The sequence below is a fragment of the Aplidium turbinatum genome, chromosome 15 (genome assembly GCF_918807975.1).
Source record: "Aplidium turbinatum chromosome 15, kaAplTurb1.1, whole genome shotgun sequence".
NCBI classification, from domain to species: domain Eukaryota; kingdom Metazoa; phylum Chordata; class Ascidiacea; order Aplousobranchia; family Polyclinidae; genus Aplidium; species Aplidium turbinatum.
Genome location: NC_137486.1, coordinates 19,487,094 through 19,630,261, shown reverse-complemented (window position 1 = coordinate 19,630,261; position 143,168 = coordinate 19,487,094). Strand labels below are relative to the sequence as shown.

Below are 143,168 nucleotides of genomic sequence, written 5' to 3'. Positions count from 1 at the left end.
GGTGTCACTTTCGGCGAATTCTACTGTATTACATAAATTCTGAGTAGGCCTATTCAGGAAGCTGTAAAAAAAAAGTTGCAAAAACTTGCCTTACTCATTATTAAATGTCAGTTGCCAAGTTTAGACCACACCTTTCTCATTCAGAAATTTTTTTTTTAGATACTGTGATGTTTACTGCAGCTCAAAATACAACATAGAAATTTATCCACGTTGGTTGAATTTGTATTGGCTATTGGCTATACGCAAGCATGTTTAATGTTTTTTACTGACCATCGCAAGCATTAGATTGATGGATATTTAACTCAACATGAGACCCGCTGTCATTGTTTTTGTTGTTCACAATTGTTACCCATCAACGACAAGCTTAAAAAAAATAGTCACCATCGCTGCCTGTGTATAAATTCAGCAAGTCAGCAAGGAGTTATAACAACTGCTTTGTCCATCAAAGTATTTGCGAACAATGAAAGAATGCTAAAGTAGCAAACTTACCAAATAATTATGCTTTATGCTCACAACATCTTCCAACAGTCTCAATATGACTACCTTGGACATTCACACGTAGCAACTGTATGTTGTAACCTTAGCTCAAAACAATATAATACTAGACACCATTGGCTCGAAAGAATATTTCTGGAAGAAACTCAGAAACAGAAGTAGAAACAAAACGGCTTCCTCAGACGATCAAAAAAGGGAAAATTAAAGAAAAAAAAAATGAAAACACCCGTTTTATCCCTTCAGACGTTACACACTTTGTAGAGAGTAGGATATGCGACGGCGTCTTGAGCTGCTGTACATTCTAACAATAATAATAGTAAAGTAGGCCGCAAAACGTTCCACATCAAAACGTGATATTTTTATGGAGGTTAGCCATTGACGATCAAGAATTCACATAATTTTTTTGTGGAAACAAAAAACTAAGATTCTGTAACTGTATAGTCACACTGACATAGAAACTACTCGGATTAAGCTTCCGATTCGTCTTTTTCAGTCCAAGAATAAATGTTTCCACTATCAATTAAATCATCTCAACTTATGGTGTTGCCATTTATTTGCCTACTTTGCAACACTTTTTAATTGATCAAATTCTTTGTTGTGAAGCTGAAACCACGTTTAGTGCTTACAGACTGATTCAGTAACAGACTTTTGGTTCATTCGTGGCATTAGTGTTTAAAAAAAACGGCTTAAATGTACAAATTTGCATTGCTTTTACGTTTTGGTAATTTCAAAATAACGTTTGTGAAAAGGGTTACAGTAGGCTACTGCAAGGTGTATGGTTAACGTAATCCCTGCTGTTCGATTAACACTTAATAAAGGAACAAATGGCTATGAATATGTTTGGATGTATCGTCTTTATCTTCTTCCTCAACGGTTTGTGAATGATTACTATTTCTACGTTACTTTTACAACAAATTTCTTACAAGATTACTACTCAGCTAGCAAGCCAGTTTTACATTGATCCAAAGTCTTACAGACGTTGAATTAATGTTCAAAATATTCGATATTTTGACTGGGAAATGAATGAATGATTTTTCTTTTATTGACTTCTATAGTAAAATGTTGAAAATTTACTGTTAGAGTTAAGTTATAGCAAATTTTACGTTAGTAATCTAAGTGATAAATATAATGTCACCAATATGGATGTTTATAGGCCTACTGTTGTTTATGTTACTAAAGTGCAAACACTTTCTCCCAGTGATTAAACAGTTACATTGAGTAGACAAAAAACAGAATATATAACATTTGTGTTCTCTTTTAAGCATATAATAGCCGAAACCGTATACTCTTAAGTGGTGTCGAACCGGTACCCTTTGGATCGTCGCACTACGACTCTCACCACTCGGTTATGTAACCTTTGTTAGTTCACTTGTTAAAATGATGAATGAGACAATTAATTTTTACTTATGCTTCCAACTTTCAGGTTTGAACTTGGTGCATATGGCTCATGGAGAAGGTTGCAACCGGAAGGATTTGACAGGATCTGGCAACATTATTCTGGCTTGTATTGAGTCAGAGTCTGCTGGGCTAGCCAAGCAATGTTGGGTGTCTAATGGCATTTATGAAGAAACCTTCAAGTGTGAAAACGGTGTTTTCACAAGTGTTGATGTGAATTTACTTGAATCATTGGTGATGCAGTGTGAAGAAGAGGTAAGTCAAATATGTAAACTTTTTAATCTATAAGAAAATCGTCTGATCGAACTTTGGCTAATCTAGCTAACCAACATGGCGAGTGTTACATGCATGATGAAACAATTCAAAGAACTCGGTTCGTTTGATTGCAAACTCTTTCATAAATGGCATTGGTTGTTTTGGTTACAGGAGGAAGACTGCCCGTACACTGAGGAGGAATTGGCCAATTATTACAAAACATTGCAAAGTGACCTGGCTGAGGAAATGACAGAAGACGAGTTAGATGCACAAAAAGCGCTGGAGAAAGAGTTAGAATCTTTCTCTTTCGACCATCGGGGATCGAGCTGTCCAGCTTGGCTGTGCTGCAGAAGAAGCAATGGATACTACCTGTACCCCCAATATTGCAGGCAACTCCGTAAGTTTAATTTAATAATCGAGGTATTTAATCAAGGGATCTGCAACCACTGGTTCATACGGTTTATTGTTGGGCCTCAAAAAGGATAAATGGCCCGTTTATGAACCGTTTCGATAGAGTTGCATTATATCTACTTGTAAATAACATCCGATGCTTTATTTTTTTGCTATAACTTACTTGGATGGCAAAACCGTGGAAATAGGCTAACCCTTTTTTCAATCGGCCAATAGTGATACAAAAAAGTTGTTGACCCAGTGACCCTCTTTTTTGACTAGACCCTACGTTGGGCTAGCATAGTACAGAATCTGTTGCTTTAGGGCCCTGTTTTTTCATTGGTACTGAGCCCAAATTATCCCCTTAACGACCTTAGCTGCAACTGCGCGTGCTTCAATATATTTATTGTGGGTAATAATTATAGAACAATTGGGAGGTCGGACAAATCATTAAAACAGGCTGGATCTGGTTCGCTGGCCATAGTTTGTATTCAGACCGTTTTATCAAGGAATAAGATAAAAACTGCTCTTCTTCCAAATACAATGATGATTTTCACTAAATAGCTCAAGTGGACGGGGTCATTATCTTCCTTATTATTATTGTTGGAAACTGATTGTTACCAATCATTGGGAACTTATTACTCTCTAACATAACTTTTTTTTTTCAGCGTCAAAATTCATAAGAGCATGCAACACTTGCCGGAGGGCCAATTGCGGGCAAGTGAGCGGTGCATTTACTTCAAGCTCCATAAACAGCAATTGCTCTTAGAAACGGTCCACCAATCCTACAACAGCTATCTCTATCAACTGCGATAATTTTTAACAAGATAGATGGAAACTAACAAACAGCTAGCTAAATCGGTAAATCATTAGACTACACGTGACCATAGAATGAACAAGAAAGAAACTCTGATTTTTCAATTCAATTCAATTTATTTTTCTTCGTCGGAAAACAACAGCAATGATAAAGTTACCAACAGTTTACGGGAATAAACCAACAAAAGGAAACGGCGGCAAAACCACAGAAGTTTAAAACGTGCATGCAATGTAAATTTAAAGGATACTTTGATGAAAGTAAATTTAAGCACGGCCACCAAACCAAACAGTTTAAAATAGATGAATTAGTTGAAAGAATCAGTTGCCTCCACATACCTAAAGCAACTGGAGGTCTGACAGTTGATGAAGCCATGCGGTGACGACTGAACCTTATTTCTCGTTTTCCAGAACCCACACTTTTTTTTCTTACAGGTAATACTCCCCTTTCTTTTTTGTTAATTCTATGATCATGTGTAGGCTAATGTTTTACCAGCTACTGTAAATCCGTCCCGGATTCGTCCTTTTGCATTAATGTGATATCGGCATACAGTTGATTCGATGTAAATAAGGGTTAATTCGTTATTCGGGACATGTGTCCCAAAAAGATGAACACTTTTGTATTTGTTTCTTGGCTGATTTTTTTATGAAATGCTTTTCCAAAGTATTTCGGACGTGTATAGTATCGAAAATGTCTTGGAGAGTTTTCGCTTATTTCGCAGCAATTTATCGTGGTTATTAGGCTACATTTGTTTTCTTAGCTATGATTCAGGATAAAACATAATTTAGTGAACAAATCGAAAACTTCTAGTTTGAGATAAGCTAAGACTTCAAACATGGGTGGGAAACCCGCAGTCATGCATGACCACTGGATCAATTCGTGTTGCCCGCAGTTGAATTTTGTTGTTATACGCCAGGGGTGTCCAACCCGTGGACCGCGGGAAGGTTCTGAGTGGCCTCGTAGTATTTTTTGAAATGACTTGCATCATCATCTTAATCGCCTACGTAAATACGAACTTACATTCTGAGAAATTGGCATTGATTGTTTGCTTTCTTTGTCTATTACTCTATAGCAAAGGTCTCAAACTCAAATTGCTCTGAGGGCCAAATGAACGCTTCTAAATTAAAGGGATACTAAAGAAAAAACCTGACTTGGCGATTTTCCACGTTCTTTGTGTTTAACTTGCTACCATAAAACGATTTTCAATAAAATTTTGCCCCATTGCGGTCTGATCAGCATTCTGCGCGTACTTTTGTCAGAGCTTTCAAAACCAGAATGGGCCTGAGCAGCGAAGCGTGCGACTGTACAGTCTACACAATAAAAGACGAGCAATCAACTGATCACGCAACAGTTGTTACTGCCGGCGATTTAGCTGTAGGCTATGTATGTATGTATGTACATCAAAACATCAGATTTCAACGTCAAAACATCAGACAGTTTGCTCAAAACCTCAGATCTGATGTTAAAACATCAGATGTTGTAACGTGGCTTTTGTTATTGCTGTCTTTTATGACGTATTCTCGAGCTGTGTTTGCACTTTTTGGTCATTTTGAAAAAAAATAAAATAAAATGAAACATTGGACTTTGGGCCTTGCCAGTGCCATTGAAAACAAATTTTATTCGGTAATTTTTTTTGAAATGTATTCTTGAATGTTCAGTTACGCATTTTAATGCTTAATTCCCGTTTGAAAACTTCATTGACGATGCCTTTAACACGAGGGCCGCAATACACAATAAGAAGTCAATAAACAAAATAACACAGTTAAAACGTATTAAAAAAGTAGTTCTTTGTTTTGTTGTATCCAGGCTTGCGCCTGTTAGTTGAAGATTTAGATTAAGTGGACGGGAAGGCAAGAAAGCCAATCTTCGTGACCACTTTCAGGCATGCCTTCAAAGTGTCTTACCAAAGACATAGCCGCATGCTCTTGAACAGTGTCGAACCAGCGCCTCTGCAAGTGCCGTACCAGGGCTCTCACCACTCAGCTATGCAGGTAGTATGAACACATCAATAACATTAGATCGCAAGAAAAAGTAGTAAGAACAAAGAGATGGAAAACAATGTATGAACGCAAAAAACGCAAACGAATAAGAAAAACAAAAAAGAACGCAAACGAAGCTGCAAACTTGGAGTGTAAAAATCTTGCAATCAACTTTCAAAACTGCGGAAAAAACTAATACCTTAAAGAACTAACTTCAGCAAATACCAAGGTTTCTAGGTATTGCGATAAGACACAATAAGTGAATAAGCGAAGTGATTGTGATAAAACAATACGAGTTTCTCGCACGCAATAAAAATGGAGGGGCAGTAGGTAGTGCTAAAAAGCAATGTGAGGTTTGATGGGTATTTTCAAATATTTTGAGCAATTTTAAAGTGCATTTTATCTTTCTAAATCTATAAAAAAAAACATATGTACTGCAATTGCTAGTTATTTCAAAGTTCAAAAATGCATCGCAGGCCGCACCAAAAGTCCTCGCAGTTGCATGCGGCCCGTGGACCGGGTGTTTGAGACCTTTGCACTATAGTCCCTAGTGCAGGGGTCACAACTGTTCAAGTTTATTTTATTGCATCACAATGCACCTTGTCACGTCCACATCTTTTCCACACAATCGCACTTGTTCTTCAAGAGTCAGTCAAGTCAGTAATACAGTATTTCTTGCTTTCTTGAGATACATCTGATATCAGCTTGCTTGCAAAGCCACACAAATTTAAATTAAAAACACATATCGCTAGACGCGAAAATTACACTGAATTTTTCTCTTCATAAAAACAAGTTTTATTAAGTAAAAAGATATTTTTTAGCATGTTTGCCACATGACATTTAAGGTAAAAGAATTATTTTCCGCCGATAACATTTCATAATTCATGCGGCCCACAGTATGAAATTGGTTTCCCATCTTTCGTTTACAATAAACTTAACTTCAATTGTTTTATTCTGTTTCAAGGTTTGGAGAAATAGTCATCTAATCCTTATTGCCATATTTGCTTTAAGGTTTCACAGTGTCATCATCATATTGCTGTTAACTTTTGTTTCATAATTGTGAAAGTACATCATGATGATTGCTGACACTTCCTGCACTGTAGCCTACATATGTATCTTGTATACTGTACATAAAATACATGGTATTCTTACCAACAAATATAATGCTAAGCAGAGCAAATTCAAGGAATTGAATTCTCTGTTGGTTGGTTTTGAATCTTTATCCTCGGACTGACAAAGCCTTTGATAGGTTATTCCTGACAGATTTGCATACTGCTGTAGGCTACTTGTAGAAGTTTTCAACCACTAACGCAGGGCGGTTACCGAAATTGACAGAGTGGATGAGTTTCCGATTGTTGAAGTGTTCTTGCCAGGGAATTATTCCATCCACTAGGTGCCGCTGAATGAAGAGTAGTCCTGAAATGCGTTGTTCAAGCGCACACCCTGAGAGTCGAACCAACGCCGCTTAATCTTGAGTCAGGCGATGAACCACCGAGCTAACTGCAACGTTGGAAAAGAACCTCAACCGTTTGTTTCACTTAAGTGGATCTTTAGAAGGTTGCAAGAAGTATATCTCTATTCTGCAGGCTGTGTTGGACATAATATCTGCGACATAATGTGTATAATTAAATTTGAAGAGTCGACTGGTGGCATAAAATTCGAAAATGGAAAGCTAAATGTAAAAAATTCTTATTCATTTTTTTTGTTTTTCTTGAAAACGTCACCAGAACGAACCATACTTCGTTTTTCTGCGAATCAGTATCTACGTCTGCATCTCAAAGTTTTGTTCCTATCAAAATTAAACTTGAAAATCACAGTTATTGTTTATTCACACACTGCTGACTTCTACCTTAGTTGTAATATATTGGGTAGGGTTAGTTGCTCAAGGAAACGAGGTCCAGTGGAAAGAACTGGCAACCCTGCTCTTGTTTGTACCGTAATAACCTTATCATCTCATAATCCAAGGATTGGAATCAAGTATCAGAACCATGTTTACATTACTCACTTAACTTCAGTAAGATACAAACGTCGTTGGTCTGCATTGTCTATATTAAGATGAGCGATGGATGACGATCGTGAAAATGTTTTTACGAGATATCAGGTTCTTACCACTTTTTTATGTGAGAAAGATGTTACAAAATTACAGTGAAACTAAACTACAAACAAGTAAAATTTAATGTTGAAAACTGAGATAATGAAATTTCGCCTCATGACAAAAATGATTTATGTTTATATCACTTAATTCTAAATCAATTATTTATAAGTCCGTTTCAAAATGAGTTATTTCGTCTAGGATTGAAGTCATCGGCTGCATTATGAAGTTTCCTTGAAGCAACTGCATGTTGGGAAACTTTTGGTAAAATAAACACAGCAACCAATCGATGTAAGAGTGACAGTGGAATAATTATTTTATGATTATTCCGTTCAAATGCCTTTAGCTCTTTCTAATTCAGCTCTTGGGTTTAAATCTCCCGTCCATCGATCAATAAAGATTACAGTAAAATAGAAGAAAAAACAAACGTAGCCAACGACTTTACTTTAAGCTGAAAGAAATGTCATTGTCTTGTTGACTGCGTTGAAAGCATCAACACAAGAAAAAAGCTGTTCTGAGATCAGGAGAAAAGGAATCAAGCGTCAAGCAAATAAGATGTTTAAACAGGGCTGTGAAGTGGGAGGGATTTTGGTGTGTCCGGAGCCGGAGTCGTCAAAAAAGTTGACGAAAAATGTAAACGTCGAATGAATAATAAAAAAATTTTCTTTGTAATAATCATTTTCCAAATATTGTTTCTTGTTCCTTGTATTGCGCTCCAAAACTTTGCCAGAAAGTAGAAGTGTTTGATCCTGTCAGTTTTTGGGAAAGTTACCATTTCAGTTTCGATCACAACTTCCGTGACATTATAACGCTAAAAATCTAGTATTTCTAAAGAATCTGGCAACACTGAAGTGAAGCTGGAGTCGGCCAGTTATAAATCGAAAAAACAAAACAAAGAATTAATACACAAACTGATGCCTAAATGTCACAGAAAGCCACTTTAGATGTCGTCAGTTTAAAAAGAGCTCACTAAATATCTACTAAGAGTTGAAAGTATTCAGAACGATAAAAACAATCAGATGAGATTAGATCTGATATAAAGTGGTTTGAGGAATGTAGCCTATGCAACCGCGAATATGAAGACGATCTATTGGGAACAGAAAAGGCAACAGAAACATCGCAATAAAGAATTGATAAGATCAATTTTATATAAGACTCATTTACGTAAAAATTTGAAATACTTTGAAATTGTAGGATATGTAAGTATCAGTGATTCAGAAAAAAAAAAAAAAACTTCTTCGAAAACGTTTCCTATGTTATGTTTCCTATGTATCCCAACGCAAATCTTTAAGCATTAATTTTTTTTCATGTTTTGATGCTTTTCATTTAAAATTTTAAGTTTTATAAAATTGGTAGTATATAGTATTGTATTTCCACAGTAGGCAATACAACATCAAAGGTATTTATCATCTGTTTCAACTCCGATTTCATTCTGTTAATGAAAATTTAAAGTAAAAACTAAGCACTTATTTGTGAGTAGAAAGAAGTAGGCTATTCTATTGTCGCATATTCATCGCAAACTCCAAATGTGGTATTGATCTTTACAAATAAATTACAATGAGATGCAGATAGTGGAATAAACATTAAACATGTCTGTGCAATAACAGACATATCGAAAAATTGATGTTGAAGATATTGATTGAAGTTGTCACACTGTAACAGCAGCGCAGTATTGTAAAAGTAATACAATACTGCTACTTTGCATTCATCGAATGCTGGCATTTGCATAACAATCTAATCTCTTAACATAATTTATTAAGAATCGATTTCGCTTTAATAATAGCATCTTCAGTTTATTTAAACAGAATTGTAATCAAATGTAATCGTAAAACATAAATCGTAATTTTACAGTACAAGAGTTCGTAAATAATCGTTAGTTTGAAAAGCTTAACCACTTAAGTTAGGTAATAGAAAGTTTTTTACTTCACAAGAAGATCGGAAAATAGGTATTTGTGCCCTGTTTGTTGTCAATTTATATTTTCTTTCATTAGCGTATCTAATAACTTTCTTGCGAAAACTGAGGAAATATTTTTTTACACCGGTAGTCGTCAATGAGTATAGCCTATCCTGAACTAGAGTCGGATGCTCAGTCGTGTTGTGTAGTGTTACAGCAAAGATATGGAGTCTTTTCGAAATTCTAACGAAAAAGTCTCTGAAACATGTTTCTGTTGCAGGCAGGCTAGTGTGCTATGGTTTGAATTTTGGACCTAACTTGTTAAACTTTTCAATTATTTATGTTTTGTTATTGCTTTTCCAATATGAAAGAAGAAGAACGTAAACACTTGTTGGGACACGTTCCGTATGATCTATTCAAGTAAGCCCTCTCAACAATGTCCTTTATCTTGGCCAGTGATTCTTAACCATTTGTCTGATTGGTACCCCCGTGAAATCATCAACCAGTTCTCGCAACCCTTCTAGGATTGGCTGAAAAGTAATAGTCACCTACAGTTCAAAATACTTGTTGAAACCTGGTGAACAAACAAAAATTTTTACGTTATTTTATAACTAACCTTAATGATTCAGCATCCTCGCATTCCTGAGAGCAGGTCTCGTACGCCTCAGTGGTGTGTGTACGTACATACTTCGTCAAGAACCCCTGATCTAAGCTAAGATGGGATCATTAATATTTTGATTGTAACATTTTATTACCCACTGTATGTAGCCTGTATATTGTAATTAAAGGTAGTAGGCTATTTGTAATTAAAGGTTTGTAGATTTTTTTATTTCGATAAAATTTTTCAACCAAAAAGCATTTACAAGATCTCACATCCATTGCAAAACAGCCTACTCGAAAGTTGAAGAACAGTTTGTTAAAATCTTAGTTATGTAACAATCACAATTGGGCCTAAGTTGGACGGTGTTGCATTAAATTTGGACAAGGTTTCACAAAAACTTGCCTTTCTAATCAAATATAAAAAGCCCAAATTGTAGATACGGAACTCATGTTCAGCAAACGTTTTGCTAACTAAACGGTCTTCATCTTCGGTACTGAAGATAAAAACAGTTAATTTTTGAAATGTTTGCTGAGCATGACTTTAGTGTTTAAATTTTGGGCGATTTATTTTTTGATTTTATTGACCAGGCGTTGCGACCAATTTATCTTTCTATTTAGCAACAATGGACCTTGGATGAACGTGCTTTTCGTCAGCCTGGTATTCTTGCTTTGTTGTTTAATAATCTGGTGCATCTACAAGTGTTACTTTCTTGCTGAACAAGAGGCAGAATGCAGAAAATCCTATACCATCTACTTACAATGGATGGACGAGACTGGTGGAAAGATAGAAGGCCCTTTCCAGCTCGTAGACGAAAGTACTTCTCATCAAGTCGCTTCCCATGTAAGCAATTGTATAAGCTAGACACTACGAGCTTGGTAGGATACTAATGTACTCAGGGCCGTTGAAGATAATTTGGGCCCTATGCTGATGGGTTCTTCGAGCCCTGTGCTGATGGGTTCTTCGAGCGTGCCACATATATCCAGAAACTAAGTGGTGGTTCCTTCAAGTTCCCGGGTTCTTAAAATCATCTCGGGCCGGGTCTAAAAGTATCTCCTGTCAACTCTACTGGGGGTACTGAAAGTTTTTCCAGGGGAGGGGTAAACGTAGTCGAAATAAGCTCTCGTGGTGCTGTTCGAAACAGTAATATTTTGAAGTTTTTCAAAATGAAAAACAGTTTAATTTTATTGTAACTTGAAACTGAAACAAAACAGACAAACGTACGGGCATTCCTGAATGTTGAAAGAAAAAGAAAAAAGCCGATAGGCTTTGGCCAAAGTTTTCGAAGAGGGAGAGAAAAAGAGAGATTTATTATTATTATTCGCTTGCAAATACAAGTCGAGTAAATATCGAAGTCTCGAATAAGTTTGTACCAGTATCTAACTTCACATTAGTCCCCAGACAGCAAAATCCGTCATTTTACATTAATTTGTAAGAATGTAAGAATGACTGATTTGCTGTCTGGGTCTAGACTTCGTAAATTTTAAGCACTAGCCTATATTCAGAAGCGTAAATCTACAAAAGCCATTTTTGTTATCAAAGTTTTATGTTCGCCGAAAGCATTGTTACAGTCACAATGTTAGGAAACTTGGCGAGAGTTAAATTATTTATTAAGTCATAAGCAGTTCAAATACAATGCCTAGTGCACATCAGGGACATCATATTACATCATAAGCTGCCGTCAATGTTGCAGCCGCAACGTTGAAATCTGCTTCTGAAATTGTATAAATCTTTGTTATTGTGATGGCAGGCTTCATGCCCGTTCGTCATGCCATCACGATCATAAAAGCTGCAACAGGCATAACATACCGCCCTCAGGTCGCTATTCGATAGCTCAGTTGATTAGCGCGTAACGTCGTGAACGAAAAAGCTTCAAGATCAAGCGGCACTGGTTCGACTCTCGGCGTGTGCGCTTGAGCAACGCGTATTAATGACTGCTCTCCACTCAGCGGCACCTAATGGATGAATTAATTTTCCGACAACAGCACCTCAACAATCGGAAACTTCACTCTGCCAATCTCAGCAACCGGCTCTGTGTCAAGAGCCTCTGCAAGTATGCGAAACTACCAGGAATAACCTATCAAGGCTTTGTCAGTCCGAGGATAAAGATTCAAAACCAAAACCAAAATGTGGCCAGTAAAATATTTTCATGTGGCTCGCGAGACGATTTAAATGTATTTTACAATCACATTCTATAATAGCAATTTTGGCATATTAATTCGATTTTTTAAATAAATACGAATGATCTTTTTTTTTTTATATAAAACAATGAAATATAGTGTGGTACGCTCCTTCGGCATTTATTTTTAGCTCCTTAAAGTTTATGACGATTAGTTTCTCTTTTTTCCTATCAGAATAATATTTGTTATCCGATATTCCCTCAAAATTATGATGAAGCGGATTTGGTCAGGAATAATTGCAACAAAATATTTTTGTGTACCATCCAGTGGTGTACGCAGAAAAAAATTTACGAAGAAGAGTTGAAAAAAACTTTTTGCTTGAGGTTACTTGAAACTATGATAACACACTTTGGTAACATTCTCAAAATGGCACTTCAACAAAATCACCCCTGGTCGTCGTATCCAGGCGTATTTCTGGTAGTTAAAGATTTAAATTAAGTGGACTTGAAGGCAAGAACGCCAATCTTCGTCTCCACCTTCAGGCATGCCTTTAAGCGTCCTAGTGTGTCTAAGTGTCCTTCCAAAGACTCAAAAACCGTTGTGTCACCCCCGATGATGCAAAACAAAACACGTTATAATGCAATGACCCAACCAATGACCCTGTTTTAAAAATATTTATGTTGCGGGGTTTCATAGTGTTGCGTTTTGCGAGATTTTAATTTTGTTACAAAAAATAATTAAAGCTTATTTGGTGCATCTTTTAATAAACTGATTATTGTTTCCAGAGCTCCATCAGATCTTCTGACAGCATTTGTCCGTTTCATCACATGATATCAACAGGCGAGCAGCGGGAGATGTTTACCGCAGTTTAGAAAAGCATCTTTATTTTTCATTCTTGCCAAAGTATTCACACCTCAACTTGGTGAGGATTGAAACTAGAAAAATAGTGTCACGTATGTTACTGTGCAGAGTGTAGAGCTTATGTATTGCAGCAATATCAGTATTTTTGCATTAATCTGAAGGACTCATTTTGTTGACTAATGGTAAACAAGTAAAAATGAATTTTGATTCCCATTTTTGGCTTGGTTAATAATGGCAACTTGGACTGTAAAAATATAAAAACTAATCATTGGTAAATGTTTTTGTGAATTAAACAATGTTTTGACTCAGTGAGAGAATCGTTTTCATAGGAAAAAAGTCACTCTCGGCAATACTGTCTGTAGATATAGAGGCCTTGAACGATAACACAGGCCCAGCAAGGTTGACAGAGAGCAGTTTCCGTTTGTTTTTGCCTGTAAATTCTTCCATACGAAAGCAGGTGCTTATCCACTGGTCTATCGGCATAGCACAAGCAGATTTTTACACGTAAACTAACATAAAAATTAACTTCCTACAAAAAATATAGTCTACAAGCTAAAATTTACTTCACGTTCATCACTTTTATCACCATTCGAATTGAATTATGATTTACAGATTCCAGCTTCAAGATGATGCAGAGCGATTATCCATATCGTACAATGTACTTCAAACTTTCATCAGCCCTGACTAGAGACGTGTGCTACAATATGTGCATGGTACGCCATACACTGACCTTATAAAAGAACCCGATCCGACACTGCTCAAGTGCACGCGGATGCGGTTTTAGCAAAACTTTAATGACTTCTTGCAGGTGGACAAAGATTGGGTTCTTTGTCATCTCTACTGTTGCATATTTAACGTAGCTTTAATTGTTACACATCGGACTTAAGATTGCCTCATACCAATTATAATAAGCAATTGTTCAATAACCATGGTGGTGTGTGTTTCAAACTTATACGCGCTGCTGTCCAGAATTCAAATCCACACTCAGTCGCAGTGTGACCAAGCACACAATCAAATTAGCAAGGAGATCGCTGGAGGCCGTTGGATGAGCAACGTCGAATTGATCCAAACAAAACTAATCCATTTTTGACAACCTGGAAATAAAAATTTCCGCAAGAAAAGACAAAAGTCTATTTACATAACAACAAAACAATCAATAGAGTGCCAAGGTCATTGAGACTTCTTTGACAAAACAATTGTTGCGGAAAATAAACCAGCTCCAATAACAACTGCATGCTCGCATTTTCAATCATGTTTTTGATTGTTATTTGTAGCCGATGCTTATGCTAAAACAATACGTGTGTATTGTTTTATTTCGTCCTTTAACAAGAATATTTGTAGAAGCAGATTAAATCCGACTGGATTCCACAGCAAGAGAGTCGCATTTACTCATGCATAATTTTTCTATTTTAAAGTGGAATATTTATTTATTTGTATTTTGCATCAGACTCACAATGGTCTGTGCCAGTGTTTTTTTTAAGGTGTTTTGGGGGACCGAAACGGTCCCCCAAATTTCTCCAGCGGTTTGCCAAAATTTGGACTTGCAACTACAGTAGAAAAGTAATGGTTGTTTCTCGCTATGTCTTGTCGATAATACAAATATAGCCTACGATCAATAGTTCACGTCCGGAAAAAAGAATAAGTGGAGGTACAGCTAACAGCTGAATCAAAGAGTTATTCACAAAAGAAGTGCACCTTTGATACTCGTCAATGTTTATTTCTGATTTATGGCGCATGATGATCAGTTTTTACGTGTGGAAACATAACAAGCAGAAGCCAACAAGCACACTTTGCCAACAAGCCAACAAGCACACCAACAAGCACACCAACAAGCACACAAGCACACTTTGTTTGATTGTGCAGCAAACTTGTTTGGCGGCCGTGTTGGGCAGGCTGTTTGGTCGTTGTCACAATCATTTAAGCTGTGCCTTGTCAAATAATTCATTTTGTGTTGCGTTGATTGTATGTAGTTATGGCTATTTTTTGGTATTTAAATGAAACACTTGCGGTCTCTTAAAACTACTTAGCGGTCACCCAAACCAAACCTTAAAAAAAACCCTGGTCTGTGCTACAATCGATTGTAGCAAACAGAAACAAAGTAAATATACTCCGAAGAGCTGAGTCGTAATGTACCAGATACAAAAATTGATAGTAACAGTCCGTTCGCATTAGTTCGTAAATCTATTAATCGCTTGAAAGGTTGTGGTATTGTTATTAACGAAGGCAGAGGTGATGCTGCATCGTCTCTGCAAATGAAACAACATTCCGTCACAATTATTGTATTCTGGCCAAGGATGCCAGCGACAAATTTCCAATAAACTTAGATTGTGTGCTAAAAAAAACCCAGATGAGGCAAAAAAAACCCAGGTCCAGAAAATATGTAGTAAAGCGGTTAAAAAAACCTGCGTGCGCTTTCAGCACCATTTTTAAATCATTACACAAAAGCCTCAGAAAGCTACAAATAGTAACACGTAGCCTATATATATATAATTATACAATAAAAAAAACAATGAAAACTATCAATACTACAAAAAAGTGCTCAATGCTAAGCAAAAAAGCAAAGCAGAGCAAATTAAATCAAATATAGTAATTAATAACTATATTTGATTTAATTATACAATATACATGCTTATGTTGGTATGGTAGTTAATATATATGTAATATAACTATATACAAAAACAAGAGCTTGGTAGGCCTATATGGGCTCACAGCAAAGATTTTGGTTCAAAATTACCTTTATGGTAAAGCGTCTAGCTAGCAAGGTTCAATGCGTGTTTAACCAAAATTTCTAAAACTGACTAGACAAAACCAATAAGGTTAGTTTTGACTTTTGAACTAAACTTTTTGCTGTGTGAGTTGTAGACTGCGACTGAGGAGAATCATCATGCCTGCTTACTGCTTGGTGTACAACTACGATAACTTGGTAGCCTACTTAGCAATAAACCCTGCTTAGCCTTTTTCATTTGAACATAATGTTGAAAAGAATAACTCAAATTCACAATAAGTAAATGTTCAGTAACACAAATAGTTGTACTACTCCAATTTTTAGTCATCCACATTTTGTTTTGTTTGTTTGTTTGTTTATCTTTATCCTGCATTGCGGGAAAGCGGACTTGAGCGCTATGCATCGGTGTACGCCTTCCGACACACACCTGACCCACGCTGCAGCCGACAGCAATGTCTGTTTCCGGTTGTCTACTTTACTTATGACTTAAATTTGGTACTACCCATTACTCGAAATCGATCACTAGGTAGAGGCAATTATCGTAAAGTTTCTTGCCCAGAGAAACAACAGCAAGTGCGAGTGGCTGGAGTCGAACATGCAGGCTCTCGACTGCGAGCCCAACGCGCTAACCACTCGGCCACGGCTGCCGACTAAACATTTTCATTTTCATAATTAAACATTTTCATAAAGTTGGATCATTTCTTTAGCATCCTGTAGGCTACCTCACTGACTGCAGTAGCTGATGCAAAAAAACATTACCAGTAGGCTACCTTATCATTTTTGTGTTGCAGTGTGGACCATTTATCGAAGATCCCAGTGCCTTAATACCGTGCAAGCTCTGTACAAAGTTAAAGTGCCTCTGACAGAAAAATAAATTTGCGAAATTTACCTAAGATATCAAAAAGGTGACACTAACAAACTTCCCTGACCAGAAAATTGTAAAAAATATCAACAGGCTACTAAGTTACACGCTTGCAAACTTTCGTTGACATCGGCGAATCTGACACTCATTCTATTGCGAAAATAAAAACGGCAACATCGCTGTGACGTCACCGTAAGCTGGAAGGATACAATCTGTGGTGACTGGTGACTTGGTTAGGTATAGTGCGGCTACTGCAAAACGTGAATGTGTGGGGCTCTGTTGGTCTAAAGCATGTGCAAATTAAGAATTACCGAAATAGAAAAGTGAACTTACTATTACTACCAGGTTTTGATCAAATAGGTTGAGTTTATTTTTATCAAACAGCATCTCAATTCAATTGAAATTGCAGTTTCATAGGGCTACAATTTTGATACTTTTTTATTTGTCCTAATCTGGCTATAGCCATTTGCAGTGTAACAACAGTATCTCACAAACAGTAGGCTACCTTTAATTTATGGTTGAGGCAATGCTTAAAAATTGCTGTTCATGTGTATTGTTGTATTTAAAAATATCTATCCCAAATTTCCTTGCCAACTGAAAGTATTAAATGCAATAATTCTCATTGTTCAGATGCTTCTCATGTTGCCTCAATAGACTCTTTCTATAATATTATAACTGATGCTCTCAAAGCAGCTTCTGATAAAATCTTTGTTGGTGTAAAGAAGAAATGTAACATATTTTCTGTTCCTGGTTGGAATAATCATGTTAAGCAAGCTCATGCTACTGCCAGAGAAAGTTACATCATGTAGGTGAAAAATGGGAAACAGTGAAATGGTTAACTATATGAGTTGATGCAGAGCAAACGAAAGGAGTTTAAACAAGCCTTTCGCCGTTGTAATCATGCCTCTGAACAACATAGAGCAAATGTGCTTGCCTCAGCACTCAACTTGGACAGCTCACATAAGTCATTTTGGCAGAAAGTAAAAAAGTCTACTTGCAAAAAGAGTTCTCTTCCTGTAAGTGTTGGTGGAGCACAAGGTCCTGAAGCAATTGCTGAGATGTGAAAACATCATTACAGCTCCTTGCTAAATTCTAGCAAAACCAACACTGAAAAAGAATTTGTTAACTCATGTATTTCTTCTAGGGATAAATATTACAACTTTTGTTGCAACATGGACACAATTGGTTCCTTGCTTGTCAAACTGCCATAAACCGCGCTGCTGGTGCTGACAAAATTTCAGCTGAACATATTGTTTATGCTGATTATTTGTTTTTATATTAGTGTACTTTTTAATATATATGTGTCTTAGTCATGGCACTGTACCAAATTCTTGCTTGAACACTGTCTTAGTCCCGATTGTAAAGAATTTGAATGGCGACATTCAAGATTCAGGTAACTATATAGACTTATTGCTCTAGCCACAGTAATCTCAAAACTGTTTGAACGTTTTATGTGAATCATCTATTGCCTTTCTGGAATACCAGTGACAATCAATTTGGGTTTAAGTCTGGTCATAGTACTGAAATGAGTGTTTTTTAATAAAACAACCAGTGTCCTCTTATATCAGTCATGACACTCCTGTATATTCTGTCTTTTTGGATGCTTCAAAAGCCTTCGACAAAGTCAATCATCATTTATTGTTTAAAACGCTTATCACACGTAACGTGCCTACTGCCTATCTATTTTGTTCGCTTATTGGAATACTGGTGACCTTTGTGCCTTTATAGTAAAAAAACCATGCAAGTGAGGTGGGAAGGTCACCTGTGCCAATCATTTAATGTGTCCAGCGGAGTCTGACAAGGTGGGTTGTTAAGCCCCTATCTTTTTGCCGTATATATGTATTGATCAGCTTTCTTATCTCAATAAAACAAAAGTTGGTTGCTATGTTGGCAACTCTTGTCTAAATCATATTATGTTTCCTGATGACATTTGCTGCATCTCGCCTAGTTTGTGTGGCTTACAAAATTTGTTAGATGTTTGCCACAAGTATGCTGTTGAACATGAAATTACTTTCAATTCTAAAAAGTCATTTGGTATGTTATTCTCCCCAAAAAACTTTTATCTTTTACGTGCTCCTCTGCTACATCTAGGTAAATCTGAAATTGTGTTCACAGACTCTGTAAAATATCTGGGTGTATTTATTGATAGTTCTCAGATGAAAATTATATTTCAAGGCAAGTACGCTCTCAGTACTGTGCTGCAAATAATGCAAAATCTCAATTTTTCTAAATGTTCACCCGCTGTAAAAAACAGTTTATTTCGTTCTTATTGTATGTCGTTTTACTTATCCCAGTTGTGGAACAAGTTTAGATCTTCTAGTATAAAACGATTACGTGTTGCTTACAATGACTCTTTCAGAATACTGTATTGCACAATTTGCCTCGTTAGGTCAGTGCCCGTGAATATCAAGTAATGAATAATGTAACTACGTTTGATGCTTTATTGAGGAAAAAACATGTTTTCGTTTATTAACCGATTGCATACACTCCTCAAATCGCTTTATATCAGACAAGATGTCATCTGATTATTTTTATCGTTCTGAATGCTTTCAATTCTTCCAACGCTCATTATATGTAAATTTGTGACAGTAGATAGCCTATTTAGTGAGCTTTTAAACCGACGGCATCCAAGGTGGCTCTCTGTGATCTTTGTGCATTTTCAGTTTGTGTATTACAGTATTTCGTTGTTTTGTTTTCGATGTGGACAGCTTTGTCTGACGCAAATAAATAATAAATAAATATGTGACAGTGTCAGTGACAAAGACCGTGTGGTTTCTTTTTACGCTTTCCCACAAAACAAGGTGCTGAGAAGAAAATGGTAGAAGTTTTCTTCAAGTGTTCGAAAGTAGGATGGGCTGTTCTCTTCACTTCACTGAAGATGATTTTGTTAATACCACTCAAGTAAAAATGGGCTTGAGCAAACTTTACATTTTGAAGGAATTTGCCATAGGCTACCATCTATAACAGCAAAGATGCAACCAGTTGCTGATGATGATTTCAGCACTTCTAAACAACAACGTTTACAAAAACGTACCCTTGTACAGGTAAACTAGGCTTTTACATGTATAGACTCTGCTATGTACGTACTGAGGGCACATTATGAGAGAGAGAGAGAGAACTTTTATTTATTATGAATAGTGATGATGAATTAAATATGAATGATGATTCGTACAATTTCTTCATTTTTCACTTCAAGTATATTTTAGGTTTTGTAGGAACGTATCCAGTACAGTTTTATTAAACTGTAAAAAACAACAGATCTTTGAAAAAAGCAACCGCTTGTACCAACTCCGACTAAACTGTGATCCAGCAATCACATCTAGGAAACGTATGTTTCATCCGTCGCTAAGAACGCCGACTTACAATGACGTAATACCACCAAAGTCGTCCCAGAGCAGTAAAATATGGAGTTTCGCCTGTGGTTGCGCTGCGGAGCCGTCGTTTGATGTAAATTACGCCCTAACCAGTCGAGCTACGAGGTTAAGGTTAAAAAGTTTGCTAAGTATGATTCTGCGCAAGGAAATGCTTTAAAAAGTTACTATACTTGGATCCAACCTGTCAGGGGCACTTTAAAAACCAAAAAAACCTAGATTTACCTAAATTTGAAATAAAAAAACTTAAAACCCAGATGTGGTAAAAAAAACCCAGATCTAGGTGGAAAAACCAAGGTCTGGCATCCTTGATTCTGGCAGCCTCTGGTGGAAGCCCTAGCAAACAGTGGTGACACGCGGCATGGTGTGAACAATGGTCAAGCAGCACATCCCCACTTCGTCAAGTATTCAGATCCCCGCCCGAGAACAATCTGGGCCATGGCCTCTCTAGACTTGCCTCATCAATGCGTAACCGTTTGCTCACTGGTGTTGGACGCTATGGTGCAGACATGTTGCGCTAGGGCTTGGCAGAGAGTGCTGCTTGTGAGTGTGGTGAAATGCAGACGGCTACCCACATTATCAAGGATTGCCGGCTATACAGACCACCTCATGGTATGGAAGGCCTAGTTTCCATCGATGACAACACCAGGCAGTGGCTAACCAACGGATGCCCTGACATATAGCGACAACACGAGAGAAGAAGATTGTATACAATATTGTATATTCCAAACACATTGTAAACTTTTAACATTGATGTTTTGTCACAGCGTTTTTTTCGCCTTAGTCTTTTTGAAGACTCCCCGCCTGACAAAATCTGTCATTTTTTTACATTGATTTAAAGTCTGCTGACGTTAAATCAATGTCGAAATGACGGATTTTGCTGTCTCTGTCTGTATTGAGTTTTGTTGACGGTAATAGAAGTAAATAACAGCCAACTGCATAGCCGAGTGGTGAGAGCCCTGGAACGACGTTCGAAAGGGCGTCAGTTCGACACCGCTCAAGAGCATGCGGCTGTGTCTTTGGCTGGACACTTAAAGGCATGCTTGAAGGTGGACATGAAGATTGGCTTCCTTGCCTTCCCGTCCACTTGATGTAAATCTTCAACCACCAGGCGAAAGTCTGGATAAGACAAAAAAACAAACAAGTTAACAACAAACCACTGCTGACAATAATAAATAACTACACATGAAAAACAGAGTCAATATCTAATAGGCTTAGTCAAAAATAACTAGACGGCCATAGATGCTCTCAGGCGGTCAAAGTCTGTAATAGGTGGTTATTACGAGATGTCGTAGATTCTCTCGAATGTCGTACATTTCTCAAAAAAACTAAAAAAAGTAGTTGACCACGATCAGCCCGGGATGTGGAACATTATTGCAAGAGCTTGATGTACAGCGTTGCTTTGATGTTTCAAACTTGTGGGCTGGGACGTATAAACTTGTAATTTCCCTCTACAGCTGTGCCGTCACCGTCAGAGTGGAGGCTCTTTGTTGACAAGTTCTGCATCTGTTTGGGTGTAGATGGTACTTTCAGGATAGGGCAGGAGGAGCCACTTGCAATCTGGGAACATCGTTAATCTGGGGTAGCCTAGTAAAAAGATAGACCCTCGACCCCAGAGGCTCACACGACGAAATAGAAGCTTTACTAGTTTGATTCTTTGCCGTTTTTTATCTCCTTGCAATGCACGTTTTGGAACTAAATTGTGGCCCGGTGAATTTCTTTCTACACACTCCTTGAGAAACTCAACTTGTTATTTTGTAAAGTGCAGGAATTACAGTAACTCCGATACAGCAATGTTTTGCAGAAACGAGTCGGTTTAATTTTGTTGTTGTAGAGTTTTGAAGTTTTTTTTTACACTCTGAATTCTTTCACTATACTTTCCGAGTGTATTCTCTTTTTGAAAGCTTGTATTCGGTTCTGTACCACTTATTTTATTTGTATTATTGTCACTGCGTATCAATGATCTCCACTACAGCTTATAAAGTATGAACATCAGTAAGTGTGAGTAAAAGCCGTAAGTTGAAACAAATGAATTTTTTCGGAAACTTGATCTGAGTCCGTAACCAAACAATTAACCAGTTTATCAGTATCTGTTTTGTTACTACGTTACTAGTAAATACTGGTCAATTTTCTTTGTCATTCATTTACAAGGTTCGGCTTGTAGTAATTGCTGTGTTTGCAGAGGCACAATTAGTATTTTTTTGTTTGTTAAATTGTTTGATCGTTTAAATCTAGAAAAACTTTTAAAGAAGAGAAAACAGATCAAACTTGAAAAAATAATTAATTAATTTTTGAGTGGCAGTTTATAAATCAAACATTTGTTGCAACATTTAGTGGTGTATCGGAAAAATTCAAATGAAATTTGAATTGCCTAGCCCACAAACAGTGCATATAAGCATGCAAATCAACCAGGGATACCCGGAAGTCAACAAACAAAAATAACTAAAAAAATAAATAGCTTCCCTCGTTGCGGCCAGGACAGTGACAAAAGCAGCGGTTGAGAACTATGTAGCATGAATTAGTGGTGCGATACTGATGAGCCCAGCCTCATGAGCGAAACACGTGTTGATCGCTGTCTATTCGACTGCCGAGAAATACAGTTAAATTCAAAGTAATTTTGACCAAAAAGGAAAAAATTTAGAAGATGCTTCTTCAGGTGTTGATATCTACTGACCATGTGGCACTACTAGGCACTATTGACAACATCAGTTTACAATTATCCTGTAAACTAAATAAAGATGGAGTAGCCTGCAATGCAGTAAGCCTATGGGTCAACCACGACAAACGGAAAAAATGTCAACAAACGACATAAAAAGAAGAAGATAGCCACTGCTTGTTATGACCTCACATGACGTCACCATGGCGTTTTGAGGTTCAAATCCGAGATATAGCAAACTTTTCTTGATGAAAGTTTTAGTTTCAAAATAATGAAAACGTCTTTCTTGTGGTTATGATGGAATGTGTAATTAAATTTATTGTTATGGCGTGGTGGCTGCCTAAATGACCGCTTATGTTTTTTTGCTACCATCTTCATTGTACGATAATCTAACTTAGTGTTATATACATTAATATACAACTCATTGTTTTGACAATTTTATTAATTCTGTTTGTAATCGCTATCGAACCAAATAACTTGACTTTACTTGATGGAAAAGAAAAATTCAAAAATACATTAGTTGTTGGGCAATAAAACTAGGCTTGCTCGAAAAAACCTGATTATAACCAGAAACCAGATGTAACAAGCAGAAGTGCTCGCGGAAAAAGAAAAGCCTCATGCGAAGGTACGTAGATTATTGAAGCAATTCATTAAAACACTTTTTTGCTAGTGTCAGGACCAGGGATGGAGGAACCACGTGGGCCTTGTGGGCCTGGGCCCACCTACTTTATTTTCTGGGTGGGCCTGGCCCACCCACTTTTGAAAGCCAAATTTCTTTGAAAAGGTAGCGAAAACGCCAAATTAGAGAAGGAGTTCCAAAAAAAGCTTTTCACTCATACACACTAGTTTGATTACACAGGCCAACAAAAAAATTTTGGCACAAAAGGTGAGAGTCAATTTAAAGTATTTCAGGGCCCCTGATTCCAAAAATGCACTTAGTTTTTTCGAATTTTCGAAACTACCAGGAATTGAATTTCGAACCAAGATTACGTTCTTCCGAAACAAGGATAAAATTTTAAGCAGCTACTTTATTGAAGAACACAACTTTGTATTCTGTAATTATATACCGTAAATGGCCTTCGAACCTTGATGGGTGTTGCTCAGTAGGCTATAGTAGGCCTACCGTAATAAAGAATTGCTTTTGTTCATCGATGGCTTTGTTTTGCTTATTCGTCTAGTTTGTTAGGCCAAACAATGTAGCCTATGTATTTTGTTGTTTGTACTTAGTAGCTTAGTTAGTAAGTCTGATACTGTTGAAGTCAACAAATATACTAACGCAAAGCACAAGATATATATATTCTACATCTTAATATTGTATCTTAAGGCTTGCTTCACGTCGTATTTTGATTGTTACTAGGCCAGTAAACGTTAAATAGCCGTTTGTTTGGGTTGTATTCAACGTGATTGGTTCCAAATAGCGTTTATAAAACTCAGAAGTGTGCCTGGGATTACTTTCAGTTTTGTCTATGTAATAAACGACACGACGTTAAATCTATAGGGGCTCAAAATTGCAAAAAAAAAAAATGTTTTTGCTGTATCTCAAAAATTAGAGCCAATTTGAAAAAAAGCAAGTGCATTTTCGGAATCAGGGGCCTCGAAATACCCTAAAATTACTCTCACATGCGGTGCCTATTAAAAAAAAAAATTTTGTTGGCCTGTGAATGATGAAATCTAATCTTCAAACTTTTCTGTTGAGCCCAACTGTTGATGGGCAGCACATGTGGGTGGGGTAGCGTGTGATTGGTGGAGTAATCTATAAATCAATCTAATTGTTCTCTAAGGTTAAAACAATGATAACATTACATACTATGCAGTGCATGCACGTAGGCCTACTGTATAATGCTGCAGATTATTTCTCCCAGGTTGGTATTAGCCTATAACTGTGTGCGTATTTTGCCTTTTTATTTGTGTGTACATCGCCATATTTTGTGGAGTGTTATAGAGCAATTTAAAAAAATTGTAATATGTTTGGCCAAATCGGGCCTCAAAACGGTAATTTTTCGCTGGTTGGCACAAAAAGCAATCATGAAAACACAATCTAGGCTATAAACGATTTGAAGTATTAGGAATGCAACAATGTTATGGGGGGTCTGGGGGGCGAAGCCCCCCAGAAGTTTGATTAACTTTGACTGCTACGCTTTTGGGCCCACCTACTTTTAAAATGGTTTCTCCATCCCTGGTCAGGACTTTATGTCGGATTGAGGTAGGAGCTAGATTTTTGATGTTAGTACCGAAGATTTGGTTTGTTACCATTTTTTTTTGTAAATTGTGTTTTTTTTACCTAAATTTCTTTGTCTGAAGATTGATATATTTGAAGGTTGTCCAGTGTCCACGGGCCATCGAGTTTTTTTTTTTTATAAGGCAACCAGTTTATTTAGTAACAGATATCATTGTTATAAGGTTGAATATTTTTTGACAACATTTTTTTTTTGATTTGCCTATAAACATTGTCAAACCATGTTCTGAGTATTTATTTATATAATAGCGCATTTATTGGAAACATTGCTAACAACGTTAAAAGCTTGTTACTTATATTGTGCCAGAGTCAAATATCATAGAGTGTTTATTTCAATGAGCTTCAATACCGTCTCACGTTTTTATGTTTTATTTCCCACCATCAAATCTTAACATAGCAGGGGTCTGAAAAAAGGTAGAAGCGACAAAACGCGAGCGTTAAAGCTAAAGCAGTACTCATCACAATAGCCTACCTTAAATCAACATCTCAAATCCACGTGAAACAGAACAGCGCATGCCAGTAATAATTATTATAAACAAAATGATGTAAAGCACCACTTTAAATTATAACAAATTCTTTCAAGAAGAGCCTTTTGACTGGAATGCATTGTTGTCATCGCTTGACAAGAGGCAATGACAGCATCACAAGTGGCCGTGTATTATCCAGGCTTTGTCTAGCAAAAGATGAGTGTTTGGTCACGTGACTCCCATAGTGGGCAAGTTGCATTCTAATTTCGAAACAACATCGGCGCCGGCATGTTGAATCGGTGAAGTAAAGCACGTTATGCGCATTCAGGCAGCTATAAAGCAGAACGTTTAATAAGCTTTCCATGCAACAACTCTCAAAAGCAATGCTTGTAAGATTAGGTATAATTTTCATTAATTGTGAAAACATTTTTGCATTGCATTCTTTGAGTGCTGAAGGAATGCCGATTGGAAAGCGGATGAAATTTTTGAGGTGCAGATGAGTTGGTCTATGTTGTCAGCGATTAGATTTTCTCAGTTTAAACCAGGAAATCAGCTTTTTTATTGATTAACTTTGTAGATATTGAGCCTGTGTAAAAAGAACGAAAAGCAATTGAGTTGTTTGCTAAACATGGAGTAACTTACTTCAGAATAACATCAGCTTAGCGTTGAAATGTAGAAAGAAAAAGTTCTACTGCCGACACTGGTCTGAGCACTTATTCATGCCACGAGCAAATATACAGTATTCTTGCTTACCACAGCATATAGGCTATATTGGCCGTGAGATATGCAGTCATACAATTTACAGTATATACGCAGCTGCCGTGTACTGTGAGCTGCTGCAGGTTACTGCACTTATGCATTTGAGTTGAAAATATAAAGCCAATAAGTATCCAAGAAGACGTCTGCAGACATTGAACTAATGTAAAAAAGGACTGATTTTCTGACTGGGTAGTTGGTAACCACTCGAGAGGAGATAATACCATTTGTACATCATGTTGGACACTTTAGCAATTAAAAAATAATAAAAATGATTGGTTAATTAGCCTGCAATCCTAGGAGTTTGCATCCGGTAAGATTCTATGCGATTCCAGTCTGTTTACTAAATTTGGTTTTTAGAAACCATGGTTAACAATAGAAGAAAAATCTCATGTTGTGCACAAAATGCAAAACTACAACTGGCCAAACATTATGTTCCGTCACACTATAGTTGAAGACTGCGAGAAATATTTACACTATTTGTTAATGGACTATACAATTATAAATGGTAAATAAAGCAACAAGAGTTTGTTGTAATAGTTGCATAATGGACCTACCAAAGGTAAACGAGATATATCTCGATGAAACTCGATTGGTCAGTGGTCACGTATAAACCACTTGCCTCTTGATGTCATGGCAGGCAGTGGTAAGAAGAAGGTAACACAAACGTAAACAAATCGAATCCAAATAGAAATAGCTTTTTGGGTGCGATACGGATGCAACATAATTTGAATACTATTCTCAACGAACGATTATCATGTTTGCGGCAAGCAAGATGCAATAGATCTTCAATGAATCCCAGTACTTCACGATGGAGCTGCACGTGAAATTTCAAGGCAATGAGTTTGCAAAGAGCAGTAAGTAGAATTTCAAAGGACTTGAGTTTGATAGCACATAAAGGCTATAGTTGCTTGAGCGCTAGCCAACCGATGCGATAGGCTACAGCAGTTACACAACTGACTTGATAACTAGGTAAGCAGTTTGTCTAAGAGTTGAAGGGGTCATGTAGACTATGTCTTGTCCCTTCATCTCCAAAGTATATATCCTTCTTGTGATAGAATTCCTTTGTAGAATTCCACGACTGAATGCTCCAATTCAATAGCCGAATTGTTTGTCTCCATATGAAAAGTTAAGAACCGAGCTCTGACGTGTTTCAATTAAAAAGGGGTCAGACAACTGTAAGTTGCCCATGTATCGTACTTAACTTGGAATTTTGGAACAAAATTAAAAAAGTTGAAAAAAGCTGCTTTAAAGTAGGCAATGCAAAAGAACCAGGGACAGTAGAAATCAGGATGCCAGTTTGATGGCTCGGTACGCAAAACAAGATCCATCAGTGAAGAAATTTTGCACAAGTAGACGTTTTTACTATTGGGCGAAGCAAAAGTGGCTCTAATGAACCTGCTGGCCACATTTCCTATGACAGAGAAACCTTTCTACTTACTTAAAATGAAGACAAAGAAAGCCACCAGTTGCTTCACTTCACTTACAAAGATGAGGTTTAAGAGATGACTTCCGTGCTAATTATAAACCCTCTAGTTATGTTGTTCATGCCTCAACGGGCTTTGTGAATAATTGCTGTGCTGGTCGGTCGTGGTGCGTTATCAAGAGTGTCGGCTGCATAGCCGAGTGGTGAGAGCCCTGGAACGGCAATCGAAAGGGCGCCGGTTCGACACCGCTCAAGAGCATGCGGCTGTGTCTTTGGTAGGACACTTAAAGGCATGCCTGAAGGTGGACATGAAGATTGGGTTCCCTGCCTTTCCGTCCACTTAATCTAAATCTTCAACCACCAGGTGTAAGCCTGGATACGACAAAGAGTGTTGATGGTCAATGTGAAGGACACAGCTCTTGATGAGTTAGGTTTAGCTTCTAGTTACTAGTTAATCTCTCTGGTTAATGATTAGTTATGCCCCAAGGGTTCAATGGAGCTAAGACCACTTTAAAAAAGCTTTCTCTGGTTGGTATAAAGATTCTCCCGTCAATCAATATTTTAACTTTGTAGGCATGGATGTCTCTTTTCATGATTACCACATGCGAGCGCCTTCACGCGGCCGCTCAAGATCACGATTCAACAACTACTTAGACACGGGCGAATATAATCAAATTCAGTGAGTATCAAGTTGCTTTCGCTTGTTTTCATAATTTTAGTTATTTCCGTTACTTGAGAATGGCTAACTTGAGTATGGCCGAAAACGTTCGTAGTTTATAGTTTTATGTTCACTCTAATGTATGATGTTAAATGCCGTGTGGTTGCTTGGTTTTATCTGTCTATGATTAAAGAAAGTCACCTCTCTACCAAAATTGTATATTTTTAGTTAATATATAAAAAGTTCGGGGTTAATTCTATCTCACTTGTTAGCGATTTTTGACCGTGACTAACGCATTTAATTCTTCTGTTGTAATTTTAGAATAGTAATGTAAGATGTTTCAGGTTTGTCTTTAATCAAAATTAATTTTGCTGAAAACATTTTAACTTTGTTTTTCACAGGAAATTTATAGCGCCATCTCGAAGTCAAACATCGACACCTTTCGAAGACACTGGAAGAACTAGAAAGGTCGTTTGGTTGCATTTGTTTATTCAATGAGAACCCGCATGAAAGTTGTGCTCCTTCATTTTCAACAATTGTTTATGTCAACTCAAAATTGACACCCAGGGCAATCTGTATGTGGCACTTTCAAGTTTTTTGTTTACAAGTGACTAGTATTTTGTTTTTCCAAACACTTTATGAACACTTTATGGACTTCGTCGTGTGAACCTCTGGAGCCGAAGGTCTATTCGTTTACCATCTCAGATTCGCAATTTCCAAATTGCAGATTTTAGAATCAGATTCACAAGCCAGACGTTAAAACGATGTAAAAAATGGCCAGATGATAATTTTAGCACTTGAAAGTGTATTTGTGTTTAACTGAGCATGCCTTTAATTTAGGACAATCACTGGTCACGGTCCATTGAACACGGTATTTACCAGGGAAGGACAAAATCACGTGACTCACCTTCGCCAATCCGATCACGGTCTTCGTCACCAAGGAAAAGGTGAGAAAGAGACGGCTCATTTATGAAAATGAAATGAATGGCTGAATTCAAACCACAAGAATTATCTTTAATAACAAAATGCTGCCCATCGACACAATCTACCATTCCAGAATATGTCCCTCTTAGTCTATGCAGTTGTATTTAGCGCAATCAAACAGCTTTATTTTTCATCTGTTATAACGTTTTTAAATTTTGTCACAAGACTTTGTTTCTAGAAAAAAAAAACAAAAAAAAAAACAATTCAATGACATACATCGTTGCTTTTATTTTTATTTTTGGAAGTTGAAATTCTTCAAGATTGGGGGGGCTTTGTAAAGAGGAGGAGAAGTATTTTGCCTCATATTTTTATGTCGCCACGTATGAGAGCTTCGTGCTTCGTAACACGAACTCGTTGCTTGGTGTGGACAAAGTCCTGAGCATTTTTCGACTTTCTTTGAAATAAAACCAACAAATCATTTCAAGATAAATATAAGCCACTTCTTCATCTTTACCATTTTATGCTTTTAGGCTTTCATTGTGGCAGCCCAATCGCTTGGTGGAAATGGAAAGAGATAATTTCCAAGACGCCTTAGATGACAGTGAGGCAAGAAGAGAAGTTTTGCTAAAAAAGTTAGCTGATGCTCAAAAGACTATGCAGGTAAGTATGTACATAAAAGAGAAAGATAATTGTAATCAAGATGTACAGTAATTATATAACTAAGGTGCCACTCAACTAAAAGCTGTTCTTGTAAAGCGGGTTGTCGAAATACGCAAGCTAAGAACTGAACCATAACCGCTTGTTTGTCGTTTCTTCCTTGGCAAAACCGCGTGTTTTCCACTAAGATATTGAAGCGGACGCAATCTTCGCATAACTTTTTGACAAACGATTCAAAGTTTAATGTAATCGTAAACCTGGACTTAAATAGTCAAAACTTAGTTGAAAAAGTGTGCTAATGACTTTTTCAGTTATTTCATTATTTACTGTTTAGATTCAAAACGAACGCTTACTTGAAGGGGAACTTAATGTGGCTGATTGCAGAACCACCATACATTCCATGCAACAACAGAAGACGGAACTTGAAGCCAAAACTCAATCTTTGCAGAAACAAAGAGATGATTTCGTTGTGAAATCGGAACAAGATCATGAAGAGAAAGAAGCTCAAAAGCAAAAGTTAGAAAACAAGTTGATTGAAATTTAAAAAAAAGACATTGCGATTGCTTTTATGAAACTGACTTTCGACTGGTTTCATTTATATCACTCTCCACCCAATTTCCTTATCTTCTCTTACCCCAGCTAGCCCTGGATCGGTGAGGATGACAACAAATTAGATTACATCACAAGCTAAATGCTTTATTCTATCCCTTAGATTTAGATGTTATTTTACACTTTATATTCATAATTTTTCCAATGAGCTCATTTCAAAACGTCAAAAAGTAACATTTGTTATTAGTTCAGTGGCAGACAACGTTTGCAGCGAGTCTCGAACTCGTATCCATCGGTATTGACCAATGGCGTAGGTTGTTAGATCATACAGACTACCAACATGATAATTTAACCATTTGGTTTCAACTTTAAATTCATTGCTTTGGTCATCAGATAATAATTCGAGATTTGTTATTGTTTGATTGACAGGATCGATGACATTAGCAATGAATCGATCAGGCTTCGGAGTCAGCTAATAAGTCAGACAATAATTCAAGATTTGTTATTGTTTGATTGACAGGATCGATGACATTAGCAATGAATCGATCAGGCTTCGGAGTCAGCTTGATATGATGCTAACGGACAAGCAACAACATCACGTGACGCTGGAACATCTCCATCAAACTATTAAGGACTTACAAAATCAAGTGAAAACTGCTTTAGAGGTGAAAAAAATATGGTTCCCCCGATTTTTCATAAGTTCAAAGCGAATACGCTGTTTTCTTCTGTTTGATACAGATGTTACTCACAGGATGGGGGGTGGGGGATACTTTGTCATCCACCCATTATTGATTTCCTCCGCTCTGCAACAACGTAAGTCGCATAGTGATACCGATGAGCAAGACTCGTGATAAAAGCGGTAAAAAAACAAACAAATTAAACCTGAGGGATTACAATTTAGTTTTTTGTTTTGTTTAGAAAGGGTTAATTGTTCAAAACGGTTTTTGTTTGTTTCAAAATATTATTATCTCTAGGGGATCTATCCACTTTTAGAATTCGGGGGGTGATTTTAGACAGTGGGCTAAAATCGTCTTAGTCATTCCAAACCACTTCAATAAGTGGGGGGGGGGGTGATCACCCCCCTCACCCCCCTTGGATACAGCCCATGATTATCTCCAACACTTTTTGCATTGATAAGTTTAAGTTATTAAATATCTTAATTTTACGTCATTGAATAATTGCATTCCTTGTAGCTCCACGCTTCAGCCAGTGATGAGCTTACAACCACTAAAAAGCAACTAGAAGTTACAAAGCAACGAGCTGATTTATTGGACAAGGAAAAGAACCATCTGTTTTCTGAGCTGGAAAAAAGTCAGAAATCTCGGCAGGTCAGCAACTGTTGAATAAAATAATGCATACAACTAAGTTATTAATTTTTTAAAGTTACTGTACAATATAATATATTGTGAGTTTATAATTGATACGTTATTTTTGGTAGGTATAGCGGATACTAAATTGCATGATATTTTGTGTCATTTGGGTAGTTGAGGGAGAAACAACACTTCGCCCATTCCCAGGTCCTAAAAACAAGGTTTCTCCTAAAAGACAACCAAAGAAAGAAAATACTTATGGCATCATTAAGAGAATATATAGTTTTTCCTAAAACGCCGATTGTCTCCGAAATAAGATGTAAACAAACAGTCACAAAAAAAGTATGCGGTGTTCTTCTGCAACTTTCTACACCCCCCATATGAAGTCAAGCCCTAAAGCCACAGTGAAACCTAATCCGGAAGTACTTTTGAAACCCCATTATTAGCACGGCTGCACATCATTCATATTATCACTCAATATTAGTTACCTTTTGTTTATTTAGAAACAACCTGAATTATTTTACCTCCATTGAAATAACTTGAATGTAACTCTATCATTGGCTCAAAAGTCAAAAGTGTGACTTGAATGGTAGAAGGTTGAACTGAAGTACGATATATCGATTGATTGAATGTTTATCCTCGGACTGGGAAAGCTTCTTGCAAAGCTCAATCCTGGCAGTTTCGCATACTTGTGGATTACGGTAAGCAACAAGGTAGCGTTTAAGCATTGTAGCACAAAATAAAGCTCCCAAACCAGCTTCTGCAGTAGGCTGCACATTGCACTATTCTTGAAAGGTTTACTTGTTTTTGTTATAAGTTAAAACAATACTTATAAGATGTCGTTAACAATAGTTAAATATTTAAAAAACGTTAACAATAATTGAACAAGTATTCATGGAAAATGTTCGGTATTGTGTCTCAATTTAAAATCTTAGACTCTGATCAGCCGGAACACAGATCTCGGTCACAAACTACAAAAAAGTCAAACGAATGTTGGTGAATTGTCAGAATGCCTGGAGAGGACAAATCGGAAGTATGACGATTGCAGTGAGGTTAGTTGGCCCAATCTCGTTACGAACTTGTTGAATGATAAGAAAAGTTTTTTTCTTCAGAAAAACAGTGGAACCTGTCAAATAAATGCAAAGACAGTCTTCGGTTTTGCATTGTCAGCTGTTTGAATTTACCAACCACTATATTATTGCAAATAGGCTATACATTCATTGTTTAATTCTATTGAAAACAAATTAAAGTATTAGTCCTCCCCGTTAGCTCAGTGGTTAAGTGCTCGAGTCAAGATCACGCAGCACTGGTTTGGCTCTCGATGTGCGCTTGAGCAACGAATTTTAGACCGCTCTCCATTCAACGGCATCTAGTGGATGGAATAATTCCCCGACAACAAAATTTCAACAATCGGAAAACTTCACTCTGTCAATCTCGATAACCGACCCTGCTTCAAGAGCCTCTACAAGTAGGCTATGCGAAGCTACCAGGAATAACCAATCAAGGCTTTGTCAGTTTGAGGATAAAGATTCAAAACCAAACCAAACTCAATAGGCCGACACGTTGGATTTATTAACCTCGAACTAAACATATTCTACTGTTTTTCTGTTATTTATATACAGGAGGCTACTTTGCTTTTTTTATAAACAATGCTCATGATGATAAAGCTTTAGTAGAGAGTTTGATTTTTTGAACCATAGGCAAGCAAAACAAAGTAACCTTAGCGGGTTTAGCATAATGTAGGTTAGGCCTACACACAATTCTCATGATCTTAAATAAGCTTTTAAAATTGCATATAATGTTTTATACATTGCTTACATGTACTATTGTATCTTGAAAACAAGAATTCTTTGACTGATTTTCTGGGCTTCAACCCGGAACTTCTGAAGCTGTAAATGTAGTTTTGGGTCCTGCTCTTACGAAGTTTAATTGTTTTGGAACTTTAAAGTTAAACAAGGCAAATTAATTTAATTTTTAACAAGAAAAAAGGTTTATATTGTAAATCGACAAAAACTTGGTTGAGCCATGGCCACCTGAAGATGCGGCCTGATTTGTCACATTTTGCAGATTTTGATTACAGCTACTGCTAGTGCTTAACTGACATTTTTTGAGATGTTTTTACTTTTTGCGGTTTCCTAATGACAAAAAACTTTTTTGTTGCCTTGGGGAAGCAGTAGCAAATGAGAAAAAGTAAGTTGAAAAACGCAAAATCAGACTGTTATTGAAAATTAACAGTCTGACTAAAATCTTCAAAGTCAAATTTTCTTGGTTTTTCAACATGTGAGGATGTTAAAACCTATTGTGTCATCTGGGAAAAACAGTAATAAAAGCGTAAAAATCAAATTTTTAGAAAAATTTATTTAAACGTTCGCCCAAAGTTAGAAAAACCTGGAAGTTTCTGCAAAATGTGACAAATCAGGCCGTATCTTTAGGTGGCCATGGTTGAGCTATGCAAGGTTGGCAGTTGACGTGTGCACTGCGAGTTGTAGCCTTCGTAGGCTATCATACATTTATAAATTGAACACTGATGGAAAATTTACGATATTCTTTTAAAGTAAAGAAAGTTGTGATTGTGCTATAGTAAAAAAAATTACATAATATCCTTGGTTGGAAGTAAACTTTGTTGTTTGTTAGGAACTTGCTTTCTGTCGCTCCAAACTAAGAAAGCAAAGCAATGATTACATTAAATTGAAGAAAGACCACCTTGAGCTGCAAACGTCGCGGGATAGAATGAGGACGCAAAATGAACAACTAGAACAAACTTTACAATCTCTAGAAGAGATCAATGAAGAGTTATCTCGGGTAAGCTAAATGACACAGACAGTTAAAGTAACAACAGGAAACTGTGTGCTCACAAGCTGAGGGCTCAAGCATGATGTTCGGCAGGGCATCGGTTCGCCACCGCTTGAGTGGAGTCTTTTGCAAAACATTTGAAGGTATGCTTGAAAGTGAACAAGGGAATTGGCTTTCTTATCTTCCCTTCCACAATACATTTAAATTATAACGCTAATGTACCGGGTTGTGTAAGTTAGAACAACACTACACAAATCATTCATCACAATAGTCTGTTTTATCTTTTTTTTTTTAGGCAAGAAATACCTAAAGGTTACAACTTGGGGCGTTGTACTATTTAGGTGCAACAAACCCTGATTACTTTTGATTGAATGTTAGAGTCCACTTATTTCACAATAATCGGAATTAACATCAACGGCTTCTGCTTTTTGTTAATAGGGATCATGGACTTCTAAATAGTAGCATCTGGACTGGAAACTCAGTGGACAACATGAGGCCAAACAGTTGGCCAACAGTGGGCTAACAGCCAAGTAACTAACCCTGTTGGCCCACTGTTGGCCAACTGTTGTGCCAACTGTTTGGCCTCATGTTGCCCACTGAGTTTCCAGTCCAGATGTTACTATTTAGAAGTCCATGATAGGGATATACAGTAGAAAAACTTAAGAAGGGTTTTGAAGCATAGGGTTTTGAAGCATAGGTTTTGAAGCATAAACATTGCAGAGTAAAGTTAAGAAAACAAACACAGTTTAATTGTTAAAGCTTACTTTTGAGGGTCGGAAAAGAATGCTTTTCACGGATGTTTTACAAATATGTTGTTTCTTGATTTCAAAAGTTGTTTTTGTCTTTAAAGAAACCAATGAGAAAGTGTTTCTTGAATAGGCTACTGCCTGTGATGGGCGCTGCTTTATTATGTTGCTTATTTGTTTGTTTGGAAATTTGAGCTTGTTCTTAGGCTTTATCGTTAACTGCTTTTGAACTGCAATCAACTGCCGAGTTTTGAAGGAGTCTTCCTTGTTGTCCAAACGCAATTCGCTCAGCCTGTAAGGGTAGCCTACGGGTTTATCCTTCGATACTGAACGCAGAGTGCGCAGCGGTTGCGAACGACGTCAAGGAAGTACTTAAACCCACTTCTCTCTTGAGTGCTAAGCAGAAATGAAGTTTTGTACCATTTTTAAAAGTCTTTTGAATGACCCGACGGGGTATCAAACCCACATCTACCGACGTGGTGACGAGCACTCAGACCACTAGGCCATGATGCCGGTTTATTACACTGCTGGCTGTGTACTGGCCAAATTGTTGATGCGTTGTATATCTAATCCAAAACAAGCTGAGTTCTCGTTGGATTTTTAAAGCATCATTAATCACATTAAATTGTCTTTCAATCATGCCAGGCAAAAATGGCTCATGAGGATAACATTAGGGAGTTGGGAGCCTTCCGCGAAAATGCCCAGATAGATCTTGTCCGAATGTCCGAGGAAAACTTTTCAATCAAAGATAGATTAGTCGAGAGTAAACAGGTTCGTTGTAAAAGATAGTTTTTGCTTCAATATCTTATAGCCTATACTGGCTAGTAGCCTACGTTTGGTCAAACGATGACCAATAGTGTGTGAAAGCCAAACGTATTTACTTTAGGGCCATAATTTTACTTGTATTTTTTACAGCGGGATTTCTATCTGTTTCAGGTGGTTAATTTAACTTTTCAATGCTTTAGTGTTGGTGTCAACGTTTAGCGTTAGACAGCTTCAGTTAACAAAGACAGCGCTTATTCAACAAAATAAACCTAATGTACGGTAGCCTATATACTGCTAGTAGCTTACACTGCTACAATTTGTATGGTACCTAGTAGTTTTGTTCTAGGCCTACACCGTGTTGCTTTGTCATTGTATCGTTTTGTGTTAACTATTTTATGGCTTAGAACTTACATTTATAAATACTTCTAAGTTTGAAATAAAATGATACCTGAAAAAATATCACAATTTGTTTGCCACAATCAATAACCACCTGGTTCATTGGAACATCAACATTTTGTGGTAGCCAGTAGTTATTCGTCGAAGTAGCTTTATTCTTCGATATGGCTATTGACAAATAGCTTTATGCAAAATTAATATTGCTGTAGCCTACTATAAAACCAAAATACTGACTTGACGGTTTCAACTACTGTCTGTAATTATTCAAGAATAGATTTCGGAACCCCAAACCACAATTCTAACGTATTGAAACAGTTTGATTGTCTTCAGAAACTGTTATGATTTTTATTTTAGAATTGTGAAAAGCTGACGGAAGAATGTCATGGGCTACATGTTGAAGTAGAAAGTTTGGAGGGAAAAAATAGGAAAATGACAGAAGCTCTCAATATAAACATCCACAAGGTGACGCAAATTGAAGCAGAAAACTCTCAATTTACCCGCAAAAACAAAGATTTACAAACGGTCAGTTTAATTAGACTAGAAAGAAGTGATTGGTTCAAGAAAAAAAACTGTCTGTTTAAAAATGTGTGAAAATGGGGTTTCCAAACAACTCAGCTTACAAAAGCTAACATTAGAAATAAGCATAAATCTTTGAGATTTGCATTTTTATAGAACTTTGGCACGAAAGAAAATCAGAAGTCCATGACATCAACTTCACAATTGGAGTTAAAGTGATATTGTTTAAAAAAATTTAAACGTTCTGTTGTTAAATTTGAAGCAGTTTCGTGTCGAACGATACTTTTGCGCTTATCAAACTGCTTTGTAACCTGCATCGTTGAGAGAGCCATCAAAACAACATGACAACCTGTTTATTGACTTTGCATTCTAAATAAGAAAATAGAACATCAGTGTAAAACCATTAGTGATTATGCTACCACTAAGCATATGGCTTTACTTCTGTATTCGTGAACAACCAACTGTGTATCTTTATGATATACCAGGAGCTCTCTATTTTGCAAAATGAATTTCACGATCTTGAAGAGTTTCACAAAGACAACGTGAGGAAACTGACAAAGGAAATAGCAGACTTGACAAACGAAAGAGACAAAGCTAACTTTCAACGCGAAGCTGCCCAAGCAGTGAGTTAACCGATGACATCTTAAATCGTAGATCCAGGCATTTTACTGATTTCGTTTTTCTACTTTTGACTACACACAATTTGTTTCCATACTTTTTAGTTTGATTGATTGACTGAATCTTTAACCTCGTACAAGGAAACTTCTTGCAGAGCGTAATCCTGGCAGTTTCGTATCCTTGTAGAGGCTTTGAATCACTGACGCAGGCCCGGTCACCGAGATTAACAAAGTGAAGTTTCCGATTGTTGAAGTCTTGTTGCCGAGGAATTATTCCATTCATTAGATGCCGCTGAATGGAGAGCAGTCCTTCACGTGCGTTGCTCAAGCGCACACCCCGAAAGTCGAACCAGCGCAGCTTGATCTTGAAGCTTCTTCGTTCCAGAAGTCACGTGCTAACCAACTGAGCTATCGGGGCGGTCAAGAACATGGTGTGGTTTGACGGTAGTTTGCTAATATTCCTATTTTATAGCAGGCAGGTTCACGTTTATTAAGAAATTTTAAACAAACTTTGGTTTGTTCTTTAGCAATATACAAGAATAAACAAAGAAATCGAGACAAACAATCAGCACACTACCTCACAACTTGACCACTGGAGACAGGCGTGTTCCAAACTGACGTCACTAGTCGAAGAAAAAGACAAAGATTTGCGTGAATGCGCCACACAACGAAAAGATGCCGAAGAAAAGCTTGCCCTCTTTGAAGTGCAACAGAGAGCATTAGAAACTCAGGTAAATAAATACTTTTCAGTTCAGCTTATTTATTTTTGGCCATGAAAGCAAAACGTAAACCTTGTCATAACATAAAAGATGAGTCTTGTGGTGGGATTCGGCCGTTCACGCGGACCGCTTCCTAAAAATAAAAAGTTTTCTGAACGAACCGGTTTCTGACTTACTTTTTCGAGTAGACCTAACACAGCGTTTCTTAACCGGGGGTGCTAGAATAGACTGTAGGGGGTGCTAAATGCATGCAGTAGGCTATAATATCAAAAAATGCCATTTTACTTTTCTGCATTTTTTCGTTTTTCTGCCAGTATCAACAGTTGTCATATCAATGATTGCTGTTTCGAAGTAGCCTACATGATTTGCTGTTATTAGTCATCTCCCAGTCAAGTAGGCTACGCAAATTGATCCTGAGTAGATTGTGCGAACTTACCTGGTGGGAGCTTTGTTGTAATATTGTTGCTCACCTCCCGCTTTTAGAAACCACCATGGCAAAATACGTTCCCACAAATCACTCATATCCACACTATCCAGAGTGGATACGGTAGCCCTTCTTGGCTGACATGAGTGATGATAATTAACAGACTAAAGGAGGAGCTGATTGACATGCAGATGAATCAGAGTTGTCGGAAAAAATTTCGTCCTTTGCTTGCTGATTTCTGGTGTGATCAGTTGACAGCATTTCCTGCATTGGCACGAGCAGCATTGGAATTGATCGTTCCATTTCCTACTAACTACCTGTGTGAAAAGGCGTTCTCCACCATGCTCCAAATCAAAACAATTGGCCGGTACCACCTTCAACATAGGTTGCTCCACGATATGAGAGTGGCTTTGACCAACACGAAGCCTCGAATAGAGAAATTGGTCACACATAAGCAACAACAGAAATCACATTGATACATGTATAACTAGTTACCCACCTGGGTAACTTAAGTTTGTCCATGTTCTTTCACTATTCTCAGGTTTTCCTATTTCTTTTATCACCAATGACGACAGTAGTTTTGAAGAATAAACAAAACGGTCAATTTGTACGTCGCTTTCCTTTCAATAGTGCAGGCCAAAGTTTAATGAATGGCGGCGTCGAAATTTTGACATGCTTTTTGATCGCTGACGGTATTTTGTATGTTTTTGTCGCCTAACAAACTGTGCACTGTGCAGTGTGCAGTGCTGTTGTTTACATATTCACTTACATATGAATATAATTGAATTTCTGTTGGTGAATGAAAGTCAAATACCAAATCTTGAATCAAGTTCGTTAAAACAACTGCACAATTTGTTAAACAGCAAGAGACTATCTTCATTACAAAATATATCACCAGCGATCTGAAGGCATGTCAAAATTTCGGCCTCTACTAAACTTTTTGTGGGCACTGTAGTAGTCGTATGTCAATGATAGTTAGGGGGTGCTAGACTATTCAGGCCTGTTTACGGGGGCGCTATAGTCAGAAAAGGTTAAGAAACGCTGACCTAACATGAACACTGTATACAGGGTTGCCAGTTGTGACTAGTTTTAGTCAAAATGAACTGGTTGCTAACTAAATTGAATCGCACCTCTACCGGAGTCTAAATATAGGTTACAAAAACTTGTTTTTCTAGACACCACAAAATGACAAAAAAATGTTTTATGTTTGGCAGAGATGCCATTTAGTGATGTAGGACTGCAGAAATAACAGTGTGGTGCTCTTCAGATGAGCTTCCACTATGAAATTATCAGGCAAGTCGACTTGGCCCCAGTAGTGGTAACGATAATGGCCCAACACCAGATAATGGCCTATATAATTTTATTAATACAATTGGTAGAAATAAAAAACTGTAAAAAATTGCCCTTGAGAAAACAAATACCCTAGGCTAGTCTAGAAGTTTTGATGATCAAACTGAAAGTTTTTTTCTTTTTTTGTTTCAGTTAAAAGAAGCCCAAGAAAGTTTACAAGAACTTTATCTTGTTCGTAATGAAAACAAACGTTTGTCACAAGAATGTGCAGAAAATAAACAACTCATTGGTGTGCTTGAAATGCAGCGAGATATCATCGGAAAATCAGTGAGTGTTTGTTGTTTATGGTGCTAAGTAAAGATAAAGTTTGCCATTAATAGTGCAATGCTCGTCATTAATGGTTGTGCCAGTTTACTTTTATGTCGACCCAAAGAAACAGAAGGTCTTTGTGTTTTATCAGAACAAAGACTTTCTGCTCTAGTTGGCTTTCTGTGTAGGCCAAGTCCAAGAAATATCGCCATCTGGGGTAGTATGAGGATAGACGTTCGACCCTGGAGGCTCGTACGAAAAAGAAGAACCGCTTAATTTTGCATGTTATATATTAAGTAACGCCCAGAGCACTCAGCCTGCAGTGCAGTGTAACCCGTTTTCAGCCAAGTTTTATTTGATGGATTTGTAACTAGCCTACTATTCGATGTCTGCTACAGATTCAAGGTAATTTCTATTTTATTCTAATGAAATTTTAAATAATGCTTCACAACTGTTTTTAGCCTTCGAAAGCAAATGCCACAGAGAACATATCAAAAGCGTTGATTGAAAAGCTCCAAGCAGAGTTGTCTTTGGTTAAAGAAAAGTTGAAACACACAGAATTGGAAAGGAACAATCCTGTTCAAAGCAAAACACATTTATCAGGAGAAACACTGGTACCGGACGTAAGTGCAAAGCCATCTTCGCAGAATACTGCTGTTTTTAATCAAGAGCGCAATTTTTGTGGAACGATTTCATTTCGAAATAAATTTCTTCATTTTTGTTTGTTCAGGTTCGTCGGCAGCAGTGGCCGACTGGTTAGCGCGTTGGGCTCGCAGTCGAGAGCCTGCGTGTTCGACTCGAGCCACCCGCACTTGCTGTTGTTTCTTTGGGCAAGAAACTTTACGATAATTGCCTCTACCCAGTGATCGATTTCGAGTAATGGGTAGTACCAAATTTAAGTCATAAGTAGAGTAGACAACCGGAAACAGACATTGCAGTCGGCTGCAGCGTGGGTCAGGTGTACGTCGGAAGGCGTACACCGATGCATAGCGCTCAAGTCCGCTTTCCCGCAATGCAGGATAAAGATATGAAAACAAAACAAACATAAATTCTGCAAGCCATACTCTAGCCTTTGGACTGCAGATTGAACGCATCTGGTTTGTGGCACTCCTGCAAAACTTTTGCAATCACGCGTTTCATTATTATTAGTTATGAAGAAACACAGCTGCTTTTAGTATTTTTCTCGGTTAGTTGTAGGCCTAAGTTACAAAGCAAAATCTTGCAAGCAAATCATACGCTATTTTTTGTTGGAATTTCAACAGTTCAAATCTGCTGGTGAAGATGCGAATCTGAAAGGAGTAAACCAGAAGTTGGCTGAAGAGCTCTCTAAACTTCGTCAAGTAAGTAAAATGGTAAAAAAGTAAAAAGGACCCAAAATGTAGATGCCAACTCACGTTTAGCAAACGTTTCAAAAACTAGACCAGTGGTTCTTAACCGGGGGGGCACGCCCCCCCCGGGGGGCGTGAAGCATCTCTCAGGGGGGGCGCGAGCTCTACAACAATTTCAATTTTTTTTAAATTACTTTAATGTCCTAGAACCTATGCTGTTTGTCATATTTTGTATTTTGTCTTATTTTATATCATTGTATTCAGTAATTCTTGCTTTGGTTAGACCAGAACTTTACAAAACTATTTTGCGCTGAAATCCTTCAGATTTATCAAATTTTCTCGACGCTGCTTCGTTTTTACTTTTTTGTTCAAATTGCTATTTTACAGTTTTATTTACTGCTCGATCAGACGATCACCTTACTTAATATTAGCAGTACTAATGGCCTGTTTTATTTACTTAATGCTCGATTGCTTTCTTACACTTTTATTTAATGCTCGATCACCTTATCAGGTCACATGAGTGCTTATAGCTCAGTGGCCTATCCTTGAGACGATCTGGGCCAATTACCTTCCTGTTTACCCAGGGCCCGATTAACCATGAGGCACACGAGGCACAGGCCTCAGGCCCCCTGGTTTTGGGGGCCCCCAGTTTTTATTACATTAGTACCGTACACATCAATACTTTTATAGGTTTTAAGCAGTGCCGTGTCAAGGGGGGTCTGGATCCCAGGCCCACCATCTCAAGGGGCCCACAAATAATACATTTTTGCATTTCAGAAAAGTGTTTTTTGAGTTGCTAAAGTTTACTGCATGTACTTGTCCATTAAGAAGATGATTTAGGCCTTTATTATACTAAAATATCTCAAATTTGGGGCCTATTATACAAATTTGGGGCCTATTGTACAAATTTGGGCCCTAACTACACTGAAACATCTCTAAAAACACCATTACTATCTAAAAACAAAGTTAAAATGCGATAACGTTAGTAACATGATCTGCAGAAATGTATTTAACATATAACAGGTTGGATGCAATTGAATATATGAATTCAAAAAGGGCCCAATTGCCACAAAGTGTTTTTGGCACAACTGTTTTAATTATTTTGGTCATTTACTTTTGTGGTGAACTTCGATAATGATTATATGCTTAAACATACTGGTAAGCATCATACCTATAAAGTTCACTCAGTGAGGATTCTGTGGAGAAACTATAGAGAAGTTGAAGTGCAATTGCTGTAGTTGGGCCCATTTCAAAATCAATGGAAAAATTGGTAGGGTATTTTTTATGTGTTTATCGATATGTTTGAAAAATCTGGCTGTTTTTTTTTAAGTATCATTTAGAAGACATAGAAAGAAATTGGAAAGCACAAATAGTGAAATAAAAAAAAACAACTGGAGGGCCCTTTTTGAATTCATCATCATCATAATCCATCGTCGGTTTGTTCCCCACTAGTGGGGGTGGCCGATTGTTTCCGCACAGCAATTGTTTTTATCCCTTTTCTCCATTTCACCCTGTCCCTTGCATCTTCCTCCTTCAGTCCGATTTTTTTAAATTCATCCTTCACTTGTTGTTTCCACGTTCTTCTTGGACGACCGCGTTTCCTCTTCCCATCCACCTTTAGATCTAGTACCTTTCTAAGAAAACTTCCTTCCTCCCTCCTTATCACATGTCCATACCATCTTACTCCATTTGCCCTTGCCATTTGGTCTATGGTCTCTCTCATCTCTAGCATATCCAACAATTCTTCAGTCCTTTTTTCCCTTCTCGTTTTCACCCCACACATTGCTCTCACTATTGACCTTTCCGTTCTTCTCAGGATTGCCAGTTCACTCTCTCTCAATACCCATGTCTCGCTACCATATAGCATTGCAGGCCGCACACAGCTCCGATATACTTTTCCTTTCATCCTTAGTGAAAATTTTCTGCCATGCAACATTTCCCCACATTCCCTGAACTTTGCCCAGCCCAATCTTACCCTTGTTGTCACCGCTGCTTCACATCCACCACTTCCATCTATCCGATCACCCAGATAACAGAAGTCTGTCACTGTTTCGATGCCATGGCAGAACTCATCATCATGGCCTTCCACTGCATTCCTTCCTTTACTGCATTTCCCACAAACAAAACACTTCGCCAATCTTGTTGCGGCTCTCTTGACATTAGCACATCTTGCATGTACCCACTTTCCACATTCACATATTCAATTTCTTTTCATTGAAAGAAATCGGAAAGCACAAAAAGTAAAATAAAAAAATGGGGTTGGGCCCTTTGTGAATTTACATATTCAATTTATTTTCATCAATAAAAGTGTTTTGTTTTAAAAAATTGTTAGCTGTAAGCAAAATAGCATTTCAGATAGTTTAATTATCATTTCAATTTTAACATTTACAATACTATAATTATAAATATCCTTGACTAGTGATGTTGCGAGCAGGAAAAACCTGTCCTGTACTTTTAGCAGAAACGTTCTTCTGTATTTACTTTTCCTGAATATATGCACAATTGCACATGAAATTGCTCTTATCGTCAAATACCTTATAAGCCTGGCATATCACATGTTGTACGGTACAAAACAAAAATCATTCTTAACACAAGGGACCTGTTTATTCTTGCCACTAACCTAGGCTACCATACCCTAAAAACTTTAATTAACTTGAATACCTACATAAAATTATGAAAGCTTTGCCTTGGAATGAAATAATGTTGAATAAAAATAATTGAACACCTGATCCTCAAAACGCTTCACACTGCTTTAGTTTACAAATTCCGTACAATCACAATGTTTTCACCTTGGTTGACAGAACAAGTAATGTTGCCAGATAAAACATAAAAATAGTGAAAAACAATAATGTCACCAGATGGCCAAATCTGAATGGAAATTAATAATTTCTACAGTTTTGGTTTTATCCTCAGATTTTATCTGCGCGGTACCGGGCGGCAAAGCAGGGCAAACTTAAAACAGTCAAAATTTTGTGTGATACGATGGTATGACCGCGTCGTGACCAATGTTCCATTGCCAGTATTGGAGTGGGTATACAAGTCTCCCCCCACCCCCCTTGGCAACTCATGACAAAGACAGGACTCAACCAAACATATAGGGTGAAACTACTTTACCTTCGCCTTTTCTTTACTGTTCACACACTTCAATCCACATGTTTTGGTCAATTCCTCTTTATCATGAGTTGCCAAGGGTGGGGGGGAGGGCTTGTATACCAGCTCCCTAGTATTTTTTTTATTAGAAATTGTTAACACTTTTGGCTTTCATTCCGAGCAAAGATGTAGCTAAGAAATGATAGACCTGTGTTTGCGGTTACTTACACTTGTGTTGTTTTCTAAACTGGTGAGAAAGTCTATTGAAATGAACCACATTTCCATGTCGATGCAGTGAAAATATACACAATGTTATAGGCTAGGTCTGCTTGACGATAGAGGGCCCAAAATTATTCTGGCCCCGGGGCCCACAAAGGGTTTAACACAGCACTAGTTTCAAGGAACCATTAATAAAATCTGCTAGTTCAAATTCAAATGTAGCCTATATTTTGCTAGTGTTTCCTGTATGAAATTGAAATGAGCTCAATTGCCAATCTGTTTTTTCATCAGATTTTTCAGAGATTTTTCATCCAATAATTTTTGTAATAAGTATAAAAGTGTTCATACTGTTAGAAAGTTGTAGGTAAATTGGCTAAATTAATATTTATGAAGTTATAGTTTTGCTTGAACTATATTTTAGCCCATATTTCATCATTCGCAGAGACTACATGGCATTGCTTTGAAAGCGATTACCAACAGGGGCCCCTAAACTTAGCTGTGCCTCGGGCCCCCGTGAGCCTTAATCAGGCCCTGTGTTTACCCTCTTATCGCAACTCGGGCTCTTCGAATTCTAACAATGTTTGGATCCACGTATCTTTGTGAAGCTGCATTTTCTGCTCTCGTTGCTATTAAGACCAAGTACAGAAACAGGCTGAGAGTTGAAAGAGACTTACGTTGTTCACTCTCTGGAGTTAAACCTCCTTTTAAAAATCTAGTCGCTAAGAAGCAGTGTCAAGTATCTCACTGATGTGTACAATAAACAGACAAAAAACGCATTTTTTTGGTATGATACTTATTTAAAATCTAGGGGGGCGCGAGGCACCTGACCATTATTGAAGGGGGGCTTGATAGAAAAAAGGTTAAGAACCACTGAACTAGACTGTCTTCATTTTCAATGCTTTTATAATGTCTACATTTGGGGATCTTTATTTTTCCATCATTACGAACAGCTCATAGTTGAGAACAACGGCGCATTGTATCCAACCCTCAATACGAGGAAGGAACATCATGATGATGATGATTTTTCCACCAGCTTACCTTCATACTGTTTAAAAAAAAAAACTTAGTTTTTACTTTTTTTAAAACACTCTCAGTCATTGGCGCGAGACACCGGAGACTTCATAAAAAGTGCTTAGAATTTTTATCAGAATTTTTTGCTCTAAAGGTATAATCTCATCATTTCAGGAGTCAGAAACGCTTCGACGGAATCTTCAAGAAAAGACGTGGGGCTACGACAGAGATGTACGGGAGTTAAATAGAGAAAAGCAACAGCTTGATTTAAGGCTTGCTAGCACCATGGATGAGCTGCGTGCCGTGAAAAGCGATTTGGCAAGGAAAAGCAATGACAAGAGTTCGGAGATCAAAGGCCTGAAAGGTGATGCAAGTGATGTTTAAATTTTGAAAACATTGAAATTATTTTCAACTTTTTTTCAGACATGTTTTTAGTGTAGCATAATTAGGCTACCACAGCTGTAGGCTACTGCATGGAGAAAATCATAACAGGAGAAATTATCTTTAACTGCGCTGAAATACTTCCGAGCGATTTTCTTTTTAACTTTTTTTAATAGGCCTAATAGCCTACCGTAGCCTACTAGTCGAATCAACAAACTTATTTAGTGGTATCAAATTTATTTTTGTTTAGCCGAGCTACAATGGCTGCAAGAAGACTTGAACAAAAAGAATCAGCAGCTTACCATAACCAAGGGGGAATGTCTTGTTTTGGAAAATGGAAAAAAGAGAGCAGAGGATCGTGTCAGTTGCTTGGAAGCGTCTCTGGGCGAAACTAAAGCAAAAGGGTGATTGAGAACAATCTTGTTTTTGAATTGGCTACAACTGTTTGAAAAGAATGCACAGAGCAACAGTTCATTGACCTATTATGACGTAATAAACGGCACTTCATACATTGTAAGGTTAAAACGGTAACCAGACTTGGAAACAGTGGCGTAGCCAGAAAAAAATTTTGGGGGGGGCCAAATATTTGATGAATTGAAGAGAACGACAAAATGTTTGATTTAAGACATCGCCACCTGATGTGCAGTGGCGCATCCTGGTGGGATAAGCAAGGGAAGCAATAAAGCTGGTGGGGGTTAGAGCGTGCCGAAGGCACGCGTATTCTAGGGGGGTCCGAGGGCATGCTCCCCCGGAAAATTTTTGCAAAATTACACTTAAATAATGGATTATAACGGTTTCTGGAAACACTTTCAGGGTAATATTCAGTTCAGTTCAGTTCAGTTGTTTTTATTTCTGACCATCATATCAAAACAATACACGTCAACATAGCAAAGGTCGAGAAAAAGGTAGAAGCGACAAAACGCGAACGTTAAAAACGTGCTTGTGACCGAAGTAAGTTATTGAGTTGAAAAAAAAATTTGGCACGGTCGCAACACCATTTGTATGGTGTTGCAACAACAACATTTGTAAACAACAACAACAACATTTGTATGAAACTTATTAGCAGATAAACAGCTATTAACTTATTAAAGGTAGCTCTTATCTACACACAAACGGGCAAAAACTGCGGCTAAAATTAGAGAACACAAAAAACTCAGCTACACAAAAACCCTACAGAGCAAGCCCGCAACCAGGGGGGGGCATTGGGGGCATTTGCCCCCCCCGAAATTTTTTGAAAAGATTTTAAGCGTTCTATGCAGTATGAAATGTACTGTAAATAGACGTGCGTCGTACACGTACAGCCATACTGTAGAGCAGGGTTTTCCAAACTGTGGTCCGCGGACCATTGGTGGTCCGCGACGACTGCACAGGGTCTGTGGCGATATGACAAGAAATTAAAAAGTCACACATATGCGTTGTACAGTCAGGGGCGTTGACAGGGGGGTCTAGGTGGTACTTTTGGACCCGGGCCCGGAAGATTCAGGGGGCCCGGATTTAAAAGATTCCCCGCGACTTCAAACATTATCAAGATCTTAATATAATCAGATCCAAAGGAATTGCCATCAAAGTTTAAAACAGCCACTTCAGCCGTCAGATGGTAAAGTACCGGGCCCCCTTCCGGGTATAGTGATTTCCCTAACCATAATTTTTCTTTTCAAAAACACGACATATTTATCTTCACCCACTTTTTAATTCTGAATATATATATTTTTTGGTGGTAATCACTTGTAGCTACTTGCATCTACATTACATAGCCGTAGGAGAGGGGGGGGCAGTCGCTCCCCCGCTGAAAAAAAATGTTGCAAATTTGGGCAAAAAATGTCCAGTTATTTGGGCAAATCAATCTTACCACAATGTTTCGACGCCTCACCAGTTTAGAAACTCTACATAATTGTTTATGAGATACATTAATATTCTTCAATGAATGTAAATGTATTATCACCGACTTTGAAAACTGTTGCATGTGGTATTGCAATCTGGGCAGAATGATAAGTTTCGATTCGACAACTGCAAAATAGAACTGTAAAAAAGCACAGTTGGGAAACAGCGGTAAGCTTATTACTGATATTCACTAACATGTAGGCTGCATTTCTTCATGGGTAAAATTAAAAAGCCTACTGGGTACTGGTAACTTTATGAGGTTTTTTGTTTTTTCTCAATATCCTACTAATGTAGTTGATTATAAAAATCATTTGGGCAAAAATGTCTAGTAATTTGGACAAATCAATTCTTACCATAAGTTTTCAACATTCTACCAGTTTAATAACTTTATAGTGTTGCATTTTGTATAAAAAAAACATTTTGCTTTGAATGTATAACAGAGTACAGTATCGACAATTTTGAAAACTTTTATATTTGGTATTAAAATTTGGGCAGAATGTTAAGTTTCGATTCAGTATTTGCAGAAAACAATGCTTCCACAAGCTGAGATAAGCTTATTACAGATGTTCATTAGAATATCACACTAGCCTACATTCCTTCATTGGTAGAATTTTGAAACCTTGCTGGGTTCTGGTGAGCTTATGAAGTTTTTGTTTTTTCTCTATATTCCACTAATGTAGTTGTTTGTAAAAGTATTTGGGCAAAAATATCCAATTATTGGATAAGTCAATTTTACCATGAGTTATGCTGTGCTCGCAAAACTTGACTGAAATACTACATACAAAGATAGCTTATCACTTTTAGATATGGTCAAACAAAATAAACATTTGTTATAAACTTTAATAATCAACAGTTGTGAGGCCACATGTACCCCACTTTTGTGAGCATTGATCCCGGCCACTAACTATAGTTATGCACAAAGTGAAAAAGTATATTAAATGAAAACAACTTGTGAATTTTCCTGGATTTAATTTCATGTTTTTGTGAGCTATGTTGTTTTCTATATGTATTGAATGTTTTAGTATAAACTGCTGTTTGTCTTTGCCAGTCCCAAGGTTGATATGCTCAGCTATTTACTATCTATGACACAGTATTAGAGCAACAACAATCAAATATAAAGACACATGTTTTGTTGTTTTGTCATCCAGTTCAATTTCATGCAGTTAATATATCAGGCAATGTAAACAGTGCGATTTTTGTGTCATGTTTTGGTAATGTGGTCTTTATTTTGTGGCAACGATTGAGTTTGAAGTTATTATCCGGGAGACTGGGAGTCATTTTTCTTCAGTGCTTGTGATTTGAGTAGGCTTAGCTGCTTCATTGTGAAGTAAGATTATCTTTGTAATGATCTTCTGAAAAAGCGTTGACTATGATTTCATTGTAATATAATATCAATATTTTTGGTATCAAAAGTAGTTTTGTTCAAAGGTGGAAGTTTGATGCACATAGCATGGTAAACTGTCAAATTCTTTTCTTGCTGTAGGATTTGAAGCAGCATGGATTAAGTATGTAATGTTACTGGTTTGATAAGTAAACGGATTGTCATTTTAGTTTTTTTCAATGCAAACTTACTAATATATTGAGTCTTTGAACTACCTTTGAATTGAAAAGATTGAGCTACTTTTGGTCAGGCCTTTTATTGAAGTTGGGCTGGAGATTTTCATATAATCTGGTGACATGAATATTCAGCAATTATTGTTATCCAGTTATTGGTGAAGTCTCAGTTCGAATTTTTTTGAATCCAGTTAGGCTTAATATAAATACTGTATATCATATAGTTTTGTGATACACAAGAATGTTTTAATTTGATGGTTTATTTAATTGGGACACAGACAGGTCTATGAACGTAAATTATAGTAAGTTCAGCCTTGTTTTGCTGTTGCACGTCTTTTTTTGCTTGTGTTTCGTACATGGCCAAGTTGATGACTCTCAGAGATTGTGAGTAATTTTGTATTTTTAAACATATATACGCAAAGACAAAATTTGGGCAAATTATGTTCGCCCTCCCTCCAAAATGTTTTACTCTCCTACAGCTACTCTACTTTACAAAGAATTAATTCCTAGCCGAAAACGTGATTGAGAGCAAGGATTTTGCAGTTTACGAAGAAATCCCTAATGCGTAATTGCACAGTTGGGGAAATCCGTGCATAGCCTACGGTACAAAAAATTTTTGAGAATATATAAATGATATTCCTCTTAATTTTCTACTTTGAACGGCATGTGTCATCCTCATTTTAACAGCACATCAATAAAAGTTTGTACACAACCTTTATATATTCATAACATTGTCGATGAAGGGGGCCCGAAAATAAATTGGTACCGGGCCCGAGAAATCCTGTCAACGGCCCTGTGTACAGTACGTAGCCTACACAGTCAAAAATAATTGCCGCAGTTCTTAATGAATACAGAGTTGATTTTCTCTGAGGTTACACGACATTTGGAATTGCTTTCTGCACATTTCAAGAAGTACTTTTTAAAAGAGACATATGAGAATTTCGACTTGATTTTAAACCCTTTCGTTGTAACAAAGACTGATCTGTCAGGACGCGAAGAAGAAGAATTAGCCGAATTATCATCTGATCGAACTTTAATGCTTAGTTTCAATCAAACAGAAACAGCTATTGCATCTTTCTGGTTGAGTGTTGTGGAGGAATATCCATTGCTATCGCAAAAGGCAACTAAAATTTTATTGCCTTTTGCCACGACCTACATGTGTGAGACAGCATTTTCAGCTCTTACCAACATGAAGACAATATACAGGTCCAGACTTTCCGTGGATCCTGACTTAAGAGTTTGCCTTTCACAAATAACTCCCAGAATTGATGACTTATGCAATAAGAAGCAATCCCATCCGTCCCATTGATGTTGTCAGTTTTTTAAATAAACAAAATTCGGTTTTATTCATTTTTGCCATTGTATTGGAATTGGGGGTCCGCGAATAAACAGATTCACAAATAGTGGTCCGTGGCCCAAAAAAGTTTGGGAAACCCTTCTGTAGAGTGTAGACTATCGAAACCGAAAGTAGGCTACGCTGGTTGGAAGCCATGCTAACGATTTTGTTCGATAAATTAGGCTGGCATCCTCATTATCTGTTTCGTTAGCGTATACATAATGTCAGCATCCATCATCACCATAAAAAGCGTTTAAAAACAACTAAATAATTCGAGATCAAAAGCAGCTACGACAGCGTGGTGAATAAGCTACTCAGTTGGGCTTAGGCATTTGTAAATATTTGTATTATCGTAATTTTCTTCCTTGGGTAGTCATAGCTAAATGAGAAAAGGTTACAAAGGCTAGTTTCCTTTAATGCTGTACTAAACAAAAACGTGATTGACATAAGTTATGACCACTGAACCGTAACATGGTAGTGCCACACACTCTTGTCCCTTATCAATGGGCGTGGACATTAACATAAAAATGTCACAATGCATCATTTTAATGCTGGTACTTTGATAAAAATTAAATGCCTCCCCCGAAAATAGTTGCTGGTTGCGGGCCTGCTACAGAGTAAGCGATTCTGAAATTGCTTCCACAGATTAGTTAAAAGAAGCGTAAATCGCGTAAACTTTGCGCGATTTACGATTTGCAAAATTTATTGGTGTCTTTCTGTGTGTCTAAAACAAGTCCTGGGGGGTGTTAATAGCCAGATGTCTTGGAAAACAATATCAATTTATACAAATTATATTATATTTTCAACAAAGGGTTCAACTTCGGAATCCAAACTTTGAAAATTTGGGGGGGGGGGGGGGGCATGGCCCCGTTCGCCCCCCTGGCTACGCCTATGCTTGGAAAAATAGTATTTTTTAGCATTTTGAAGTTAGATTAGAATTAGAATTATAGCTATTCTAGTTTTTACAAATTATAGCCTACCAGACTTAAAATTAGAGCTAGCTACGTTTTCGCAAACTAGAATAGAATTTAAACTACTGTAGATTAGAATTAGTTTGACGCAGTCGTTATATAATATTTTTCTCTATTTGGAAAAAAACGCCTAATATGGCAACTCATGGGCAACTCTAGATCAAAGTGTCATTCCCCATCACTGCACCGAAACCATTTACGTCATAATAAACATTGTGATGTAGGTGAATTGATGAGTTTATCGAGTTTTTAATGACTTCGCTACGCGATGAAATGACAGTATATGACACTTTGATCTTGATCGTTTTATTGCATTTTTCTTGCATGAGGTTTCCTTTCATTTGCTGAAAAACACTATCGAAAAAAACTAGAATTTTTAGCAAAACTGGAGATTAGATTACAACTAGAATTTGAGTAGCCTAAACAAGTTTTTGCTAAATTAGAATTAATTACTAACGTTTTGCTCTAATTCATCGAATCAGACAACTAGAATTATCTAGTTGTCCAAGTCTGGTTAAACCTATGTTACAATTCTTTTTGGTTTTGTTAGATTTTGGTCTTTAAAAGTAGGCTAGTTCAGTAAGTTGTGACAATTAAATTAAATGAGTGCAAATTTGCTACAGCGGAAAAAATGAATGGCCTCTTCAAAATGAAATGAAAGTTTATTAATGAAAAAAGAAAAACTTGTTTAAGCAAATAATTTTTCAATTCGAATTCACAGGAGATTTTCTCCAATTAAAGAAATCGATGCAAGACCTCAGCCAAATGTCCGCATCAGTGGCGCAAAATTACAAGCTGCTGAGGCGGAGAATGCACTGTTGAAAACTCAGCTCGATGAAATGGAGAGTTTGCAATTGTCGCAGAATACCACAATTAAAGAATTGAAAAACAGGCTGGAAGAAAGTAGAAAAGTAAATTTAGACCATTTCTTTCCGCATAAACAATATCTTGTAGTCAATTATGAAACAAAATAAATTTTTACTGACCTCAATCTCTTGCCATGCTTTTTATAAAGGAGCAGTCTACACTTCTTAGTGTTGGTATTGTAAGCCTGCTGTTGGTACATTTCGATTGGCATACATAAATAACTGATTGCCGGCTGGGGTGAGTTATTAGAGATTACTTCTGCTTGTCGGCTGCTGCACTGAAGCTGTCTGCTTAAGTTAGGTTTGAAGTTGAAATTAAGTTTCAAATTGTTATTTTTACCTTCATGATCGTAGAAGGACTTCAATATATTTTTTGACGAAGTTTTTCGAAAAGCCCGTCCGACGTGTTTCCCACTTTTCCCTATAGCATGAAAAGCACATTTCTTTAGCATAAAAGGCACTTTAGGCCTATATCTTTATTAAAACTAGAGTAAGTTAACTTAAGTGATAACTAGGTGAGATGTTGAGAGCACTGTGTTTTCTTTGAAGCATTGCAATATTTTCTCAGTTTTTAAGAGGCACAAAAAAGTCTTCTAATTTTTATGTCCACTGCTGAAAACGCGAGTCCTCTATGTTACTTTTGCCACCGATTGGGCTAGTAGTGTCATAGGGCTAGAAATGTCATTGGGCTAGAAATGTCATTGAGCGAGCGTAGCAGTTGTGCAACTTGGCAGAAACTGAGAAATTGCACATTTTTTCGTTTTTTTTTTGTTTTTCGAAGGAGGAGGTACGTGACGGTGTTCCCCTGGATACTCAGGCTGCTATCTTAAACTTTTTTTTTTGTACAAAGGTATCTGGACACAACAGAGCTTCGGAATCTACAACCGATGAAATACAATCATTGAAGCGTGAGCTTCAACAAGCTCATGAAGGTATTTTTCGTTGTAGCTATTCTGAGCAGGCGAAATATAATAATCGTTTACAATATTTGAATTTTGATGCCCGGCAATTCCTTGGTCACTCCAGGCTCAACTACAGCAGGCCTATATGCTTTTGCGGCAGCCGATTGTTATATCATAACATCGCATTGTTTTGTTTATTCTAGATATTATAATGAGAGAAAGACAAATAAGTGAATTGAAGAGAAAACTCCTTGAAAGTCAACGTCTGAAGCAAGATGCAAGACAACAAAAACACGGGCAACAACAATTCTACAGCACAGAATCACAGTAAGCATGATGGTCGAACATTTGAATTGATGGGGTCTTACCTCGTTAAAACATCGGCTCCATAGTCCAGTAGTGAAAGCCCTGGTAGTGGTAGGCTATGATGCTCCAAAACGCGCCGGTTCGACACCGTACAAGAGCATGCGGTTGTGTCTTTGGCAAAACAATTTATGACAAGCCTGAATGTGGACACGAAGATTGGGTCCCTTCCCGTACACTAATCTTAATTTCAACCACCTGGAGTAGCCTAAGCCTGGATACCACGATCTCGTTTAAACGGTTGTTGCTACTTTGCGACGTAGATAGGAAGGCGAAAACGCAGCGAAACACGGGTCTGTCACTTTCAATTCTTGCCACACTCGGCTGCTGAAAACCGAAATCTTTTAGTATGTGTCACAATTACAATGCATGGTCTGAGATAGGTTGGACATCTTGAACGAATGGATGACAACTTGACGAGCGAGTTTGAAATAAATTTCGGGATAAAGACCAGGCTTTTTTAAAGCAAAACGGAGAAAGAATGCATCATGCGGTAGCGTGCTGTAGATGGGCGGCGAACCAACTTCCTGTCAATTGGCCGCTTTTACCACTAGGCTGCGTAGCCGATTTTTATTCCACTACCTTTAGCAATGAATGTATCTGATATAGTGAGCTAGAGAAATACCCCAATCCAGACCAACTTGGCGGAATAACTGCCTGATCTCACATAGGCTACCTTGTTTCTAGGCTAGTTACGCCAGGAGTGCCAGCATTTGCATTGACATGTTGTCAAGTGAGTCCTTCGCAGCTCTGTCTATCCCGACACAAGCACCAACTGCGTCATTAATCGTCACACTGTTACGAAGAAACAGCTTCTGCAAAAGTCTTCCACCATTGAATTCGCACTGGTGGTGTGACTCTCTACTGCAGTGGTTCCCAACCGGGGTGCCGCGGCACCTTGGGGTGCCAATTGCAATGCTCAAGGGTGCCGCGAGATAATTGAGATATTGCAATACTGCGGCCCATTCTTTGTTTTAACTTTAACTCGTTAAGTGCGGAATTTATTTATTTCTAACCGAGTTTCAGTGCGTATTAAGTTTCGCCTCTCGCAGTTATTCCCGGCTCCTTTCTGGAGAGTCGCTTTGTGAGGAAGTCGCTGGCGGTAAGTAGATAATCTGCGGTAAGCCTTTGTTTTCTCGCCCAGGAAAAACTGCGTGAAATAGATTTTGACTCGTTGCTGTTCTTTCCATAAAATCGTTTGAAACGCATCATTATTGCCAGGTTTCATGATTTTATTTTGCGAAGTTATCGATAAATCTATTTTTACTGGACTCTCATATTGCTTTGAATCTTAAAGAAGAAGAAGAATTAATTGACATTCGTAACAACAGAAATTTTAAGCTTATGCACAAGCAGATGCCTTTCGGCGAGTTCTGGATAAAAAATCAAAATGAATATCCTTGTGTTATCCTTAGTTTGCAGAAGTTTTCCACCTCATACCTATGTGAGAGTGGATTTTCCGTATTAACGAACATCAAAACTAAAAAACGAGAACGACTGCTTATAGTCGGCGAAAAAATGCGGGTGGCTTTATCGGATGTGCCCCCAGATATTAAGGCACTTTGTGCTAGAAGTCAAGCCCAAATTTCACACTGACTTTTGCATAAGTACATTTATTTATGCGCGCTATAGCCTACTGTACAACTCATTCTGTGTTATTTCATACAGTTATTTTAAATACAGAAACCTCATAAAATTGATCCAGTTTTACCAGGGTGCCACAAACTATTTGTCTCTTTGATAGGGTGCCGCAAGGTTAAAAAGGTTGGGAACCACTGCTCTACTGGAATAATATAAGCTTGTATGACTAAATAAAAAAAAAAACTTTTATAGGCCGGAAGTAAGCGTGTGTCTAACTAACCAATCGTTAATTACTTATTCAATTGTTTTTTTCTCTTTAGAAACGATCAGCATTTATTGAAAGAAATTGCAAAAGTGAGAGAAGAAAAGTTTATGCTAGAAAAGCAGCTAAAGAACTTGTTAAGAACAAAAACAAGTCAGACACCCCCTCCATCACTTTCATTGACTGAAGACCTGGACAGGTGACTTTGGTGTAGGCCTACTTCTGCAGTTACTAAAAAATGTTTAATTTTTTTATCAATATATATTTTTTAGCAGTGTTACTCGGAATGAATACCGCCCTCAATACATTTCAGAACTGTTTAAGTTATAAACTTAGCTATTTAATTTTACTAACTCTCGTAGCAAGCCTTCTCTTTTGTATCTGTTGCATCCATCGTAGTACGACAGGCGATGTGTTGCTCTTAAACATCGCAGGCAGACAACTACATCTATACAGACATTTTTAGACTTGATGCCCTTGTCTGTTAGAAACTCTTGCCACACTTCAAACACAACGTTTTTTATCACCACAGTGAACTGGCAGATCAGTACCGAAAGGTATGTGACCACAACAAGTGGTTGGAGACACAAATAGAGTCCCTACGACGGGAGGTGGAACTAGTTCAAGACCAAAACTCTTTGCTGCAGGAGCAACGAAGTGATGCGGTTCGAGAGGCAACACAACTTAGAGATGAAATGAAGGCGAGTTACAAGGCATAGCCTAGGCCCTAGGCTATATGGAATCATTCAGGCTATATTTTTAGACGAATGCTATGTTAATGTAGAATACTATAGCAATGATAGGTCTTCCTGTATTGTACTGAAAAAATCATACAGGTCAAAAAGTTGTAACAGAATGCAGAACAAAACAAAGTAAAAATGCTAATGTTTTTAGGGCGACTCCTAAGTTACAAACTCAAAATCAGTGGTTTCCAACAAGGGTCCACAAAACCTTTGTGGTCTAAGTGAGGTAAAGGGAAATATGTAAACGCATTGAATATATTGATAAAAACCAAATTCATGCACCAATGTTCATAGTCTATATCTAAAAGCAGCCTAAGCTTTAATCAAAATTTTGTTTACATCCTTAGGAGTTAGGGGTTCGCAGGAAGAATCTGTAGTTCTAACGAATCAGTGACTACAAAAAAATGGGAACCACTGACTTAAAACGTCATATTAATGTTTAGCTTCTGTCAGTGGCGTAGCCAAGGGGGGGGGGGGGGGGGGGTTGGGGGTTACAACCCCCCCCCTTTGGCACGCGTGTGACGTCACGATATTGAGAATGATGCTTTCAGTCTAAAAAAAATTGCCTAATTTTAAACAAAACTGCATTAAAAGAGCGAGTTTTGCCAATACCAAACATTCAAACATCTCAGCCAGGAATTAGCAACAAGAAAACATAGAGACTTAGTTTTATTTCCGAACATGATCTTATCCTTTTGCTATACCACCGGACAGCACCATTTTACAGGAACATTCATACCCACATTTTTGTTGAAAATGCTCTCAGAATGCAACAAATTCAAAGTAATGTTTCAAAATTTTCTGGGGGAGGCCCCCCAGACCCCCCGCCGCTGGGTCGTCAAATTCCCCCCATTGGAAATTCCTGGCTACGCTACTGGCTTCTGTGGAGAAAGTGTACTGTGTAGCCTATGCCCAATCCTTTAGATTTGTAGTAATTAACCCATATCCCTAAATTAACCATATATGATCTCACATTGGATCACAAGCAATAAGTTACGTGTTTGCATACCAGGATCTGCAAAAAGTATACAGAGGTAAACGTCGCGAAAACGAAACAGAGATTAAAGACTTGCGGCAAAGTAATGAAGCAAAAAGGCAACAGGTGAGTTATAAAAAGTAAGCTGCGTCTATATGAAAATCGTTCAATGTTTAAATGTTACGGTTAAATCCAGCTATGGTAAATATAGGCTTACTATGGGTAGGTTAACTTTGACGATGGAATATTTAGCTTTAGGAAGTCGTCCAGATGAAATCAAATGTAAAAATTGGTAATTTTATGCGTGGAGATTTTATGATAGGTATTTCGCCAAACAAAGAGTACCGTAATCAGTGTAATGTTGTTGTTTTTTTCTAAATAGTTTTCAGTTTGTCGTCAAAAATGATACCAGTAGCTTAGTAGCCTATTATTAAGTTAGAAAATTTACAATTTTTTAAAAGTAGCTGAAAAAGCTCTTTTGCGGTGGATTACAATTGCTTTACATTAAAGGGCGGGGAAACCCAAATTAACTTTTTGCGAGTTTTTTGTTTCAGCGTGATGTCATTGTGTACAACATGCGTTTTAGAAAAAAAAAAATTCCAAATTTTGTTGCCCTCGTCTCGCTAAGGCCGCTTTTGTTTGATCCCCGTTTGCGAAGCCTCGCGCGCATCCAGCCGCGACGCTGTACGCGGTGACGTCACAAGATACATACAGTTTTGTTCGAATTAAAAAAATTGTTCCAAAAATTTCCTAAAAATTGTTCCAAACCGTGTTCGTGCAATATTGAAAGAAGGTGGAGGCCACATTAGGTATTAAACTATACACATCTGATAAATTATCGCAATAAACCAAATATACACAAATTCAGCCTGTTTTCTTGACAGTTTCAATTAATTCGAAAAATACTGTATGTACCTTGTGACGTCACCGCGTACAGCGTCGCGGCTGGATGCGCGCTCTGCCTCGCTAACGGGGATCAAACAAAAGCGGCCTTAGCGAGACGAGGGCAACAAAATTTGTACACAATGACATCACGCTGAAACAAAAAATTCGAAAAGTTAATTTGGGTTTCCCCGCCCTTTAAAAGAAGCATTTACTATCTACAATCTACACCACACACACAAATTGTACTTTATACAATGCCTTTGCGTTTGTGTTTTAAAAGCAAAAGGATTTAGGCTACAGGTATTTAAGTTTAATTTGTATATACAGTATGCTTTTTTGTTAATAGCCTAGTAATATTGAAGTGGTTTTATACAACTCTAAATAATTAGTTCTCAATCTTTTTGTCTTTGCGGACCCCTTTTGGTGACCTCGAAGCGGTCGAGGACCCCTAAAAAAATTTTATCTGAAATTTTAGTAGCGTCTATGCGTCATCGCGTCTCCTAACGGAAACCGAACCTTTGTGCGACCCCTTTCGAAATTTCAAACGACGCACCAGCAGGGCGTCGCAACGCAGTTTGAGAATCTTCATAAGCCTAATAGCCCACCCTACACAAATAAAATATGACCCGTTTTTAAATGTTGTAATTCATGAATCATGCTGCAAGTTCGAAAACTGTCATAGACCTCCTGAAAACGTTTCGCGGACCTTTCGGGTGTCTGCGGACCCCCGGTTGAGAACCGCTGCTCTAAATCGATTACAAATATTCTTTTCTTTCTTTTTACTAACCAATTCCTTTCAATCGACCTTAAGGAAAGTTTTTATTTTAATACTGAGCGCTAAGCAAGAGCAGTAGGCTATTGATAGTCATTTTTGTAAAGCCTTTCGTTTGACACGACAGCTAGCATGTCAAACCCACATTTATCCAGTGGCGGATCCGGAGAGAGGGATGATTGCCTTCCCCATAAAACATAAAAATAGGTTTATCCTCAATGTATTTTCTAGGTCGCATCAATGTAGACTTACGCATCATTGTATTTTGTTGAAATCCCCTCTTCCCCCTAAAGCTACTTGCTGGAACCACCCATGCATTTACCGATTCATAAACGGACAGTAATATTTTTCATTCTAAAGATCTTGGAGTTGGAAAGAGAGCTATGTGAAAAGAAGCAGCTGGTTCGTGCAATGACCAAAGAAATAGAAACTCTGCAGAAGAAAGCTGACAAAGGAAAGATAACATCGTTTATGAAGAAGTTGCGTCGAAGTGGAGATGTAGACAAGTAGGCAACCATGCTTAGGCTATCACAAGAACACTATCAAATTGGTAATAAGCTAACTATTGGGATTTGTTGTCGTATTACGTTCAACCACCAATGATAGCTAGAACGTTTAGAGCTGCTGTCTACGAGTTCGGTTCTGGCATAGCCCAAGTTAAGAGCTCTTGCGTGAAAAGGAAACACATGGTGACAAAATGATCAGGTGGTAATACCGTTTAAGTAAAAAGATACAAACAGGCTACTGAAGAGCAAAAACACAAAGTTTTTCAGCATTTAATTTTAGCTTACTCTCTGTTTGATTGCATAAAGTAGTGTAGCGTACTGTAGTTCGAGGATTGTAGAGCCACTTGTAAAAGTATGTGCTTTGTTGTACTGCATTGCATTAAATAAATTGTTGCAAGAAATTTGAGGTGTGGAGAGAACGTGGTGCTGATAAAGCCCATAATGCAGACAGGAACATTCTTTTTACAGTTGGCTGCCAATATGCACTTTATAAAACTTTTACTTTTTTCTGTAGCGAGAATAACCCTGAGGAGTCTTTGGAATTGAGCACTAGCGGGAATAGAAGTGGAGACAGGCATCCCGGGTTTGAATCTTCAACGTCAACTTTTGATCCTGGCTACTCATCTTTCTCACTACCTCAAACAAAATCTACCAGTTCTTTTCCACCACACAACAGGTTAGTATGCAGGCAACAATTATTTCATTATTGTTACTCATTCATCGTATGAGCCCTTGGGCTAAGGTTCTACCCCCTCACCACTCCATATTGGAATGTATCAGGTGAAGATTCCATAAGTGAAGATTCCACCAACCGAGGTGAAGATTCCATAGAAAAACAACCAGTTTTTAGTCAGTTTATTTCAGTTTGTTTTTATTTCTGATCCTCACAACAAAAAAACAATAGGCTATATGCCAAACATAGCAGAGGTCTAGGAAAAGGTATAAGCGACAAAACGCGGACGTTATAACGTGCATGATACCAAAGTGGAACAATCACTTTAAATATGGCACGGTCGCAACACCTTAAGTCTCATTGTTCGAGCCACGGAGATCTTTTTCCCCGTTTGGTGGAGGTAAGATGGCACAGTCCTCGATGCCCAATGAGGAAAAGCTGGATTCCAGTCATGAAAATTGTGCTTTACATAGATTTAACGTCTGCTGATGTATAAATATTACCTTGAAACGTTATTAAGAACGCAACAAGGTGTAATGACATCAGTTACTCATGTTCTGTTTTGAAAGCGCGTATCTTGTGCAAATAGTACAAACATCTTGATGTGCTGTTATCTCATTGTTCTTTGAAAGGTCATTTTGTCTGTGTGATGATCACTTTTGTTCAGACCTTCAGAAAAAGCTCCAAGAATATCTCGCAGCCCATCTGAATCACCACAATCTAACAGACTAATATTGACTCCTCTGTCGCCCACTCTCGATTGCGTCACCAACTTGGATGACGTCACCAAAAAAAACTTACGTCAACGTTCTCAAGGAGGTCGGTTTTCTCCTCAAAAAGTCAGTTTTATTGAAAATTTGAATGCCACCGCGACTAAGGAGGAGTCTTTCCAGCCAAGATCTCGAAGTCATGTTGCTCCTCATACAGACGACTCGAGAGAAGATCAAGCATCTGATCAAGATGAAAATTCTCTTCAAACTCCGAAGAAAAAGTGAGACGGCTTAGTTGATTGTTTTAAGCAAATGTCTATTTTTTGACAGGAAAAACCTTTCGGAAATCTTATTTTGGCAGGTTTACATACTTGCAGAGGCATTGCTTCATTGACGCAGGCCAGGTCACCAAGATTGACAAAGTGGAGTTACCGCTGGTAAATTAATTCATCCACTAAGTCGCCCTGAATGAACTAAAAGGTAAAGGGGGTCCCATACTTGATTCAAGTGTCGGGTATGAGAAGATAAGGTTCTCATTGTACTAAGCCTTCGGCACTAAGGAGAGTAGGGTGGCTAGTTCCTTTCTCTCGGCCGCCTTTACTTCAGCAACTACGCCCACCCAATTTATTACACCCTGGGTAGAGGTGAGCGGTATTTTCAACCACCAGCTGAAGCCGGGAGTCGAACCAGGTTTGCATAATTGGAAAGCCAACGCCTTATCCGTTGCGCCATCCCACCGCATGAACGAACTGCTCTTCTAAAAAAGCGATGCGCAGATGCACACCCTGAGAGATGCCAGAATATCGCGATGTACGTAGATTCTCGTGATTCAACTCTCGTGGTGTGTGACTGTGCAAAGCTCATTTAGGAAACAATCCATTCGGAGGGATTTAGTGGATAGAATAATTCAGACAATTCTGATTTCCGCGAAATTCTGGCAACACTTCACTCACATCAGGAAGCCTCATACGAACGGTAGCCACTTTAACAAGTCGAAATTCTGCCACTGAAATTGATTAGAATGAAACCGCCAACCAATCACAAGCTACGGTTTAAGTGACGTAAAAAATGGCGAAAAGAAGATGATAGAAGGCAAATTAAGTGATGGATTTTTTGTCAGCTGGTTGGCTAAGGGGTTAGGGTTAGGGATAGAAAGTAGTCATTTCATTGACGCGGGTTCGATTCTCACTACTGCTATTGTTCTTTTTCTTCTGTAATTACCAAATAAAGTTCAAAACAAGCATTAACTCTCTGGATGAGTGCGAGAAGGGTCACAATTGGACGGTAGCCTCTTATAACATGTTCTGATTGGTTGGCGGTTGCATTCTAATCAATTTCAGTGGCAGAATTTCGACTTGTTAAAGTGGCTACCCATACGAACACGGTGTGTTCAATACCTCAAGTGGAACATCATGCAACGTTGTAGGAACGTCACTTTAAACAATAAGTAACGTTGTAGCGTCACGCAGCTGCAGGAACGTATAGCTAGGCCAACAGCAGGAAGGAGACAGATGTGGGCTGTGGCTATTATCGAAATCTAATCCTTTTTTCTACTATGTTATGTCGGAAATTACAAAAATAACGACCAGTTCCTTGATACGCCATAGTGTAAATTAGTTCAAAGTTTTTCTTTTCGTGTGCTCAGTTTGTTTTAGTTTAGTTAACAAAAGCACTTTTGTTTTGTCTATTAATAAAACAGGAAGAACGGAAAAGACAATCTTCACACCACTGATCAAGCGGACGATTCTGACGATCTTACGTCTATTTTCGGATCGGACAGCAGCGAACACAATGACGGGAATCGATTGTAGTTTATGCGGCCGATGAGATTAAGTTCTTCGGAAATAGCAAATGCGGTTTTTGACACCAAGGTCTACTTGAAAATGTGGTAACAGTGTCAAACGCAGCAGAACTCACGATGAACTAAATGAGGAAGGTCTCGAATACAAAAATCTTAGAAGAGAGCATAACTTTTAGTATTATCCGGCCAAAGACGTTTCTTCACAGTGTTGTAACTTTATAATCAGCTTACTTTCAATCCACTGCTACTGCAAAACTAAAGCCGGTTGCGATTAAGTTGTGCTTGTGCACGTGTGTTCTTGTGCATAATAGCCTTATAGCTACAGCAATTGCGCTACATGAAAAACTTATTTGTCCGAATAGCAAAATTTGTCATTTTGACTACATTCGTTACTTTCACTTACATTCGTCGGCAGACGTTGCATCAATGTAAAAATGACAGATTTTGCTGTTTGGTTTACGATTGCCCAAAGAAGAACGTGCCTTATGCTTTTCTTTTACTCTCTAGGTGCTGCTGAAGAGCATTCCTTGAACCTTTTGATTAATTATTCATTTATTGTTCTCACAACCACCTGTCATTCGCATGATAATGAGTTCACAATTCACATGGATATTAAACTGATCGCAATCCAGTTGTGGACATCACGTTTAACTGTAAATTCATCATTGAAAAATCCATATCAGCTTAGCGATACTGTGACAAGCAAAACTGAAAGAAGTTCTACCAGTTGTGTGACAAAAATTAAAGACAGTCCTAAAATTGCAGTATTTATATTTTAAAACTACGTAGCTGGAGATTAGATAAACGTTACATGGTTGCTGCAGACAGACGTCTCAAATCGATTGATCACACAATTAATTCCAAAATGTCTGTCAAGTGATAGGCTGATTTATTTAAATCCAATATTCACGGACGCAAAAGTGACGTTACTGTCTGAATGACAAGTGTGATTAATCGCGATACCTCAGGCTGACCATGCTGACAAATTGGCGGACAAAATCATGCTTACTGGCTGTCGTGACTGACATCCAGTCATCAAATCAGCATTGGTTTACCAGATATTGATAAAAAAAATCATGTTACTCGTTACATCTACCACATTTTCTCACCACTAACCTTTGTAACATCTTCTTGGACACTATCTTGTTCTGTCGATGGTGCTATAAAGACGAAATAACAAATGCTTTCAGATTTTGTCACTTGCTATCAGTAGATGTTTAAGATTACCTCTTCCAGCAGAATTCCGAACACTTGCAGATGCCGATTATTGTCCGGCCCCCGTAAAACACAGAAAAGAAACTTTACTCAAGGTACCGTATACTGTTTGCAAGGTCAGCGTCATGCAGAACTACATATTATTGTGTTGTGTTGAAACCCCTTAAGACTACTTGCTGATGTTTATTAATTATCAAAAGCCACAGGTGGTTATCATTTTTTTATGCTTTGAAAGAAACATACTTCTTGCGGTTTCATGACTTTTTTATCTTAAAACATTTGTTGAAAATAACATGAAAAGTTAGTAACCGACATGGCAACTCTGACAGCAGATGTCAATAAACTATGTCCTGCACACCGGTTTGCAGAGCCCAAATATCATGCAAGGTAAAACATATCAGTTTATTTATATTCATATGACACTAACTACACCATACGGCACCACCAATGACAGTTACTAATATACCCTTGATATTTGCGTTTTTGTTTCATGTCTGATCTTACACAAACGTAAACCAGCTTTTCAAACCAAACTTTAAAGGGCGGGGAAACCCAAATTAACTTTGCGAGTTTTTTGTTTCAGCTTGATGCCATTGTGTACAACATGCGTTTTAGCAATAAAAAAATCCAAATTTTGTTGCCCTCGTCTCGCTAAGGCCGCTTTTGTTTGATACCCGTTTGCGAGGTCTCGTTGCGCATCAAGCTGTGATTCTGTTCGCTGTGACGTCACAAGGTACATATAGTTGTGGCCAAAAGTTTAAGACCAGACTTGATTTATGACGATTTTGCATTACTTCAAAATACTGCATCATATATTGTTTCAGTTGCATCATCTTTATGCATCATCTTATATCTGATGCAGTATTTTAATATAACGCAAAAATCGTCATAAATCAAGTCTGGTCTTAAACTTTTGGTCACAACTATATGTACCTTGTGACGTCTCAGCGAACAGAATCACAGCTTGATGCGCGCGAGACCTCGCAAACGGGTATGAAACAAAAGCGGCCTTAGCAAGACGAGGGCAACAAAATTTGGATTTTTTTTTCTGCTAAAACGCATGTTGTACACAATGACATCACGCTGAAACAAAATGTTCACTGACGTTGAATCGATGCAAGGGAATGATTTTCTGGCTGAAAAAGGGCTAGAAAATGATTGGACCAATCACTGGACCAGTGATTCTCACCGTCTTTTGGTTGTTGTGCAAAAGCACAGCAATGAAAAGCCAGCTTTTCCCACATCACATTTCACTATTCTTGTGGATCTTAAAATCATAACTAACATTGCTGTACAAAGTTAAGTCTCTTGCGATTAGTTGTTGACTTAAAAGAACAGCAACAACTTGAGTTGTTTGCATGTTGCTGAGTCATTCAAGGTTTCAAATTTGACTCTTGACAGTAAAAAAATTATTGAGAACGACTACTTCAGGCGTTCTTTACAAATGAACAAAGCCACAACTAAGGAAACATATAACACAATGAGATGAAAGAATATGTATACAGATTTCCTAGATGTAGGACATATGACGGGACAGTGCAACAATATATTTACAAGTTACACAATACACATGAATATATCATACACGAAAATCTAACATTGTGCAACAATACATTGCATAATATCAGTCAACATTAACAAACCGGAAACTTATACATTTTTTTTTAAATATTAAGCTACGCGATTTATGGATATGAAAACTAAATTGTCGACGCCTCCGTGAAAAATGAAGATTGTACCAAGATTAGCATCATATAGCAATACAAACCACCCACTCTTGCCATGAATTATTGATAAAGCAGGCAGGGAAGCCTGTACCGCTGATTAAAACACGAAGTTATAGCCAGTACATTGAGCAAGTAGAAAGAAAACGCGAAAAACAAGAGGCGCACGAGATGAGTGGAACACTACAAAGCTGCGGTTTTCAACCGGTGTTTCGGCGAAAACAAATAGCTTTTCCACAAAACCTCATGAGATAATATCGCTGTCACGTGATGGTGATATGCCATTGCAGCAAACTTGAAAGAAAACTGCATGGCTGCAGCCCTAAGCGCAATGGGGGTGTGTAATATTATAGACGGTAGGATGGTAGGCTACTTTATTTTGTACAAGTACCCAGACAATAAATCAATCGTTTTTTACATTGATTCAATGTCTGCACACGTTGAATCAATGTTAAAAAGCGGTTAATTTGCTGTCAAACACCTGTAATGTGTAACAATCACCACCTTTATAATTGTTTATTATTTTACAAGTTTTGTCAGCTAAAGAACTGTTACGCCGGTCGAAAAAAACAGTGCTACAGAATGGAACAGGAAAAACACAAAAAAGAGAAATATTTCTCAGGAAAAAATAAGCTGATTAACAACCTGTACCACCTTCCAAAAAAACAATTAAACGTCACAAACGCTAAGTACCTTCACTGCTAAATAACGGGCGATTACAACAGCAACCATGGTTGGTTGCTTGTTAAAACTCAAGTTCTCTTTGAAAAAGGGCAAAGCCACGTTGGCATTCCGGTAAATCCATTTCGCAGGTACTATCACATTAACTACAAAGGTGAACCAATTGACGTGGAAGTGCGGCAGAGATAATTTCTACATAAGAAATGAAGTAAACAAATCGTGCGATGAGATCATCCAGATAATTGAGGTTGTTTACCAAAGTAAAATCGTGTTTTTCTTGACTAGACAAAATAGGATCACATGCTAGCCAGCACATGACCTTTTGTTGCATTGGTTTAATGTGTGCAGACGTTCGATCAATGTAAAAGGAGTGACTTGCTAGTTGGAATACACAACGACTTGTCATATTGACCTTACATCTCACACCGCTGTTAGTCAATGCAAAAGGTTTGCATAAGATGGTAGAATAAACTTCAGTCACCAAACATTGAATCAACATAAAAAAAGGACTCATTTTCTGACTGGGAAGTAGTTAAGTGGTTTACTTGGCCTGTGACGTCACCGGTTACTGAAAAAATCGGTTGCTCGGCAACTCGTCTCGTTCGTGGCATTGGAAGAAACCCGACTGAAACATCATTGAAAGTTGACGACGTTAAAACGACGTGACAAGACAACTTTTCAGGTGGAGTTGCAAAGCACAACACAGGATTCTTTGCAATAGCGCAATTTTATACTTTTAATAAAATGTCGATTCAATGTTGTTGTGGCTTCACCCCAGACAGCAAAATACGTCAAATGACGGATTTTGCTCTCTGGGACGTTACTTTGCTGACCCCTGATGTGACTGCCTCACTTCCAATCAAGCATGCTTCAAGTACCATCAACAAGTTCAGAGCGGACACACTCCACCAACGATGTATAAACTAACTCTTCAACCGTGTCAATGATCCCCGAATCATAAACTATATCGCTTTAACGTTATTTCGATGTCAGCGAGAGTATGAACTGCACAAGCCCCAGAGGTTAACAGTTAACAACACGATAACAACACAGTTAGCAAGTACAGCATACACCAATAAAAACATAGCTGTTTACTCAGAGCTAGATTATAAACCTGTGTTTGACCAAGTGCGTTATCTCATAATTTCTGACCAACGCTATAATGCTATTTTTAACTTCATCATCATCAACATCATGATGATGCTATAAAGCTATTTTTAACTTAGTCTGCGGAAATCCTCAGGCTATAAGATTCGTAGGCAGTGACGTCATCGAAGACAAGCGCATGGACGACTGGACGTGGTATTGAACACAGGACCTTTCGCTTGAAAGCATTCATCATTACCATTGTTTTACACAAACAAACACACACGTTGAGAGGATTGTTCATAGAACGACATTCAGCTTCACAAATGTCCTGCCTGGCCACTTCAAACACTGCAGTGAGACAGCAAAAGAAAATTGCACTTAAATCCATTTAATGATAATGATATTCATAGTTACGTTGGTTTCACGTCAGAGTGTGGAAAGGATTTATCACCAATGAGCAGCACTGAGTATGCTCATGATCTCAAACTGTAAAGATCAAGTGTTCCAAACAAACAAGTGACCAATGATGCAAAGGCTTGAACAACGTTAAATTGACGTTAAAATAACTTCACTTTTTATCATTGAACAAACATTTGGTAAAGTGGTTAACCAATCGAAAACCTTTACTCTTGGTAAACCAGTTGAGGGAAACAAATGAGATGAGGGAAACAAATTTACTTGAGTGCAACCAGAATCCTTGAGACGATAGTTTGGCAGAAAAAGAGGTACTTTAATAAAGAAAAAGAATCCAAAACAAGAGCCAACGCATTACATCACAATAGGGATCTAAAATCCCGGAACTTAAGCTCTTGAATCTCTGGTAAAATTCCGGGACCCTCAATTACACTTGGGTACAGACTACAGAAGTACCTTTAAATCCCACTGTCAACGTGCAAAAACATAAATTTAAATAAAGATGTTGCGCTAAAACTAAACAGTTCGAAATAGCATTGTTTTAAATATACCGAAACACAAAAATAGCAAACCTCTCAAAAAACATTACGCATGGCCCTGCCCTTGGAGTTTCAGGGACTTTCTGAATTCTTAAGAGTCTCGTGCGTTTAAATTGTCGTTTTAAGCTCACATAATGAAATTGCTTGTATGTCGAAACGAAACAAAGACAACGAGACTTTGCATCAAAAACAAATTTTGTTTCGAACACTTCTACAACCGAGTGCGTTCATTCTTCGAAGAAATTTGCAGTATCATCTTTGAGGCTTGACCTAACTATAACTTTTCACTGAAACTTATTAAACTTAGATGACGATACAGTATACCACATTAAGCAAAACTTTATATAAATCATTAATCCCAAAACGATTTGAACGAAAAGAAACCGTCAGAAAGACGCTTAAATAAGGTTCATAGAAAGCGATGAAGTTTTTGGCTTTGAATAGCGGCTTGGCGTTAGCAAACAAACACACCACGTTCTGATTGTATTATGTTGGTTTCTCGACACAAAACTTCGAACAATCAGTGAGCTAAGTTAATTTTTGCTCAAGATGATAACACTATCGTTTTCCACTTGATAAAGCTACTCTACCAAGAACAGGGAGCTAAAGTAAATAAGTCTACAAATAGTCGCCAATAACAAAACTGTCGTCTAAAGTCATGATCTTAACAAAAAGCATTTTTAAGTAGCATGAAGTGGTTTCACTGTACTTTTAGAAATATGTCTTGAAAACTAACAAAGCTAGAGATAGAACATCTTTTAAAAAAAGTAAAAAGGACCGAACTTATTTTTAAGAATTTGAGACTTCCAAGAGCATGGAGAATTACAATGGACATTAAAGTCAAGTGCATCCGAATTGAACTAACTTTCCATCTACGTATTAGCATCTAATTGACTTGTCAAATTAAAGGACAAACAAGGTAATTACAACATTAAAATGTTTGTTTAAAAAAATCCACAACTCATAAATTAATTAAAATTATTTTGAATTACCATGGCAACTTTACCAGGCACTTTAACGTAAAATTAATTTTTTTTGTGATTGGCGTTATAGATTGAACGTGCGAATAAAACCCCCGGGTACTTGCATTGGCTTGATGCCCTCACAAATAAAATGGTCCAATAGCAAAAAGTTTAAGAGTGGGAGCGCAAGCCAAAAATGATGGAAAACGTAGATGACACTGGAAATCTGATGACAAAACAAAAACTTGCTGGCTTGAATGGTTACAAGGTATTCCACCTATTGTAACAAGTGAAACCATGCGCAAGATTTCCGCTGCTACCTATTTCATCAGCACTAATCCACTCCACACCAGCTCAATGTCACAAGACGTTAAATTAACCAACAAAAGCTGCAAACTGCAGTGACGCATTAAAGTACCATGCTTACAGGTTCAGACAAATGGCGAAGTAGATAACGGTTTAGTGGCCATTAGCATCACAATGCCAAGCTGACAACATACTATCTGACAATAAAATACCACACGACGTAAAAAGATACTCAGTATTTTCACTACAGAACATCATATGGACAGATATTTCTATTATAACACAGAAAAACTCGCTATGTCCATCAAGTATAGAAACAATTACGAAGTCTCACGAAAACCTTTCAAGAATATGAAGTTTAAACCACTTCTTACATGTCAACTCTTAAAAGCAAGAAAAAACGCATAATTACAAATATCACAATAAAAACAGAAAGTTTAAATGTCATCATGAAAAACGCTAAAATAGTGACTGGTTTTGTGGTGGAAAAGGACTGTTTTGTTGGGGAGCTTGCGTAGAAGCAAATGGATTAGTGGATGCTAATGCAGGCTGGGGTACCATACCATACCCAGGCTGGGGCACCATGCTCATTGCTGGTGGCATGACCATCGGTGAAGGTTGCATTGACGTCGGATAGGCTTGATAAGTTGGCTGGGGGGCTTGGACTTGTCCACCGAATGCCATTTGATTCGCTCCTTTCATTTCGTTCAAACTTTTGGAAGGTCCTTTTGAGTTGAACGGGTTACGGTTAGCACCAATCGCACCAGTTGTTGATGTGTTTAAAGAGATGTATGGATGAGTTGAAGGAGGCTTGGTGACAAGACTGTCAATATTAACTAGATCAGAATTCGCTCCAAGGAACTCTTCGGCCTTTTTAACCTCCTTGTTTTCCAATACGCTGTTTCCATTAGCCTTGGCAGGTGCGAGTGATACAGCCGGTTGTGGTGTCATGATGTTGCTGGAGAATAGATCAGGGGCAGTGTAGGGTGTGGTAGCCTGAAGAGGCTGCGTTGGCTGCAGTGTGAGTTGACCAAATTCATGCAGTGGGTCAATAGTTTGAGTTGGTGTAAAGGAAGTGCTTGTTTGAGCTTGAAACGGATCAAAATTATCAGCACTTGGTTGTTTTGTATCAAGTCCAATGCCATTCGAAGTTGATGATCCAGATACTGTATTCCAAGGATCACTTACTGCAGTAGCAACCGTTGAAGAAGCAGGAGTCAAGCTTGAATGAGATGTTCCCCATGGAGCCGCTTGTTGGGGTGATTGTGGATTTGCACCCCATGGATCTAAAGTTTGACTTGTCGCTGCAGAAGATGGAAAAGCATCAGCTGATTTTATGCCTTGACTTCCCCAAGGACTAGACGCAGGCTGGCCAGGTTGTGGCAAGCTTGTAGTTGATGTTCCCCATGCATCAGAACCAAAACCATTCTGTGTATTATTTCCAGATGCAAATGGATCGAATGCTGGTTTTGGGGCATCAGAAGCACCCCACGGGTCTGCGCTTGTTTCCTTGTTATTGGTGGAATGAGTTGAAGTTTTAGCTGTCATTTTCGCAGCAACCTCTGCACTCTCTTTCAAAGCCATTTCAAGCCGAATTTTATCACTAACTTCTGATTTTTCGTTTTCCTTCACCTCTTCTCGACTCATCGCCAGGGCAACCTAATAAATCGTACAAAAAGTTAATGACTAAACTATTTATGGTAGGTTTCCAATAACATGGCTGCAAAGCTAGATTTTCTGAACAATAGTAACTTAGTGCAACTTGCAACAAATAGAAAATGTATCCCCGTAACAGTAACCAAATTACAAATATTATACCATAAATACAAAATATTCAATGTAAAATAAAAATTAAACAGTTAAACACATATAGGCTAAGCTATCTAATATTTTCAAATTCTTTTTCATAGTATTTATTATTTTATCTGAATCATAAGTTGAAGTCGTTTATCAAATATTCTTACCATCCTCAAGGTTTGTACCACTTTATTCTATTCACACACCCAACTATGTCAAAACAGCAACAGGAAAATTGACTAAATAATCATGTATATATACACTATTTGTTGCCGTTTAATTGTACACTTTGTAAGTGAAACAAAATTCAGTGGGTGGTTATTTATATAATTTGGTGTTTGGTCAGAGCATGTATCCAGGGAAGACACAAAATATCTGAGAGAAACTTTAATAGTGGCCCCTAAAAGAAACTACAGTAAGTAATAATTCTACTTCAAGTAAGTAGGTACAAGTTAGTAATTATTCACCTGCATTTGCAATTGCTCTTCTCCACAATTTGAAGGTAAAGCATCTTTAAATTCCTCTGATATACTGCTGCTGGTGGGATCAGCCATTCTTGGATAGTTTGCTTGCTTTTTCTTTTTCTCTCCACCATTTTTACGTTTGCGTAACTTGTATTCCATATACCTGAGTTCTCGACCGATTCCTTCTTTTAGTTTTTCAGCCATGCTTTATTAAATTATAAACTTTATTTAATTACCTGTAGGCTGTACCTATCGTCCTATATATTTACAAAATATCTGCATCATCAAATGTATGAAATACACCTGGTATAAGTTATGCGACGCACAGATGGATTTAAAGCAATGACATAGCCTACATAACACATATTAATAAATCAAACTGCAAATAAATGCAGTTGTGTCAACAAATGATGACAGTGTATGATATGATGTAGCGTGCATACTGCATACACTACCACCTTGATTTTACTAGCATAAGCGCTACTACCTTTTTCATGTGTACATGAGTGGATATAATGTAATGTAGTATGAGGCAGAAAAAATGAGGGTATTTTTCTACACTGTCTACCTCCATCAATTAAGAGTCTTATTATTTTAAAATATATATACTTTGTCTTTTTAACTTTTCCATCATAAATTTCAATAAATTTTTACTTAGGCTTTAAATGTTTTGATTTTACACATTATTCAACAGATATTAACATTTAATTTTACTAAAAAATGTTGTAAGTTTGCTTTCATGCTTTATTGGGTTATTTCAAACATCGCTTCTTCCCAAAATAATCTAATATTGCAACATTACTTGTTAAAAATTTATGTTGATAGACATCTTCAGTAAGTACAATAGTACATGCTACCATGCACCAGTTGCCACAAGAAACAACTTGTCCTGTTAAAGCCATAACAAATGGTCTCAAACAAACCTGACATCACTGTATCCTACAAAGACGATGCTAATAAATTCTACTTGATGACCACAGGAAACTATATCATATCATACCACAGGAAGTTATTTATATATACTTGATAGAAAAGCTTTGTCTGTGTGTATCAAAGCAAGCATACTACTACTAGACTAATATAATTTACTAAAATTGGGTGAGCTAATGAATCCGCACAAACCATTTCGATGTAATAAAATTTGACCTGATAAATGTTAAAATATTAAGTGCACAATACAGTACAACCTAAGCTATAAACAAATTTAACTAAAGTGCAGGTGTACAATACGAATAATGATAACTACCCACTACCCAGGCAAATTGGCATTTTATTCTCAGCTCTTATAGATTTGAACTTGAGATTACAAAATCACAAAAAAGCCTAAAAAAAATTAAACATTGGCTGGGGCATGTCAATGTGGTACAGAATGAGTTGCAGGAGAGATATCTAGCTAAGTAGTGAGGGTCTGCTACTATTCGGTGAGTCTGATTCGGTGAGTTCCTAACCTCTAACCCTAACCCCTAACCCTAAAACGGCAATGATAATTAGGCTACGGTACCCGATAATTTAAAAAAAAAATTGAAAAAATCCCCGGTTAAGGGATCGGACTCACCGAATCGAACTCACCGAATTGGACTCACCGAAACGGGCCATTCCGAAGTAGTGATGTAGTGGCTCAAAACATATCTTGAGACACTGTTTTCAGCATATCTGCCTTCGTGGACGAAGAAGCTTCAAGATCAAGCGGCACTGGTTTGACTCTCGGGGTGTGCACTTGAGCAACGCATGTTAAGGACTGTTCTCTATTCAGCGGCATCTGATGGATAGAATAATTCTCGGCAACACAACTTCAACAATCAGAAACTTCACTCTGTCACTCTCGGTGACCGGGCCTGCGTCAGTAATTCAAACAAAGCCTCTACTTCTACAACTATGTAAAACTGCCAGGATTAAGCTCTGAAAAAAGCTTTCCCAGTCCAAGGATAAAGATTCAATCAATCAAAGTCTCATCCTCTCCTCGGCCGCCTAATGTCTCGAGTTTTACTCTGAGACATCGAGACATTTTGGAAGCTGTAGGCTACTGAAAGTTAAACAAGCATAACAGTTGCATCATGGATAGAGAAGAAAAATTGTTATTTGAGGAAGAGGAAATAAAGAGTAGATGGGAAGAGTGTGTAACAGAATTATATGATGATGATAGAAACATGTATGCCTAAAATTACCGACAATGAAGAAGAAATATTGATATCTGAAGTTTAGAAAGTCATTCAAGATCTGAAATGTTATAAAGCTGCAGGAAAGGATAACATTTATCCAGAAATGCTAAAAGCACTCAATGGCATCAGTTTAAAATGCACACAAATTATGTACGGTAATGAAATTTATATGGCTGGATTTATACCTAAAGAAATGAATGAAACTGTTTTGTCAGACTACCAAAGAAATCCAAAGCAAAGAACTGCAGTGACTTTAGAACAGGGGTTCTTAAACTGGGGTCCGTGGACCCCCAAGGGGTACGCGGGCCAGTTTTAGGGGGTCCATGAAGGCACAATGAAAATGTTAGTGTATAATTTCAAAAATGGAATAAATTTTTCAAAAGAAAAGAGATTAAGTTGGAGAAACCTTGATAAAACCATATGCCCTAGAAATGGTCGAACTAGTTTGTGGCGTAAAAGAAAGAAACTTCAATAATGGTAGTTTGTGCACAGTATGGAGCACCTGCAATGCTTGGCCAGATCTGGATTTGCCACTTTGCTAAAAAACGAAGCTCCTCAGGCCATCGTTACTCATTGCTTTTTACATCGCCATGCATTAGCATCGAAAACTCTCCCAACAAATTTGAAAGAAATTTTGTCTGGTAGTGTGAAAATCGTTAATTTATCAGAGCTCGTGCTTTGAACCATCGAATATTCAAGAGGTAATGTCAAGAAATGGGAGCAGAAGATGAAGTTCTCCTCTATCATACAGAAGTTCGCTGGCTGTCAAGGCGACAAGTTTTGAAGCGCTTAGTTGAACTTCGAATGGAAGTTTCTTTTTTTCCAAGAGACAAAAACATTGAACTTTCAAAGCAGTTTGACAGTGAAGAGTTTATTCAAGGGTTAGCTTACTTGGCGCCTGGCGGATGTTTTTACTCATATGAATGAGGTAAATCGTTCTATTCAAGGCCCTGCCGTTACAGCTATGGACGCTTCTGAAAAACTTAAAGCTTTTCAGGACAGGTTATCTCTGGAAAATAAGATTGGAGACTAAGAAAGTATTCTAATTTCTCAACGTTGGAAGAATTAATGCTTCAAAATGGAACTGCAGCTTGTAATGCTCTACCATCTTCTCTGCACACAGACATGTGCAGACATTTGGAAGCATTGCAAAACTCTTTCAGAGGTTATTGCTTAGCCTCAGAGGATATTAAAAATACAGCATGGATACGTTACTCTTTCCTCATTGAACTGGAATCGATCAGTGATGAAGACCTTGCAAAAGATGAGTTCATTGAACTAAGGGCAATGGAATCATTAAGAATGTCCTTCAATTCGAAAAGGATAGGCGATTTTTGGAGTTCGTTGACGCAAGCATATCCTCTTTTGGAAAAGAGAGCCATGGCTGCTATAATCCCTTTTGCGACTACATATGTATGTGAGTGAGGATTTTCATCTTTGGTAAATATCAGAACAAAGAGACAAAAACCGGTTAGATACAAAGAATGACATGCGTGTTGCCCTATCAAAGGCGAAACAATTTTATTGTTCATGTTCAAGACAAACAGCAGCATCCTTCACATTAATGAAATTTAATCGAAAATATTGAAAAATAATCTGCATTCGTTATTTCTTAAATTTAATATAACATAAATTTTGTTAAAAATTCATTTGAATTTTATCGCGTTATGTCCAATTCATGCTGATCAAAAAATTTCTCGGACTAGGCCGCAAAGGGGGTCCACTAGGGTGGCCAAAAAAAATTGAAATTTTTTATTTTTGTTTGCACACCCTCTCATTTGAGGAGGATTCATGAAAAAATAACACTGTAAAAATTTGAAGTGAATCCGACAAGAGGAAGTGCTCTCCCACCGACCTCAAAGTTTGCTTTTATTGGCATAATCTGTCAAAATTCCTTGAATATGTGACGTAATTCTTTTTTGACTTATGTACATTGCAGTTGCAGCATTTTTGTTTTAACCATTGTTTTACTCTGAATTTACAGTATGATACAATAAGTGTTTCCACATGCAGAAAAACATAAATAATGCACAAAATAGATCACATTAACAAGCGTTTGGTATGAAATTAAATGCACTAAACTTTAGCGAAAACCGCATAAAAGTACGTTCACCAGTCACGATCGCAACGCTTTAGGTGACAACACATTGCCCAGAAAAAGCAAGAGAAACGTTTGTAAAGAGTCAAGCCATTGATTTTATTTAATGGAGCTGTTGGCATGTTGGCTTTTACTTGCACTTGTTGGAAGCAGCTTTCTGTGGTGCTCGACCACCTGATAGAGGAGCTGGCGCTGCTGTTTATTTTCCGTAAGGACTTCATTGAAGTGAGTAGCTAATTTGACTGCCCAGTGCCCGCTCTGCACAATCATTGACGGCTTTGAGACGACGGCATGCAAGAAATAGCAGCCTTCGATTAAATGCCTGCTGCACGACAGTGATAGCTCCAGTGTGGATTCTCATATTGCTTGATGTTGTGTCAAAACAAAGTGCAGCTAAATGCTCTGCTACAACTCGTGTATGAATTCCACTACTTTTTGGCCCATTAGTGATCCCGTTCCAATAGGCAGCTTCGGAATGCCAAGCAGTATTTCAACATGCACACCAAAAACTACAATGGCCAAAGAGTCGCACTTTGTGCCAGTGGCATTAGTCAAATGGTACCATGAAAATGAGCAACAAGTGGAACTGTTGGTTTAAATTTTTTCCGCACTGCAGCTGCAAGGCTTTCACGTGAGGTGTTTTGAGCATTCACGACAGAGGAATGTGACATTGTCAATTCATTTATATCAATTCCAGCTGCAGCAAGATCAGGAGTGATGATCATCATTGCTTGACGACTTGATGTTATAGTTCTGTTCAGTGCTGCATTAAACAGTGGATTATCGATAATGCAGCGTTTTGGTAATGGCTGCTCCTGCTGAGTTTTCTTTTGTTTTGCTGTTATTTGGATTTGTGGTGCAAATAGTGGGTCACTGGAAGAATCTTCATCATCTGCTGATCATTTTCAGATGAGAAAGCAGCAGCACTTGATGGTACTGGATCAATGCGATTTCTGTTGCGTCTTTGTTCATCATCTTTGCGCTTTCTATACTTTGCAGCAGCTTTGCGATGCATTGGGTCCTCTGTTGTCATCAGTATCTGTCATGCACCACATTGGTCTATCAAAAACTGGCAGTCTTCTAGTATTGTTGTGTGGCATTCCCAGTTAGCATGTGTAATATCAAATAATGCACTTAAGCTCTGGGTGAAGTCAGCTTCTGAGGTCAGCTAGGAAGCTGAATTTCGTCTCCCTTTGTGCTTTGATTCTCCTATATGCTCTTGATGGATGCGTTTTAGTTTGGTAACAACGTGAGTCTTTGCAGTGGTAGCGATATTAGCTTTCACCCACAAGAACTGTACTGCAAGCAAGTGGCAGTGTAACCTTATTGATTTTCATCTCGTAGTAGAGGTGGTGAAGAACCACACCCCATACAGGCAGCTGACATGGCCCCTCAAGAGAGTCAACACTAGAGAGTGGGTGTCCATTTGTTGACTGTCTTGAGGGGCCATGTCAGCTGCCTGATTGGAGTGTGGTTCTTCGCTGTCTCTACTACGAGATGAAGATCAATAAGATTACACTGCCACTTGCGTGCAGTACAGTTGCACATGAAGTAATATTAACTACTACTATCTATGCCACTTTTTGGTTTGCAGCACCTTCATCAATATCTGCCCCTACAAATGACCTAGCAATGTTACAGCTCACAGAGGATTATAAAGAGGTTGACAATGCAATTTCTTAAGTGGCAGAAAAACGTTGAGGTTGCGCTTGTGGTACATCAGTGAGGATCTTGCTGCACTACCTTTATTCAATGATAATAACACAGATGATGAAAACAAAGCAATCGTTAATGCTCTTAAGAAAGACCCATTTCCCGAAGATGTTCGTCGTGTTGCCCCAAACAAAATTGTCAAGTTTCAACGTCTCTCTTTGGCACAGTTTGTAACACAGCATTCACTTAACCTTTTCGAGTCACTGCTTCTGTCGACACATGGCGTGATCGTGATGATTATAAAGAAGCCTGCAAAGTTTGGCTTCATCTCAAAGCCGTCAATGATTGTGCAGAGCGGGCACTGGGCAGTCAAATTAGCTACTCACTTCAATGAAGTCCTTACAAAAAATGAACAACAGCGCCAGCTCCTCTATCAGGTGGTCGAACACCACAGAAAGCTGCTTCCAACAAGTGCAATAAAGTCAACCAATGGCTTGACTCTTTACAAACATTTCTCTTGCAATTTCTGGGCAATGTGTTGTCACCTAAAGCGTTGCGATCGTGACTGGTGAACGTACTTTTATGCGGTTTTCGCTAAAGTTGAGTGCATTTAATTTCATACCAAACGCTTGTTAATGTGATCTATTTTGTGCATTATTGATGTTTTTCTGCATGTGGAAACACTTATTGTATCATAAATTCAGAGTAAAACAATGGTTAAAACAAAAATGCTGCAACTGCAATGTAGATAAGTCAAAAAAGAATTATGTCACATATTCAAGGAATTTTGACAGATTATGCCAATAAAAGCAAACTTTGAGGTCGGTGGGAGAGCACTTCCTCTTGTCGGATTCACTTCAAATTTTCACAGTGTCATTTTTTCATGAATCCTCCTCAAATGAGAGGGTGTGCAAACAAAAATAAAAAATTTCAATTTTTTTTGGCCACCCTAGGGTCCACGCAAACCAAAATTTATTTCAAGGGGTCCGCGTTAAAAAAAGTTTAAGAACCCCTGCTTTAGAACATTAAGTTTGATCAGTCATTAACTGAAAATTTTGTTGAGAATAATTTTGTTAAGAAATCGTAAAAATATTGAGAATGAGCTAAGCATGACTCAAAGTGGATTTATGAAGTGGTAAAGAAACACGAGAGGGTATACTTAATTTCAAAACAATTTGTGAGAGTTACAATGCAATGAATAAAGACGTCAGATGTCAGAAAAATTTTGTTTCATCAGAAACAAAACTTTTATCAAAGATGTCATAGAAACAGCAACAAACCTAAAGTGGAAATGGGCAGGACATGTAGCAAGAATGACAGACAACAGATGGGCCCAGATAACCACAGAATGGACACCAAGATTTGCAAGAAGAACTAGAGGGAGACCAAAAAGAAAATGGCAAGATGACATAGAAGAAAAGATTGGCATCACCTAGATGAGAACGGCAAAAAACAGAATGGTGTGGAAACATATGTGGAGGCCATCTGCCAGCAATGGCATGACCAGCTGATGATGATGATGATGAAATAAAGATGTATACAGACGAAATCGGTTAATCGAATCACCTATTTGCCAGACGTTTTGATACGATTATACGATTGATTCGTTTAACCAATTTACTAAGAAAAGGTTTATTGTGAATGGGCGTAATGTTAAGAAGATGTCTGTGCTGACTAGGCTGCAACGCACATTACAACTGATACTTCCTACAACTGTTTACCACAATTCTGGTTAAACTTCAAAGAGTTTCCTAGTTCTGTGTTAAATCACTACGCTATACTATATGTACGAGAGCATGTACCATCAAAGCATTTTTCTGCAAACTACAGCAATCGGACTGCAAATCGGCAATCTTTCATATCACTGATCTCTGTGACGTCACAACGCAAACTTTGAAGTTGAAGATTTTGATTCAAGCAGGCTATTTTTAGCTCCGTACAAGCTGTGTAGTTTTGAGTATGGAAAAGGGCCTACGAAAATAGTGGTATGGTAGAAAAACACAGCTCACACTCATTGTTTGTTTTGAAATCGCAAAGGTTTTTTTTCAAGTGTTTTGCGCTGTCTGGTAAAATAATTAATTTGCAATGTTCTTCAACTGAACAAAACTGCACAAATGAAATTACGCGCTGCATTTCACAACAATAGGCTACTTTTTTTCAGCAATTTAAAAAAAAATTCTCCACAGTTTTCTGGTTTAAACTTTTACACATTCTTTTCAACACTTCCCTCTCAAGCCGAAATAATTTGTCCATGTCCTTTCCTTGCAAGGCCAGTCGCCGACGGATGACATCAAAAGCATTTAAACTTCTTTATTGGGAAGTGTGATTATTCCTTTTGTGTGCTCTTCTGTTTTAATGAAGCCCAGCTGTGCGAAAATTGGTTCTTTGTAGTGCGATGTCTAGCACATAATATTATGGCCTGGGATTACAGACACTTGTCTTTGTTTTGATCGCATGCATCTGTCTCACCTTTACTTCATTTCGCCTTTGAACATTGCAGACAATTATGCGAAGCAAAAAAGAGACATTCTCTTTTTGCTAACGGATACAAGTATACGATTAAATGAATGAAGTAGGCAAACTAGAAGCAAATCCTGATGCTTTTATCCGACTTATTCTTTTAAGCGGTATACGCTTAACCAATGTTTTTACTTAACATTAGATTGGATTTGGTTTGAGATTTCAGGTTTTGATTCAAATAAACGATTGATACGTTTAAGCAGTATACTATTAACCGATTTCGTCTGTATATGCAATTTAAGGCAATGTGAAATTTAAAAAAAAATCAAAAATCGAATTATCACACAGGGTGACTACTGACTATTGCTATGTAGGCTAGAGTATTTCTGTAAAATTTCACGCAAAAATATTCAGTAACCTTAAACATGTAGTCAATTTTGTCCTTGGCATTTGTTGCCAGCACAGAGTTGCCAGGTACAAATTTTTTGAGGAAAAAAACTTTGTTTATTTTTTTAAATTGTAAAAATTTCTAACTTTAACAACCACAACAACAGTTACTAATGATGCGACTGCTAGTTGCCCTTTTAGGTAAAGGCTGGCGGTGTACGGAAAGATATTAAACAATCACCTGGCAACCCTATTTTTGCTTGGTTAGCAAAAACTGATGATATTAAAATTTTTTTCACTTCTAAGTATTAGAAAATTCTATATGAACATATCGTATCAGACATAACAAAAACATAACACACAAAAATCAAACAAAACACAAGTCAGATCCAAAAACAACTTTATTAAGATCTCATTTGCACAACATACCGATAAATTCTTTTTTTAGCAAGTTCCAATCATTCACTTCAAACTAGCTACTCGTAAAGCAGATAGAATATTCAAACAAAGACTTTGATTAACCGGATTTGCATCTTTGTGAAATTCAGATTTTAATTAAACAAATGGGAGCTGGTATACAAGTCCCTCCGCCCCCCTTGGTAACTCATGACAAAGACAGGACTCAACCAAATATATAGGGTGAAAATACTTTACCTTTGCTTTACTGTTCGCACTCACTTCACACACTTCAATCCACATGTTTTGGTCAATTCCTCTGTGTCATGAGTTACCAAGGGGGGGGGGGGGGGGACTTGTATACCAGCTCCAACAAATGTTCTAAAAAACAACTTGGCAACTCTACTTGGAGTGTTCTGCAGAGATGTACGAGCCCAAGATTTTTAAGATCCTGATCTGATCCTGTTTTAGCTTTTTGAGATCTGATTTGGATCCTGCAATTTCTAGATATCTCAGATCCGGATCCAAAGTAATTTTATGTTTGAAATGAAATTTTATAGGAAGTGGCTATTTTTCAACAATCAGGTGTAGCCAGAGTTAGGATTAAAGTTAGGAAGGGTTAAGGTAAGGGTTGGAGTTAATGATTAGGGTTTTGATCTTCCCAGAACTAAAAAAAATGGAAGTGGCTATTTTTCCACAATCAGGAGTTGCCAGAGTTAGGATTAAAGCTAGGAAGAGTTACGGTAAGGGTTAGAGTTAGAAATAAGATTAGGGTTTTGATCTTCCCAGGACTAAAAAAAGTTTCCAAAATACAAGTTTTTGTTTTCAACAGCTTTAAAAATTTCTCAAATTAGGGCAGAATTCCTTATCTGGCAACACTATTCAGGCTATTATTACACTATATATATAGTGTAAACAGGGACCTCAGAATACTTACTTCAGAGATCCCTGAGTGTAAATATAGCCACAACCAATTTTATAATAATAAGTATTTCACAACAAGATAGATTCACACTTTTCGTAAAAGTATCTAAGGTAGTTTACAAAATGAATTTATTAAATTCAGTTGCTTACAACTTAGTAGGTGTATGGTGCTTACGCAACAATAATGCAGTAAGCTAAAACAAGTACAGTAGAACTCGGTTAATCCGGATTCGATTTGACCGGCGATTCCTTCCGGATTAGGCGAAGATCCGGATTAACCGATGACGGTTCTATCAAGCCTGACTCATTTGTACTTCCAGTTTCATCCGGATTAGGCGAAGATCCAGATTAACCGAGTTCTACTGTACCGGTACTAAATAATAACCAATACTCTTTGAAATGGCCGTTTCAGAGACAACGATATCCCAATTTTTGGAAACAGGCTGAGACGAATGTAATGATTCACTTGTCAACTTACCAGTAATGTAGGCCTAGTAGTCTCCATTATAACCCATGCACGTTTATCTCTCTACCATAAACATTTTCAACACATACTGCAGTAAACATGTAAGTTAACATACTACATAGAGTCTATGACTGTCATAGACCAAGAATGCTCACAAATCACTATCAGTGATTCAGTGGATTGGTGTAGGGTTGCCAGAGGTTAATATAAAAAAGAGCCCAATCTTATGCAAAAAGTAGCCCAAAAGTAGCCTAATTTTTTTGGGGGTTCTAAAATGGAGCCCAAATTGGAGCCCAAGCAAAGAGATAGGCCATTATACAAAATTCTTCAAGAACGCTTGATCATCAAGGTCCCAAATTATAAGTGTTTTTCCAGTTCTTCACATCTTTTAGACAGATTGGCAACCATGCATTCACTCAACTGTTTGTTAAATTAACTACAAACAAGGGATGCAACCTAGTTCGTACCCTGAACAGTTCGGACCCTCAGTTCATACCCTAAAAAGATCGAAAGAAAAAATTAAAAAAAGCGGAAGTCGCTGATCGCAGTTTCCGCAAACATTTTAAAATTTTCCCCCTGAAAAGATCGAGAGAAAGATAGCACAAAGCCGAAGTCGCTGATCGCAGTTTCCGCTAACCTTAACCATAGGCTAATCTATGCTCTAACCCTAACCCTCGCTGATCGCAGTTTCCGCTAACCTTTACCCTAACTATAGAGCAATCTATGCTCTAACCCTAACCCTCGCTGATCGCAGTTTCCGCAAACATTTTTCAGCAGTTTTGCTAACCGCAGTTTCGGCTAACCTTAACTCTAATCATCGAGTAATCTATGCTCTGCTCTAACCCTCGCTGATCGCAGTTTCCGCAAATAGTTTTCCGCAGTTCCGCGGTTTCCGCTAACCCTAGCCCTCGAGTTTGTTTGCGGAAACTCCGATCAGCGACTTCGGCTTTGTGCTATTAAACTGCGATCAGCGACTTCGGCTTTTTTTAATTTTTTCTCTCGATCTTTTCAGGGTACGAACTGAGGGTCCGAACTGTTCAGGGTACGAACTAGGTTGCACCCACAAACAAGTACCGGTTCCACACCAAGCAACACAAAAAATGGTTTAATTGCTTTTCGTGATGAGCTAACGCATCAAGAGTGTTCCCCTCAAGACCATCAACAGTTTTGATAACCCACCTTGGTCGATCAACGTAGAAACTATCTTTTTTTTTACTCATATAAATTGTTAAAAAAATTTCACTAGCCTCTCTTATTCTCATCTTTCTACACTTGTAAAAACTTTATTAATGTGTTGCAACCATGCCATAACTGATTGTCCTGCTTTGGCGTCATGCACGTTATAGCGTCCGTGTTTTGTTGCTTCTACCTTTTTCTAAACCCTTGCTATGTTTGAAATATATTGTTTTTCGTTGTGATCGTCAGAAATAAAAACAAACTGAACTGATGTCCACTGCATTTTCATGAAAACCTGGATCACTTTAAGTTGTCAGAATTGCCAGATATTAAATCCTAAACATGCACTTTTTAAAAATTGGCATCTTTATACGTACCAAATTGGTAACCCTGCCTGACTGAGGCCTCCAAAAACGCTGCTCCTCAATGAAATAACTACGAATTAGGTAAACATCTTAAACATGAAACGATTTTTACATAAAAAGTTATATATATTATATTTAAAAAAAGTAGCCCAATTGGGCGCCAACCAAAAAAGCGCGCCCAAAGCGAATTTTTGGCGCTTGGAGAAATCAAAAGTAGCCTAATTGGGCGTAAAAGCGCCCAATCTGGCAATCTTAGATTGGTGCAGTGGTCCCATCCACAAATTTGAAAAAAACCTAGATTTTATCTTAAAAAACCCAGATTGTCTAAAAAAAACCCAGATGTTCATAATAGCTAATAGAAAAGCTTTGAGATGTCTACTACACTTTCTGCTATCTTTAAATTTTGTACCACCCATCGACTATTCAAATACATTTCATTCTAAACTTACAAGATTTATTTTCTGCAAGTCTTTTTGTCCTTGGAGTCGTTTTTCATAACGTTGATGGCAAACATCCTCCATTACTTCGCTCACCAATTTTCTTTTAGGTTCCCAGGTATGACAATTTTGCCCCGCTCTTTTTATGGCCTGTTTTGCTATCAACAAATCTTTCACAAAACTAGCAATTAAACCAAAACTAGTGATACTCACTCAGCAGAGCAGCCTGGTAAAACTGCAATTGAACTTGACTGAAAGTCATTACCGGTACTCAAACTGGAAACTGAATGCATTACTTGTGATCAAGAGGGGGAACTAGCTTATAGCTTTCAAATCAGACAGAATTTATTTTAGATAGGCTATATTTTGTAGCAAAATAATTACGGTACTTAGAATGGTTAATTCAGCTCGCGATTCCTATAATTTTATGCAAAATCAATATATTTAAGAAAAGTTAAAAATGCAGAAAAAAACCCAGATATCAACGTTTTATATAAAAAAAACTTAAAAACCCAGACGGGTAGCAAAAAACCCAGATCTGGGTTTAAAAACCCAGGAATGGGAGCCCTGGATTGGTGACCTGGAAGGCTGGAACTGACCAAAATTTCAGTGTTGCCACAAACGCAGTGATTCAAAAGTTTTTCCAGGTTTGGAAATGTTGCCAGGAGCTTATTAAAATTTTGTATCTTTGTGCAAAACATTAAAAACAATCATGAACAGGACCGTTGACAGGATTTCTTGGGCCTGGTACCAATTTATTTTTGGGCCCCTTTCATTGAAAATGTTATGAATAATAAATATAAAGGTTGTGTACAAACTTTTATTGATGTGCTGTTAAAATGAGGATGACGCATGTCCGTTCAAAGTAGAAAAGAGGATATCTTCTGAAGGGCATTAAATTTTTTCTACATACCACTATGCGCTTATCACAATCTTGGCGCTGCTGGTAGCCTGTAAAGTAGTAGCTTGCTCTTGTTTGTAGTGTCAGTCTTGTCAGATATAGAATAGAGCTTTTTGTTATTCTGTGCTCGATCAAACCCGATATGCCAAAAGCATGGTCGTTTAACAAATCTTGGACAATCTTAAAATTTCCCAAACTGCACAACTTACTATCTCTATTTAGCGGTTGCTTTTTTGAACTTTTATTTTTCACACGAACCATTGAGTATTACTTCTCAATTCCATTGATGTTTCACTGGTCATATTAGGCTCACTAAAAGAGAATTTACAGCAAAGTTAGTGCAGATGGTTAGAAAGTTTTCAACTTGATTTGGGAAAGGTTTCTGGGCCTAGTTCAAACATTTGCTGATTGCTGAAATCTGAAAAACGGTTTTGATCTAATTTTTAGTGCAGAAATAGAGATAGTAATCTTCTTAGCTGTGCCATTTCAGTTTTTGAGTTTAAACAAGCATTACCGGTAGCCTGTTTATTTTGACATTCGGGTTTCGGGTTATTTCACTAAATATTCGTGGTTAGGGAAATCACTAAACGGTAGACATAAACACTAGGAATTTATTCTGCAAAGCAGACTATTGTTTAGAAACTAAAATTTGCTTCTTCGAAACGTAGTTTATAGCCTACCTAGGCTACCAGTAGGCCTACTGCATATGAAATTAGTTGCCTGACCATTGACCAACCATTTCTACGAAAATCACGGATATTGTGCTAGTTCCTAATACAAGAAAAAAATATTTTATTACAATGTATTGTATCGATAAATGTAATGTCTACGTTCAAACAGTCAAAACATGATAGCCTACTATATTCTGTTTTTACATAGTAGACTAAACTTAATTCTTATTTTAGCCTAGCCTATACTGTTTGGTGGCTGAAGTGGCTATTTTACCACCAGAGAGATAAAGTGGGCCCGGTACCCGGAAATGGGCCTGGTACTTTACCATCTGATAGCTGAAGTGGCTGTTTTAACCTCTGATGGCAATTCCTTTAGATCTGATTATATTAAGATCTTGATAATGTTTGAAGTCGCGGGGAATCTTTTAACTCTTGGCCTCCTAAATATTTCGAGCCCGGGTCCAAAAGTACCACTTAGACCCCCTGTCAACGCCCATGAATTCATGAAAATTTAGGATCCGTATCCGATCCTATTTTTTTTTAAAGATCCACATCCAATCTGGATTTGGTCAAAGCAGTAGGCTTACAAGTTGGGTCCGCTTCCAGTTTCTTTAGTTCACTTCTGGTATTCTATACCTTTCTAAAAGTTTGTAAAACGAAACAGATGATAATAAATGGATTTACCAGGCGAAGCACAAGAAACAAATACATGTTTTCAGAAAAAAAATGCAACTGGGTGGGCTACTGCAACAGGTTAGAATAAAAGGTTTCTATCCAAGCTTATCTTATTATGTGGGTTTATCACCCATTTATAATAACTATAACTTGTTTTCTTTTACCATCAGTCTATTAAACTTTTTGCAAAAAAAAATGCTCTGCCACTCACACACATTTCAAACTGCCGTAGGCTATGCATCATTGCTTGTCACAATTAAATAACACTGAAAATTTTGAGATTTAATTCACATTTTAATGTCACGTAAATTTGAATCATTATTGCTTCCGCCTTGGCAGTCAAGCGTTTTCATATGGGGAACTGACGTCAGAAAAGAAAAAATGATTTTTAATATTTTGTTTGCATTGTAGCCTATTGGTGCCTACCAAACATCTTTACGAAAGAACAGATGATTGTCAGAAAAAATGTTTGCTTAGTCGAAAATTCTTTTTCTGTTTTATTCTCAGTTGGTTAGCGCGTAACTTCTGAAACGAAGAAACTTCAAGATCAAGCGGCGCTAGTTCGACTCTCGGGGTGTGCACTTGAGCAACGCACGTTAAGGACTGCTCTCCATTCAGCAGCACTTTATGGATGGAATAATTCCCCAGCGACAACACTTCAACAATCGGAAACTTCACTCTGTCAATCTCGGTAACCAGCCCTGCGTCAGTGGTTCAAAGCCTCTACAAGTATGCGAAACTGTCAAGATTAAGCTCTCAAAGAAGCTTTCCCAGTCCAAGGACAAAGATTCAACCAATCAATTATTCAATGGCTTTGTTTATTGCGTTATCCTCTATTTCTCTTCACCAAAGCAACTCAATATAGGCTCGTTAATATTCAAATTGAGTTTGTGAACACGTATTTTTGTTAAAAGCAAACTAATAGGCTTATGTAATATCTAACTTATAGCAATTATAATTTAGAAATTACCTGCAACGAAAAAAAAGTGAAAAATGGACTAGCTGCCGCTGGTATCGAGAAACTTACAATTTTTTCGGTTTCTTTTGTTGTTTATCAGCGCAGATAATAAGACTGATTGCAGCAAAACTAAGTTATTGTGTACCTATAAGTGAACAATTTAGGCTACATGAACAACCGGTCTGTTTTTTTCTGGTGACTATTATATTTTTTAATAGCCAACAGTTTCCCCCGATAATTGGACAGCTGCTCGTTGCCATGACAAACTAGTTTTACGTTGAAACGTTTTTAAAACAAAAATTTATTTCATTTCACCAAACATTCTTTTATCTACGTCTACGGTGTATTTCAAGATCGTAGCAGTTGGTTTCGTTATGCGCTTGAAAGTTCATGTTTCGTTTATTTATTTTTTCTGCTAGCAAATAAACAAAAATACACACTACACAATAAAGAAAAATAATTCGCGCAGCAAGGATGGCAGCGAAAGAGCAAAAGGTCAACTGCAACCTGAACATACATAAGCAAAAAACAAAAATGAAAGATGCTGCATTGGAGTCATAATTAACCCACAAGGTAGAAAGTGTCAAAAATGCCTTGCGCGGGCTTACAGACAAATTAATTATAGCCTAACTATTAACGTAGGCTACGGCACGTGGCAAGTTGGCAACCATAGTGATCACATACAGTAGGCTAGTGTAGATTGCATAGGTTTTAGTGGTTCTCAATTATTTTGTTTTGGCGGACCCCTTTTGGTGCCTTCAAAACGGTCGCGGTCCCCTAAAACGACACGCTTAGAAAAATTTGATAACCTCACGACGCAAATGACGATTGATGACATTCACGAAGTTGTCACTTATAAGCTATATGTTGGCACACAGAATTAAAAATCTGTTCTGTAGCCTATGCTAATTTAACGTTTTTCTACAATTTTTTTCGAAAATTAATAGAATTTTTGTGCATTTGTGATTAAATATTGTACAATTTTGGTAGAGAGGTGATTTTTTTAACCATAGACAAACGAAACCTAATAACCAGGCGGCATTTAACATAATAACATGAAAATAAACTAAACATTACGAACATTTTCGGTCATACTCATGTTAGCCCTTTTCAAGTAGTAACTTATTAGATCTTATTGTAATTTGATTTTAGTTAAGAATGCAAATAGTAAGATAAGTTAATGGTCCTTCATTAGCTTGGCTGAGGATTAACCCGAAGACTGTCCTAATCACTTCACGTTCACAGTTTCTGCTGTCGTTACTCAAAAATGCTGTTTACATTTATCGGATAATTATTATTTTTTCTTGCTGGTAGACTACTGTATGTAGCCTACCACCAGACTCCATTTGTTCATCTCCGACACACGTCCCATCGACCTTTCTTTTAGCAGCTTTGCTTACCCTATTTACTAGTACTGTTCTCACTCATTCTACGTCTGCAGACGTTAAATCAGTGTAAAGATGACGGATTTTGTTGTCTGCGAAGGTTTACGTCACGTGTTGACAACCGTACATCACTGCTACTGGCTGATTGGTGATAACATTTTTTGCTAAATATTGTGGTCGAAAAATAAAGTCATTTTTCTCTTTTAGACAAAGACAATATTCAAAAGTTTATTATAGAAATCTAGCTATATATTTGCTTAACACAAAAGTAACGTGAAAATATATATAATCTGTAGCAAAAAAACATAAAAAGGGAAACCAACAAAACGTTGTCAAAAAGTTACTAAACCTTCGAATATTTCTTAACAGTGTTGCCAGATGGATACTTTTATCTCCAATTTGGTCAAAATCCAAGGTCTTTTGGAGGCAAAGACATATATGGGTTCCGGAAAGCAAGTCCTGCGTAAGAAACGCAGAAAAACCGGCCTCTGAGAAAGATAAAGACATCTTTTTCTTAAAAATACGCAAAAGAGTGGAAAAACGACTAAAAAAATTTACAACCTTGTTTGTTAGACATCGCCTTGATATAAAACCCTCGAACCCGATTTGCAATGTTAACGTGTTAGTGGCATGAGGTCGCGATTAAAAAATTAGTAAAACAGCTGTGGGGAATTTTGTTTGGCGAGGTCTGGCAACACTGTTTCTAAACTTGGTGAGGTGAAATCGCTCATATCTCGGGGAGTCGTATTGCTTCATGTAAATTGATAATAAATGTTATACAAAGGGATAAAGAACGGCATTATACGACACTAAAACGGCTCTTTATAACAATGTATTGTTTGAAATGCAGCTGATTGTATTTTGTAGTAAACCAAACTTCAACAATTATTTTGATCTTAGCCAACAGTCGCTAACAGAACAACTTACAATTGTCTTTTTTAAGTTAGTGCGTTTCTGAGATGAACCATGGCGATTCTTTTTTAACCAAACAAAGTGGTTTAGACTTTGCACGTGTAATCGCAGCTTGGCGATTTATAATTAAAGCATCTTCAAAGGCTTAGTGACTCTTGAACCTTTTTTGTAACCTTGGCAAAGTCCACAATCAGGACAGCTGCACAGAATCATTTCAAAAAGTAACAAAATAAACAACAAAACAATGAATCTTTTCAAAACAAAACCAATTCAATAACTTGATTCAAGAAAGGTTGCAAAATACGGTTGAGCAATGATAGGCCGGACTCAATAGCGGTCCAAGCTTGCTTAGGAGGAGTTCAAAATTTCTTTCAAGTAAACTACTAAAAACGTATTTTGACAGTCAATAAGCATTATTGTTTTGATATGCCAATTAAAATACTAAATGAAAGTCAAAGAAAGATGAAGTAAGGGTATAGGTTTGTAGGCCTACCAAACAAAATTTGGGTTTGCTCAACATATTTTTGGTGTTGATAAAACTTCTAAAATGCTGAAACCAATAGATCGGCGTACAGATGGAGGCGAGAGAAGGGAAATAGAAACAAAGAAAAGGAGAATTGTTAATTCAAGGGTGACTTATAAAGTGTTATGATCAGCTTTGACCATGTATAGCACAAGATAGGTTGCGCATTGCATTAAATTCCGGAGTCATATGCTGCCATAGTGAAAATTGTTCAGAGTCGCCAAGATACAGGATCTCTTTCCTGAAGGTTTCACCTTTGTATATTGAGACATCACACCAACGTAGCCCAAAGTTCTGCAAAAGTTACACGTAAGGTAAGAGTGGGACATGCGCGGTTGCGTTAGATACCCCAACTAGCAAGATTAAAAATCACTTCATAAATCATACGTTAGAAATACGAAAATGTTTTCCGTATCTATAAACTCAACATTAGTGGGTTATTTGCTACTCGGCAGGTCTGCTGCTTCTCACACTTCTACAATCTCCAAGAACTTAACAAACCTTATCAAATAGTAAATTGGATGCTGGGAAAATTAAGTAAACATCTGATCAATCGTACTGAAAAATACATACTATCCATGTCAAAACTGGATTCTTCCGTGGTAGCAGGGTCAGTGGAATGGTGCGTTTCACTCTTCTCTGGGTGACTGTGACGCGACAAGTGATTGCTGGAGTTGCTCAGTGGAGCTTTCTTTCTGGCTACTTCTTTCTTGCGTTTTCCACATACCTGAGAAACACAAAATCAATGACAAATAAACGCTGCTTACAGCCATCACTCCGTCTATGCTGACAGTAGCAAATGCTCCAGCATTGTGGAATACGTTTGATGTAATATCAGAGTTTGGGAGGGGAACATTGGAATTCCCAGTAAACCAATGGACCCTTATTTTATGCTTTTTGTGTTATTCGAAGTTTTTCATACATGAGTCGAGTTAATATATAATTTGTTGCCTGGGTTATACAAAGAGAGAAATTACCGAGTTATTTTTAGCTGCAAAATAATCATCTGGTGATGAGTCAGCTTGGGAAATGTGAAGAAAGACTTGATCATCATCCAAGCTGTCATCTGATATGTACCTAAACAATAACATATTCCCTTGATTTTATTTCTAACCATTAAAACGAAACAAACGCATGCCAACGTTATAGAAGGACTCTATAAAAGGTAGAAGCAAAAAAATGTAAAAATCAAGATTCGCACGATGGCAATGCATAACATCATGTAACAACCGCTCAACCAACTTATCAAACTTTAACATACAGTAACAATGTGAGGGAAATAAAACGGCTGGGTACCTTTCACCATAAGCAGAAAAACAAAACAGATGCAAAATACTGTCACTCATAAACAAACGTTTTCGGCTATATCGCTAGGCATTATCAGGATACCGAATTAAGTGAAACTTACATTGCACTGAAATGACATACATATATCCGCTGTGTTACTGTACAACATTTATTTCTTTTCAGAAATTTAAGTTAAAATTAAAAGGAAAGCACACTTTAACGTAAGACAATAAAAACATTATCTTCATCCTAAACCTGAAGAATCTAACAGCAAAATTGTGTCCAGCGATTATGAAAACAGATATACAATACACAGGGAAAATTGGAGACCAAGATCTAAAATATGAATGGGGCATAAATTAGAGGAAGTAACACATCGAAATTTTACTAACCCACTACTGTTATTAAATTTAACGCATAATTTGCATGGAATAGGTGATCTGCCCGGACCACGAGGAAATGGTTCCTTCTCTTCTGGACTCTTTTGGTAGCTTCTAGTGGCTCCTCCATGATAAGTATTCCTCTCTCTTGTCCAAATAAAATGATCGGGTTGAATACGCATCACCTACAAGTTTATAGCAAAGCTAAGATAATAGAAGATAAAATATAGTTCCAGCTGTAACAATGTCATGCAGGATCACACAATACAATAGCATTTACCAAAAGTAACAAAAAGTGTTAACTGTTAACTATAATATACACAATAACGCATACGCCATATTTGAACACCGGTCTCTGTATTATTTAATAGAAAGTTCCAAACAGTTCACCACTACACTTAGAAAGTTACGTATTCAATATCATTTATCGTGTCACATCATCACTACAATAAAATTAATTGCACATATTTACTAAATCAGTGGATTATGCCTCGTCTGATCAAGAGAGTGTTGAAAATAGTGAATTTCGCGTCACATTGAACATTACAATAAGAGAGCATGACAGTTAGTCATGAACACACAGCACAGGTGACAGCCCTCTACAACAAAATCTTTAGAATAGAGTAGGCCTACTGAGTTGTTAATGTGTCACAGTGTGTAGTATTTATATTCAGACAAATGTATTCATTTCATTGTAATTGACAAAATCTTGGCTTTTTGTGAGAACGTTTCATGTTGTTGCTTTATTATCAGATGATCTAGTCACAGTCAGTGAAAAAAAGTAGATCACGGTGCTACAACCTCATACTCATAAAACACTTTGTTCCTTACACTAGTCGCTACAGTACTTTTGCTCTTTTTTACTTTCACATTGTCTCAGTAATAACTGGTACCAAAGTATTCAAGCCTCTACGAACCTGTCATGGAGCAGATGGAGCCATACGCTATCTCTCATCTAACACTTAGACTTAGTCATTGACATTAGCGAACTAATCAACATGGTTTAAGCTATGCCTACTGTCTGTAACATTTTGTTGCTAAATCATCTGGTCACCTCTTCACAACACTTTCTACTGACTGCTGCACGGAAATTCATTTTCATCCACATCTCATCACGCTGACTAAGAAATCCAGGATAAAGATCTCTCCAGCCTTCTCCAAGTGCCCATGGGAAGATCTCATATTTGAAATCTTCCTCATCTTCTTCCATGTCATTGGCTAAATAACTGTTACATGTGGCACTTTTAGATGTTGTTGTTTAGTAAACTTAATTGATCACTCTCTCAGAAGTACCTCATTCTATGTGCACCTATAAAAGCTACATACCACAAGTAAACACAGCAACAAAACAAGCTAAAACTACCTGTTTCAAAAAATTATGCATTGTGCTGAAAATTTTCAAACCAATTTACATAGCCTCATACTCATCGGTCATCACTCATCAGCTGGTACAAATATATATGATAGAAAATTTCAATAAGTAAAAATCAGACAAGAATTTAAGACATTTCAAACAATATACAGTAGAATTCGCCTATAACGGCTTCGTTTATAACGTCAAGTCGCCTATTACGTCACATTTTGTTCGGTCCCGGCAGAATTCCTATCTTTTGCGTACATTGTAGTTCGGCTACAACAGCATCGCCTATAACGTCAATTCACATGTAACAGCACCCTTTATTGGTCCCCAGACGTCTTTTGTTCGTTTATAACGTCACTTTAAGGCATCACCTTCACCATGAACGGCCAGTCTTTTAATCCAGTTAGCGCTACTGCTTGCAAAATGTCTTCCCTTTATTTTGCTAGGTCGTTCACAGCAGGGACTTTAATTAACTGAATTAACTTTTTTCCCGCGTGAAAAACAATTACGTGTAAAAAGCAGCTCTACAGCTGACCTTTAAACAACTCAAAGCAACAGTCGTACGTGCAATGAACTTCTCTACGTGACAATGAACTTCTCTACGTGACAATGAACTTCTCTACTACGGTACTGAATGTAACAAGCTGTATTGTGCAAATTTCCTGTACCTTTCGCTGTACCGGTAGGCTATTTTTTTTAAACAATTCCTTTGTTTACTGTATTTTCTGCGTGAATTTTGTCAGTTTGGTGGTACACAGTAAACCTGAAGCTGGATTATACACCTCTTTCTTTAATTAAAAGGTCTGTTTTGGAATAGTTTTTGGTAGTTTGTCTATAACGTCAATTCGGCTATAACGTCAGTTTTTTGCAATCCCCTAGAGGTGCCGTTATAGGCGAATTCTACTGTAAAAGCAAATTCAGTACCGTATGTCACTGTATGTTGTTTTATCTTGAAAATGGACAAAAACATTTGCTCATATTATGGTAGATGAACATCACACTAGTGTGATATAATAGTTTTCATGTCAAAACAAATTTTGCTGCCCTACCAACAATATATAAGAGAATAAAAGATTTCATAAATCAAGAAACCATGCATAGCATATATATATATTCAAAATACTTACAGTGCAATAAAGAAATGTTCCCGGTTATAATCCTTGACATGTAAGTGAGCACGTTTAAAATAAGCTAGAACCATTGCCAGAAGGTAGTTGTCAGAAAGCCGATGGCAAACATCTATCCACATGAACTCTTGAATCAGTGCATCATCTAATAATAATAATCCAACACAACAAGGTGTGAAAATCACATATATATAATATGCTTTTATCTAAACTCAAAGATGGAAGCCCAGAGCACATGAAGGCCAGAAATAAAAGTATGTAAGATTCTGCAAAATCAAACATATAGAAGTATAAGCAACTAAATATTTTAGTTTGTATATAAAAAAAAAGATAAGGTTTTTACCAAACAAGGTAAAAAAAGCCACAATTTCTTCATGTGTAACACTGAGGGATGACTTTCTTGAGCTTGATTTAATACGTTTTGTTTGTGGGCCGACTTCACCAAACTGATGGTTTCCTGGAGTGTTTTCACTGTTTTTTTCTTCGTTTCTATAAACATGCAATCAGGAAATTAAACACCAATGAAGAAAGACTTTAAAAACTTTTTGCTTCACAAGTTTAGTGGGTTTCGTTTGTGCTTTGTGGTGCACTAAAAATGAAAAAAAATGGTGATGGCCTTTGAGTATGTTACTGTTACGCTTGTAGATGCTGCAGAATAGCTACAGAAACCCAACAAACGTAAAGGAATTGAAAAGAGGTCTTAACACGAGTAGAGCTACGTGTACAAGCGACAAATCACTGTGTATTTACCAAGTCCTGCTGCAATAATTACAAACTACTCACAGCCATAATGAAGCAAGACGTAATCAACCGCACGTGATTCGGTGCAGTGCACTAACACTAAGGAAATAATCATAACGCAAAACTAATGCTACTGATCTGTATCAGTTTACCATACAAAGAATTATTATTTTTATTATAATTTGTTATGCTTTTTCAAAGTTGTTGTTTTGAAACTTGAATCTTTTAAATCTAACAATTTTGTATAGGCCATATCCCACACGTTAAAAACCACTTGAGTAGATGTTTATGAGTTTTAAAACATAATAAGCAATCAAATTGTAACTTACCTCATTCTCTTACATCTAGTCACTGGTGTTGCAAGTCGAAGTACGTACTTTGTTATACAGTGATCAGGCTTAAGAGAATACATAATTTGTTTGATAAAAAGTGTGAAGTTGATCCACATGTGCACAGGTGCACAGTCCAATGGTAGCTAGTTCAATTATTTTATTGCATGATGTGTTATGACAATTTCAACATGGATATCTGGTGAGAAAAATCCCAATTATGTATTTAAAACTGACATACGGTAATGTACAACAGGACAACAAACAATTAAAAAATTATAACAGCCAGTTACTTCAAAAATGAAGGAAAAATAGTGTGATTACCTTTAAATTTACAGTACAAATTGGCAAAGCTACTCGGGATAAGCATACCACATTAATATTACCAGTTTGATATAATAGTCTGCAATAAATTCTACAAATTAGTCTATTAAATGCTCAAAAGAAAATTTTTTAGTAAATTTAATCACTCCAGAAACATACAAATGAAAGTGGCTATATTTACAACACTATCACCATGAGTGTAAGTTCCGGATCACACAAAATTCTATCTTAATGAAAGAAAACTTCAAAATTGTTGAAGACAAAAACTTGTATACCGTAGTACCGTACCGGTACGTGTTACCAGGGCCTCCGAGAGAAATCAGCACTGGTCGGGAAACAATAGGAAAAATGGGCCCCATAATATTTTTTAGCAAATATACAACTAATTTGTATCTTGCGTTGCATGTTCGTGTTAAGCTGAAATTAGCCTAGCCTACTTTCCTCAGCATGAAAAGAACTTCCTTCAATGTAAAAATCAACAATAATCACTGGATTACACTTGCAGCAAAAATGCCATTGAGGCAAACTATTTTGTCTAGAAAGCTTTGTAAACCACAATACAGGCAACGAAAATAGTTCAACCAAGCTTTTAATTCAGGAGTGTCCAAACTTTTTCCCACACGGAGTTGGCCTGTGGGCTGGACATCCCTGATTTAATTCAACCCTTTTTGGACTTTTTGCAATGCAAAGTTACGGATCACAGCATCAAATAATAAAATTTTGCGACGTTTGAATTGATGCACAACGTGTATAGTTAGGCTTTTCAATCCGTTTCGAGTCATAGGCCTACTGGAGCGCAAACTATTCTTTACAAATTTCAGTAATTGCTAAAACCACGTTCTCAAAGCGCAACCGTTGGAGGTAGCTATTGGAACACAAAAAAAATCATAACAAAACTATTTGGAAAAACCTTTCGAAATTTGCAATCAATAATTCCTTGTGTAGAGATTATGGGGTGGTTCGTTCTGGTTTGCAGCTGAAGTTTGCTGTGTGGCTTTCTGTCAAAAGTACCAACTCATCCAAAATGTCTTGAAAAATGTCATTGTTGTAGCCTACAAATGGTTTAAATTTGTCCCACATGCCCGCAACTGCACAACAGACATACAATGAAATTTTCATGGAATTTCAAACTCATCGACGATATGTTTGAGTTTGTTGATACATTTGTCAATTCCAACAACTATCGAATCCTTTACAATGTACGGTAGAATACATTTCCTTCGAATGATTCAGCTAGTTAAGTGGAGTTATAAAAGCGTTCTGTCCTCAGGAAAAGAAAATCATTTTCTTTTAAATTTATAATTGCCAAGGCAACTTTAGCTTGCGAGTAGTAGCCTACTCTTCTCAGCTTTCTCTTATATAGATTACATCTTCCTTTAATGTCATTAAATTCATCAGTGAATCTTGTTTAGGACCGTAATCCACATAATGCAAAGCAGTCACAAATTTAAAACTACTAGTTGTAGGCTACTTTAGCATTGACTCAGCTTCCGATCAAGCTCTTGTTGGTTCCAACTTGATGCATTTAAGAAATGTCTTTAGAGCTTCAATTGCAAAAGGGTAATGTAAAGCATTGGGTTTGACTGCACCACGTCTTGATTACCCTCTCGAAGTCAATTTTCTTTGCAAGATGATAGGACAGCTTTCTTTAGATTTTTCAGAATTTTTTCTCTGACTGGGCTATAACTTTAAAGATGCCACAATCTTACAGATAATCAATCAGTCCAAAAATGATAAGACATTTGAACAACGCTGTCTGTAGGCAACATTATGAATTCCAATTAGATTTAGCCAAACAATAACATCCATAAACAAAAAACTCAAATAAAGAAAAAACTCACTATACCTTCCAAAATCACATCATGTAAAGCATGACCACCAAAAGGCTACTTGACCACACGAAAACAGAAGATCTTTTAACTATGACAAAATTACATCCAATTGCAGCAACAATAAAATCAAAAGTTTTAAAACTGTTCGGCCACACAAAAAGATCACAATTCGGAATCAGCAAAGTTTGCACAGAAGGAAAAGTAGAAGAAAAAAGAAAACGCGGCAGACAACCAAAACGATGGCAAGACAACATCCAATCGTGGACCGGACTCAACTTGGCGACAATGGGAGAGCTGGCTCAAAATCGCCACTCTTGGAAGCAAATAACTCATGATGATGCGCAATCTGCTGCAGGCAGAGATGACGACTGATGATGATCCATAAACAAAAAATATACAGGATTTACTTTCTTTAATCGTGCTTGGACTGATACCTTTAACTTTCCCAGATAACTTATGTTGGATACAACATCCTATGCCTGGCCAACGCAGATTTTGAAGTTAAGGTTCAGGTGTCAAGCAAAAATAGTTCCCGCTTAGCTAAAACAGCACCAGTTTTCAAGTTGAAACTATCAATACAATCGAAACCGTTCAGTGATACAGAAATCATTTCAGCTTCAGATTTTACGTCTTGAAGCTGTTAGTGTTCAACATCGCCTACCATAACACGAAAATGATTTGTTCTTGATGAGAAGCATCGAGAGTGACATTTACAATGAGTGAGAAATACTTGGAACTACGCACTTCATTTAAGAATTTGTTGATTATTTAGTTGGTACGTACATTTTTACTTTAGTACTAAAAATGGGCCCCCCTCAAAAGTGCAAAAACAAAAAACTACTCGTTTTTCCTTTACAATGTTTTGCTAGGGGGGAAACTGGCCCGACTTCCCCCCCCTCTCGGAGCCACTGCGTGTTACGGTATCTGACAACACTGCAACAAATTAACTTAGCTTTTTGATTGCACACCATGGAAAAATGCGGTTTAAATGTAACCACTTTGCATGGGCCAACAGATTTCACAAAACAAGTTTATATACGGTATCTAGAAACATCAGACTTTAGTCCTGCAGATTAAGGGCATTCTGAACTTCTAACCTAACATTGCAATTAGTTAGTCTTCAACTAGCCAGAAAGATGGCTATTGACAATTGACTATTTGACCGTATGGTCATTTCCCTGTGAGTATGGAAACTTGTGCATTACGAAGATTACTTGCATGTTGGAAACATCTACTATTTTTTTGTTTCTGGTAAATAAACCATTGATTGATTGAACAGAATTTACAGCACCTAGCACAACAAAAAGTTGGTTACTATGAAATCCTTTCAAGTTTAATTAAAGCGTTATTTTTCAATGAAGTAAAAAGTTAGGTTATCTTCAAAAATACGCTTCAAGTTACACCTCATCTTGTTGATGCGACGGGTTGAACAAGTCGCATTTTGAACTTGATCGCAAATGAGAGTTCAAAACTTCAAAACCTCCCGCACTCAATTCAGTCAGTGTTGCCATTGCGGCTGCCATTGCTGTTGCCATTGCCAGATACCGCAAAATGCGTTTTCGCATCATCAAAGAAATTCAAGCAGCTAGATTTATTTTCTCAAAGTTTAATAAATGTAAAAAGAGAATTTTATTGGTATATATCCAGCGTAAGAATTTATATGCAGTGTGTAGTTATGCAACACGAAAGTTCACTGATGATAGTGTAGTGTAGAGATCTGGTGATAATTCCCCACTGCATTGTCAATCAATCAACCAATCAATCGTTATTTATCAAAAAACAAAAGTGACATAAAACGATAATACATACAATGTTTAGGTTTTTTTTATTAAAAGGGAGACAACGAAACGACCATACGGTCTACTGGTCACCCTGGTAAGAATACTCTGTCAATCTCGGTGACCGGGCCTGCGTCAGTGATTCAAAGCCTCTACAAGTAGTATGCGAAACTGCCAGGATTAAGCTCTGCAAGAAGCTTTCCCAGTCCGAGTATAAAGATTCAATCTATCAGTCAATTTGAGTTATGCAACTAATCAACAATTTAACCAAATCGGTTACAATCAAAAAAGAAAACACAAACAAGACTAATACTTCGATTAGTACCAAATTTTCGACATAATTTTTGTGTTATTGAATGTTTAAAAATAGAAAGTGGCTGACAAAATCGTAGTCGCTAATTATTTTGAACTTTGTAGACTTTAAGAAGCCTACATGCATGGATACCTCTCTTTTTTGGACAATCATTTTGATAATGTAGGCTACGGTACCTATCCTAGAAACTTAGCCTACTTCAAGTTTTATTTCGGACTTTGGTCCAAGACTACATTGCATCAAATATCTTGTCAGTAACTGTCAGTCTTACGTTGATTTAGCGTCAGCGAACGTCGGGTTAGTGTGAAAGAGGACTAGCCCAGCGAGAAAGCCCGACTGGGACCCAGTAACAATTTAAATGGGTACACCATATGGGTTAGCCTATTTATGGATCACAAGGTTAACACAAATCCAGTTTTTTGTTTTTGTTTAATTAATCGCCCCAAACTGTTAATTGTTACTAATTTCAAAAAATTGAAATTAAGAGATTAGGCCAAGTTTTTTTTTTTTGTAAAAAAAAAAAAAAAAAAAAAAGCTTAACCCAATCTCTTAATTTCAATTTTTTAGTTTGAAAAAAGTTTAGGCCATGCCCTCTCCTTAAAAATTTTTTAGTAGTTAACGACGTAGATTAAGGCATTTAATATGTTTTGGATTGCACTGTCAAAGCAATAAACAATGTTGTTTTATAGATTAAGCCGATACGAAATACATGGCCCAATCCACCTACCAGGCTACCCCACCCCAGGTATGCCAATGTAGCATAGTGTTCTGTAAGCCTATTCACTGGTCAACAGCAAATTTTAATCGAGCTCGTGGTTGATTGATTCTAGAAGCATTTTGTGCGCTGATTTCAAAAATGTCTTTATTTTTTTCCTAGCACATCATGTTTTCTAGATATTCCAATTTTAAAATTTTGAAAACATGCCACATTTACAGGCAAGTAAAGCAGCTTTTTTATTCGCAAATTAAGTGTGACGTCATAATAAAACAATCATATAAACAATAAAACAATGATACGTCATAATCAAGCAAAGGGACAAAATAACTTATCCAAACTTGGAATCTGCTCGCCGGCCGGTTCCTCGTGATGAAACCATGTCGCCACCTTTACCTCCACAGGGAGGCCTAGATTCCATTGAAAATGATGGTGATGACGTCGCTTCATTAAGCGAACTCTCATCAACAAGTTCTGAGTATCAAGAAGAAGGCAGGCCACAGTTATTTTCCCAGGAGCACCTCAATGATTTGATTAAAGACCTTGGCCTTTCAAAGCAAAAGTCAGAAATCCTTGCGTCAAGATTAGGCTAAAAGAGCGAAATCTGGTTGAGGAAGGTGTTGCAGTGAGCCATTACAGAAAACGAAACAAAGACCTCGCTGCTTTGTTTAAAGTTGATGGCCCCCTGTGCTTTTGTCATGATATTGAAGAACTTTTTCACAAATTGGGAGAAGTTCACAATCCTCATGAGTGGCGAGTTTTCGTCGATTCCTCGAAAAGAAGCCTGAAAGCTGTTCTTTTACATGACGGAAATGAAAAGCCATCCATTCCCATAGCACACTCGGTGCACCTAAAGGAATCTTATGAAAACATCGAAATTCTTCTCAATGCTATTAATTACAGGGATTATGAGTGGATTATTTGTGGAGATCTGAAAATGATTGGAATCTTAATGGGGATGCAAGGGGGATTTACAAAGTACTGTTGTTTCTTGTGTCTGTGGGTCGTGTGGGATAGTCGCACTACCAGAAAAAGGATTGGCCAACAAGAAGCTCCTACAATCCTGGAAGAGAAAGTGTGCAAAATGTCCCGCTAGTTAATCCTGACAAAATTCTTTTGCCGCCGTTACATATCAAACTCGGCTTGATGAACAATTTTGTGAAAGCAATGGGCAAATCAAATTCAAACGGTTTTCTGTACCTCTGTAAAAAATTTCCAAAACTAAGTCATGCAAAGCTTAAAGAAGGAATATTTGTTGGTCCACAGATTCGAGAAGTTTTAAAAGATACTGACTTTGAAAAATCACTCACTTCATCAGAATGTCGAGCATGGCAATCCTTTAAATGGTTATGCTCTAACTTTTTGGGAAATTTCAAGGCTGCTTCTTTCAGCAAAGGTGTTAAAAGGTTGCTCTTAACTTACAATGACATGAGCTGCCGCATGTCCCTCAAGATTCATTTTCTTCATTCCCACCTGGACTTTTTCCCTGAGAACCTTGGTGCAGTGAGTGATGAACAAGGTGAAAGGTTTCACCAAGATATCCAAAGCATGGAAGCACGCTCTCAAGGGTTCTGGAACGAAAGGATGATGGGTGATTACTGCTGGATGCTGCATCGCGATGATCCAACATGTACAGTTGTACAGTCTTTGGTATCATGCTAAACGTTTTTCTTGTGGTTTGGTAATATAATATAGGGAGCTTAAAAACCTGACACTTCAGTATTGTGCTAGCTCAAGTATTTAGTATCTCAGACAAGGTTTAAGAGGCATTTTTTGCACTCTAGTGTCTATGCATATATATGCAACTAAATAGTGTTGAATCTGTGAAAGCAATGCACAAATCTGAAACACTCTGCTCTCTGAAGCTAATCTAAATTTGAAAATTGTAGCGACAAAATTGGTATTTGAACGCAATATTGACGTTTCTGGTCAAAAAATTTCAGACCAAAAACTTTAAAACCTGATGTGCTAGAGCGAAACTAGCGCCAGATTTGAAATCAGCAGCAAATTGTGGTCTAAGAAAAGTTAGCCTACTCCCATTCTCGATTAAAAAATTTTTTCAAATTTTGTTAACCTGTGTAATGAGAAAGAAATGGATAAAGTCTAAACTAAAACCTTACTGGGATATCATGAAGACGTCTGGGATATCAATGGCCAGTGGCATAGCCAGGGGGTTTGGGGGTTACAACCCCCCCTTTGGCACGCGTGTGACGTCACGATATTGAGAATGATGTTTTCAGTCTTTTTATGCTTGGGAATGATGCTTTCAGTCTAAAAAACTTGCCTAATTTTAAACAAAACTGCATTAAAAGAGCGAGTTTTGCCAATACCAAACGTTCAAACATCTCAGCCAGGAATTAGCAACAAGAAAACATAGAGACTTAGCTTTAATTCCGAAAAATGCAGAAGAAACCATGATCTTATCCTTTTGCTATGCCACCTGACGGTAACGACTAGAACATCACACAACTAAGGCGAAAGAGCCACGCAGCTTGAGTTCTGTCTTTGTCATGAGTTACCAAGGGGGATGGAGGGGTCTTGTATACCTGGGACTGGTATATAAGTCCACCCCACCCCCCTTGGTAACTCATGACAAAGACAGGACTCAATGGCTCTTTCGCCTTAGTTGTGTGATGTTCTAGTCGTTACCCCACCTGACAGCACCATTTTACAGGAATATTCATACCCACATTTTTGTTGAAAATGCTCTCAGAATGTACCAAATTCAAAGTAATTTTTCAAAATTTTCTGCGGGAGGCCTCCCAGACCCCCTCCGCTGGGTGTCGTCTTAGGCGAAAACGCCGTCGGGCTTCGCCCGCCGGTCGTCAACCCCCCCCCCCCCCCCCTTGAGATAATCCTGCGTACGCCACTGGACACAGCTATAGGCCTACTGCCTCTCGATGATTTTCAGTCAGAGCTGCTAGATTTGCAGTCAGATGTGGACCTGTCACAACAAGCATTTAAATGTGATCATTATTTTACTTCTAGAGTCGAATCCGAGAGAAAATTATCCTAATTTGATGGTTAATGCATTTTAAAAATCCCTCTGTATTTGGTTCAACATAACTTTTCAGATCACAACCGATTGACGAACCACCATTTTAACCAGCATTTGAATACTGCATTTTCAAGATTAATCGTCGTTTTAGAACACTTAAAATGTAAAATCCAAAATCAAGTTTTACATTAAATTGCTTTCTATATGAGTTTGCTGTTTTATAGTAGCCTAGCCTACATAAGTTCTTTTATGACTTGTTTGCTTTTGTTGCGGCCTTTTACAAAACTGAAATTTTGAATTTGATTACAGTGGTGAAAAAGGTTAAGAACCACTATAGCCTGCACAAAGAACTTCATTTTGTCTTGACAAAAATAAAATTTTGAACAGCCCAGTCGTTTATGCAGGCTAAACTTTAACCTGCACCAAGTAGCCTAGCATAGATACATTTGGGTTTAATACCTGTGAGAAGATGGACCCCATGCCACGTATCAAATTAGTTCGTTTCGAAAAATTTTATTCAAAGTTCAATAATCGTCACAATGATTTGTAGCATCACAACTCAAAGTTTGCTTTCGAAATGGAGGCATCAATTATTACAAAACAATGTACTTTTGCATGAGAGTGTCATGTCACACTAATGGCTGAAAAGCTAACTTATAGTTGCAACTGCAGTTGGTCGTTTCAAATTTTCAACTTTTGAGCTGTTTAAGCAGGTTACGCAGGCTACCTAAATAAGTTCAACACTGATAAATGCCAAGAGTTAGTTCTGGAGAGGAAATAAGGCATACCACTATGCAGAATAAAGACAGAGCGACATATCAAGTGCAAGGTGATGGTTTTGGATTTTGCGGAATAATTTTAATGGGCATTTCAATTTTAATTATTATATGTACTTTTCCTGTAGCAATTTGCGGCTGCGTAAAAGTGGTTCAGGAGTACGAACGAGCAGTAATATTTCGATTAGGACGTCTGCAAGGAGGCGCAAAGGGTCCAGGATTATTCTTTATTATTCCTTGCACAGACGATTACCGGCAAGTTGATCTCAGAACTAGAACGTTTGATGTCCCTCCGCAAGAGATTTTAACGAAAGACAGTGTTACAGTTGCCATGGATGCGGTGGTTTATTATAAGGTCAAAGACGCCATTATGTCTGTGGCCAACGTTGTGAATGTAGATGGAGCTACCAGACTATTGGCTCAAACTACATTGCGTAATACTATGGGTACTAAAAGTTTGGCAGAAATTTTGACGGAACGTGAGCAGATTGCATATGACATGTTGCAAAGTCTTGATGCGGCAACTGACGTTTGGGGAATTCAAGTGGAGAGAATTGAAATTAAAGATGTGCGATTGCCAGTTCAATTACAGAGGGCCATGGCTGCTGAAGCAGAAGCATCAAGAGAAGCTAAAGCCAAAGTGATTGCGGCTGAAGGAGAAAAAAATGCTTCGATTAAGCTTAAGGAAGCTGCTGACGTGATGGCAGAAGCACCAAACGCGATGCAGCTTCGATTTCTTCAAACCTTGACTACTATTAGCGCCGAGAAGAATTCTACGATCGTTTTTCCGATACCAATTGATTTATTGGGGAAACATTTGTCTAAAAACTCTAGTTGAAGGAGGCTACAAGAGAAAGAATAAAAAGGTTGCCATGCAAATTTTCTGGTGAGTGGAAGAAAAGACAATAAAAATACTGACTTTGTATTTAGTGATTCATATGCCAACTGATACAGAACAACATGCTACTGATTTGCATGCATTTTCTGCATCGGGATGTGCTTGCAGCCTTGGATTGTGTGGGCTAGCCTAATCTAAGAAACGATCTCTCTTTAACTCGATGGGCTTTGCCTACAATTTATTGTAAATATAAAAGGAGAGACAGACAAAACAAAGTAACTTTAATAGGTTTAACCTGTTTTATTACATAGAAACATTATTAAAATAAACTCAAACGTTTTCGACACGTAGGCTACTTGCGTTCTCACCAGAAATTACTTTAAATCAGCAATAGCATATAGGCTACATAAAATGATAATTATAAGATAAACTTGACTATGCACTAAATATAGGCTAGCCTAAATCAGGGTTAGGGTACTCAACTAATGTTAATAAAGGTCCAGTGTGACAAATTGAATGCTCTTAGCGGTCTGGTGAATAAATTATTTCATACGCAACCACGAAAGTTAAAGTATCAATGATACTAATGAACCATTTCTTTTTAGGTAAAATGTAACTCCTCTAGGATTTTTGACCAAGAGTTGAGGGACCTTGGGGCCCCGCCCCAGCTACTAGGATAATCACAGAAAAAATGCTTTCTCCCAGTAGAAATATGTTTAAAGAGGCGCAGAAACGTGGCAGTGAGGTTATTCTTCCGAAAGCCCGAGGTCCACTGCCAACACTCAAAAGGTCCGGATTCGGACCGCGGTCTGCCAGTTGAGTAGCCCTGGCGTAAATGTAACAACACTCCGGACTGAAAAGCACAAAATCAATAAGTGACACAAGAATGTCGCTTCTACCTTTTTTTAGACCTCTGCTATGTTTGGCATATAGCCTATTGTTTTTTCGTTGTGATGGTCAGATATATAAACAAACTGAACTGAACGATTACGAGTGAATAACACGGCGAGAAACAGATCACATGGGGTGTAAAATACAAGCATGTGACAACAATTAGAACACACTGTTGTGGAATATATTTGTACCGTATATCGGTAGGCTACTATTCTCGCAACAGACTATTACCGTATTGCAGATTTAAAGTAATTCCTGATGAGGACATACGTAAGCTAGGCTACCTATCGAAAACGTTCGAGTTTATTTTAAATGTGTTAGGCTAAGTACCATTGTGTAACAAAACATGATAAACCCGATGAAGTTACTTTGTTTTATCTGTCTGTGGTTCAACAATGCGAAGTCTCTATCATCATCAATCATCAACAGTATCATAGCCGATGCGGCCTTTGATGAACTAGATGCTCAGTTCGTAAATTTTTCCAGTGTTCTCTTTGTCGCGCAGTGTCCCAAAGTGTTCTTGGTTGGCTGATTGATGTATTGAAATTGGATATAAATGTTGTTCTTTGTCTGCCACGAGCACGTTTCCCGAGAAGGCGGCCGCTTAGACAGAGATTTTCGAACTCTGCCAGAAGTCTCTATCAAAACTTTATTAAAAGGAGACAACTCTGGATTATTAAAATCGGCCATTCGTCACATCATTAATTCTCTCTGTAAAGCTTTATTTCAGCTGGGCTAAGGGTGTATGATGAAGATAGGCTATATGATTTTTTACAGCTGTGTAACATCTCTAGTAGACTACTATACACATAAGTTTTGTTATATTTTATGTGCTTTAACCTAATTTCAGGCTTTGTCACTGGCTGAAGAGGATAAGACATGCTGCGTGTGCTTATTTTCAATTTTGGGTACGTGTAGTCAAAAGTTGTTTTAAAGTCTCTCCCTCTGTAGGTATCATGGCTGATACAGCCCTCGATGTACAATGATGCTCCAGTTTGAGCGTGTTTTGAAGTAGCCTACCGGTATGAAAGTTTTTTTCGTTTAGTTTATGTTTTAGCTGCATGTGTTTAGATATGTAGACGTAGGATATGTTGCCCATTGGATTATGACAATGGTTCGTCATCATCTTTCTTAACTTTTTATATTAATTTGGTAATTTTTTAGTTGACGCAAACCCCTTTTTGTGGCTAATTCTGAAAAGCTTTTTAACTGAAGTCTATAGTTCAAAAACATTTTGCCTTGTTTTTTCAACTGATCTCGAAAAAGTAGCTTCATGAAGGGTGGTTAAATACTGTACTAGAACTCGTTTTCCCAGTCAAAAGAGACCGACAAGGTCTCTCTTTCCACCTGTCGATTTAGGGTGATAGGATTAATCCCTTTAGCTGGCCGTGCCCAGAAAACCAACAATCCAAGCTTCCAGAGGGACGTTTCATTACATTTGACTAGAAACACTTTTTTTTTGGAAAAATTTATTTCACTTTTGAAACGATGTAAATAAGACGTCCATCGGATCCTCATAAACCCCCTAAAACTTGATCATAAACCCTCAAGAGGTTCATGCACTCCTGTTCTTGAATCTCCACTTAATAGGCTAAAATTGAAATCCTGGGTTTTAATTTTTTCAAGTTTTATTATCTGCTTGCGTGTCCACTGTCCATACATTGTGCCGTAGTTGTTTTTGTTGGTTATGTTTAAAAATTTCATAAAAATAAAATTTTTGAAGATAAAATTACATTGTAGTTGTCGAAATCCAATTGTTTGGTCGCAATTCAGACTAAAATAATATCGGCAGGGCAGACGACTGCGAAAAACTGCAGTAAGCTACAGTTCAAATGGACTAGAGAGGCTGACATGTATGTTTTGTTGAGCTGCACAGTGCACAGGGAATCAAGCTCGAGTCAACAGTTGTTCCGCAATCGCACCAACTTTCATTGGCTGCTGTGAATTGGAGCATTCTTGGAAACAATCTCATTGCCATGTACAAAACCTTTATTTCATTGTGATTACGACACTTCATACAACAAGTTTGGTACACACAAAATCGAACCTTTTTACGTCCACAATATTTTGCTTCGTAAAAAAGGTGAATTTTGCCAGAAGAGCAAACACTGCTCACGTAAATTGAACATTTTACAACGTTAATTTGATGTTGAGTTGAACACACAAATACAATGAAAACGAAAATTCCGCACACTTCACATCAAACTCTGCAACCAACTTTACTGCAAAATACATTTCAGTATTTAGGCGACGACATGGAATGAAGTCATCTCTAAGGATGCGCACTGAATAGTATACGAAACGTTAGTAAAGCAATAAAACTTCTACATCTTAAAGTTAGGCTATACGAGAAAATCAATTGATCATCGTGAGAAAAGATAATATGATAGCTTACCAGACAGAAAATCAACCGTTTTTTTACATTGATTTAACGTATGCACAGGTGAAATCAATATAAAAAACGGTTAATTTGCTGTCGGTGTTTAAAGCGGTCAGTTCGAGTCAAAAACCCACAATATGTTCTTTTACAATGATTCTACGTATGCAGATACCAAAATCAACTCGCTTATTCAATTTACGTCTGAGATAATAATTGCTTAAGTCTGGATATGTGAGAGCAATGTGTGGGGTGAAAACGAGAAGGGAAAAAAGGACTGAAGAATTGTTGGATATGCTAGAGATGAGAGAGACCATAGACCAACTGGCAAGGGCAAATGGAGTAAGATGGTATGGACATGTGATAAGGAAGGAGGAAGGAAGTTTTCTTAGAAAGGCACTAGATCTAAAGGTGGATGGGAAGAGGAAACGCGGTCGTCCAAGAAGAACGTGGAAACAACAAGTGAAGGATGAATTTAAAAAAGTCGGACTGAAGGAGGAAGATGCAAGGGACAGGGTGAAATGGAGAAAAGGGATTAAAACAATTGCTGCGCGGAAACAATCGGCCACCCCCACTAGTGGGGAACAAACCGACGATGGATTATGATGATGATGATGGAGACGTTGAATCAATGTAAAAAAAGATTGATGTATTTTGTCTGGGCAGTGTCAACCGGCCCACGTTGCTGTTACCGCAGGCCGGGTTATCTTTGGCCACCAACACTAGTCGGGACAAAACCGAGTTTGGATGATGATCAATCTACTTAACAAATCACATTTAGGCGAAAACGAGTTTTCATAATGTTTAAAAATGCCATTTCTCAATGTGAGTTGAAACTCCACGCATACCTGCAGCCGATGTTGCAACGTTTTGGTCAGTTTACAGTTTCAAATGTTCATTGAGTTTCCGCGCAAAATCAGCTCAGAGTGGAATGATAACAGTCAGAATTATGAGATCAGGAAGTGAAAACGACGTGAAAGAAAAGCCTGGTTTAATTGACACAAGGTGTTGTTTTTAAAAAGTATAGCGCAGGCTAAATGCAAAAGTTAAAAACAGTTCAACGTTCCGACAAGAAGTCCAATCAAGTTGACATAAACGCAACAAGCTTGTGACATAGAAGCAGCCGGGGTGCCGAGAAGAGTTGCAGCATTGTGTAGATGGAATAGCGAACCTTATGTTCAAGATCAATGTTCATGGTACAAGTCAAAAAACGATATTTTGCAGCAGCATTTTTAATTCCTATGTTCAATCATTTCTACACTCAGTGGATGTGCAACGATGGTTAAAATTTTGCTTCTTCATTGCTAACGTCACGTAAATACTGCAAGGTAGGAGCGTCAGAATTATGACCAATTCATCACAAACCCGATTATTTTTCTATAAATAAATTAAGAATACAAATTTGTAAACGCCATCACCGCGCTAACAAGACCGCCCCACTGCAGTTCCTTGAGTGGTCGGGTTGGTGAGACTTCTCACATTCAAAAGAGATGTAGCTGTTTCCTCTCCGGTACGACCTTAACCCTTCCCAGTTGCAGCAAACGCCATCCAGAGGGCTCGGTGCTTTCTGTCGGGTGGCTTGTGACGCAACAATCAGAAGTGACGAAATACAACAATGCAAAACCACAAGGCAACAAACCAGCCAACAACGATATCAAGGCATTGCTTCGATCATCTCAATCTACCATCCGAACTTGGAAAAGAAAACACAAGTTACGATTGCATGTGTTCCTTTTCTGTAAAATTAACGCTTGGTAACGTAAAACAAACGCAAAATATGCAGCTGATGTCGACTTCATGCTGTTTCAAAGTCCGCAGGTTGTGCTGCAAAGGTTAGTTCATTAAAAGGAATGACAAAACGTAAAAATACAATCAACAACAATCAAAACGCGGTTGCTACAATTTCGCAATCGGTGTATGCGACGCGTGCTTTGTAGGTCGTCGACGTAAAATTCATCCCACGTAACAGACACCAGGTGTGACTAACGGGAGTCTATGTGATGAACAGGTAACTAACTAAAAACTGAAATTTGTATTTGGATGGTGTGGAATTCCGAAGAAATTCAGCCTCAGGAATTCGAACACAAACTGATATCAGTGTAAGATGTGGAAGTGGTTTGAAGAATCGCGGTGACTGAGCTATTTGAGGAGCGGTACGCCGAAAGTTCGACAAAGAGAAATAGTAGTGGTTCAAACGGAGCAACCCAACCGGAAAAGCAGTGGTTGGTGGCTAGCTATGAAGGCAATTGGTTTTGCTGGTTGGGCTAACAACACAAATTCAGTCAATTAACACAAATAAACATTATAATGGTGTATGTACATTGTACAGTGCAGGAAATCCGCAGTCCAACAACAATTGAATTAAAAGTCTATGCTGTGAAGGCAAGAACATACCACAACGCTACTCGAATTCAGCAGTTAATAGTTTTCAGAAAAGCATCGACAACATCTGAAGTTTCATAAATGAAAACTGATTAACATCGTCATACGGAGTTGTTTCGTGGGTAGTTGTACCATTTTACATTAAACAGCCATCAGCTTATGTTACATCAACGGAAGCAAAGTTAACTGAAAAGTTCAGGCGCACACTGCGAGATAATTTGGTTCTGTGGCAATTATGACATCACGATGACGTAAAACAAAGCTTGGGGAAATACAGATGGCCCAGCTCAGCAAGCAAATCTGTCCCTTTTTACAATGTAAAAAGATTGTATTTGCTGACAGGAAAGTAATTCCTGTCTGTCCAAGACAAGAAATACTTGATCTATTTTTCTCATTCAGTATCAACATGTCCCCGGCAAAACTCCATTGTGATCAATGATTTCTTAGTCATTTTCTACAAAGATATAAGGGAATGCACTCCTGAAGTCTGCACAACAGGTTAAAATTTGGTCACTCCACAGTACAATACATTGATGTAATGTTATAAGATACACGAACGTGATTGAAAACGCTGCACACAAATTACGAGATCTTGCATACCTAAAAACAACATAAAACAATCAACACACAAGAAAATAAACGCACATGTTACTGCCGCTATCAACCACGATTGGAATCTCGGTAAAAGTTCAGGGAGTGTTATCGATGCGATGTAAAAATTGAGTATTTTGTTTGAGATACAGACTGTACTACATAGAAACTTGACTAGGTATTAATTTTTCAAATGCATCAGAATACTTAAGTTATTATGATCAAACTTAATGTGGTTAATCATGTGATATACAGTATGCATTTGACTGATGCCATATACCGCAAACCAATATCAAACACTCATTTTGCTAACTAGGTAAGCGGTATCGTGAAAATGGCATGAGAAGATGTACTTATCTTGAGTGACAAAAATAAGGACTAAGCTGTGTGGAAGGGCTGACTAGGTATGGGGTGGTCTTCACGAGCTTGGCAAAAGCCAGAAATCGAGATTTTGAAGAACAACTTGCTGTGCAGGCCTAATCGTGCCAGCTAAGCAATGGATGGCCATCTCTCAGCCAATAAAAGTTGTCATCTTTGTATCGTTTCAATGCCTGATGTAAACACAACATCTTTTATATGTTAGAATACGTCAAAATGTAAAGTATACTTTATTGTTTCTGCTGTGTGATTACAAGTGAACATTGAAAGAATGTAATTAAAAAAGATAAGAAAGCAAGTTAAATAACAAAGAATAAGGCAAAGAAATCACAGCGGACACAAGTATAGATAGATAGGGCGAGAGAAAGTCCTTCACTGTGTCAATAGATTGTGACTAAGCCGGTGATTGACGAAGACTTTTTTGTCGATTCGTCTGCATGGAATGTTGAACAGAGCTTGCAGTTTAAAAGTAGAGAATGCTCGATTAGATTTGGTGAGAATTTCCAGATCTTGGGCGACACCACGGGAGCAAGGTTTGGCTTAACAATTCATTTCTCGAATGGCTGTGAAAGAAAAAATGTTTAGAGTTGCTGTGTAGTAAATACTGTATAACACAGACCAACAAGCTATTATCGGCACAAGGTAAGAGAATCGTGTTACAATGAAAATGGTTGGAACGCAGTGCAATCTTATCAAAAATAGAGTCCAAAACGTAGTTATCAAAAGAGAGTGCTCAACTAGCTCAGTGCTATCATCATCATTATTATTAATGTAAAATGGTATCAGTAGCACTGAGCCCAAAACGTAGGTGTACGAAGCTCATGTTCGGCAAACGTTCCTAATACTAGACTAGTTTTATCTTTAGTGATATTGAATTAGTTTAAGATATTTCAAGGCCTTGTTTCTAACTTGCATACAAAAAAACACGATCGACTGGATTGGCAAGGGGAAGGTCTTCGCTCAGCAGTGTGCTACCACTGGCTGAAAATGATGCTAATTATTCCAACTTTTAACTCGGGCTCAATTGGCATGGTATGACAAGCAACATACCTTCCAAAATTTCTTCCTTCATCTTTTGCATCTCGGATTTCATCTCAGATAAAATTTCCTGAAAATCAAAACAATTGTGAACACACATTTAAATTAACACATCCGAGTGTAAATGTTCGAGAAAACACCGGCACAAATCGGAATGACCCGTTTCGGTGAGTCCGATCCCTTAACGGGGGATTTTTTCAATTTTTTTTTTAAATTATCGGGTACCGTAGCCTAATTATCATTGCCGTTTTAGGGTTAAAGGTTTGGGGTTAGGGGTTAGAGGTTAGGAACTCACCGAATAGTAGCAGACCCGGCACAAATATTATTTTCATGACGTATATATTGTAAATATTGTACGCTAATCTTTGCAAGGAAGACATATTTATTACTATTAGTTAGGTAATATAGGAGAGAGACAAAAATTGCTGAAGAACGTTTTTTTATAGCATCAGACTAACTCCATAAAATGAGCACGATAAGCAACTTGGAAAAGGTGTTAAGTTGCTGACTGTAAACGAGGACAATGAAATTTGTTTTGATCATACCTGCTTCAATTGATCTAAATCTGAGGATGAACCAGTCTTCTTGCTGAAACAAACCAATGAAACAGATAAACACACAGTTAACAAAATCGTTCTTTCCGATGTTGTTTCAACGTTTGTGGGCAGGTTTTAAAATGATAATGAAAAACAATTGAAGATTAATATCAAACCATAGGCGTAAAACCAACATGGAAAAGTATTTTTATCAGAATCCGTTTTTTTTTTCGCTGAGACTTTTCGGTCATTTATCCGAAATGACTTGAAAAAATTCGGTAAATTTTACTTATTTCGGTCATTTTTAGTCATTTTTGGTCATATATAGTCAATTGACTATATATTTTTTCGGACATTTTGACCGAATTGACTATGATATATTTATTTCGGACATTTTGCTAACAAATCGGTCAATGACCGATAAATGAGCGAAAAAAAAAACCTGGATCAGAATCATTCTTGGGTAGCTTGCGATAATGAGTTACTGTGAAAGTTTGGACCAGTCTGTGGCGCCAAGAAAGAAACACCATATTTAAAGATTGCAACACCTACGGGTTCGATACGAACTTTATCATTGGTGGATCACCAATGTTTGCCTAACCAGCAAAAACCGTCATTGTTTCACTAGTCATTTTAACCTAAGTCTGAAGTCTTGAAAAAGGATGATATCTGCAAGCTGAGTAAAATCACTGCGTTAAGAGTGAGTTCAAAAGAACAAACTAAAAGCACGTATGTTGACACATACATACATGCATTCATGTACGGACGTAACAAAAGCAAACGGCATTAGTTTCGAGCAACAGATTAAAATCACAAAATAAAAATGTATATCGAAACAATCACACTGTTTCGTATACAAAACAAGTACAGGAATAGACCAACAGAATCACCAACTAGCTACATGTTGCAAAAAAGGAAAGGGTACTCTCAGCGTGAGAAAAGTTACCCACAAACCCAGACAACAAATCAATCATTCTATACATTGGTTAAACGTCTGCAGAAAACGACTGATTTCCTGTCTGGGAATGCATATGGATTTGCAGTAAATTTCCACACTAGAAACATTACATCGCTTTAACGTCGGTGTATGTTAGCTGTTCTTATTGATACAGATTGCTGTGTAAACAACACAATACAATGAAGAAGAATTCGAATACCGAAGCCCAGCACCGGCGTATCAATCACACACACAATGATTGAAACAAAAAGTATAATTTGGACAAAGCACAAATGCTGCTTAGTGTTTATCCCTCAAGCAAGCAACCCAGAGCAGTATGTATTGGTATTAAGAGATGAATTCGAAACAAGTTCTACTGTACGGCAAAGGTTGTAAAGAAACTAATCAGAAAATGTCTTGTATCGAAGTGTGTTCTCTCAAGAAAATATGAACATTTATGCTTATTGATCTCGATACGGAGTCCAAAGACTGTCCCACATCCTTACACGTAATCTATGCTGCAGAAAAAGGATGCAGACTGCCCTTGTTACAACTTAACTTGAAATAGACACAAATAGTTAACTTTAAATAAAAAATTGTTCAATTTTATTCTAGGTGAACGAGGATGCAAAGCATAAAAGATCCATTCAAAAACTACAAAATGACCAAGCAAGAACCCAGATTTAACTTCAGTAGACGTAAAGGCAGAGCTGCTATTCTTTCACTCCAGTTGACTAAGTTACCGTTTTACTGTCATTTCAACGCCAAACAACGAAACTTCAACGTCCAATAAAATGGAAAATAATGATAGCTTTTGCGAGTTCGGCTTTCTCATTTGTTCGTTTAATCAATTGATCGTAAAATCTTTTGAAAATTTCAGGAAATCGTTAATATTCACTTATCCCGAGCAAAGTACAATAAAAACCAAACAAGCACAATGGTGTTTGCGAAAGTCAAAACCACCTTAACCTTGAGTGGTACATTCCAGGTTGCAAAATCCGTCTTTTTTACATTCAGCGTCTGCAGTTTTAAGGTCTGCAGACGTAAAAATGACGGGTTTTTCTGTATGGGATCAGTTTCGCTTTAAAGTTCAAGTCTTATAGAAAAGAAGAAAGACGTAGTGTGCAAGTCAGTTTCTTCTAACTAGGCTAAAAACTGATTTAGAAGAAAAGCGGTTTCCATAAGGGTAAAGAAAAGAAGTGTAAGGAAAGTAAGTTTAACCAAGTCCTTGATTTTCCAGCAACGAATTTCGCAATAAGCCAGATAAACTCATGTTTTCTGATACAGTGAAACATACGTTATGAACGCGGTAACTCCGGTAAAGTTGATATCCGAAGAATACAAACTGGACACAACTTGTACAAAGTTTCTACAAGCCCAATGCCATGCACAACCGTAATCCCCAAAACAAGAATTTAAACGCCACCTCAAAAAAGTAAAACTAAGAAAAAAGTTAGTTGAAAAAGAAAAAACATGTACGAATGCATATCAACAACATTAACATGCTATTCTTTCAGAAAGTAAAGCACACTATACAATTATACATATTACATAGTCACACCTAGTGAAAGCAGAAATAAATTCAGAAAGCTGTAATGGGTACTTTTCATGCTGCCATCACAAAGTTTCAAAATATTTACGACATGTTTCGCTTTGTGAATGGCCCACGGGGGAGTTTATGTTTCTACTTTGATGGGGAACCATGCAATCATTAAGAACCGAATCAAACCAAGCCAGCAAATCAGCCCTCTTTTACATTTCAACGTCTTTAAACAACGTCTTTAAATCAATGTAAAAAAGGTTGATTTGGTAGACGAGAGTTGCGTTGTTTCGCAGAAAACAATGTAAGTTTGTTTGACGTAGTTCGAAAAGCACAGTCACCGTCCACAAGCGCTACCATGACGTCAGACACGCACACTTTACGAGTGATTGACAAAAAAACAAAAGGTTTTTCACTTGCAGCAGCACACTAGCGAATACTTACGTTCCGAAAGAAGGCCGACGTGCGCCATTTGCCTCGGCTGCTATGCTACTCTTCCTGTAAGCGTCACCGATAGCACCCGATCAGAAAACCAGACCTTTTTAGCATTGCAGACGTTAAATCAATGTAAAAAAGAACTGGTTTTTGACTGGGATACACATACTTCCGCTTGTGACTTTTAAAAAGGCCGTTAAGTTTCTATTTATGCAACAATTGTCCAAAAACGGAGTCACCGGATTTCTTTGTTTTCCGCAAACAATTCAGTTTGTGAAAGAACAAACAGCAATTTCTAATCTGTTGATGCTGTTGGAAATTACCTGATTTACATGAAGACAAATTGCTCAACGTACAGACACCACAATAACATTTTAAAGACATTCTTTTCGTACAGGTTGAATACAAAGTTTCTGAATGAAATGTCAACAACTTGAAAGACCCATTCAAGAGCTTACTAATCACGTTTTTTTATCGCCGCAAGTTAATTTTACAAATCAAATTCATCATTAAACCCAGAGTTGTTTAGTGACTTGACAACCAATGGGCAATTTTGACTCAATATGAACACTCATGCATGACTTATGTTACCAGGGTAGCCTACTACGTTGTGGTTTATGATGCAACAGCAGCATAAACTCACAACAACACATTCAATTGGTACAGGAAAGTGTGATCAGAAAACATTCCAAGACAGCATGATCCTTTATTTTTACATTGATTGTAAGAATAGAGGATTCTGTTGTCAGGATTATTTGTACTAAGGTGTAGAGGACAAAATAATCATAATCCCAAGTAAGGTATTGAATATAATCGAAGGCGAATTCAGTCGTCTTAAAAGTAAATTAAGATGAAGCAGATCTGTACTTCTAGCCAGAACATATTTAAATAAGCTTGACAGATTATTTAAGATCGAAGTCGGAATTTGTAACTCTATAAAAATTGATGCTGACTACGATATCTCTAATGTCGCAATTAATTTGTGTTTTTAAAACTTGCATCTGTCCAAACTTACCTAGACACGCTTGGAGAAGCATTCAGTGAATTGGAATTCGACTTTTGCCATGCGGGTCTTTTGCTGTCTCCAACTAAAGTCAAGAAATGTTTTATTAACAAGTCAATTGAACGAAACTTGTTTGAACTATATAACTAAGGTATCAACTTAAAATTCAAACCAGTGTGATTTGCCACATAAAGCTCCACTGTCAGAATCGAAGGCGTGAATGCAATTTACATATTTTAATATTCAATTTATGATATATATATATAGCATACATGAAGGAGGGTTTTTGGTCAGTTGATCATGAAAGATATGAAAGTGATTCTTTACACGGACCGCAATCGCCTTAGATTTTCGTGTCATGACGTCAGAGCGTGCTTTATGACGCCAACGTCCACAAACGCATGAATTACGAGAATGCAAAAATCACAACACACGACCAGACAAACCTGAGTTTGAAGTTGGCTTTGGAGCTGGAGCGATGTTTGCAGGAGCTGGTTTGCCGGTGTCCTGATTCAAGAAGAAGGATGATGAGATGCGACAAGTATCCACAAGATACAAAGTAGTTATGGGAACAACATTTAGTTGGTTTTCATGCACTTGAAGCCACAAGCTGTTTTCTCACCCATGAGAATCACACATTGCACATAACATTTAAGGCAGTTAAGTTCTTAGGCTTCTATCTTCTCATTGGGGTGACGTCAGAGTTTACATGTAATTTCACTTTGAGTTTCAGATAAAATTCATACACTAATTTCTCACTGAACCCATTTCAGACTAAAACTTAAAACAACTTTAGTGAAACTATTCTTGTTTTTAATCAACAGACCGGACAGACGACCAAATAAAATTCTTATGTAAGTAATACTTACCCCACTATCTTGGGCAGCTGCTCTTCTTCTTCTAAATATATAAAAACAAAATAGGAATTACCGTGATGAAATCAATCACCGAATTTGTTTCCGTGAGGTGCGGTGGATCAAAAGCTGACACAAGTATCAGAGAATTTCTTAAGCAAATTAAACTGGAAAATTAACAAAGATAAGAGTTAAACTGACTGGTAAAGCGGTGGTCGAATAAATTTGTGGCAGAATACGGTGCGATACTGATGAGCCCAGCTTCATGGGCGAAACACGTGTCTATCGCTGTCAATTCTTGCTACAAATCGGCTGCCGAGAAACAGACAAACAGCATGTTACACAATATGGTTATAAACTAACTTATATTTCTCTGTTGTAAGCTGCGTTTTCTAAGCAGTCACTTCACCGTACATAGCTCAAAACAATAACATCTAGGCAACCATGATATTAGTCATTATTTTGAAAGCAAACACTGACTGCATCTTCTTTTGGAGCTCGGCCATCATGTCCATGCCACCACCTCCTCCACCGCTGGGTGGCGGCGGCGCGCTCTCAGTACGTTCTGGAGCCTAAACGAAGAACACAAGTTGTTGTAAGCAATTAAAGCCGACTATATAATTGCTCGCTGTTTCCAGTGAGCTGTCCGTTGTGTTGCGCTGCTAACTCGCTATGCAATACCGTGTGCTATCACAATGTGTGTACAACAAAATGATTGATCAAATATAAGCGTTGATCCAGAAAAGGTAATTTCAACAGAATATAATGAATTTGAACTCAGTCCAAAAATAAATAAGCAAAACTGCTTCAATGCAAGTCACGTTAAGTCATAATTGACTGTCTTTGGTCGGTATCTCAGTGGCAATGTCAGTTTAATAAATAGCCTATTATATAGCACATAGTTTGATGTCGCAACGCAGAATCGTGAGAGTTCATTCTATTGAAGGTGTTGAACACAGAATCGAAGTCATACAACCTACTGCATATTGTGTGAACTCGATCAAAGTTACAATTCAGGAAACAGGTAATTATTGGTATTGCCAACTATATTAAGCTTGTGATGTAGCCGGTGGAAAGAAATGTGATCGAGTTTGTGGCGATCGCTATGATTTCCCTTCCACAACACTACATTGGCCACCGCTGCATACAAGCACCAGCCAAAGTCTGGATGACATACGACGGCAAAGATTAAACCAAAATTAACCAACCATACAGTCAAAATCGTAATTCAACACGATGTAAAAGTGGCTTAATTTTCACCAACACATTCAACAGCGCGCATATGACTTTGGCACATAATATGCAAGAAAATTGTAATAATGCTACGCAATAAAAAGTCGTATTTCCTATGACAAACAATCTATTTCTTTGATGTCCGTGAGTGGTGGAAGAATTGCGTTCCTCATATGCTTAAGAATACATACCGTTTGCATCTCCGACTAAAAACCACGTGACACTAGTTTAACTTTAAAACTATACAATATGACTTGTCACTTCACAACATAAGTCTCTAATCTCTATTCTAATGAAGTTCTTCTTTGTAGAATAATCACAAGGCTCGCGGATTGCGTGTTCTCGTCAAGTCGATCGCATGCATACATCACTGTCACTCACAGCTGCTTTTTTTAACTTGGCCGCTTGAAGGGCGGCGGCCAATCCACCCTGGTTTGAACTTCCACCATTTGGAGGGGCTGGAGTTCCACTTGGGGGCGGTGGAGGCGGCGGGGGAGGTGGGGGCGCTCCACCACCAGAGGGGGGAGGTGGTGGCGGTGCAGGCGCTGAATATAAAAATGTCAACATCAGGGAGAATAGTTATGATATATTGGTTGTGAACCGTCAAAGACCTACAAACAAGAAAGAGACAGACAAAATTAAATATTCGCAATCAAATGTCAATTTTATTCATAAAGATTTGATTTTAATAAACAAAGTAAAGAGCTCATCCAGCAGCGGTGTTTCAATGAGCAAACCCTTTCTCACCAGCAGCTTGAGGGACGGCGGCTGCAGCACGTTCTCTCGCAATGCGTTCGTTTTCTGCTCGTTCCCGTTCTTGGCGTTCACGTTCCTGACGCTCGCGTTCTTGACGCTCGCGTTCTTGACGTTCACGTTCTTGAAGCTCACGTTCCTGACGTTCACGTTCTTGTTTTTCTCGTTCTTGTTTTTCCCGTTCCTGCCGCTGTCGTTCCAATTCCTCCTGCCTGTGTTGACGAAAGAAGTTAAATCACAAGACTCCAGCTAATTGTAAATATAATTTGAAGTGGCTGACTAAGCCACTGATTCTCAAACTTTTTCTATTTGCGTGCTCATAGCGCATCTAAAGTTATACTCAGGAGCAACAAGACAGTTACGACTTGATGGTCATAAAAAACCCTGTTGCATCATAAAAGCTTGAACTCTTCCTTCCTCCCGAAACAAAGTAAATATTACATAAAAATGCACGAGCGTAATCTGGAAGTTTTCGCAAGTTTTATTATTTTATCTTAATTCAATTGTTAACTTCAGTGAGTTGCTCGTGTACCACCCGGAAGACATTCGCGTACCACTAGTGGTAGACGTACCATAGTTTGAGAACCACTAGACTAAGTCCTACACAAGCGGTACAGAACTTTTTCCACATTCTTTTACCTCTGACCGACCTTCCATTAGTCAACTTACCTTTACCAAATAATTCTAGGTACAATTTGTGTGGAACATTGAGATGTGGCAGTGAACGGGATCAGGCGTTCGTTTTCAAGTAATACCACCCTGGTTCTATTCGCGGCTTAAACTATTTGTTGAAAAACACCGCTCACCTCTACCTAGGGTGTAATAAATTGGGTGGGCGTAATTGCTCAAAGAAGGCGTCCCAGAAAAAAGGATCTGGCCGCCCTACATCCGTTGGTGCCGAAGGCTCAGTGTAACGAAATCTCATCTCATCCACAATGCTCGGATTAAGTATGAGAACTACTTTCACATACGGTTTATGTGATCGAACCGCTAGGCACTTTGAAAGGCACTTTATAGCCGTTACCCAGCCATTAAAGTTGAATATACGATGTAAAAACATGTTGCGGCCTTGAGTTGAGATTTGAAATATTTTGTTCCTATCGGTGTTGAAACCGTAACACGTCATTTCTTGTGCAACACAACACAAGACGCCAGCAGGCTACAACCAGTAGTAGCTCAAAAGTTGTGAGCTTCAATAAAGACAAAATTAAGGATATCGCGCTGAAAATAAAAACATAAAATAAAATATAATTTTATAATAACTATATTGACACATTATGTTGACACCAATGATACGTAGCCTATTCTATGCAATTTATGCATTGTAGTTGAAAACTGTTTTAGCAGTGAATGACTTCATCTTATTAAAGTCTGATGCTTGACGTGGAATGATATACATCCAGGCTAAAAATAATATAAAAGCTACTGTAGAACGAAAAACCAGTTTCGCAAGAAAGCGCTTTTTTTGGAAATTAGAAACTGAAAATCAGTCACTCCTGTGCGTGACAGCCACTGAATTCAGTGGATTTCCACATTTACATCAGGAAATATTATATACCACTTTTGGAATAATGCCAGGCATGCTGCTAATATGAACTGAAACGTCTGCAGACGTTAAATCAATGTAAAAAAATGACCAGGCTGCTGACTTGAAGTCAGCCAAAAATTAGGAAAGTGTTATCTAGACATAAGTGAAAGTCAAAGTCAATGAATAAAAATAAGCTAAGCTTGAATTCAAGATTCTTTAATAACTAAAGCAAGTATCATAATAAAAAGTTCATTTAAATCTTAATCCAGTTTCTAAATCAAAAGCAATAAGTCTAATCATGGTTATCAGATGGAACTTTGCAAGACTAAATAAAACAACCCAGACAGCAATTTGTTTTATTTATTATTATATATATTAATTTTTGATTTGCTGTTTGGGAAGAAAGTAAAAAATAAGATAAAAAACAGTTTTTAAGTTCAACAAAAGCAGCAATGAACCCACCCAGCAAAGCAGCCTTTTTTGCATTGATTTAACGTCTGTCATTGTTGAATTAACGCAAAAATGTCTGTTTTGCAAGCTGAGAAAATCATACACTGTTGCTATTTTTACAAATTATCGAATAGATTGAGTTTCGCTTTTAGCAGCAAGGTCGTTGTTTACTTCACAATGTAGATAGATTGTCTACATCTGTGAAGTATATATACAAATTAAGTTTTCACAGAGACACACAAAAAACTCTAACCACTTCCAATACATTGTTAATGGACCACAGGGAAGCTTTTTCCCTTCCATAAACCAAAATAATATGTTATTACTGTACATGTATAATAAAATACCTTTTCGCTTCAATTTCAGCAGGAGATGGCCCTGCAGGGGGTTGAGGCGACCCTGCAAAAACAAGATTTTGTATTAAACGATAGCAGTGTACCTTAAACCCTTAACATACCAATGTGGAATAAATGGAGACCATGCAATTTGCCACGTATTCATTCACAGAATAGCTGACAAGTTGCAAGTTACATGCGCTTTTTCCCTATTATGAAAAATAACATCTACACCATTGATCAACAAACTATCAATGGAAATATGAAGACTGAACGTTGTTAAAACAAAATACATAAACAGGTAAAATCCCTGTCCGTGTTGAAAATGAAAGTACAACTGATCAACAATATGCCACACACAAGTACACCAATGAACGGAAAAGGACCGTAAAACCTAAAGCATGTATATATTAATTAAGTTGTTTGTGTAGTAGTGTAGTGTTCAGAGTTTTTCACAATTTTAGCCTTTTTTACCACAATAATGAATGGGCTAATGAAAATCAATGAATATGAAAACAATAAATAAAACACAAATATTTGTGGGATACACAACAAGCAATTTCAGGAGCAAGTCTTTTAAATTCTGAAAGTGCAACTAATCCTTTCTAGAACATTTCAAAATGTCTTACAAAAGTTAATGGCGAAGGCAAACATGAAGTTTTGTACGTTTTGAAAAGTTGTGGCCTATGAAACATGTAGGAAGCTCATAAGTTGTAATTAAAGTTCCATCAACAACAAAAAGAGATGAGCATTGAGTGCAAAGGTCATAAAACAATCAAAATGTCAAAATAGAAATTGAACTTTGTGTAATTAGGTGATTAACCTAAGAAACATATCATTCGAGTTATAATAAAAGATTGGTGGGTTAAAGCAAAGGACATGAAGCAACCGACTTCATAAGAAGTAGAATTGCTTATATCTCTATGAAATTAAAACAAGTTAATGATAGTAATCTTGACAATAATCTTTAAACTTCAATGTTTGAAAAAAAAATAATTGAAATTTTTATTTTAAAATACAAATGTTTTAAACATTGAAGTTTAAAAAGATGATTATTTTGAAATAAAAATAACTTTTTTTTATTTCATTCTAAATTATTTTATAAAACAATATTATATATATAAATGACAATGTTAAAAACGATTTTATTTAAACAACGCACCTCCACCACCAGTACGCAGCATATCCAAAGCACTTTCCATACATGATGCAAATGTATTGGCTTCATCAGCTGTTGAGAAATTTAATCCATAGACTGTTCGAACCCCATCTCGCCATTGATGAAAGGTGGGAGTAGCACGGTTGTATTTCAGTTGGGGGATTACTGCACAGTTAATTACAACCTGCACAACAGACAGCTATTTCTCAAACTGAAAATACTTTATTAAACAACAACAAAAATGTGTTTACAACCGTACATAAATGAAGTATCAAAAAAGACACTAATAAATAGCAAACCGATTTGAACAAATATATAGCCTACTTTGTTTAAGAAGATATCACACTCATTGACACAGTATGGTTGGTAACTAAAACTTCGCCAAAAAGGCAGCATGGGGAATTATTAGCACTAAAAACACTTCTACAACAACTCATTTTTATGGCTTGTTGCTATCAATGATACAGCTCATTTTCACAAGTAGTACATCATAAAACAATTCTTGCTGCACTTGTATGGTAAAAAATTGGCAGCCTCATTGAAAACCACCTAACATAAGGAATTCCTATTCAGTTAAACCATACATTTTTGTTGTCCATTCAGGTAGAAGTCGCTATAGGTTTGATCTGTTTGCATAATTTGTAAGTTCAGCTAATTTAAAACTTTTTTTAAATTCTCTTGAGGTGACAAATTAGACGAACTCTACTGTAAAACAAACAAAAAAACAGCCATCCACCTCGCCATCCTGTTCCTTTCGTCCAATAACCCTGAAAGTGTTTTCAGTCATGTGACGATAAATACTGACACACGATAACCCAGGAGTACGACCAGCAGTTTTCCATTTTTTTTCTGCATCGTCATATACCATAACAGATGCCTTGCACAAATTGCACATCGGTTTCTCACTGAAAATACAAAATATGTAATACTTGGTGATGATGATGATCGTTTTTCGCACTAGTTGCAACGTTCAACGTTCATCTGATGAAATTGAAAGTAAAAGCAACAACAAACAGGGTGACTTATTGCTTCACTGTCGTTTCGCGCACCATGACAATGCGCATCCTCAGAGCGAATAACATGCAAAATAAAATTTTACCGAGTTATATAGCCAATTGCAGTGCGATTGAAGGCAAGAAAAAATAAAACACACAATATTTTAAAGAATGGCCAATGATGTGAGAGCGGTTACTTCCCACGTTAAATTACGTAAAAGCTTCCAACAATAAACATAAATTTGAAGCACTGCTTCTAATTTATGGTTATTGTTGGAAGTTTTAACGCATTGTCAATGCATAAAAAACGAATGTAGTTCACTATTAAAGTAGGCTACTGTACATCACATGTATATATGAATTTTGTGGAAAGAAAATATCAAACTACAAACCCATGACAGTAAAAATACAGCTGAAAACAACAAACAAACTACAGTAACATGTTTATTAAATTAGATGTCAGACTTACCTCATTTTTAGTTTTTTTAATCACCCAGTTTGAAATATTTATTCACTACAATGTTTGCTAAGTATTTTGAAAACAAAATAGTTGATCCTGAAAAATTTACAATAGAAATTTTTTAAAAACATTTTAACATGTTGCTTGTTAATATTTTGAATATTTTTGACAACTCTCCTACTTTCCATTTCCATAAAAACAGAAAGGTTAGCTAAAACATATGTTCTATACTTGTTACTTAAATTTCAAGTATGCATTGCACGAAACCAAGCAAAAATTGCAGAAAAACACAACGCCTCAACTAATGTGATTTGACAAACAAATGAGGAAAATTTTTTGAAATAAAAATAAATTACAAAGCTGGAGAAAATACAAAGAAGCATAAGATTTAAGAACAACAATTACAAGATGACAAGCTGATTTGTGCAGCACATTCACAGATATAAGAATATGGAGAAAGTAAAACTTGTCACTGAAAAAAATGCTTTAAAATATATACATCAGAAGTTTTCTTAAAACATAATTCTTCCAAATTTTCCTTCAAACAAGCATTTTATCACAAGTTTGTGCTTCAAAAGACTTTTGATACAAACAGTGTTTTGTGGATCAAAATGCTGTATAATTTATTGCATGTCAATTGCGTCGTTTTTCCTGTGATACACATGTCGTATGTAAAAATCATCTGAATTCTTTAATTGTTCTTTAATTCATTTTAGATTTAGTCTTTATAGAGCTGAAGGCTTTGATGCGGCCTTCAGGACAGTCTATGAGTAGATAATATCTCAGAGGCAAGATTGTAGACACATTTGTCTTATAGCACCGGCTAGATATTTTCTGGTAACCTCGACATGACTGAATGCTGATTGGAAGTTGAACGAGCTTCTAACTTGGATATTTTACTCAAGTATTAGAGTTCTACATTCTACTGGATCTCTACCGTACATCCTACCAGACCAATACCGGCACCTCTACTGAACTTCAAGCAGATGCAACTTATCTTATCAATTGAACACTTCAACCCCAGAAAAAATCAAGAGAAAAAGTGGAACAAAGCCAAAGTGGCTGATCGGAGTTTCCGCAAACATTTTAAAATTTTCCCAGCTTTAATTAATTACTGAATTTTTATGGGCCACCACAAAATAAGTGTGACTTTTTCTTTGTAATTCTGTCTAGAAATGTTAGTTGGAAGTGAATAGATCATTCCAGTGTGGCAGCTCGTGATCATTTGTAATGGAGGAGCTACAATCTTAATTCGATAACCCTAAAAGTGGGGTTTGGTTTATCAAAGTAACCCTAACCCGAAAGTGAGGTTCAGTTTATCAAAACAACCCTAACCCAAAAGCGAGGTCCTGTTTATCAACTATTTTTTCAAGATACTTAGCGTGGTCAACTGTTTCGCAACTCCAGCAATGGCAACTCTGTTTAGCGACTTCGGCTCTTGTATTTTTTCTTAATCTTTTCAGATGACATCGAGGGAGAAAGTGTTCAGGTGACGAAATAGGTTGCACCCACTTCAAGCTGAGAGTTATCTACAATTAAACATGTCTGTAGTGTATATATATAATTTTTACATTTTACTTGTGGAAATAAGCAGTCTTCGAAATTAGATAATAATGATGAGCATGAACAAATGCATGAATGGCGCATTAGCGTTGGCAATAAAAATGTCGAAGCCACACGAGCGCTTGTGAGGACCACAAGATTACAAAAAAAAAACTAATTTTCTTCGACTACACCAGACTAGGATGTTGATTCAATCTTACTATTGCTGGATGTTTTCTTTGGGTTGCTTTCTACTTCGCAGGCACTTAGACAGGGTCTGCTACTATTCGGTGAGTCCAATTCGGTGAGAGCCTTTTTCGGTGAGAGCCCTATTCGGTGATTTTTTAGAAAATTATTGGGTACCGTAGCCTAATTATCATTGCCGCTTTTACATCGTTTTAACGTCGCTAAACGTAGAAATAAGACCCTAACCTCTAACCCTTAACCCTATAACGGCAATGACAATTAGGCTACGGTACCCAATAATTAAAAAAAAAAATCACCGAATAGGGTTCTCACCGAAAAAGGCTCTCACCGAATCAGATTCACCGAAACGGGGCATTCCGACTTAGACACGTGCCCAGCTGGGAGATTTGAATCGATTTGTGCTGACTTGAATGTTGAATCAACCCAAAATTAACTTACTTTCCACCCGTGCGTTATTTAACATGAATTACAGTACCAGTGTGTGTATCGCATTGCTCGCTTTATCACTACTTTAGGTATTATTACATCACAACAAATCAAATAATGCGATCGCGATAGACTACTCTAGTATATTTTGGCTTCTCTTCTTACATGTTTTGGTACAATCGTTTCGTAATAAATGTTCACAGAAATTGCCGAAGCAATTTCAACTTTAGCCGTTTGGCCTCGGCAACGTTTTTGCAGTTCTAAGTAAAATATGCTAATTTCGAAGACTGAATAAGCCTGCTTTTATCTTTTGTTATCGCAACACTCTGTTGCTGCCTCACACATGCTTCGAGGCCTAAGGATCAGGACAATGGTAATGGTAGTGTGCCTCATCCTTGTCTGGATGACATGACTACCTCCGGACTTTCGACTCTAATGTCTATAGATACTCCAGGCTTCGCAACATGCTACTAATCAAGTTTTTCGAGATGGATGTGCCTTTTTGGCCATCCTGAGCAAAATTGTGGGCATATTGGTTTTTATAGCTTCTGCTACAAAAGACACTAGCCTACTTCGAGCAATGCTGTCTTTGTGCTTTCACTGTCATTCAAGTATCAGCACCATATTCAACATCTTTATTTATCTGTGTTATACTGAAATTGAAAAAAAAATGAATCTGACAAATTTAAAACTGACTTTCCGACAGCCAATGTCATCCGACAACAATATTTCCAACCCACGTTAGGGTGTGACAGCCGCCCCATGAGTTTTGAAACTTGGTTTCACAGAGCCTTTTTTTTGTTGATGAGGTTTTACCTGTATAAGATTCCTATAAAGTTTCAAAAAAATTGGTCAAGGTTTAGAGTTGGCCCATGGCCACTAAAGTTTTTGGGGGGTGCATGATGCATTTTTAGAGGTGTTTTTGCTATATCTCAGCTCGTAGACATAATAGAAGGTCATGTTATAGCTCAATCAATGCAGAATAAGCAAGTTTATATCAGACTTGTGAACAAATGTTCAGTCTAAAATGTGTAGTTTTTGAGTTATTTGAGAAAAACATGTTTTTTGCATATTTGTGAGAAAAATGTTCTTAGCACCTTTTCTTCTTGGGTTAAAACACATGGAAAATCAATGCAATGATGAATTCACATGTTTATTTAATGTTAAACGAAATCACAATTTAACACACTTGAGAGAGAGGAACAGCGATGACAAAAATCACAATGCAAGAAACCAACACCGAGATGGATGTAAGTTTTGTTTACGCTGATTGGGCATAGAATTTCTGCTGTTCTCAACTACTTGAAGATTATCTTATTTCTTAGTAGTGTCAATAAAGTCTTGGCACAGTTTGACACCCCTTTCTGCTGCATCATTAACAACACAAAGATTTGAAACCGGTTTCTTTGCTTCGTAGTAGCTGCCGTTCTGGCACCAATCGACAACACCAACACTTAAAAAGGTCGTGTCAATCCTCAAGATTCTGAAGAAGCTCCAAGAATCTTCTCCAACAAAGGAGCTCAAGTCATCTACGGTTGGTTTTGTAGAAACGGAAGGAAAGGAGGGTTTGCCAAAATCACTTCCTTCTCTTTTTAAAGAATGTCCAGGATCTTCGAAGCTTGTCAGCTTTTGAACAATTTTTTGCTTTGTCCCATCAGACACACTGCTATCGAAAAGGGTAAGGGGTATAAGTTCTTCACTAAGATACCACATGTGCCCAGTGATGGGCATTATCGGCGATAATTATCGGAGATAAATTTTTATCGCTTATCGTTATCGCTCAATTATTTTTTCAGTTATCGTTTATCGTTATCGCCAAAGGCAATATTTGATTATCGCCGATGATGAATCGCCGATAAATTTTATTTTGGATCAACACACAAGTGGAAAGATCATGAAAAGTAATATTTTTATTATAGCCACCTAGTTAATGAAACTAAAATTAAAACCAGTTCTTCTTCAGTGCCTGAAGTGTGTGTGCACAGGCCGTTATCAGGGGAGCGGGCACGCCCCCCTGCAGCGACGGCCCTGACAACACAATAATTTTTAGAGTTGCAAATTGCAATGCAATGAAATGCATGCAACAAGTCTCTTGTTGTTTTGCTGCAATCGGCAATCGCGAGTGAATTTACAATTAAAATGTAAGCGCACAGACGGCACAACTTCCTTTGAAGCGAAGCGAAAGAAATTGGCAAGTGGTTAGTGAAAGTGTCGCAATACGAGGCCGATTTTACAGGTAGCCACTTTAACAAGTCGAAATTCTGCCACTGAAATTGACTAGAATGCAACCGCCAACCAATCATAAGCTACGGTTTAAGTGACGTAAAAAATTGCAAAAACTTGTCTTGAGACGTGCGGTTACGTCACAAACTCAGATTAAAAGACAAAATTGACACACAATAGCAACACAAGATCGGTTATAGACTGTAAGATCGATTTTTTTCTAGCTTAGCGATATAACTTTAATCCAAAAATAATAACCGAATGCATAAGTGCCATTTAACTTAAAAAGTCAACTCATTTGTGCCGAAAGTGAAAGTACTTAAAAAAAATTTCGGAAAATTTAAATATTGCATAATTATGACCTAAAAAACATGTCACAATTATTTTTTTCCGAATTGTGTTTGTACTTTTTGAGAAAAAAGCCGTCCTATCTATAAGACGCTAGGCAAATCCGTTATCAAATTTCAAAAGTTTCTTGTGCGTAATGCTTAAGCGTTATTACATTTTACTTATCGCTCAAAGTGATAAATGGGAAATGTCTTGTTCATGTCTTGTCATGTCATTATTGTCATCGAGCATTTTATTGAAATGAAAGTTCAAAAAATATGAAGATGAAAATTAGCAAAGTAACACAACATCACTGAAACAAGTCATTGCGGAATATGATATTGCTTGAAGCATTTAACATGCAGACCGACATCACATTTTTTGTAGTAGTTTTTGCATGACAATAGGCGGATCGAGTTGCGTGGTAAAATTATGCTAAATACAGTATAACCATTCTCATTTACTGTAGCCTACCTATGCGACATAGCCTACCTCAATCAAATATTTTTATTCCCACTAATACAGTGCGTACATTAAAATTCTTATCTCAACAACTCAACGTTCTGCCATTGCTTTGAAGATGGTGTTCACAAAGAAAAACAAAATAAAATTATCTGAAATTATCAGTAGATTACGATAATTATGTTATTGTTCTTAAACAAACACGACTAATTTGACAAGCTTGATGGATTTCACAGTATGCACATTTTTACTACCAATAACGCTTAAGATTACTGATAAATTTTCAAGCATTTTGCGTTTTTGGGAATTTTTTCAATTATTGCTGACTTTGCTGTAAACAGCCCTTTAAGCAGAAAGCAAAATACGAAGTTTTGAATTTTTTATGGCAGAATTTCGACTTGTTAAAGTGGCTACCTAATTATTTTGCCTATTGCACGTAAGCGGCAGTGTAACTCAATTGATAAAAGCATCCAACTGGTATCTGAAGGTATAATTATAAGCACGGCGGTTACCTCAGCGGTTTGATTCTGGATCAAGAGGTTGAAGATTCGATACCCACTGCCGCTATTGCGATTCTATTTATGCATAACTTACAAAAAGTTTTGTCCCTTTACACTACAGTATAATATGTTCAATTTTTCGGCATGTTGATGAAAACAGTTCGTGCTGCATGGGATGGGGCAGCGCTAATCAAGAAAAAAAAAGTTATCGTTATCGGACATTATCGGCGATAATTTATCGTTTATCGTTATCGCTTAACTTTTTTTGATTTATCGTTTATTGTTATCGCTTTAGGCATTTTTCGTTTATCGATTATTGTTATCGCTTAACTGAAAAATGAGTTATCGCGCCCAACACTGCATGTGCCCCTTTAGAGCTTTAAGAGCTGCTTTGGCCATATTGCTTTTGATTTCTTCATACTCAAGGAGGTTGTTGATAAGTTCTAGGTCGTTGCAAGAAACAGAAGTTGACACAGAAGCAATTAGCCACCACGGCACATAGGAATACACAACAAGCTGAACATATTTTTAGAGTTTTTTTAGCTGTTGCATTGAACATATAAAACCTGCAGGAAAATCTCTAGTAATAACTTTAGTTAGAAGAACGATCTTGATGCAGTATAAAATCTTGGCCATCCATCTGGCTTCGTAACAAGCACCCGGACGTAGAAAACTTCCAAAGGTCTCAGCTCCCTCACCAAGATACAAAAGCACTAGCTTGACTAGCTCCTCATAATCACCCCTCACAAATCCCTGTGCTAGGGCTTCATAGCAGATCTTCACAATCATCTCCTTCACGATCCTCATATCTGCTGGCATAGGTGCAGAGATGTCTAGGTCTGCATGGCAACATTTATGGCTAATTGACTCAAAGTTCTCCTTAAACCTGTGAGAGTATAAACATTCCTTTATTCTCCGTTTTTTCTCCGACTCCTTCCTTCCATTGACCTTCCTTCCATTGACCTTCCTTTCTGTGGTAGTGAGAACCATATCAACACTGCTCATACTTGCAACCCTGTCTGTCATCATACTCCGTAAAAATGCTTTATCTTCTTCATTACTCATGTTCTTAAACACATTCCTTGGCCATACATTCATTGTGGAGTTTAGTTTTTCTTTGTAATCCTTAATTCTCTGTTGCTGTAAATCGTCCATCCTGTACTTGGTTTCTCTTTTTAGGATAGCCTTCATTTCATTAAACAGCTTAATCACTTCCTCTGCCATCTTATGAGATTGCAAGTGAGGTATTCTTGTATATGCATAAAAGGGTACCGTAGTACTGCTTTAACAGCTTTGTTAGCAGCATTTTTCAAGGTATTTGTTGCAGTGGAATGATGAGCAAGAAAGCACAACACGACCTGACGACAAGTAGGGAGTCGTGAACCAGTAATGACTATCTTCTTCACCAGGAAATGTGTCAAGCAAATAATACCTTGGATCTTTAAACTTTGACATAGCATGTAATATAAATTAGCACTTACCACCATAAAGATTGCCTAAACAGTAAACACAATGTTAGTGTTCAGTTTCTATGCTTCTAACAAAGCAATACATGAGGTAACTTAGGTTTAAACTTTGAAAAGTTACAGCTTCTGTACTTCTCCAGGTGATCCTAAGAAGAAAAAAGTGAAAATGATAAAACATTCAATTCACATGTAACAATTTTTCACAAAATTTTTACAAAAAACAGGTTTTTCTCAAATAACTCGCAAACTTCACATTTTAGGCAAATAGTTTCTTCACAAGTCTATACAAATTTGCTTATTCTGCATCGATTGAGCTATAGCACGACCTTCTATCATGTCTAGGAGCTGAGATATAGCAAACTCACCCCTAGAAATGCATCTTGCACGTCCCCTAAAAACTTTAGTGGCCACGGGCCACCTCTAAACCTTGACCATTTCTTTTGAAACTTTACAGAAATCTTATACAGCACAGGTAAAACCTCACCACCAAAAAAAAGGTAGGCAAATTCTGAAAAGGTCGGGCGGCTGTCACACCCTAATCCACCTAGTCGCAAAAAGTCACATATTTGGTAAGGCATCAAAATGCAACATAAACATATCTATTTACCAATCTATAACAAATAAACCAAATAAGCTATGCTAACAAAAGAGTAATAAAACTTAAGAGCGGCGATGGTCGAAGTCGAAGATCAAACATGAATCAAACCGCCCAGCAATCAGCGAGCAACAACCAGGCATCAGCGGATAACAGGATTTATGGACGGAAAAAACCTTCCGTTTTTTAGATGTTTGCAAGATCGTTTTTAAAAGTATTGCACAAAATTTTCACACTTTTCCTTTGGGTTTAGTCCATATACCTATTGAAAAAGCGGTAATCTAACAGTGTAAACTCGAATAAGTATGAAGGATGTGTCATAATTGTCCATTTAAAAAAAATGATTACCGTACTCTGACGCTCTTGTATAATCGGATATTTTCTTCAGGCCTGTGTTTAAAAACTGTCCAATATTTATCTACAAATCGGATCTCATATGCTTCAATTTTTTCATTGAGCATTTATCAACTTCATTAATGTTTCAGAATAGTTTGCTTCTTTTCTCGGCAAAAAAATAGCAAAAGTAAATCTAATCATCCCGTAAAACATTGGCCATGATTTTTAAACTGACTCCTATTTAAGTCGCATTGTATTTTTTACTTTGTCTTTTGTTTTTAGTATCGTTTAATGTCTCTTAACTATTCTAGTTTTAATGATGTAGCCTATTGGAAATACAAGTTCTTTATCAAACTTTGTTTTCTTTGGAAGAGTGTGTTCTCTTTCATTACGTTCTGCACATCAATTTTAACATTTTTAGTGACATTTTTAGTAACATTTTTAGCTGATTTTTGGCATTATTTACACCCTTAACTGATTTAACCTACTACCGTACTTACTACCCCGTTTAAGTGCCATTCTGTGATTATATTGCTGCTTTAGGCTTCTGTTGTTAATAACTATTTTTTTTCTTTCCTGTTTTGTTGTTGTTGTTGTTTTTCTTTGTGTTTGTGTTTTTTTCTTCCCGTATAGGCTACTATTAATCCAATTATAGCCTATATTGTATCCAGTAAAACATCCCATGTGGGGGCACCTTGACTTAGATAACCGCGTAGTTTTTTCGGTGCTTCCATGGTGTAGTTTCCATATCAAAAAAGCGATTTGTTATATCTCCTGATGTGTAGGCTACATTGAAAATGAATGTGGAGCCATGCCGAAATAAACTTGATTGATTGATTAGTCTTGCATTTATCAGTCAACAATCGTGAGATCGATAGCAGGCACACAATTTTGTCAAGTGTTTTATCGTTCGGAGCAAGTTTCTAAAATCAAAATTTCCCATTCTGCGGAATTTTTTGAAATTTTGTTCAGACTTTTAGGCTAATTTCCAGTTAGTGTCAATTTCCATTTTTCCATTTAGTGTTGCAAGCTTAAGAAAAGGTGTTGTCTTTGCAAACGCTCTGCACAGTTTTCCATTGCACCATAGGCTATTCGATTTTCGGTTCACAAGGTCTTCTAACAATTAGGCTAAGCCTTCCGTTATGAAATATAGGCTAAGGTCAATTAAGTAAACACACATGCTTGCAAAGCCTAGGTTATTATGTGACTGCGAAAATCTCATGTGTAGGAGAGACTATAGCCTAATGCCTCATTCATATCAAAGTTAATTAAAATGACCTTGCTGGAGACTAGATCGATTACTTGTAGCCTAAGGGTTTGGTGGGCAAAGCTCTAGAAAACTCAAACAAAAATCCCTTTCAAAAATATTTCTAGTTTACGGGACTTTATGTTGCATACGACGTTACGTCAGCTCGGCACAAAGCTTCTTGTTTGGCAGCGGAGCTTGATGATTCTTTTCATCTTTTTTACGTTAGGCTTCGTAGAGTGGATGTTCATTTTCTATAGTAGGCTAGCATGCTTGGTGCTGCAAACGAAATTTGTAGGCTCAGGCTCCAGTTTTGAACTTGCAGAGCAAGAATTTAAAATAGTTCAATAAATTTCAATTATGCAATATGGGTAGGAATAGCATTAAAGTAGTAGGTAGGCCTACATCTAGCTTAGCCTACAGTTGCCTTCGGGTTCAATCTGTAGCCTACTTGCGCAGGTTGTTTTATTTGAGTTACGGGAATTTAGTTGAAATGACCGACTGCATGACTATAGGCTATAGCATAGGTTACCCAACTCTTCGGAAAAACCTAAAATGTAGGTTGGCATCATGGCTGACGAGTGAAGATAGCTGAAATCTTGGGTTTGTATTGAAGGATATGAACAGCTCATTTTTGTTTTTGATTTGTGATAAGCTATAGTTTTAGATTTTCATGATGAAAAACTCGAAAGCTCTTATTATTGTAGTGTTGCAGCTTTTACGGTAGCCATTTTAACGAGTCGAAGTTCTGCCATTAAACTTGACTAGAATGAAACCGCCAACCTATCAGTGTTTATTTTTTCTCTTCAATCCAATTAGTGTAAATAAATTTTGCTTCTAGTTTTCTGATCTGTGAAGTGTTCAACCTTGCAGCAGATATTGCTACATTTGGTTCTAGCACTGCCGTTTGTGAGTGTGGATTTTCAGTGTTAACAAGAGTTGACGCTCCCACTAGACGGAGCATGTTACAACCAGGACAGGCAAACTTGTGTTTATGGCCTTTGAACATTCTGTATCGAAATCTATCCATTTAGACTTGTTTGTGAGACGGTTTGCATCCAAACATCTGCGACTGCAATTGCAATAGACTAGCTCACGGGTGTATAGGCGGAATGTAATCATATATATCAAAATCCTCGGCACTATAGCTTCTTCGAGCCAGTTAAAGTTTTTGCTCACAACAAGTAGGCTACCACTATTTATACAACAAGTCAACAATTGCTGTGCTATGTTGGTCATTGTAATATGGTGGCCGTGATTTAACTAGCGGATAAAATAAGAGACCAGTGTTGGTCTTAACACTAATCTGATATATTGCAATTTTTGTGGATACCGGTATTTGAAGAGGTTAAAATGCCAAAATCATTTAAATTTTTTCGGCCCCCCCTAACAAAAGTTGGCCCCCCCTTGCTTTGCGGCCTGGCTTCGGCCCTGTGCATAACATGGGTTACAGAAAAACGCTTAATCTATGTCTGCCTATTGATGAAAAATTCAATCCGGTTAGCCATACCTAAACAACCAAAATGTTTTTTAGCGTTATATAGCCCACTTTACGGGAAATAATGTTTTGCAATGTGGATCAAATAGCAGCAGGCAGTGGATGATGGAGAAACCATTTTTAAAGCAGGTGGGCCCAGAGGCACAGCAGTCAAAGTCTATCCAACTTCTGGTGAAATCGTTTATATACATTGTGGTAATATACTATTTAGGTTATTTAAGTAGCCTATGAGTTTATGTATGAGAATGGTTTGTTTATATTTGAATTAAGATGAAGGCTGTCTAACTGCTTGGTGAATTTCTATCTATTTAATTTGGCTATCTGACTCCATGAACTAATTTCCACACAATTGTTATTCGAATTATAATTTTAAGTTATCAGAAGGTGTTCATATAATATTGTAGTTCTCTAACACAATTTGAATTTATACATTACAGAATAGTGAAATTGCAGAACAGGGAAACATTATTGAAATTACGGAACAGGGAAACATTATTACAAATCATTACATTTTTAGCTAAACAATCAATTTAATGTTTTCTGAGAGCTGAACTGGTCTAACTGGGCTGGTTTGATGTGAGCTAGTCCGATTTGATAGAGCTGGTCCGATTTGATAGAGCTCTCGTCAAAGGACGAACAAACCATTTTATTGTGTGCGCCCTTTTTTCTATTTTCTTTGGGAGCAGTTGCATGGAAAATTACAGAAACTTTAGTAAAAGGCAGGAAAACTTATACGATGAAATAATGGATCGCTACAACATTGTGTTTTCATCATTGTCTTAGTGTCAACAAGCAAAAATTTTCCACTTTTGGGCGCGATTTGGCTGGAAAAATTACAACATTCTTAAATTGCTCTATATAGCATTGTACAAAATATGGCGATGTAGGTCTACACACAAATAAAAAGGCAACAATACACACACAGATAATACCACCTGGGAGTAGGCTAATAATCTGCAGCATTATACTGTGTGTGTAGATGTAATGATATCATTGTTCTAACCATAGAGACATTAAAGAATAATAATTAGGCTATATTGATTGATAGATTGCTCCAACAATCACAGGCAACCACACCCACACGTGCTGCCCATCAATAGTGGGCTAACAGAAAAGTTTGAGGATTGGATTTCATCATTGAGCTATCAAAGATATAATCAAACTAGTGTGTATCAAGACCGTTTTTGGAACTCCCTCTCTGATTTTCCGTTTTCGCTATCTTTTTAAAGAAATTTGACTCAAAAGTGGGTGGGCCAAGCCCACACAAAAAATAAAGTATGGGCCCAAGCCTGCGTGGTTCTTACATTTTTGAATAGCAGCAATAGCAGGCCCGGATTCAGGGGGGTAAAGAGTGCAGGTGCCCCGGGCCCCACGACTTTTGAAGGGCCCCCTACGTGGAAAAATGTGATTTTGTGTTACTTCTTTTTTTTCAGCCTTTGAAGTTTCTGCAAAATGCTGTGCAGTGCTGGATTAATGGTACTGTAGACGTAGAGGGGGGTTTCGCTTCGTAGGCGCAAAAAAATTTTTTGCACCCCCCGCCCCCCCCCCGATCTAAAAGTGCTCCGGGCCCCCCATCAGCTAAATCCGGCCCTGAGCAATAGCCTACAGTTTTGAGTGATGAAATGCGTAGCATATTGCCTATCAGATTAAATAATAGTAAGAGCTCATTGTAGGCTATCATTTTCTGACATTGTCTTAATCTATGTCTGATGCCCATAAATATTCATTAAAAGATAGGTCTAAGGCTAACTGTAGTTAAACCAATGATTTTCAATGTAGTTAAATGACAACTTATCAATAAACATGTAATAGCCATGCGAGTTTGGAACGTTTTCTAGGGGAAGTCGTTGGTCACAGCGGTAAACCATAATCTCTTTGTGGGAAAATTGTAACATAAGATTCCCAGATCCGTTCGTTTGTATGTAATGACCGAAAAGAAACACTCTTCAGGAAACGTCTATTCGAGAATTGTATTTCTGTAAAAATAGCCTCAAAGCTGTCGAAAATGGGGTGCAACGCGATACACCACTAAAAACTTGTCACTACAGAACAGATTACTTGGTTAAAAGACGGAAATTTTCGTCCAGCTGACAAGCACTAAGCAAAACAGTTAAACATGCGACCAACCTCTTCAAGCAACAATTTTAAAATGACTAGAATAATTTGCGATATCTCAAACTCACGTAAACAGTAACTGTGACGCAATAATGAAAGACATTGTCACGCAATTCTAACAGGTAATAAAAATTGGTGATGCAATGTTTCATGTTTAAACAGGTTTGACACAAGTCTTACAAACGATGGTGCAATTTTGGCTCATTTTTTAGGAAAAATTCCATGACGTAATACGCTAAGATTCAGTAGACCTGAACGGTTTTTATATGACGTTTGATTAGGTGAACAATTGTCTGGAACAGTCGTAAAATCTAACATTTTCCCGTTACACAATGAGCAACGATAAAAACTCGCGGGGCAACATTACGGTTTTGGCAATCAGCAACACCAGGCATTCAGGGGGGAAGGGGCGATCGAATTAACTTCATTTACGGTGAATTGACAAGGTCGGATTAATGTATAGGCTATTAACCTATATTAGATTATATATATATATTAGAAATTATATATAGGCTATATATATTATTAGATTAAAACAATGAAAACTATCAATAGGCTACTAAAAAAAGTGCTCAATGCTAAGCAAAAAAGCAAAGCAGAGCAAATTAAATCAAATATAGTTATTACTATCTGAAGCCTTTACAAATTGTTTCACCTAACGGATCATCAGAAGGTCTGTAAAAACATGTAAACAGTGAAGAATCGATAATTCTGAAAAGATATTAAATATTACAACTGTAATTTAATCTGCCAAAAAAAATCTCTAAACCTGTACTTCCTGAGGAGATATTAAATATTACAACTGTAATTTAATCTGCAAAAAAAACCTCTAAACCTGAATTCCTAAAAAGATATTAAATATTATAACCGTAATCCAATCTGCAGAAAAAACTCCAGAACTACTAAGGACAGCCTCCATCCGCCACGATAAAGTTTCAATCAATTTGTTCCAATGGAAACCAAGCAACTGATGGCAACATCTATGACATCACAAAGAAGCAAAATGCTTGTTATGATCGGCGCATCCTGTAGTAATCTGAACAGAATGAACAAAAATTGTTTTTAAACCTGTAAAAATTAAATGAGATTTACAACCTGTAAAAATGAAATGAAATTCAATTTTTTCAAAATTATAACCTGTAAAAATCCCAAGGAATTGTGATGATGTAACCTGTAGTGTCCTGAACAAATGAAATAAAATCTGTTTATAAACCTGTAAAAATTAAATGAGATTTATAGCCTGTAAAAATCAAATGAAATTTTAAAAACCTGTGAAAATCAAAATCAAAAGGAATTTATTTTATTTTGAAGTACTTGAGTTTAAATTTGTTTCTATGACGACATTTGCCGACCAGTTCCGCACGCTTGTTCAAAAGGTGGCCACTATCAGCCTTCAGAATGGCCAGCTTTTCAGCCAAACATAGGCCACAATTGTTACGACCACCTCCACTATAAGGCCGAGCACAGCTGTGGATGGACCAAGTTATTTTAGGATCAACACCCTTGTCCTTAAGGTCCCAAACTGCCTTAGATAGTTCGGTACTGTTTCGTTTAGACCTATCCATGAAGGTAAATTTATGGTTGGAAAAACGTTTTTTAAAAGTAGTTTCACAACAACCAATGTAATTAAGAACCTTCGGGCTGTTATCAATGGTAGCTTTGTAAACAATGGCCTTCTGCAAGCATTGCCCATTCAAAGGACATTCTAGCCTCACCCTACAATTGCAACCAGGCTGCGATGGTATATTATCAGCCTGCAATATTGCTTTATTGTGGGAGGATATGACGCTTGCAACATTCGGAGTACAACTGTAGCTCAGCTTAATAGTATTACGGTTGAATATTTTGTGCAATCTATGATGGGGTGGAAAGTGTATGGAAACAAGTTTGAAAAATTCCTTACCAATATTGCTATCAACCTGCAAGCTGAAAGGAGGGTTAAACCATAAAATTTTACGGCTCCTTTTCCTAGATGTTCGTAAGTTATTAGCAGGGTTGTAGCAAACTCTCTCCGCAAAACCACTTTTCAAAAGGGCATCGTTATAAACAGATGCGGTCTTATCAAATTCATTTTGGCCTTGATGGTGCTGAGATTTGTGAGTTGGTCGGCTTGTTTCTTTTGAACGAACTTTCTGCTATTGTTGACAGAGACATGCTTGGCTTATATCGTGATGATGGTCTGGCTATTTTGCGTAATTTATCCGGCCCTAAGATTGATCGTTTGAGAAAGAATGTCATTCAATTATTTAAACAACATGGCTTAAATATTACTGTGGATACTGGTCTAATTGAAACTGATTTTCTTGATGTCACTTTGAATTTGCTATCTGGTAAATTCTGGCCTTATAGAAAACCCAATAATGATCCAATTTACATCCATGCCCAGTCCAATCACCCACCCAACATTAAGAGACAAATCCCGACTATGATTTCAAAGCGATTGTCCGCCACATCATTTGGCCAAAATGAATTTGATAAGACCGCATCTGTTTATAACGATGCCCTTTTGAAAAGTGGTTTTGCGGAGAGAGTTTGCTACAACCCTGCTAATAACTTACGAACATCTAGGAAAAGGAGCCGTAAAATTTTATGGTTTAACCCTCCTTTCAGCTTGCAGGTTGATAGCAATATTGGTAAGGAATTTTTCAAACTTGTTTCCATACACTTTCCACCCCATCATAGATTGCACAAAATATTCAACCGTAATACTATTAAGCTGAGCTACAGTTGTACTCCGAATGTTGCAAGCGTCATATCCTCCCACAATAAAGCAATATTGCAGGCTGATAATATACCATCGCAGCCTGGTTGCAATTGTAGGGTGAGGCTAGAATGTCCTTTGAATGGGCAATGCTTGCAGAAGGCCATTGTTTACAAAGCTACCATTGATAACAGCCCGAAGGTTCTTAATTACATTGGTTGTTGTGAAACTACTTTTAAAAAACGTTTTTCCAACCATAAATGTACCTTCATGGATAGGTCTAAACGAAACAGTACCGAACTATCTAAGGCAGTTTGGGACCTTAAGGACAAGGGTATTGATCCTAAAATAACTTGGTCCATCCACAGCTGTGCTCGGCCTTATAGTGGAGGTGGTCGTAACAATTGTGGCCTATGTTTGGCTGAAAAGCTGGCCATTCTGAAGGCTGATAGTGGCCACCTTTTGAACAAGCGTTCGGAACTGGTCGGCAAATGTCGTCATAGAAACAAATTTAAACTCAAGTACTTCAAAATAAAATAAATTCCTTTTGATTTTGATTTTCACAGGTTTTTAAAATTTCATTTGATTTTTACAGGCTATAAATCTCATTTAATTTTTACAGGTTTATAAACAGATTTTATTTCATTTGTTCAGGACACTACAGGTTACATCATCACAATTCCTTGGGATTTTTACAGGTTATAATTTTGAAAAAATTGAATTTCATTTCATGTTTACAGGTTGTAAATCTCATTTAATTTTTACAGGTTTAAAAACAATTTTTGTTCATTCTGTTCAGATTACTACAGGATGCGCCGATCATAACAAGCATTTTGCTTCTTTGTGATGTCATAGATGTTGCCATCAGTTGCTTGGTTTCCATTGGAACAAATTGATTGAAACTTTATCGTGGCGGATGGAGGCTGTCCTTAGTAGTTCTGGAGTTTTTTCTGCAGATTGGATTACGGTTATAATATTTAATATCTTTTTAGGAATTCAGGTTTAGAGGTTTTTTTTGCAGATTAAATTACAGTTGTAATATTTAATATCTCCTCAGGAAGTACAGGTTTAGAGATTTTTTTTGGCAGATTAAATTACAGTTGTAATATTTAATATCTTTTCAGAATTATCGATTCTTCACTGTTTACATGTTTTTACAGACCTTCTGATGATCCGTTAGGTGAAACAATTTGTAAAGGCTTCAGATAGTAATAACTATATTTGATTTTATTATTAGATTATATATATTAGATTGTATTAGATTTAATTAATTAATCATAATATAATAATTATTAATATAATATATATAATAATTAGTAATATAATAATTAATAATTATTAATAATTAATTAATATAATTAATTAATGATTTAATTATATACCGTATATTAGATTATTAACCTATAGGCTACGTTATTATGTTTTTGTTTTTTTAAATTGCTCCTTTATATCCAACTAGGCTATGCTATTTCTAAAAAGTTTAAAATGCATGGGAATCAAGGTATGAGACAATTTGCCACCAAATGTAAAAAACGCACACGAAAAAAGGCTACAAACTGTTCAGCAAAACCTGCAAAATACACTTTTTTAATAAGCAAGAAGCGTCAACCACTATGTGATTTTATCTCCAATGTCATTATTATTTCTTTTTTGAATTTTTTGCATATTCGTTTTGTTTTGTTTTTTTTTCTTTTTTTTTCACTTCTTTTTTCTTCTTCATTGTGTCAATTTTTCCTTTTAAAAACGCAATTGGCTACTTGCTTTTGTAGGCTATAGCGTATCTGTATGAATGAGAGAGTGCAGACTTGACGACCTCCTACCCAGGCCCGTAATTATACATTTTAGCTTGGGGGGGGGGCTCAAAAGCTGTTGAGAGGTAAAAGGCTATATGCACATAACATTTGCAGTTGCAATGAGTCTAATTTGCGGTTTTCGAGCAAAGGCACGGCATATGTTTTAAAGTCACAAGGTGCCAGATAGCAGTAATTTCGAATGATTGGGATAATTCCAGCCAAAACATGGGTAATTCAGCCAAAATGATTGCAGAATAGAATAGATGCAATATTTTTAACACACAACTTTGTCAGGAATGACCCTCGTGACTTTGTCTGGTACAGGTCTCCACCAAACCAATTTATCTCCTTTGGGGTGTAATACAGTATTCGACAGTAAACGTCAAAAAACATTAACAGCTGTCCAAGCTGATACCAATACCAATGTTGATGGATTTGTTTT

The 143,168-nt window shown here is 37.4% G+C and overlaps 7 protein-coding genes across 9 annotated transcripts; 4 read left to right on the top strand and 3 right to left on the bottom strand.

The window, feature by feature from the left end:
- The first annotated feature begins 1,238 nt into the window (after positions 1–1,238).
- On the top strand, positions 1,239–4,571 carry LOC145784486 (uncharacterized). The gene is made up of 4 exons (XM_082596313.1): positions 1,239–1,368; positions 1,919–2,145; positions 2,317–2,542; positions 3,204–4,571. The coding sequence occupies exons 1-4, from the start codon at positions 1,320–1,322 to the stop codon at positions 3,302–3,304; spliced, it is 603 nt and encodes a 200-aa protein (XP_082452439.1). The 5' UTR covers positions 1,239–1,319; the 3' UTR covers positions 3,305–4,571.
- Positions 4,572–26,777: 22,206 nt separating this feature from the next.
- On the top strand, positions 26,778–52,674 carry LOC145784047 (uncharacterized). The gene is made up of 21 exons (XM_082595803.1): positions 26,778–26,823; positions 27,966–28,071; positions 28,452–28,518; positions 28,891–28,997; positions 29,505–29,634; positions 29,966–30,147; positions 30,701–30,845; positions 31,374–31,508; positions 32,426–32,542; positions 34,125–34,292; positions 35,675–35,800; positions 36,545–36,712; positions 37,192–37,329; positions 37,851–38,054; positions 39,949–40,083; positions 40,527–40,688; positions 41,328–41,405; positions 45,888–46,077; positions 46,345–46,498; positions 52,558–52,616; positions 52,667–52,674. Exons 1-21 carry the CDS (start codon positions 26,778–26,780, stop codon positions 52,672–52,674), a joined length of 2,625 nt encoding a protein of 874 aa, XP_082451929.1.
- LOC145784142 (uncharacterized) lies at positions 52,660–63,582 on the top strand. The gene is made up of 10 exons (XM_082595899.1): positions 52,660–52,747; positions 53,553–53,634; positions 53,808–53,931; positions 55,869–56,009; positions 56,343–56,511; positions 57,566–57,655; positions 59,547–59,692; positions 60,207–60,368; positions 61,033–61,356; positions 62,775–63,582. Exons 1-10 carry the CDS (start codon positions 52,676–52,678, stop codon positions 62,884–62,886), a joined length of 1,422 nt encoding a protein of 473 aa, XP_082452025.1. The 5' UTR covers positions 52,660–52,675; the 3' UTR covers positions 62,887–63,582.
- Positions 63,583–64,474: 892 nt separating this feature from the next.
- On the bottom strand, positions 64,475–72,317 carry LOC145784143 (epsin-2-like). Its single transcript, XM_082595900.1, has 2 exons — positions 72,071–72,317; positions 64,475–71,465 (listed from the first exon to the last, which is right to left on the bottom strand). The coding sequence occupies exons 1-2, from the start codon at positions 72,269–72,271 to the stop codon at positions 70,266–70,268; spliced, it is 1,401 nt and encodes a 466-aa protein (XP_082452026.1). The 5' UTR covers positions 72,272–72,317; the 3' UTR covers positions 64,475–70,265.
- A 17,081-nt stretch (positions 72,318–89,398) lies between these two features.
- Positions 89,399–96,032, bottom strand: LOC145784463 (speedy protein 1-B-like). The gene is made up of 8 exons (XM_082596281.1): positions 95,838–96,032; positions 95,111–95,256; positions 94,768–94,912; positions 93,335–93,506; positions 92,293–92,465; positions 91,591–91,690; positions 91,187–91,340; positions 89,399–90,907 (listed from the first exon to the last, which is right to left on the bottom strand). The coding sequence occupies exons 1-8, from the start codon at positions 95,954–95,956 to the stop codon at positions 90,885–90,887; spliced, it is 1,032 nt and encodes a 343-aa protein (XP_082452407.1). The 5' UTR covers positions 95,957–96,032; the 3' UTR covers positions 89,399–90,884.
- Positions 96,033–104,470: 8,438 nt separating this feature from the next.
- On the top strand, positions 104,471–108,031 carry LOC145784184 (stomatin-like). 2 transcript variants are annotated; one of them, XM_082595952.1, is made up of 2 exons: positions 104,471–104,626; positions 104,702–108,031. In XM_082595952.1, the coding sequence occupies exons 1-2, from the start codon at positions 104,548–104,550 to the stop codon at positions 105,409–105,411; spliced, it is 789 nt and encodes a 262-aa protein (XP_082452078.1). In that variant the 5' UTR covers positions 104,471–104,547; the 3' UTR covers positions 105,412–108,031. The 2 variants fall into 2 exon arrangements, with proteins under 2 accessions (XP_082452078.1, XP_082452077.1); XM_082595951.1 differs by having other exon boundaries at positions 104,471–105,459; positions 107,156–108,031.
- A 251-nt stretch (positions 108,032–108,282) lies between these two features.
- Positions 108,283–125,386, bottom strand: LOC145784457 (uncharacterized). 2 transcript variants are annotated; one of them, XM_082596274.1, is made up of 14 exons: positions 125,299–125,386; positions 124,571–124,739; positions 123,838–124,018; positions 122,688–122,739; positions 120,357–120,574; positions 119,991–120,154; positions 118,857–118,948; positions 118,392–118,422; positions 117,969–118,029; positions 117,535–117,607; positions 116,529–116,582; positions 113,617–113,659; positions 113,084–113,141; positions 108,283–112,596 (listed from the first exon to the last, which is right to left on the bottom strand). In XM_082596274.1, exons 1-14 carry the CDS (start codon positions 125,301–125,303, stop codon positions 112,574–112,576), a joined length of 1,224 nt encoding a protein of 407 aa, XP_082452400.1. In that variant the 5' UTR covers positions 125,304–125,386; the 3' UTR covers positions 108,283–112,573. The 2 variants fall into 2 exon arrangements, with proteins under 2 accessions (XP_082452400.1, XP_082452401.1); XM_082596275.1 differs by lacking the exon at positions 116,529–116,582.
- Positions 125,387–143,168: the final 17,782 nt, after the last annotated feature.

Excerpts from the sequence above, each read along its gene's own strand:
- LOC145784047 (XM_082595803.1), top strand. The coding sequence starts at position 26,778 with ATGGAGCTGCACGTGAAATTTCAAGGCAATGAGTTTGCAAAGAGCA. Across the intron at positions 28,519-28,890 it reads ACACTGGAAGAACTAGAAAG|GACAATCACTGGTCACGGTC; the intron begins GTCGTTTGGTTG and ends CCTTTAATTTAG. Across the intron at positions 38,055-39,948 it reads AGAGAGCATTAGAAACTCAG|TTAAAAGAAGCCCAAGAAAG; the intron begins GTAAATAAATAC and ends TTTTTGTTTCAG.
- LOC145784463 (XM_082596281.1), bottom strand. The coding sequence starts at position 95,956 with ATGTGGATCAACTTCACACTTTTTATCAAACAAATTATGTATTCTCTT. Across the intron at positions 93,507-94,767 it reads GAACATTTCTTTATTGCACT|TTATTTAGCCAATGACATGG; the intron begins GTAAGTATTTTG and ends CACATGTAACAG. Across the intron at positions 91,341-91,590 it reads TTGCAGCTAAAAATAACTCG|GTATGTGGAAAACGCAAGAA; the intron begins GTAATTTCTCTC and ends TGTGTTTCTCAG.
- LOC145784143 (XM_082595900.1), bottom strand. The coding sequence starts at position 72,271 with ATGGCTGAAAAACTAAAAGAAGGAATCGGTCGAGAACTCAGGTATATG. Across the intron at positions 71,466-72,070 it reads AAGAGCAATTGCAAATGCAG|GTTGCCCTGGCGATGAGTCG; the intron begins GTGAATAATTAC and ends ACGATTTATTAG.
- LOC145784184 (XM_082595951.1), top strand. The coding sequence starts at position 104,548 with ATGCCAAGAGTTAGTTCTGGAGAGGAAATAAGGCATACCACTATGCAG.
- LOC145784142 (XM_082595899.1), top strand. The coding sequence starts at position 52,676 with ATGGAGAGTTTGCAATTGTCGCAGAATACCACAATTAAAGAATTGAAA. Across the intron at positions 52,748-53,552 it reads GGCTGGAAGAAAGTAGAAAA|GTATCTGGACACAACAGAGC; the intron begins GTAAATTTAGAC and ends TTTTGTACAAAG. Across the intron at positions 60,369-61,032 it reads TCTTTTCCACCACACAACAG|ACCTTCAGAAAAAGCTCCAA; the intron begins GTTAGTATGCAG and ends ACTTTTGTTCAG.
- LOC145784457 (XM_082596274.1), bottom strand. Across the intron at positions 124,019-124,570 it reads GAAAGGAACAGGATGGCGAG|GTTGTAATTAACTGTGCAGT; the intron begins GTGGATGGCTGT and ends TCTGTTGTGCAG. Across the intron at positions 112,597-113,083 it reads GAAGGAAGAAATTTTGGAAG|CCATTCGAGAAATGAATTGT; the intron begins GTATGTTGCTTG and ends TTTCTTTCACAG.
- LOC145784486 (XM_082596313.1), top strand. The coding sequence starts at position 1,320 with ATGGCTATGAATATGTTTGGATGTATCGTCTTTATCTTCTTCCTCAAC. Across the intron at positions 1,369-1,918 it reads CTTTATCTTCTTCCTCAACG|GTTTGAACTTGGTGCATATG; the intron begins GTTTGTGAATGA and ends TCCAACTTTCAG. Across the intron at positions 2,543-3,203 it reads CCAATATTGCAGGCAACTCC|CGTCAAAATTCATAAGAGCA; the intron begins GTAAGTTTAATT and ends TTTTTTTTTCAG.